We start from the raw sequence: 120,237 nt of genomic DNA, 5'->3' as shown, positions 1-120,237 counted from the left end.
CCGACTTATATACTAGTAAAATTATGTAGAAGAATAACTCCATAGTTTCATTCAAATTGGTTGCTCCTAAATTTGTTCCAAAACAAATCTCGCACATCTTTGCATATGATTCCCAACTGGTTCTAACATCCCCGGAACGAAGTGACTTCTACCAACCAAGTTCCAGATACGTGTTGTGATACAAAAGTTGCAAGTCATTGTTTATTAGTGCTTAAAGTTAATTACAGATCATAGTTACTTACTGTTCATATATACTTACTGGTCAAAGTTAACGTTAAGTAACGTCTCATAGCTACATTCTGATCATAGATACTTACTGATCATAGGTACTTACTATTCAGAGTTACTTACTGCTCATAGTTACTTAGTGTTCAGAGTTATTTACTGCTCATAGTTACTTGCGCACATCTGTGCATATGATTCCCAACTTGTTCTAACATCCTCGGAACGAAGTGTCTTCTACCAGCCAAGTCTCGGATACGTGTTGTGATACAAAAGTTGCAAGTCATTGTTTATTAGTGTTCAAAGTTAGTAGCCAATCATACATACATACTGGTCATACATACTTACTGGTCATACATACTTAATGTTCAGAGTTATTTACTGATCATAGTTACCTAATGTCCATTCATACTTTCTGATCAAAGTTACTTACTGGTCATAGATACTTACTGTTCAGAGTTACTTATTGTTGAAAGATACTTACTGATCCTCTAAACAACCGTTCCTCTGTCAGTTTTATTATATAGTATACCAACTTTCATAAAACTAAAGAAGAAATTCTTTAATAATAGAAGATACTTTTGAATAAAATTAAATAAAAATATGTTAAAAACTGTAAAAGTTATAGTTTTCATAAGTAAAACAGACATTTCCATTAAAAAAAAAATTCAAGGGGTTACATCGTTAAAATGTGCAAAAATTAAAAAAAAAAAATATATAATTTTAACCAGTGAAGGAGCCATTTCCGTTTTAAAGCAGAGATAAATAATAAAATAAATAAAAAAACGGAATTGATTTTTGCAGCAAGGAAAACTGATCATTTTCGTTCCATTAAGCCACCTAAAACCTAAATAAGGAAATATCTATAAATTATAATTATTTTATCAAACAGGCAATGCTTTGTGCTTTAATTTAGGAAATAAATTAATTAAAAGAGTGTCACTTTAATATAATGCCCGAAGCATTGCCTTTAAGACAATATAAATAAAATAGTTTAAAGATATTTATTTAATTAAATTTAATTAAATTAAATTTCCAATAATAACCATTAAATAAGGAGTAATCCTTACCACCATTATATTGTGATGAATAATTCCATTAATATTTAATAAGAACATCGACACGTTTTCTGGTTTTTGTTTGTTTTTATTTTTCATATTTTTCGGTTTGTTTCTGAGTCAAGCTAAACGTACACTCAATCGCTTAATCGCCATTATTTAACTCTCATAATAATAATTTATATTTATATATATATATATATATCAGTATATATATATTTATATAAAAAAATGCGGGTTGTTGCACAATTTTATTTTAGATACATGAGTGTGTGGTGTGTGTGTGAGGGAGGAAATTGTTTGCAAGTGTTCCAGCTGTGGTGACCGAGGCTCTTAGCATCTCTCTGTTTTTATTTTTTTAGCAACAATTGAAAAGAAAGTAGGAGAGTGGAGAGGAAAATGCTTGATACAAAAGCCAAGAACCGTCCATCAATTGATTGCGTACATAACTTATATATTTAATAATAATAATAATAATTATCATAATAATAATAGCTTAAACAGTACAATACAGAATGCAGTTTTACAAAAGTAAACATTAGACAGAAGCAAAATAAAAATCAGGATTAATCGGTCCTAAATATATTTTTATATATATAGTGGATGTGTGTTTCAGCATGAAAAAAATAACCATTGGTATAAGGGAAAACCTTTAAGTTTTGCTCGTTTTTCCCCATTTTTTTGTTTTTATAAATGTTTTCTATCTCTACTCATTTATTTTGCTTTCAGTTTAGAAAATTACAAAAATTGCATTAAAAATTTGTTTCGATTCACTTCTCGTTTTTTGTTTTTATTGTTTAATTAATAAATGGAGATATTTTTTTTGTTTTTCGTTATCGCTTTTCTTATGTTTTTTGTTTTATATTTTCTAGCATTTTAAGTGTTTCTTTTATGTTTTATATACTTTAAACTATTTTGTATATATTTAAATATACATACATATATTTAGATGTATTTATAAAAAGCTTTTCTGTGTGGTTTGTTTTGTATATCTTGCATTTTTCTATTTAATTTTAAATTATTACAAAAAAACGCAAAAAAAAATATATAAGAAAACGTATGTATATTTATAATTTGTTGCATTTAATATTTATGTTGCATACGAATTTTCGTGTTTGTTTTTTAGGCTTTGAATGCGTGAATACATTTTTAATAATTTTACGCTTTACTTTTTAGTTTTTGCAAAAACAAAAATAAAAGAAACTAAAAAAAGACGACAGGATTTTATAATTATTTTCTTTGTTGCCTAAATAATAACATATATATTTATTTATATTACAATGCAATTTTTAATTCTTGGATTAAGTGTGTGCAAGTTGAAGAGTTTTTTATTTTTGTTTTTTTGGGTGGCAAATATATAATTTTGATATTCTCTCTGCGTGTGAGTGTGTTTATGATCTGGCGCACTCTAAGTTAATTATTTATTAACATTTCGTACTTCTTTCCTCTTTCTTTCTATGTATTTTTTTTAAATTTTTCTTTTCTTTTTTGTTTTATTTTATAATCATCTGTTTGTTGTTATCCGTGTGGCCGTTGTTGTTGTCGCTAGATGTTTTTTGCTGCTGCAGTTGGTGTTTTTTTATATTTATCCTGCAAGTGTCCTTGTTTGTTGGTGTTACGTTGTTGTTGTTGTTGTTGGTGTTGTTGGTGTTGTTGGTGTTGTTGTATCCATCCTACAGCAGTTGGCAGCAATGAGAATTGGGCTTCGGCGGCTGTTTCACGTCCGTCTGACGTTGTTTTTTACGCGATGAAATATCCCTGATTAGATCATAAAATACCTAAATAAATTTAAAAAGAGATTTATTAGTATCGATATTTAATATTTTATTTAAGCATTCTCATTTGTTAATATGATTTTTTTTTTTGGGTGGGGGTGTTAAATTAGATTTACTATAAATCGTTTAAGATTTTGGAAAAATTTCTAAACCAAAGAATAAACAAGAGACCAAAAGCATATAGAAAATAAAGTGTAAAAACTGTGTGTTTTATAATAAATTATTAAAAAAATAAAGTCAATTCATTTATGACAAAGCAATTAATAGAAAAGATAGATATTTTCCTTGTAATATTTTTATTTAATTAATTACTACAATTTCCTCTTATATTGAATTCATTCTTTAATAAGATTTATAAAACACACAGTTTTCTCTATATATTTGTTGTATTTTTATCTATATACACTAAAAGGAAAATATAAGTTTGTCTAGAAATAACAACCAAACCAAATAATTTAGTATAGAAAACAAGTTTTAGGTAACAATTCTGGCATTTAAGAAAATTAATTAATAAATAAATTTCCTTTAAATGAACTCCCACTTGATGTGAATCTTGTTTTTGTCGCAGTGTATGTACAGTGTGTGAGTGTAGTGTGTGAGTGTAGTGTGTGTGTGTATGTGGTGTTAGTATTAGCTTCACAAAAAGTTGTTTAAAGAAAGGTTTTACTAATTTTATATAGTAAAAATAAAAACACTTGATTCTTTCTGAAGAACAGCTCATGAAGTATTAATAAGTTAATTTTTTATATAAAGTATATATATATATATTAATATATATTTTACTTTTCTGATTAGCTTTCTTTGTTTTTTTTTTACCAGTTTTTAATTAGATTATGTAGTATTTTTATACCCTTGCAGGGTATTATAATTTCAGTCAAAAGTTTGCAACGCAGTGAAGGAGTCACCTCCGACTATATAAAGTATATATATTCTTGATCAGGATCAATAGCCGAGTCGATCTAGCCATGTCCGTCTGTCCGTTTCTACGCAAACTAGTCTCTCAGTTTTGAAGCTATCTGAATGAAACTTTGCAGTTAATCTTCTATATACTCTTACTCGTATATATGTCGGAAGGGGCCGGATCGGACCACTATATCATATAGCTGACATAGGAATGATCGAAAAATTTTTACAAAAAAAAATTATAACATTTTTAGTTTTCAACAGAATGAAATCAAATTTGAGATATAGTCATTTTATATTTTTCTACAATTTTGTGTAAAATTTTATGAAAATCGGACTAATATATCGTATAGCTCCCATAGGAAAGATCGAGAAATTTGAGAGGAATGAGAATGGCAGTGGCTGTTGTAGGAAGACTGCAATCGCCGTGGCCATAACATTTTCAGTTTTCAACAGAATCTAATCAAATTTGAGATATAGCCATTTAATATTTTTCTACAATTTTGTGTAAAATTTTATGAAAATCGGACTAATATATCGTATAGCTCCCATAGGAAAGATCGAGAAATTTTAGAGGAATAAGAATGGCAGTGGCTGTTGTAGGAAGACTGCAATCGCCGTGGCCATAACATTTTCAGTTTTCAACAGAATCTAATCAAATTTGAGATATAGCCATTTAATATTTTTCTACAATTTTGTGTAAAATTTTATGAAAATCGGAGTAATATTTCGTATAGCTTCCATAGGAACGATCGAGAAATTAATACGATTAAAAATTATAACTTTTTCTGTTTTCAACAGATTTTCATCAAATTTGAGACAGTCATTTAATATTATTCTACAATTTTGTGTAAAGTTATAAAAAACCGAACTGCTATATCATATAGGTGCCATACAAACGATCATTAGATGTGGAGCAAAAATGGAAATCTGTGAATGTAAAACTGAAAATGTAATATGTATGAAATCAGGTATTACTGCATTGTTTTTTAACATAAATATATACAATTTATATTGTATGGATTCCTAGTCATCGAAGTTCTATCTGCAAGGGTATATAAACTTCGGCGTGCCGAAGTTAGCTTTCTTTCTTGTTATAAATTTATTTGAAGTTGAAATAATGCCAAGTTTCGGAGATACAGGAAAGTCAAAGTAATACACTCAAAAAGGAGGTAATGTCATGGTCAAAAAGATACCAATTTAATCTGGATAACAGTAGCTAGAGAAATCCCTTTCAACTCATATATTACATTACTAATTTTTGTATTTTTAAGGCATCTCATTACAATTACAAAGTTGAGTTAATTAAATGTCAACAATAAAACTTTAACAGGAAAAAAGGCAACATATTTATCCTAATCAATATGCCAAAAAAAAAAAATTAAATAGAAATCATATATATATGATTGAATTGTATACATTTTTAAATTTTGTGGGCGACTCATAAATTAAGCTTTAAAATTAATATTGTTGGTAAGAAGTAACTATATTTTTGACCTTGAAAAGAATTACTACAAAAATTCGGTGTTAAACCTAGTGATATTATTAATTAAACGGCAAAATTAAACAATATTAAATAGATACATAAAAAATATGAGTAAAAAAACCAAAGGAAACTCAGAGTTAGTAGCAAAAAGATATATATATATCATATATATATATATAAAAGATAGATAGAGGGAAAGAGTAGTGCCAAAGCAATCAAAACAAAGCTTCAGTTCAAGCTAAGGGTTAGGGGTTAGGTTTTTATTTTTGGGTGTCTCTACGGGTTATGTGTGTGTGTTCATACGGGTTTTTGTATTTATTAAATTGCAGATCGTATTTCGTCTTTATATATATAGATATATAGTGGAAGGTTGTTGTATGCACCTAATGCCTAAAGTAGGGTACACTTAAGTCTCCGCTTCTTGCATCTATCTTTAGCACGCCCGCTCGTGGCTTTCGAATCTTCAGTTTTTCGTGACCTTATTTCGCGCATCAAATCAAAAAATACCTGTAAAATTGTGGATTGGGAATAAAGTCAGAATATACAGAGTCAGCAATCAGAGTTTTAGTCATAATCATAATCACTTATTCTTAATAAATCATTTACAAATAATAATAACAAAAAATCGAGTAGAAAACGCATACAACAACTACGGCTTGTGTGCGCTTTAAAGAGACAAGAGAGAAATGGTTCTTAGGGGTTTTTTAAATTAATAATAAAAATAACTAGCAAAAAACACTGAATAACTAAAAAAATAATAATAATGTATCTTTTAAAAGGAAACAACATTAAAAGCAATGTAAATTAGGCTAGGCTTTTCTTGGCAGTGCTTTTATTTTGTAGCCACGTGTAGGGTTATGTGTATCTGTAGGTGTGTGTTTTGGGTTTGGGTTCTTGGTTCTTGGTTCTTTAGGATAGACTTCTTTATTTAATAATCTTTTTTTAAAAGTTTTCCTAACTAAATACACAATAATTTTTAAATTTCTTGGTTTTAGTGATCTTTAAATGATATATTTAGTTTACAAGAAATCTTATTGTCAACCAAGTATGAAAATATATATGAACCCTAAAATATAGTGTTGGGAAATCAGTCTGATTTACTGAACTACTTTATTGTTTGGTTTGTTTATAAATAATTATGGTTTATCTATCCCTTTTTTTCTGTGGCCTTGCAAGACACTTAAGTTGTGTTTTTTACTAAATTAATACTTTCCCCTAGAAAGCGGAAAGAACTCAAAAGAGATTTGTAATTTTATTCAAAATTTAAATATCTTATAAAGATGTCTGTCTAAAAAAAAGCAATAAAATAAATAATTCCCTACATATTTTTGTAAATTTGTTTAACTTAACCCTGAAATATTAAACCTACAAACTTAATTATTTAAAGAAGTGTATTGTTTTTCCCTTTTGTTTTTTGCATTTCTATTTAAACTTTTATAGGATCTGAAATTAATAACAACATATGTGTAGCCTGCAGGGGGAAATAAATAAATAACTTAAACTAAATAATAAACAACCGCATAAAGAAAATATTTATGACACTTTAAAAAACGGTAAAGTGCAGTACATGTTTTTTAACTCTATAAATAGCTTGCCAATTATAAAATTCGGTAGTGTGTAGAGTAGAGTTGAAAAAAGAATCGATGTTATCGATATTTTTGTAGAGAAATCGATTTTACTGATGATCTTTCATAGGTAAATCGATATTATCCATGATTTTGTATAGAAAAATCGATAATAACTATGTTTTGGAATAGAGAACACTATGTTATTGATGTCTTGGTATAGAAACAAGATAACAAGAATGTTTTCGATTTAAAATAGATAAACATCGATGATTTTTTCAGCTCTGGTGTAGAACTATAATGTTTTATCTCTGTTTTATTGGAGAATTTCACATTTTCCTCCGTCAAAAACAGACTGGGGAATCCTGTTAAGATGCATATTTTGTTTTGGGGGAAAATCTGTGATAATTACGGACTAACCTTGTCGACATTCTCACGCGTCTTTGCCGATGTCTCCACATAGGGCACCGCCCACTGTCCTGCCCTCGATTGGCATTCGCTCAGCGGCACCTTGCGTTTATCATTCAGATCGCATTTGTTGCCCACCAGCAGGAACGGTATGCTCTCATCATTCTTCACTCGCAATATTTGTTCTCTGTAAAATAAAAAGTAATTAAAATAAGTTTATATAAACAAGAGAGAAGAGAATAGATATCCTTACCTATTACAAAATAGTCATATTTAAAAGGGAGACAAGATTTATTGTCCTATCTTTTTGAATTATGTATAAACTGATTAATTGTTATCTCTTAAATTTGGGGTTGTTTATTAGTTATCTTACACGGTCGGCTAGTCAAAAATAATCACTAATTGCCAACTGTAGATTGCTTTGACAATTTATAGAAAGAAAATATGCCGGAAAAGGGCTTATAGATATGAGCTTATCAAGAAAAAAAGAGGTGACTCATTGAGTGTGTCACTTTACTTTGGATTGAGTCAATAAACAGATAGAGTTTCACTCAGAAGACAGACAGAAGAATAAACATAAATATTAGCTTGTCTTTTAGATATCAATTAAACAATTTGAATTTTTCTGTATGTGCAAATCTGTAAATTTCCATTGGGGGAGTTAAGTTTCTAGGTTTAGATGGTCTTTAAAAATTATTAATTATTAGAAGACTTTAATACAAATGTTACCTTGAAGAAGGAGAAGGATTTTATTTAAGGTTTAAACTATGATGGTTTAAAATTTATATAAATTTTAAATTTATGATGTAAAAAAACAAACAGAGCAAACTATCTTGATGTGCATTGTAAAATGCATAAGATTTGTTGTTGAAAACTCAATATTTTGACGTTAAGGCATTTTGGCGGACTCTTTGAAGCCAATTTTCAGTTTCATATTTACAAATTTAAAACTTTTAACATTTAAGTTAAAAGAAATCTTAAATCACAATGAAATCCTCAAACAATTAAGCTTAGCAGGCTCGCTAAATATGAATAAACATTTATTACACCTACTTATGGCAGAAAACCAGCCTTAAGACTTGTGTAGACTAATTAGCAGCACCAAATAATTATAAAAAAATATATATGTATGCTAAAAGCACTAGATGGGGGGCGGGGGAGGGAAAACATAAACAACATAAAGCTTGTGTGTGTGTGAGAAAGAAAAACCGCGACACTTGTCAGCTTTGGAAACAAACAAACAAACCGGCGACGTGAGAGAAGAACCCTCGAGAGGCCACCAAGAAAACCCCCAAAGGGGAGAGAAAACCCCAAGAGGGGTGAGGAAAAAAGGGGAAGAGGAAAAATGGGGGAGAGGGAAAAGAGGAAAAGTGCGTCGCCGTCGCCGCCGCTTGACACACTCACCTGAATTCCTGGGTAGCCTGGAAGCTTTCATCGTCTGTGATGGAAAAGACGCAGAGGAATCCCTCGCCGCTGCGAAAATAATTATCTCTGATTGCGGCATAATCCTCCTGGCCAGCCGTATCCAATATATCTATTTGTACTTCTTCGCCATCTAGCACAACCTGTAAAAAATTATAAATAAATTATATAATCAGGTGGAAATCTTAAGCAAGCTAAACCTTAAGTATTCCAATTTAATAATCACTGTCTACAATAATTTATATATCGATACATTGTGAGTTTGCTAATTTAAACAAACTTTAATACATTGAAATGATTTAATTTATGATCTCTTAAGTTGAATGAGTGTTTATTATATCTAATTTCATTAAATAACCTCGGATAATCAAATATTAATATAGAAATGCACCTACCAATTACAGTTTTCATGATTTTCACGATTTTCTTGGTATTCAGTTCGATAAATTCAGATGATTCATGATATTTCTATTACTATTACTCACCTTTTTCCTATAACTATCGGCCTTGGTGGGCTCATAGTCCTCAACAAACTCATCGTACATAAACTGCAATGTGAGGGCGGATTTTCCCACACCGCCGCTGCCCACCATAATGACCTTGTGGAGCGCCGGTCCGGCTGTCGGCTTCTTGCTCATTTTGATGGCGGGATCTGCACTCTGCTCACTCACTCGAACTGTAAAAAAGAAATAATATCGAATATATATAGAGAGCAATTTTAAACAAATAAATAGGTAAATTTTGGTGCTTCCTGTTTATATTTATATTTATGCAAAACCATTACGCATAAGGCCAAACCTTTAAAGCCAAAGCCATGATCGTTGGATCGAGGGATAATATCCCAAAAAAAATTAAGGTAACAGCTGTCAACTTGGCACTCAGCTCACGGGTTTCTCGATTGTTTCTTTTTTTGGGGCAGAAAAGTTGCCATTGTTGTACTGCCGACTGTACTTTTTACCCTTTTCAACAAGTACAGTACCCCCTCTTTTATTTAAAATAATATTATTTGATTTAATAGGAACAAGGGACTTATAAGTTGCTGAAATGCCTTGCTACTATCTTTTCTTTTTAAAAATTATCCATTAAAATATAAATTCATAACATATATATAATTAATATATAAATATAATCGATATTTTATGAAACACTCTATTTTAGTACAGTACAGTACCCTCTCTTTTATTTAAAATAATATTATTTGATTTAATAGGAACAAGGGACTTATTAGTTGCTGAAATGCCTAGCTACTACCGTTTCTTTTTATAAATTATCCATTAAAATATAAATTCATAACATATATATAATTAATATATAAATATAATCGATATTTTATGAAACACTCTATTTTATATCGAAAATTTTACGTTATCAGACCAATAAAGTAGAAAAAAAGAAACAAAATGAATTGAAACAAATATTTTTAAGACATTTTTTGAGAACAAAATATCCATAAATTTGTAGACGTTAAAAAACCCAATATTTAAGAGTTTTGAGATACTTGTAACCCTTAAACTTATCGATATCTTACAAAGCAATCGATATTCTTTAAGATATATAAATTTATCAAAGAATTTAATCTGAAAAACAAATCTTTTTCATACAATTTGCATTAGTATTTATATTTAGGCTTTAAATTCAATATTTTTAGATTTTTAAAAGTGCGATATATCCGAATTTTTGTATAAATTTTTAACAATATTACAAAGTAATCAATTTTTGGATTGCTACATTTATTGTAATTTATTTTATTTAATCCTAGAGTATTCCCATTATCGTATTTGCTCTCTGACTTGTGCCTTTCTGGCTTGGCTTTTCTTTATTTATTTATTTGTATTTTTTTTTTTGTTGCTTTGTTCGTGTCGCAAATGAAGCATAAAATGAAAAGTTCAATGAACTATTTACACATGCCAAAGGGGGCACAACAACAACAACAGCAACAACAACGAAAAGAGCAACAACATAAAGACGGATGGCTATATAGCAGCATAATGCAGGCCGTCGGGCCAAAATGACTATTGAGGTCCCCGCTTTTCCCTCCCTTTTTCCCATCCTTTTATTGTTGCTGTTTTGCAATTAGCTTTTTGTGACCATATTCCCCCCTCTTTGGGCCCTGCATCATCATCGTCATCATCATCGATTGCCATAAATCGAAGGCATTGAAAATAACGCATTGAGGGAACACATATATGTATATTTATCTACATTTATGTACCTAAAGTGCGGGTCAGTTGGTAAGAGAGACACGTGGCCATCTGGCCAAGGGCCAACTTCAGTAAATGCATTGCTTTGAGCCATTTCTGAAGGCATTTTCCTATCAATGCTTGATTAGCAAATCAACAAACTTCTGATGCAAGGTTACTTGTGTATTTAAATTACTCAAGATAACCACTAAATTGAATAGATACGACAAAAAGCCCTGCAAAATAATACTCTGCGGTGTAGACCACATTAACCACTAAACCAAATATTGGAAACTTTGCTAAATAAATAACAATGGGTATTGATCGAAATGCACCATTTATTTCATATAAATTAATTTCTAATTCAAAGTTGTCACCTAATTGGATACATTAAAGTCTCAAAAACTGTGATCTAAAGTGGCTTCAGGCTAAATCAACTCGTCTGGTGATGCTTATTTAAAAATCATGCTCTTTGTGAGGTCGAAAAGGTTTTTTCCAGTCTATTCTGTATGTTTTTACATAAGACAAAGTTATAAAAATAAAAATAGGATCAAGGAATAGTTATAAATAATAATAACCCCAATACAAAATATTTTTAAATCGTATAAAACAAAACGATTTAATTTCATCAATGTTTTATTACATTTACCTATACATATTATTATAAATATTAAAAACAACTTAAGCCACCTTCATTATATGTAATTATTATTTAATTTTCTCATTTTTCTTTAACATTTAGCCTTGCCTTTTAATTTAACGCTGTCTGGAAACGTTTGAATAACATTTAATGAAAGTGAGCAGGCAACAAGTCAGTCAGCTGGTTTGGCCTGACCACACTGCGTATGAGTAATCAACGTAATGTTGCAAACTCGAACTCGGGAAAGTGCAAAGGAAAAACATAAAAAAAAAAATATCGGTCTAAAAAAAAACACTTCCCACACCCAGTTTTCAGTCAATTGAATTGTCAAGAGTTAACACAAATAACAATTGCAATAACAACAACAATAACAACCACCACAACAACAAACACAACAACAACTACAATTACAACAACAACTCCAACAATGCCTGGAAATAACGGCAGATAACTTGTTCAATTGAATATTACTCATACGCAACGTTCTGCGAGCTTGGCATAAAAATATAGTGGGAAAAACCAGGTAAGAGAAAAAATATTATGTTGTAGAAATAATTTTCAAATTTATTGTTTCATATTTTAAGATATAACTTATACTTTAGTTAAACCAAATCACCTTTTCTTGTTAGATTTAAGTCCAAGAATATAAAATAGTGCCTAACTAACAAATATTTACATGTTTTCATGACCTACTCATCCTCTTTCGTATAACTAGGTCACATTTATTTGATTCTAAACCCAAAAAAAATTATGGCATTCCAACACACAGGCTATAAGGCTATATATTTCTGTTTCAAATGAATTATGGTTGTCGTTACGATTTAAAAGCTTTTATTTTTTTAATTTGCAATACGAAAAACTTGGCTGGAAGTTAACCATCGGGTTAAACGAGATATGGCTCCCATAGTCAGCGGTTACCGGTTTTTCTTTTTGAAAAACTAATTGGGAAGTCGAGAAATCGCATGAACCGCTAAATAACGCTAATAAAACTGGAAACAAATTTAGGTTTATTTCTTAAAAATTTCTCTTGAACAATTTATTATTGTGATAATAAATAATCGATTTTGGGTTTTCTTAAATCACAAGACTACCTTAAAACTGCTTGCAGAAATTCGCACAATAGAAAGAAATATGTAAAAAATTCGTTTTTCAAAAACCAAAATCGTAAAAACCCATTTAATTGTTATAATAAAAAAAGAAGGCAAACAAAGCAGAACAGAATTTTTAATTTTTATCGCTTCGGTACCGCATAAAAAATAATTTCCCTCTAATTAAGTCTAGCGAAAAATAGAACAAGCTAAAGGAATGAAAATAAAAAGAAACTAAATGTACGTTCAGACAATACTATATTGGCAAGCCAAAATACATCGACATCGTTAAAAGAGACCCCCAGAAAATTGAGATTTCCAACAAAAAAAAGAAATTTTCCAACTCGATTTGTTTGCGGAAACACGGGCAGAAAATTAAAAACAACTAAGAAACGTTTTCATGTGCAATGACGTCATTATCTAGTTGTTTATACTAGTAGGGGGAGAAGGGGGGAGGGAGGCACACACCTCCCCCGGGAACTACACTTTTAACATTGTGCATAAATTAGACAAAAGTTTATTGTTCGAGTTTGGAACTAAAATGGAATTTTCGTGTTTCCTTTTTTAGGTTTGCTAAAATTAGGAGTAGTATTTGTAGATTTTATTTACTAAATATTTCATAAAACATTTCATAAATAAATGTATTATAAAATATATATCCTCAATTAATTGATGTATATAAAATATAATATATGTACAATCAAAATTTTAATTAATATATAATGTAATATTTATAAACCTTTTTTTATAAATGCTTAAAGAATTGCAGATGTTAAATCAATTGAAATTAAACCAATTAATTAAATGTTTCTTATTTATTTTTCATTATGTTTATATATTATATGTTATGTTCTTTATATATATTTTATTATACTATTTTCTTTTCTAAAAACCTATTTGTCTTTGTCAAAAAATTGTACTTCTTACAAATAATATTTCAAATGATTGCAAATAATTTCCTTTCTTTATTTTTTATGTGATTTTCTATTCCCTAAAGTATTTAGAACTAGGCATTTGTCTTTTAATACATCAAAGAAATATTGTTCTTTGCTATTTTTCTTATAGTAATTTTTCTATATTATTTGTTGCTTAGGTAAAGCATAAAAAGATATAGGTAGACTTGACTAGATCAACTCGTCTGATGATGCTAATAAAAATATATCATTTTTAATGGAACAGAAAGGCTTCCCTGAGTTTGTAAATATTTATTTTATTTTAAATATCACAATGCTTTAGTATATATTTATAAATGTGGTAGAATAATTATTTTTTGTTTAATTTTTTCTTTTAGAAAATATAGTAAAATAAATAATATGAAATCTAATAGAATTTCCCTATGCAAATGTGCTAGTGATAATAAAAGATATTATTGTATCTAAAATCTCTCATTCTGTTTTCTTTTTAACTAAAATATTTCCCCGTTCACAACAAATGTTTCCGTTTTTAGCTTAAATATATAAACTACCATTTCGAATTATACACTTTTTTTTGCCCATGGGCTAATAATTTAATTTGAATAATCGAAACGGGAGCCAAGCTAAATAACAGTTTGGTCGATATTTATTTGGTTCCAAATGATTTTGAACAGACCCCAAAAATCGACGATCAAGAATTTATGAAGTTTTGTAGCAATTCTTCTCTGACTGATATATATATAAAGATATATATACATTTAGGTTTTTCAAAAATCACTGGGCTCCGTTGGGCGTCCGATTTGTTTATTACTCATTCATGGTTTTTCGCCTTTTGCCAATTGTTTGATTTGATTTTACCTTTTTCTTTTTTCCTTTTTTAGTTTTTTTCGCCCCTTTTAATTTTCTTTACTGTTTTTCCTCCCCCAGTTTTTCTTTTATTTTTCGGTGGTGGTTTGCCCACTGACGTCATCTTGTGGCTGTTTTTGTTTTTCAGCTTCTCCTTATTCGGTTTAATTTTTCCAAGCCTTTTCATGATCTTTAGCCATGGTTAAGTTTTGACAGTGAAAACTCGCTAATAAAGAATGTTTTCCTTTGAGAAAAACTAAAGTTTTTCTCTAAAATGTTTTGGATGTTAAAATATGCAAAGGTTTTATTTTGTAGAATTTTTTGTTTATAGATAATTAGTGTCTTATGGAGGGGTTAACCCAGGGGGATTCTTTTGGATCGTTTTTTATGCAATTTTCTTCTAAGAAGCACAGGTTGAATTTTTTACCAGTTATTAAGTAAACTATGAAGTATATTTAGACTACTTTTTCAAGTTAAAATAATGATTAGTTCCTTATATCGAGCACTCCCTTTACTTATAAGGTTTTTCTCTATTTCTCGCTTTTTGCGGGTGGCTATCCAAGCGTGATATGTGGCATGTGCAACTCCAAGAGTTTGGGTTTAATGCTTAAAGTGCACGAAAGTCTACAAGTTTACCGCTATTACCCGTTCCCACAGGCCTTCATTTCCCCTCTTTTCCCTCTCTTCTTTTCTTGTATTTTCTTTTCTTTTATGTTTTTTTTGGCCTTTGGCATTGTCTTAATTTCCTTTTCCACGTTAGCATTATGGCATTATTGCCTTTAGTGGAGAGGTTATCCTAATGACACCTTAAGGGGCAGGGGTTTCTACCAAAAGTAATAAATATATTTTAATATATAAATTTGTTAATGTAAAAAGCTACTCGCAGTTTACATTATTATTCCAGGGATGTAATATTAAAGGAATAAATATTATAGAAATATATATAATATAATAAGCTTGCAGTTTGCAATGGAATTATAGGATCGATAGCTTAAAATATTCGCTTTCTATGAATCGATATTTATCGATATTTTTTATAAGACAATTTTTTCGAAAAATCAGGGTTTAAAAAACGCATAACTCAGCTAAAAATGCATTAATTTTAATTCGGAAAGCTTTCCCGTGTTAGTTTTTTTAAGCTTAATAAATCTGCATACCTAATGAAAAATAAAAAAAAAATCGATTTTTTTTTAATTTTAACGATGTAAAATTTTGAAAAAAATTTGAAAAATTTTTTTTCTGCCTGAATTGGCCAGATCGATTCGGCTGTTGATGCTGATCAAGAATATATATGAAATATAGGGTCGGAAATGACTCCTTCACAGTTTTTGAAGCTTCTGAGCCTATATAAAGGTTAAACAATAAGCACTCTTAACTATTCTTAAATTAGTATTTTCTAAAGCACAAAGCTTAAACCAGGTAGTGTGTATAATAATATTTTATTCTCTTTAAACCCAAATTTTAGCTCCTATAAGTTTAATAAGTTTTAATAAATTTAACCTGTATTTCCAATGACATCTAATTGAGTTTTTAGGAAGATCAAAGCAGCTTCTGAAAATCGATTTGTTTATACATTTATATATATATCTGCTATGTATATCTATACATATATAGTAAATATATATATATCTTCCATTTGGCAATCCCACAACCCATTGATTCCCCCACATTCCGCCCCCCCAAAACGCCATTAACCCATTGTTGCCTGGCAGTTTTCCATCTTTCGGATGCGTGTTGCGTGCGATTCCATAGTAAAATTCGTGTCAGAGTTCCATGTTTACTTTGTTGTATCTTCTTTTTTTTTCGTTTTGTTTTGTTAGTTTCATTCCAAGCCTAACTGTTAAATTAATGAACTTATTTTTAGTTTATTTCAGTTTACTTTAGGCCTCGTTGGCGTTAGCGTTTGTTATTGTTATTGTTATTGCTTGACTGCCCGTGTGGTGTGTTGTGGTTTGTTGGCTATAACCTTGAGGCGATTTTGTGGTTAACAATGTTACAGTTAGCACACAAAGAGAAAATTATTATGTATTTTTTATAATGCTAATAGGATATTGTTTTAAAAAGTTTCTGCACAAAAATATTTTGGATAAATTAGAGTTCAGCATGAAATATAAAGGGAAGAGTTGGGAGAAAATAAGTCCTGAGAGCAGAAACACACATGATTTGTTGTTGAAACTTTCGTCGGAGTATTTTAATAAAATATATAATAAGCTAGGAGCTACTGCTTTATTCTAAACAACAACTAAATTTAACAGAAAACCATATTTTCTCGATATTTTGAAAGTTAAAATCCAGCTTATTTTCATGTTCAAAAAATATTTAAATATTTTTTAAACCTTCCAAATTGAATTGCATAAACCTTTTATATATTTTATATTATATATAAATATTTCCTTTGTACAATTCATCGTTCCCAGGTATATGCATACGTAGTTTGGCAATTTGTTTATAAGACTTAAATGCCATAAGTTTTACGCCAATTACTGGATCTAAAAAAACTCCTTTGAAACCAGAAACAGATAAACCGAAATTCCGAGCGTAATTGAGCAATTGAAATGCAAAAATCCCTTTCAAATGCCACGCCTCCATTTTGAATGTATTTTATTTTCTGCCTCGTTTTCTCTTTGCCAAGTTTTTGTTGTTGTTTTGCAAAATTTTCTTTGCCACTCTTCTTTCCTCCCTTTTTTTACATTTATTTTGCTGCGCCATTTGCACAATTTGCAATACAAAGGGAAAATAGCAACAAAAACAACAACAAGTGCAATGCGATTTTCTTGTCGCCTCTCTTTGCCTCTTAAACTTTATTTTTATTTTATTTTTACTCTTGTTGTTTTCTTAAGTATTCTCCCAAGTGAAGAGGCGTGATTCAGTAAAACTTCCGCACAAGATTAAGTTCAATAAACTGGCATATGTGTTGGGGAAAAAGATGGAAAATGCAGTGAACAAGAGTCGTGCCCTAATGGCTAAATACTCTTTATAAAAAATATATTTAAATACCAAAGTATAGGGAAGGGAATGTGGCGATATCTTATCAAAATAAAAAGGAAAAAATATCGAAAATTAATGCATTATTTGCCTCAAATATCGGTGAAGTATAGATAAACGATTCTAAACAAGTAGAAAAGTATCTTCCGGATGCCAAAGTTTATATGCAGTTTGTAATTTAATTTTAGGATTGAATTGGAAATTGATCATAGATAAACTTTAAATATTTGCTTTTTTAAAATCAATATTTATCCATATTTTTATAAGACATTTGTTTGCCAAATCAAAGTTTAAAAAGCTGATAACTAAGCCAAAAAAGCATTTATTTTAAATCGGAAACTTTTCCCATGTTAGTTTTTATTATGTTAAATTTTTTGTCAATTTCTGAAAATTTTAATGATGTAAACCCTTGTAAAATTTGGAAAAAATTGGTAACATTTTTTGTTCAGCCTGAGGAGACCAGATCGATTTGCCTTTTGATGGTGATTAAGAATATATATGATTTATAGGTTCGGAAATGACTCCTTCACATTCTTACAAGCTTTTGACTAAAATTTCTACTACCTGCAAGGCTTAAAAAAAGTGAATAACCAATCATTCTTCTAGTATACACTATACAATTCTCGAAGCAATTGACAACAAAAACAATTATTCAATTAATTAATGCCGAGTCAGAAATAAACATTTCGTAAATTACCATTTAAAACAATACAGCTGCGCAGTCGCGTGCAACGCATTCAATGTCAAGTTGCCACACTGCACACACAGAAATCTCATTATTAAAATACATTTTCTGAGAGATATCAACTTTTGTGTCAACATTTTTCAATTAAATCAATCTTGTACCCGTTAATTAAATAGAATAAAGTAATTAACGCGTAATATTTAAATATGGAAAAGGCTGGGAAAAGGAAATTCTCGCTTTCTTTTCTCAGAATAATGTATTTTTGAATTGTTACTGCGGTTCCTGAGGCTTTGAACTATTCACACATTTGCAGCATTTCTTCCGCAGTTTTCGATTTCTTTTTCTTTTCTTTTCTTTTCTTTTTTTATGCAAGGAACTTGTTCAATTGTTTTGTACATTTTCTTGTTGTTCAGTTGTGTTTTTAACAACTTTCTTTCAAGGCGAAAGGCGGCTTAACTTGTCAAGCTAAAAGCCATGTCTTACCATTTTCTTATTTGGACAAACACGTTTGATCTGCCATTGCAGATACGAGTGAAATAAGTTAAATTCACACCCAAAGAAAGGTACAATGCGTGGGAAGTGTTTTCTGAAGCGAAGAGAGCATAATTAAAACCTAGGCTTACAGTCTCAGCTCTCTCATCAAAGATCCCCCAAATGCGATAAAAAATAGCAACAAAGACCGTGAAGAAAAGCTTGAGAACCAAAAAAAAAACTAAACAACAAAAAAACCTGTATATATTGTATATGGTTGAGGAATGCCAGAGAACTTTGGAGATGCTGAAACGATGATGTAACAAAGCCCCCTGCTTATTCATACGATGAATTTTGTGTGTAAAGTTGTGCCCGAGCATTGAAATGTATGAATTTTCAATTATCCGTATAAATACTTGAGTTAACTTTTGCAATTTACATTTACATTTAGATTTGTTGTACATTTTTACTACCTTAGATACCAGAAATACATATAAATTGTGTTAAATACTTAAGAAAATTGTGTACTGCTATACAAAAAATTAATTCAAGTTGTGCCCGAGCATTGAAATGTATGAATTTTCAATTATCAGTATAAATACTTGAGTTAACTTTTGCAATTTACATTTTGTTGTACAGTTTTTATGATCTTAAGTACCTGGAATACTTAAAAATGTAGGTAAAATACCTAGAAACTTGTGTTCAAGCATTAAAATAAATGACTTTTCAAATACCAATATAAATACTTTGGTTTCAATTCTTTACTTTACTACCTTAGGTTCCGCGAAAACTTAAAAAATTTAGTTAAATACTTCTTCAACTTGCTTAAAACTTTCCATAAAATATTTTAGAGACAAACTTTGAACCAAAGTCGAAAGATATACGACATTTCTCATAAAATCCTCATTAATCTGAGCATTAAAAATGTTTTCACCAAAAGTGAACTTTAATTAACTAAATCACATTGTTAAAAATCACATTATTTCCTTCCACAATAGTAAATTAAACCAACATTAAACCATTATCATTAGCAAAAGAATAAAACCAAACTTTTATGCGGATACAATTGAGCATAAAGAATACACAATTCTCTCCAATTTCTAATTCTTCTCCCTTGACAAACTCCCATTAGGAGTGAAATTAGAGCAAATCACAGCTTGATGGCTATAAATTGGGCTAAGTTGCCAAGTTGCGCTATTTTTCTGCCCGTGGGCCAAGTTAGCAAATGGAACAAAAGATGAGAAAACGCGTCGCAAGGTACGAAAAAAAAAATGGAATACAAAAAATTATAAAAACTATGTCACTGCAGAGCCGCGAAGATCATGAGTCAGTATTCCATTCCGTTGTGTTATTTTCTTCTTCTATTTTTTCTATCTTAATCTTTTCCCACCTGCCGGCAAAAGTTTAAGAAGCGGATAAGAAAGACAAGAGAAATGGCATTAGAAAAAGGTCAGACAAAAAGCAGAAGAACAGAATATAGTGTCTAACATAGTCCAAATTATTATAGTCAGTCCGATTTTAAAACAAAAATCATCTATAATTTTCTTTAGAATACAGTTAATTGTTATTTTTAGGTTGTAACTTTAAGTTTTTTGATTTTTGGGAATATATAATATATTTACTGTAATAAAATTGAATTATTTATACTTCAAAATAATAATCAATGCCTCATTTTCAATATATTATAAAGAAAGATCATGTTTTCCTGATAATTAGAGTGTTTAGAAAATATATATATTGGATATTTCTTGATAAAGTTTAATTATGCGAACTTCAAAATAATAAAAAATACTTCATTACAATGGTATCTAAAGATAGATCATGTTTTATAAACCAGGAAATCTTTAATTGAGGAAATATGTATATTTTTTTGATAGCACAAATTGTTAGATTATTTAGATACAATTATTTTGTATATATTTATACAATTATTTGTTACTTTTAGAATATAACTTTTAATTTTCCTGATTTTGCAAATGCTTAGAAAATATGTTATCAACTTTGAGTGAAAAACCTGAATGATTCAAACTTTTGAATAATAATAACACTCAATGTACAATGGATTATGATGATGGATCATGTTTCAGAAACCAACAAATCGATAATGGTGTAAATATGTATTTTTTATTGATAACAAAAATGAGTTTTCTATTTATTATTTTTGTATTTTTGTTATCAATTAAGCGTCAACCGTGCAATACTCTCTTCTCTTATTTCTGTTTATTGCGGAAAGCTTTGACGCCCCTTGGTTACCAAACAAACAAACAAATAATAATTAGCAAATGTCGGGAAAGAGCCAAAGAATAATGGTGTATGACGCACCCACGAAAAAAAAAAATAGAATAAAACACTAATTATTCAGAGAGTTGAGTCAGAAAAATGATTAAATTAAGGCACAAGCAATACAAATTGAACTTGAACTTGAAGCCTCTCTCTCTATACAGACATATATATATATAATTAAAAACTGTAAATCATGAATTTAACAGAATTGTTTTATCTTTAGCTTTTTCTGTGTCACGTTCTGACTTTTTGTTCGTATTTCTTGTCGTCTTTTATTTTCAATTTGCAATAAATACCGTACCGAATAAGATCTCGAACTCGCGCATCCAGTTACGGATAAAGTTTTGCGGGAATCATCATCACGATCTTATGATCATGATGATCTAACGCTTATGTCAAAGTCGGTTAGCGATTAGCAACAGAATCTTAAAATTGGCACGTTCATAAGACTGAGAAGATCAGCTCAACGAGCGAGAGGGAGCGATGGAGAGAGAGGGAGAAAACGGGTCACCAAGTGATTTAAAAAAGAAATGTGAAAAACTCACACAAAAAAATAAAACCTCAAATCTAAAGAAAAATAATTAAAATGAGAAAGTTAAATACCTCAATTTTACATTCTGATGGAATGTAGGGTATTATAATTTTAGTCAGAAGCGTTTTATTATGTAAAGGAGTCATTTCCGACCCCATAAATCATATATATTCTTGATCAGCATCAAATTCTGAATCTATCTAGCCTTTTTTTGGAAGAAAAAAAATTTTATATATTTTTTCCAAATTTTACAAGGGGTTACATCGTTAAAATTATCAAAAAATGGTCAAAAAATTTAAATTTCGTAAAATTTTAAATTGAGTAAGCAGATTTATTAATATTATAAAAACTAACATGGGAAAGCTTTCCGAATTAAAATTAATGCATGTTTAGCTGAGTTATGAATTTTTTAAACTTTGATTTTTTCAAAAATATTGTCATAAAACAAAATTAATAAATAAATCCTGTAGTTCAATTGCAAACTGTTAGAGTATATAAACCTCGGCTTCTGGAAAATAAATTTCTTTTCTTATTTTATATTTCATAAGAAATACAATAATATTTAAGTTCGTTCTGGTATAAAATGCCATAAAAAATAACATTATCAATGAATATTTTGCATTTGCAAAGGGTAACCGAATTTATTATTTTACCAAATAAATTTTAAATACAGGAAAACATTTCCAAATTTAAATTAAATGAATCTTTTGAAGAATAGATCAATTTATTGATAACAACAAAAACAAAAACCTGGTATGAAAAATACCGTAAAATACGTAAAATAACATTTAGAGCAGAGTTAACAAAAAGTAAAAAGGAAAAGGGGGAATGGGGAATGGGGAATAGGGATTGAAAAGGGCAATGGGGGAGTGCGTGTGCGTGTGTGTGCGTATGAGTCAACGAGCAAAATGCGGGCAGCGACGTCGACGTCGACTGCACCTTGCACACCCCACACACACACACACAAAGAGAGCTATAAAGATAAAGAGGGAGGAATGCGAAGAACGAGTGGGGGAGGGGGAGATGGAGAGAGAATAAGGTCAAGCGGGGTGCGGCGAAAAACATATATTTCCGCTGATAGCCGTTGATAAACGGCTCTCTTTCTCCCTCTCTCCCTCTCCTTTCTTTTCTCTGCCTCTCTCTCTCTCTCTCTCTTTCCTTCTGTGTCTGGCTCCTCTTTTCTTTATTTTGCTGAATAAACAATTAGCCTGGATTTATTTTTTCATTTTTATTCAGTTTTGATTTAAATACTAAAAAGATCATATAAAACTCAGAAAGAAAGAGAGAAATTTCACTTTTGCCATGCACATTCCGTTATACATTTTGGGCTTGGTTTTTTTTCGCCTTTTGCTTCACACACAAACACACACACGCACGCAAATATATACACATACACAACACATACAAAGGCTGGCGCACTTTCTTTGACGACGACTGCGACGCCGGCAGCGGCGCCTTTTGGCGGCTTTTACAGTTTTTGTTTATTAAACAAAAACGAAGAAAGAAGAAAATCCCATAGGAAAATCTATGAATCCACCCATATTCCCATCAATTATTTGTGATATATGTATATGTTTTTGCACTGCAAAAAAAAAACAAATTAAGAATATGCGTAATCACTTTTTGTTGTTGTGTTGTTGTAAATGCTTCTTCTCTTTTTCTGGCGTACTTCGGGGTTTTTTGCCTGTCCGCTTTGGCTTGTTGCTTCCGTTTTATTCCGTGTTTTGTTTTCTCTGCCTGGTGAAATGTTGCACTGTTTGCACTTAACAAAAAAGACGCACGCCGATTTAGACAGCAGTGAGAAATGTTTTGGGGGAAAAGTTTTTGACTGGCTCTTCTACTTTTCTCGATTTTTCGCCGCACGCCGCAACTAAAAAACGACGAGGAATGCGAAAATGCACGAACGCGAGATGAAAGTCTGAAACAGTGTGACCGTTTGCAGCAGTGAGACCAAGTAGTACAACAGCAAAAACAACTATGCTGCTATCGATAGTATGGTTGTTGTCGATACATTGATTTAAGTGAGATAAATTACCAGAATATAAATTTCGGTCTTTGTTGACTGGAATTTATTTATTAACCACGAATTCTACGTGTATTTTCTAACATTGAATGCAACCACAGAAAAATTTTATTCAAATTTATTTTTATATATTCTTTCTCACAAACTGCTAAAATATCGATATTGTTTTTTTTTTTAAATAACACCATACATTGAAATGTATTTATTACAATCCTTATTTAAAGCCTAAAGAAGACTAAGGCATAAGAAAAGAGACAGTTGTGGCTTTTAAAAATTTAAATAAAAGACTAATAGCTTTGATAACAAATTAAAAAATCTAATTTAAAATGTAAAGAAACGTAATCTCAAACGCGGTAAAATGTTTAACATGTTTTAATGATGTTTCTTTTAAATTATATTATTACATTATTTGTTTTATTACAAATTGTAGGGATATTTTCGATTGAACATTAAATAATAAAAGTCAATAACATAAATACTATCGATTTAATAGAAACAGAATATTGTTGAGAGAAATGTAGCCAAGACTCAACCCATTAGCTGCGAGCTGTAATAAGCAACCAGTGTTGCCACAACTATTTAAGAAAGAAAAACAAAAGTAAAAGGGAAAATTAAATTAAAAACATATATTTTAGGTATTTCTTGCTACAACTTTAAAAGAATACCATAAAAATAACAAATACAATAATTCATTAGACCTGAGCACATTTATATAATTTTTGAATGTCAATGTTATGTTTGCAACCCAGCGCGTAACAGTTGTCAGTTTGCCCAACATCTTCACATCTGACCACATTTTACAATTTCACAATAGCGGTTTGAAACATATAAAAATTAATACGACTAAAATTTTAATTCTGATTTTATTTAATGTAATATGAACAACAAACATCAAATATAAAACATAAATATTAAATAACTAAATATTATTTAGCATCGACTCAAACCTAACAGAAAAATACCGTCCTGTGCGTTAACAGCCATAAGTGTGCACGTTATGCGCATTTTAGTTTCCAGCAGCACTTGCAAGATGGCGCCACAGCAATTTTGGCGAACACCAGCTGAGCGCATTTTTTAGCACATTTCTGCATGTGTGCGCGCGTGTTTGCTACCGTGTGTGTGTGTGCAAGCTAAACGAGTGTTTGTGTGTTGGCTTCGCTGTGGCTAAAAGTGAATTTTTTTACTGTGACAAAATATAAGAAAAATGCGGAAATACGGCATTGAAAAACCGATGTAAACATAATTACGGATTATGGGAATAGGCCCCTAGCCTTTGAGTGCCCGCAACGGCTGCAAAATACCGGAAAACGTCTTCAAACTCGCAAAATTGCAAATCCAAAAAAAAAACTTAACCTCGCAGCGTTTTTGCAAAAAAAAGAAAAAGCGAAGTCGGCGAGTGTGAGCGAGACAGCGGTCCTCGAGTGAAAAGTCCCTGTGAGTGTGTGTGTGTGTGTGTGTGTTTGTGTGTAGGTGCTTTTATTGTATTGTTATTATTGTTGTAGTAATCGCTTTTCTTGAAACAACATATTTTTTTTCTTGCTGTCCAACCGGCGATTGCCGCTCTCGTTCGCACACACAAGCAATACGAAAACGAAATAAATGCAAGGCAAAAAAAGAAGAAAAAGCAAAAGGTAAAACCAAAGCTAATAAATACCGGTGCAAAGACAAAAAAAAAAATAAATGCGCTACAAATTTATATGGACGATCTTGTCTGTGTGCGTATGTACTAAGTGTGTGCTTGTGTGTGTGAGGGGCGCCTAGAGGCGTGGCTTTATAATATTATTTATTACTTATATATATCACAAACATACGTACACGTATGTATGTATGTATGTACATTCAGTTAGTACTTCGAACTCAGTGGCTTCTTCTTCATTTTTATCAAGTCTCCTCTTTGATTGGCATTTTCTTTCTTGCAAACGAGCATACAAAAAATCGCACTCCAATTGAATTCAAAGATGACGATCTCAAAAGCGCAGCAGCAACAACAACAACAACGAGAAAGAAAAAAAAGATGGAAGCGAAAAATAAGGTTCAGGGAGGGGAAAAAAACATACTTATTGGGAATTCCAACTGGAAATACGGAATACGGGAAAAACATAACATTTGTTAATGCATTTTATTTACTCTAAATTAATGTGCTAGTTATGTATGTATATATTGTTTGAAGTGTATGATTGTTTTTGTTTTTGCAAGAAAAGATTAACCCTTATGCGATCTTACTTGATCGTTTTATACCCTTGCAGAAAAATGCATAATTGTTGATGAAAAACTGTTTCTGTAAAACTATAAATATACTTTGTATAGGTGAATGTTAGGAAAGTAGTAATTTATTCTTTTTTTTTTAAATAAATATATATAATATATATTTTATTTTTTATAAATAATGGAATTGTAATCTGCAAGGGCATATAAACTTCGGTGTGCCGAAGTTATCTTCATTTCTTGTTGATATAATTATATATTTAATTATATTTATATAATTTTTTATATATATTATATTATTGTTTTTTTAAATTCCATAAAATTGTACCTAATCTTTAAAATATATTATAGTTATTATCTATTTTCCTAATTATTGATCGTACAAATCATTATTGTATACCAGTAAATTATATTTAAATTGTCATTTTTGTTTTAGTGGAAAAAAGTTCTAAAGTATTTTTTTTTATAAATTAAATAATATGCATTTTTGAACGTGTAACCCTTGGGAGAATTGAAAGTTAAATTAAATAGTTGCTTTTATTGAATTTTAATTTCATTGTATTATCCTTAACTGATTAAAGTAATATGTAGTATTACCTGAAAACTAGCAAAAATCTTAAAAGTATTATTTTATAAACCATTGTAGTGCTTTTTATGACAGTTCTTAATTGTAGGCACGATTTGATAATAGTTCTGTGGTTTTATTTTTGGTCATTTTTTGTTTGCTCTATAAAAAGAAACCAACATTTTTTTTTTAAGATAAGAAAACGCCTTTCGATAAGACTTTATTAGCAGCACTGTATGTATATAAAAGAAAATATCAGTAATAATGTACAAAAACTATTTGAAATATTATTTTTTACAGATGAATTTCCCATTTTATTGCCATGGCCCTGACAAATCTTGTCGCCTTTGCTGTCGACAAGTGCTATCAATCTCAAAATCAAAATACAAATTTTGAATAAGTTAAAAATTAAATAAAAAAAACTTATAAACTCATACAAGGAAAACAAAAAGTGGCAGAAAAAAACTGAGAAATCTCAATTAATAAAAACAATCGGACAATAGTTAAACGCAATGGATCAATTTCAAACGTCGCTTAATCCGCGAAAACAGGAGCTTCTGGAGGCTCGTTTTATTGGAGTTAGGGTAAGTGCATAAAACATTTAATAAATAAATATAAATATAGTTAAATATCTCCCAAAATTATATCAAAATAGTGTATTTGTACCGTTTTCAACATTGATAGGTATTTAAAATCCTTATAAAAATATAAAGAAATGTTATACATATTTTTGAAAGGAATTTATTATGATTATATGGATCGACCTTTTTTTGAGTGAATGTTTGAGTTTTAGGTTTTATTATTGTTAATTTTTAAGTGAATTAAGTATCTTAAGACAAATAATACTTCTCTGTGTATGGCTAGATTAAAACAGGATGAACTAAGGGCTAGTAAAGGTGTATATTTCTTGAACTATAAGGTTTCTTAGTTATTTTCCGTTAAAAATAACATATATATTTTTCACCACTATTATTTTAACCCCAACTGTGCCTACTGTTACGCATTCCTGAGAGTCTTGAGGGTATTTTTTTTTTTACTGTGTAGGGCTTAATTGCACCACCACAACAAACGCACACACGGCTCTCCTCTTAACGTTGATTTTGTCATCAACATCTCGTGACACACACACAAACACACACACAATACAGTAAATACATAAATGCACAGAACTTGTAGTACATAAAAGTACATAAAGATTCAGTTTCGCCTACATTGCCCACTTTGCACCACCCACCTGAAATGCCTATACATTCGCATCCATTCTCCTTCATCGTCCTCCTCCTCCTCCTCCTTGCACCGCCCACCTGCCACCCTTTGCCGCTTTCCTCTCCTCTCCTCTCCTCTCCCTGGCTTTCTTTCGTTTACAGTGAGCTCTCGGTAGAAAGAACCAATGTAAAGTCGAGGTAACTTGGACAACAGTGAAAGATGAGCATAAATAATGTATGCCCAATAATTTAAACATATTTCTGCGGTTTCTTAATATCCAAAAAATTCTTAAATGAATATTAAATTTTTATAAATTAATAAATAATTATAACCAAAGCTCAAATGGTAAATAAACCTTAATTTATACTCCTGGGTTGGTTGGTATTTGGTTTGATTATCAAACTTATTAAAAGGCTTAAATACCAAAAGTTTAAAAACTAAAAAAAAAATAATGATAAAAGAGAGTGTTGACTATTTTCGGGTGCTCACTGTAACTTTTTTTTGGGTGGGTGGCTGGCTCGATTCTCTTTGCATTCCCACGTCCTTCTCCTCCCCTGTGCCTTTGTGTGTGTGTGTGTGTGTGTGTGTGGTGTGTGTGCCTGCGTGTGTAATGGAATGAAAGTACAAATAAAAGAACAGCTGATAAGCAACGACGTCAGCGACAGAAGAATTTCGGGGAGACAGGGGAGACCAAAAGAGAAAGGGAAGGAGCAAAAGAAACGTTAATCTAGCAAAGATAGCAGAATTCTGATTAACAAAAAGCAAAAAAAAAAGTGTCAAAAAAGGTACTAAGCAAAATTAACTTAAATTTTATATTAATTTAAAATGATAAATCTCATTGGTAAGACAAAACCCCAAGCAAAGGCATAATTATTTTACATACTAATAATATCATACAGAATGTTTAAAGTTTATGCATAGACATTTAATATTAAAATATTTATTAAGTATTTATGTTAACAACTCCACTGTGCCTGTATGTTATTGCCAAAATGTTATTAACATTTCACTGTTGGCTGCAGACGGCCGGCACTGGCTCTGTTAACTCCATGTTACTTCAATTTCTGGGCGCCTCATACAAGCGTTTAAAAATTTGTTTTACTCAATTGGCACGCAATCCAAATGCGAATTTCTGGCCAAATATAGGTCCAGTTCCCACATCCACAGCTCTCTCTCTTTCTCTCTCTCTCAGTTTTCTTTGAGATGATGCCCAGTCATAAAATCCACCAATTCCACTGGGATGTATGTATGTACCAACATAACATTGCTCTGCACTTATTACACATCTCTCGCATGTGGCGTAACATTTAATTGGCCTCCTGTCAACAGAGACGTCGACTTTGCGTCGGCAGCGGCTAACAGCGGGTAAACAGGGAGCGAGAAAAGCTAACAAAAAAAAAAAAAAAAAAAAAAAGACAGCAACAGCAGCCGGCGAGTGTTTCCTGCTGCTGTTAATGTTCTGTAAAGTTAAGGCGGCTTTTTTTACAACAACAAAATATGCAGTTTGATAAATAATATAAAATATTAGATAGTTAATAGGTTATTGGATATAATATGCTTAATTAAAATCCGTGAATTATTATAAATATTATTTATTCTGAAAATTAAAGAGGACATAAACAATATTAAAAAATATCTTGATTAAAAAATAAGTTAGAAAAGAAATTAACATAGATAAAAATATGTTGATAAAGCAACATAATTATTTACAAACTTGCAGGGTATATTATTTCAGTCGGTAGCTTAAAACTAAGTGAAGGAGTCCTTTCCGACCCTATAAATTATATATATTCTTGATCAGCATCAAAAGGCGAGTCGATCTAGCCATGTTTTAGGGAAAAATATTTTTTATCAATTTTTTCAAACTTTTATAAGGGGTTACATCGTTAAAATTGTAAAAAAAAAATCGAAAAATTTTTACATTTTTTAAATTCTAAATTAAGTATGCAGATTTATTAACCTAATAAAAATTAGCATAGGAAAGCTTTTCGAATTAAAATTAAGATTTTTTTGGCCGAGTTATGCGATTTTTAAAATTAGATATTTCGGAAAAACTGGCATATAAAATATAGATAACATCAATTAAAAATATGAAAATATTTTAAACTAAGTTATGATTGATTTCCGATATGATATATAATTCAATAGCAAGGGTATATAAACTTTGGCATCCCGAACTTAGGTTCCTTTCTTGTTTAAAAATATTTAAAATATTTAATTAATACAAAATATTTTTTTAGATTGGTTCTATGACAGCTTAATTATATAGTCGTTCGATCCCACTCATTTTATGCTACTTGCAATGGAAATATGTCCAATTAAAGAACTTCCTTCCAACTTGTTTCCAAAGTTAGACTAGGATCAAACTAATGCTAGATTTACTAGGCTGTTGATGCTTGATTAGTATAAATATATACTTTATCGGGTCAGAAATAACTCCCTTATTCTGCATTGCAAGCTTCTGATTAAATTTATAAGAGGGTGTAAAAAAAAAGAAAAAGAAATGCAAAATAAAATAACAACTTCGTAACGCAGCATCCATTGAATGCCAACGCTGCCACCGTCGACTTTGCAGTTGCTGCTGCCGCTGTCGACGTTGACAGCGCGCAGCAGCAGCAGACGAAGCTGCGTTTTTGGCGACGTTCGCCGGCAGTTGTAAACGGTTCGTTGTTGGACTTCGTTGTTCGTTGTCGTCCTTGTTTTTGCCTCCGATATTTCGCCGCAACAACAACAACAACAATAAGGTGGAGCAGAATCAGGAGGAGGAGAGGAGGTGAAAGAGTAGTAGGAGAAAAGGAGACAGGAAAAGAATAACGACAACAAGCAGAAGCACCATCAGCAGCAGCAGTAGCAGTAGCAGCGCTCTCGGTCGACGTTAGCAGAGGGCAGCGGACGGGGAGAACTTGCTGAAAGCGTGGAAGGAAAGCATAGAAAGAAGTACATAAGAAATCCAGAAAAATTCACACAAAAAGAGAGAGAGCGAGAGGCGGAGGAGGAGGAGGAGAAAGAGGAGATATAGGCGAAAGAGTGGAGATAGAGCGAAGCCGGAAAATCGGTTTTCCAGCCAAGGTTTTTCCACACTTCAATGGCGTTTCAGTTTCCGTTGGCGTTGCACATTCGCGGTTTGCGTCGCTGTCGCCGCTGTTGTTGTCATCGTTATCGTTATCGTTATCGCTGCTCCCACTGTTGTTGTCATTGGCGCGACTGAGAAGGAGAAAGAGACTGAAGGAGGAAGTGAGAGCGAGAGAGAGAGAGTGAGTGAGAGAAAAAGCCAAGGAAACAGATGTGCAAGCAAAATGCATTTGTCTTTCCCTTTTTTGTGAGCATTTTTTTTTGCAGTGCAAATGTTTAAAGTGTGTTTTAAATATATAAAAATTAGCCGAAATTAAAATTTACATTACAAACCAAGAAAAATGAACAAAATCGCTTTAATAAATCTATATGAAAGTTTACGAAAACTACGGCAAAATCAAACAAAATATTAAAAGACACGAGAAACAAACAAATATAAAAGCAAAAGCACAAAGGAAAACGAAAATCAACGCCAGTGAAAGAGCAAAAGAAAGAGGAGAGAGCGGCAACGAGTGAAAGAGAGAGAATCCATCGAGATGCCCGTGGTAAAACAGCGGAAAATGAGCCGCTTTAAGGTTAGTCCCTAAAAACTCGGTAAAAAGAAGAAAATTGCGAACAAAAATGCCGGAAAAACTCGGCGAAAAAAGTACCTAAAGAAAGGAGAGCCGCTTTGGGGTTAAGAGGTTGTGAAAATGTCTAGGGAATGCGATTAAAGGAGGTGTGGCAGGTCAGGCCACTAAAATGATAGTAGGAAGTTGTGTAAAGTGTGAAAAACACACATTTTACCTTATTTTTTGATACCAAAATTCATTCACTCTTAAGATGGACAACCATCTCTAAGCAAAGGTTTAATTTAAAATCAAATTTATAAAATAAATACCCTGTAATTGCATAGCTTGATGTTTTTGTACATAAAGTATTATTTAATAAAACAAAAACTTAAGAAGAAAAGCTTCTAAAATAATTGTATACGCTCTTCTGCTTATTAAATCTTCTATATTTCTTATTAAATATACACTTTTCTTTCTCAATCTCGATCTCTACGTAGATCCCCCAACTTATTCTATCGATTAACTTTCGATACATAATTTTTACATATTTTATAATTGAATATTCACACTGCAATTGCATTTTAATATATTGTGTTTGTTAATATCTACAATGTGGTGTTTCTATAACATTTAAAAAAATTTTTATTTAATTTTAACCAAACTAAAAGGAAACTAAACTTGGGAAATAACCATAGGAAAAAGATCTAATAGATTTTAGAAGAGCCTCTGAAAAAAAACCAAAACAAATTACTTTTTTACCTAGCTTCCTTTTCTTCAACTTCTTTTTCTTAGTTGGCCACTTATTTCTTGGACAACAACAAAACAAAACAAAAAAAATCAAATACAAAAAACTAGTAGTTGAAAAAAACGGGGAAAAAATATTCGCAAGTTCAATGAACTTGCCATGAAAATTATACGCCGCCAAGCTTACGACGACAGAAGAAAACACAGAAGAAGAAGAGACGGGGGAAGGTAGGCGAAGATAGGGAGACAGAGGGGCGGACACAAAGTAAAGAGGCAGAGCAAAAAAAAAAAAAACTAGTCGCTGCATAGATTTTGCGACCTGACCTAAAATGCAAAAGGTATTTTTTTTTTTTTGCTCTCTCTCTTCTCAAATGACTGTTACTTAACAGTCGAACAACAGAAGCTGTAAAGACGAGAGGAAAATGGAAAGGAAAAGAGACGGTGAAAGAGGAAAATTGAGAGGGAGGGGGTAATATGCAAATGAAGTAAAAAAAAGAGTGTGAAGAAAATTAGGGGGAAAATAATAGCCAGCAACTATACATATATTGTATGGAATTTTTTTACATAAATGAAAATGCAACAAACTTGAAAGTTGATAGAGGTTTAATTTTAATTAGGTTTAAAAGTAAATATCGTCATGAAAATATAGTTACTTGAGACCCTGAAATATAACTTTTTTATAACTTTACCAATCCCAAATTTAAGTTTAAAGTTTGCAATGCAGTGAAGTTATTTCTGATCCCAAATAAGCGAAAATATGATAAAAATTAGCAACAGCCGAGTCAATCTAGCCATGTCTGTCCGTTTCTATGAAGCTTAATATATCAATTTTAAAGCTATATGGATACAATTTTTTATGTAGCATAAATGTGTAATTGGGAAGGATCGAATAAATATATTATAAATATATTATTACATATCTGTGTGTATTTGGAAAAAGACAGTAAAAGTCTATGATTCCTGTGATTATGTTAGGGCTAGTAATTTATATTTTTGCATTAAACTTTCTATTAAGATTAGCTTGCAAGCAACCCATTTGCTTAAATGTAATCAGAGAGAAATGTCTTTAAAAAAAATTACAAGCAAATGAAATTTGTTTTACGAGCTTTTCGTGGCTAAAAGTGGAAAATGTATCCTAGAAAAGGGATAGGGGGTGGAGTTTTGCCTAAGGGGGTTTTACGGGGTACTTTAAGTTTAAAGTTTGCAATGCAGTGAAGTTATTTCTGATCCCAAATAAGCGAAAATATGATAAAAATTAGCAACAGCCGAGTCAATCTAGCCATGTCTGTCCGTTTCTATGAAGCTTAATTTATCAATTTTAAAGCTATATGGATACAATTTTTTATGTAGCATATATGTGTAATTGGGAAGGATCGAACAAATATATTATAAATATATTATTACATATCTGTGTGTATTTAGAAAAAGACAGTAAAAGTCTGTGATTATGTTAGGGCTAGTAATTTATATTTTTGCATTAAACTTTCTATTAAGATTAGCTTGCAAACAACCCATTTGCTTAAATGTAATCAGGGAGAAATGTCTTTAAAAAAAATTACAAGCAAATGAAATTTGTTTTACGAGCTTTTCGTGGCTAAAAGTGGAAAATGTATCCTAGAAAAGGGATAGGGGGTGGAGTTTTGCCTAAGGGGGTTTTACGGGGTACTTTGCGCGGGGAGGTCTTAGGCTTTTGATGCCCACAAAGGGCGACGACAACTGCGGCACACTGGCGCCCCCTGGAGAACAATGGATTACAGTGGGGCTTTCCTAAGGCAAAAGGATTAAAAAAACTACTTATTCCCCTTTTCCAATTTATTTGTCTAAATTTAATTACTTCACATATTGATTTAATCGTTTATACCAATTGGTTTGAACTAAAATCTAATTTATAATTTAAAAGCATTAGCTGTGTTAATTTAATAAACAAGAAAGATGGGTGATGAGTATATGATGCTAATTATGCTAGTTATGCTGTAATTTATGAGAAATCGTAATTAATCTTATATGGCTAAAAGCAAAAGAAAGTTTGTCTAAAAACAAATATTAAAGTCTAATTATTATTATGTGTTATATGTTGAAACCTCACTGTACTTACATGTGTATGTATTTTTTTCGATGCTTTTTCTCGGCTTATTTTACTTATTCCCCGTTGTATTTTTTTTGTCTTGCTGATACAAAAGAGATACGAGGGAAGTATGGTTTTTTTTTTTTGGCTGGGGTTGGTATCAAGGGGGGGTGGGGCATGGGTGAAGGTGGTTCGTAGCTTGAGGGGGTGGCTTATTCGTAGGTGCCGCCATCTGTCGCATTTTGTATGAGTTGACATCACAACGGATATGGAATTTTTCAATATTTACAGTTGAATGTTGTTGCTATTGTTGGTGTTGTTGGTGATGTTGTTGGTGTTGTTGTTGGTGTTGTTGTTAATGTATGCAACTCACACATACACGGGAATACATTTTTGGGAGGGGCAAAAGCTTCAGTTTGCAGCCCCTTCCAACCCTTCCTCAGCATATTTGAAGGCCTCCCTCACCCCACCCCCACCTTTTTTCCACGGCCCCTTGAGAGTCGCCTCTTTTCGTGCTTATGTAAGCATTTTCAGCATGTTTCGCTTTTATATACTACTTCGGGTGGGCGTTAGCTGCAGAGGAGTGGTGGTGGGCGTGGAGGGGCTCCTCACACGCATTGCTAAAAACCCACTACCCACCCACCGACCCGCTCCCACACTTTTCCCCTAGCCGTGTATGACCATGCCTTTCCCTATTTTTCCACTTTTCCAACGTCAGATTTTTTGTTGTTGTTATCCTTCTCCTCCTTTTGGCCGCCGCTTTCTTTGCCTTTGCTCTGTGTTTTCCCTTTTTTGGTTATATTTTTGTAATTTATTTAACTCAGACACACAAACACGCACACCCAAGGGAATTTGCAGTTTTCTGTCGCAAGGTGGCGCTGTGGTAGTGAAAAATGCAACAATTTGTTTAGCCTTGAAGGGTTTTTGTGACTTGTAAAAGCTATAATAAAGCTGCATAAAGGAAAATGTGTAATTTCAATATTTATATATATTTATATGGTTCATATATGGTTTTTGATAATCTTTAAATCATTTTTAAAAAAACTGAGGAAAGAAAAGCGGGGTTTTTTCCTATAATAATGTAATCTTTGTGTCAATTATGATGACTTACTATTCAAGAGATATTAAGAATACGCCATGTAAGCCAAATGCAACTGAAAACAAGCTTGTATATACTTTTATTATTGAACTAGAATCATTTAATGATTTATTCATAAATGTAAAAAATTTAATGTTGAGTGTGTTGTTTCATGGGAACTTCTTTTTCCAGTTTTCTAAAGATTCACAAATTAAATAATAATTTAAGCAACAAAAACAAGTTCTAATTTTATAATTAAATATATAATTTAAAGTTAATTTCACATCATAATTAAATCATAGAGCAAAAAGGGAGGCGATTGAAATCGGATGCATTTGCCACGGGATTAGGAGCAACTTGCTATAATTTGATGTATATATATTATATATACATAAACCTGGTCGCTGACATATACATAAGCCAGAACTAATATCATATGCGTTAAGTATATGCAACTGAACTTACACATATGCACTACACACACACTACACTACACTACTACACACTCATATCAACTTACGCACACAGTAGTGTGGCTTTTGTATAATGAGAATTGTTGGCCAGCGCATTATACATATTTATATAATTGCATTTTGTTTGCTTATAAAGGATGTACACACCCAACTACACGTGTGTGTGTGTGCGAAAGGACACACACCCACACACCCGCTTATTCGCACAAATTTATAATAAAGGGCGAGGGGTGATTAGTAAAATTAATTAATTAATTTAAAAATTATATTATATTAAAAATAATCAAATTGATACGGATAGCAAATAATATTTTAAAATATAGTGATAAAATCTATTTGATGTATTCATATAGATCACAAAGATCTAACTACTTGAAGACTGTCCTCTCTACTTTTACCATACACGATATATTTATCCTTTTTCTCCTTTTCTCACATTTGATCTTCATTTGGTCTGCTATAATACTTTAGCTTCCATTTATGTGTATTAAATTCATTATTATAATGTGTGAAAATTTATTTAATATATATAATGTATTCCCAAATACCTTCCCCCCCCCATACATTCATTACTCCCCTCGCTGCCGCCGGCTGTCAACCATTCTGTATGTATAACTCCAATTGCTCCCTTCAAATGTTTGCCCAACATTTTGGCAGTCATAAAACCCACATGGACACAGATATTGCATATATGTACATATATTCCACAAGCACCACGGAGATTACGATTCGCATGGATTTTGGCAATTGAAAATTAGCGGATTAGAACAATTCTCTCTCTCACTCCAACATTTCAGTTTTGGGAGTTTTGGGGTTGCGTGGCGGTTTTCTGGGGTATTTATTGCAAAATGGTTATCAATTTGTTATGCAGGAATGTTGGGAGCATATGTAAGTATGACACTTACTAGATACGAGGGCTCTCCTAATTGTTTCTACAAGATAATAGTAGAAATGTCCTGCAAGAAATGTACGCAAAATACTTGATTTGATGATGGTCTAGGGACTTTGATAATATAAATGTAAATGACTTTATTGAAAGAGTTATTATTAATATTATTAGTTTTGTTATAAAATACGTTTAGGTGGGTTTGTTTTTTATGAATGAATTGATTTGGAAACTTTTTGAGCGTTGTTAATTAAAGATAATCATACTTATATAGGATTTCTCATGATTATATTATTATCAGAAGCTTGTTATAACATGAAAGAGTCACTTTCGACCCTATAAATGATATATATTCTTGATCAGTATCAACAGCTGAATCGATCTGGCCATCTTAGACAAAAAAAAATTTGTTTTAAATTTTTCAAAATTTTGCAAGGGGTTACATCGTAAAAATTGTTCAAAATTTAAAAAAAATTAAAATTGTTTAATATTTTAAATGGAGTACGCAGATTTGTTATCATAATATAAACTAACATAGGACAGCTTTCCGTATTAGAATTTATACATTTTTGGCTTAGTTATGAGTTTTTTAAACTTTGATTTTTCATAGAGATTTGTCATATAGTTTGATCTTTCTAAATCTATGAAATTGGCAAATTGTCATTAAAAAATTATAATAAATAAATGTTTAAATGCTAATATTTAAGGCTTAGTTTTGATTGATTTCCGATTAAAACCTATAACTTGATTGCAAATTGAAAGGTTATATCAAATTCGGATTTCCTAAGTTAGTTTTCTTTCTGGTCCGTCCTATTTTTGCTCCTATTTATTCTCTTACTATTCCTCATACTATTGTTTCTAGTATTGCTCCTACTATTTCTCCTACTATTGCTCCTAGTATACCTCTTAATGTTTCTACTATCTTGTTACATTTTCTTTATGTTGCACTAAATACACACTTTACTTTCTCAATCTCAGATTAGAGTTAGATTTTATTACATCCATGAACTATCGTATCATACTTTTTAGCTATTATAATTTGTACTATTATAATTTCTTGTTTTTGTTAGTATGAACAATGTGGTGTTTTTATTATGTTACTATATTTATTATTTTTTTTATTTACATACAACTTTTAGACACAATTTCATAAGGATATCATAACTTCTTTCCTGATTTCTGTATAGTTTTATCCAGTGTTCGATAATATATATTTTTTTTAATTGCTCTTCAAATCACGCACTCATCTCTAATAGCTGGGAAAGCCCTGCCACATGTGTGTGCGTGTGTCCCGTGTCCTTGTGTGTGGATGGGCGCTTGGATGGATGGTTGAGTGGGTGGGGTTGGGGATTGGGGATTGGGGGTTGGGGTGCGATTCGGTTCGCTTCGGTTCGGTTCTGTGGCTGGGTGGTTTAGTGGCTCGGTGGCTTTAGTTCACATCGCCGGCTGCTGCTGTTGCTGCATGGCAACGCACCGCTCGACGCATTTCGGGCGGATGCCTTTAGTGGCATCGGCATTGGCATCGGAATCAGCACCCAGAATCACTCCGCCGCCAGTTAGTTTGAAGCCCAGAACTTTGCTTAGAAGGGGATGAGGATGGTAATGGTTGTTGGTAGGGATAGTGGGGATGATGTGGTGTGTCATGGTGGATGGGTGTGTTTGTGTGTGTGTGTGTGTGATAGGTGGGGTCCAGCGCTATTTCAACTTCAACCGGCAGCACTTTGCACATAGTTATAAGCCTCGCTTTTACCCCCTCATATCGCGGCTACAGATGCAGATACAGGCAACAGCAATAGCAACAGCTACGGATACAGATACAGATACAGATACAGATACAGACTCAGCTCCAGATGCAGATGCGGATGCAGAGATGCAGATAGCGAGATACATATGTATCTGGGTATCTGGTCTCGGGTACATAGCACATCTATGCCTCTGTGTGTTTGTATATATGCACTCGCCGGGGGACCCGAATATCACCCCCCTTCTTCCATGTATCGAGCTCAAGTGCTCCAGCTTTTGGTTCAGCCCTTCAGCCTCCTTGTTAGTTCTATCGCCTCAATCGCATTTCCTTCTTTCACTTTTTGTATATTCTTTAGCGACAAGCTTTCCCTTAATTTCCCTATCGCCTTTTTTTTCTTGAAGAACACTTATTTGGTGGGGTTTGTGCAAAAAAATACTGAAAACACAAATTAAGATATGAAATGGGCTTAAAGGTGGCATGGCATGGTCACACTTAAAGAGGTCCTTACCAGTAGGGCTACACTAAATGGATAATATGGGGCCAAAATGGAAGAGTTTGTGTTGTTATTTAATTTTTTAAGCTTACAGTAGGGCGTAATAGAAATATTCTTAGATACAATCTTTATGCCCTTACAGGGTATTATAATTTTAATCAGAAGCTTCAAACGATGTGAAGAAGTCATTTCCGACCCTATAAATCATATATATTCTTGATCAGAATCAAAAGCTGAATCGATCTAGGCATTTCAGGCACAAAAAAAAAATTTCAAATTTTTTCGAAATTTTATAAGGGGTTACATCGTTAAAATTGTCAAAAATTTGAACAAAAATTTTTTATTTTTAAAATTTTAAATGGAGTATGCAGATTTATTAAGCTTCAAAAAACTAACACAGGAACGTTTTCCGAATTGAAATTAATGCATTTTTGACTTAGTTATGTGATTTTTAAACTTTAATCTGTCGACATAAATTTTCATATAAAAATATCATAAATATAATTCCTATTTCAATCCTATAATTCAATTACAAACTGCAAGGGTATATAAATATTGGTATACCAAAGTAAGTTTCCTTTCTTGATTTTTGATTTTATGCCATTTTACTGTTAAGAACAAAATTTAAGAACGCAAAGAATCTTGATTGAAGAATTTATTTTTTGTTGTTGTTTCTGTAAGTGGCTTTTACCTGTCTACCAAGTCCACGATTTGCTTCTCCCTGTTGGTCAATGCCCGCTATAGTTGCGTCGGTCAGTTTTCGGTTGCCAACAGCAGCATTTTGAAATGAAGAAGGAGAGTTACAGTGGCATATGCTCAACTATAAGATACCCTGGTTATAATAATATATGTATTTGTTATAATCTTTTAAGTATAACTTTGTAAGTGAAGTTTGCAATGCATACTGCATCAGCAGCAGTAGGCGAGTTAATCTAGCGATGCTTTTCCAAGTTATATTTGTCATCTTAAAGCTATCTATCGGATATATCTAAGAGTAATATCAGCCACATTGGCATCAAGAACAACGGTAGCAACATGGCAACAATAATACGAGCTACAGTAGCAGCAGCAGCAGCAGCAACATGAGGATCAGAAGCTGCAACATCAGCAACAACAGCAGCAACAACAGCAGCAGCAACATCAGCAACAACAGCAGCAACACCAGCAGCAACAACAGCAACATCAGCAGCAACATCAGCAACAACAACAGCAACAACAACAGCAGCAGCAGCAACAACAGCAACTGCAACAACAGCAGCAACAACAGCAGCAGCGACAGCAGCAACAACTGCAGCAGCAACAACTGCAGCAGCAACAACAACAGCAGCAACAACAACAGCAGCAGCAACAGCAGGAACAAAAGCAGCAGCAGCAGCAACAGTACGGACTTGAATTGCACACTTTACATTGCTATTTTCCACATCTCCAGTGGTCTGCTGTGACTATGCTCTGACTGCGACTGAGACGACGACGACGACAACGTCATCGGTGTGTTGTAGCTAGCTGCTGTCTGGCCGTTGCTGTTGTTGCTGGTGCTGGTACTGGTGCCTAGGTTCACATTCTCATTACAGTTCATTCACCCAAAAGATACGGCTTTATGTATCTATTAGTTATGTATGTGCCTCCTCAGCCTTCAGTTGAGTTAAGCTTGTTGTTGCTGCTGCTGTCGATGGGGCAAGCTGCAGCACACACAGCCTCCGCCTGCAGTTTCAACCAAGTTTTGATTTGTGTTTTGTTGTAGATACTATGCACACACACACACACACAAACAGAGCGGACAGCAGCCACAAATGCAGATACAGATACAGATACAGATACATTCCTTTTGACCATCTGTCGTCGTCGTCATCTATCTCACCTCCGGGCCCCTGGTCCCTTGTCCCAACAAATTCTCATTCTCTTTCCCAAAGTCCAAGCCCAAGTCCAAGTTTTGCAAAAGCTTAAGCAAAAAAAAAGAAGTACAAGGAAAAATACTTGGATTTCCACTTTCAGATACGTATTTGATATGTTATATGGGCTTAGCCCTAGAAGTGATTATTATTCGTGGAATTGTAGCTGTTTTATCAGACTTTAAACAAGTGTCAAATGGCCTTCAAGCTTAAACAAATACAAGTTGGGAGTTCGAAGAAGTCTAGTCTGTTTCTATACTTCTATACCTTTACATATAAAACATGGGTGGGCATCAAACTTCATGGCGTGAGCCAAAGTAGAAAGTCGCAAAGAGTTTGAATAAGTTCAATAAATATAGGCTTAACCTTGTTGTACTAGGATATATATAATTATAAGAATATAAATAATATAAGTATAAAAGTTAGTATATATAAATAGGCAAAAGGAATATGCTTTTTATATTTCTTAGTAAGTTTTTACTTTTGCTAAGCTCTTAAAAACATATTGAAAATATATAACCTAAAGAGTTTCGGAAAATCAGAAATCATAAACAAGTTTGCTATCATCTTAAGAAAAAATAAACTTAAAAATCATTAGTTATTATTTCTCTTAGTATTTCATATACCCTTGCAAGTAATATAATTCGATTTTTATCTCTATTTTCCAGGTGAGTTTCTCATGCTTCATTATCAACTGCATAAAATAAGAAATTTCTACAATTGGGTAAGAATTCAATTTAAAATATATATACATAAAAACTACCGAAGGAAACATAATGATTTTGACCAGAATTTTCCGCTTTTCCTGCGAATATCTGTCTGTATGCCCTGCGAGTTCTTTTTGGAAGCTTCGCGAAATAGGTGGCTTTTATCACGTTTCCTTTTCCCTCTTTTTTTTTTGGCTACAATTTCGGAAAATGGGAAAAATCAGCGAGAGAATACAGGAAGAGCTGTGCTCTCCTATCGCCCAGAGGTGGGGAGGGGAAGGGGAGTGCAGCTCTTCGCTTTTCGCCATATTCCACCTTCTCACTTTTCATGGCGGGCTTAGTTTTCCAATGTGCAACATGCAGCAGCAACAGCAACAGCAGCAGCAGCTGCAGCATCTCTCTCTCTAGCTCTCTAGCGAGAGCGAGGCGGAGGTGGAAGCTGTGGAGACTGCCATTTCCAGTGTGTATTTAGCAAAATGTTTTGTTGCTGTTGTAGCTTAGTTTTCCCACACTTCCAGGGAAATGCGACAGCATAGGCAACAACCTGCAGCAGCAGCAGCAGCAGCCTGCAACAACACAAGGCTGAAAACTCAACACAGAGCTTTTGGGAACAGCCTCAGTTTTGTGTCTATTACCTTCACGCACATACGATAAAGCCCCCCTTGACACCCTCACTGACCCCTGAAAATTTCGCCCGAAAACCCGGAACCCGAAAACCGAAAGCCCCCCTTGAAAACCCCACCCCCCCTTGAGTTTTCCCTTGCTGCAGCAGCAGCAGCAAAGGCCCCCCTTCTGTTAGCCAAATGCAACCAACAGTCATGATGACGGAATGCCTTGCCCTAAACACAAACACAGAACGTGAAACCACCCTTTAGAAATAACCCCACACCACCCTATTGGACCCCCCCTTTTACCCCCACGACCTCGTCCCGTCCATGGAGCTTAGTTTAGTTTTTTTTGGGTATATATACATAAATCATAGCCTTTTACTCTGTCGGCTTTAAATTTGAAATGCAAAGTTTTTAGGCAAAACAAAGAAAATATATACAAATTAAGGTCATACTAATATCTATTATTTTTAAAGTACAAATTTTGAAAATACAAATTTCTTTCAAGGTGGAATTTTAAATTAAATTAAATTATATGCCTATTTCTAGATTTTTAAATAAAAAACAGATTTTGGGGAAAGTAAAAAAGTAATAAGGTCATACTTAAATTCTATTAAAATGGAATGGAAGAAATCTATATGCTAAAGAAAAAACAAAAAGATCCTTAAAACAAATTTATACTTTCAAAATAATAGTAATAATTTTAGTATGTATATATTTATAGTATATCTTTATATAATAAGTATTGTGGAAAAGAAAAGTAAATACAAAATAAGGTCATACTAAGATTCTATTATTTTGAATGTATCAATTTCTTTAAAGGATATATCAAGGATTGTCCAACCTTCTATCATTAGGGTGACCATGTCTCCGACTACAGACTTGCGAATTTTTAAGCATCTTTTAAAATATTTGTAATATTATTATTATATTATATTATATTCCTAATATATGATATAAACAAACCCTTTAAAACCCCTTCTCTTATATCCCTTCAAACAAAATAAAAGAAGTGCCATCAATCCGATTTCTGCACTTAACCTCCTTGCATCATCTACCTTCTTAACCCATTCTGCCTTTCTTGTCCTATTTATGCCCCTCTGTGGGTTCAATTTGAAATTCATCACATAACCAAGGAATCACATAATCACTCGATTGCCAAGTCTCAGTACACGGTAGCAGGTAACTTTCCGTAACTCCTCTCCACCGAAGAATCTTTTGTTTTCAAGTGAGTGAGTGAGAGAGAGAGCAAGAGAGACCGTTTTGGCTAATAAGTGAAGTAGCCATAATTGTTTGACAGCCGAAAAGTAGAAGCCAGTAAGGGGCGTGGCACACACACACGCATTCGTCTATATGATGTATACCTTTGGCAACATTTGGGCTCTAACCCAGAAATCATAATTCTCTCCCAGGCGGCAGGGATTATAAATGCCAAGCGGAGGAACACTGGGTATTAGTAGAGATTAAAGGGTATATTCTATTTATACATCATTTGGAATATAATTTAAATAAAAACAAAATGCAATCATACTAGGGATATCTATATACCGAAGCTGCAATGTTTTTTAAACGTCTTTCGATATTTTAATATATTTCAACCATAACGATATAACGATGCTGTATCGTATCCTTGAAGTCGATATATAAAACGATATTTAAAAGTTGTCTTAAATAAATCGATATATATATATATATATATCAAACCTGTATAAAGAAAGAAATATTAATCAAATTATTCTAAATAATATGTTTATTTTAGCATTTTTTTTAAATATTTTTTTTTATATTGATTGTGATATATTTGTCGATAGTTCATATAAGAGTTCTGTGTAAATTTTCCTTTTTAATCCGAAGTCAAAGGTATTTCTCCAATTAGCTTAACCAGTGGCAAAGGTTAATGGTTCCACCAACCAAATATTAATGGGTATCTCACGTTCGTAACTCTGGGACACACAAATGATGCACATTTCTCTCTGGCTCGATGTCCATGTTTTTGGGGGGTCTTCGTATTCTGCAAGTGTGCAAGTGGGTGTATCTATGGGATGCGTGAGTTGCATGAGTGCAGGATGCGCGCGCTGCAAATACACATACACACTTGGACATGGGGCAGCAGCAGGAGCCCCAGGAGGAGGTGCAGCAGCAGCAGCAGGAGGAGGCAGGAGCAGCTCAAGGAACAAACGACGACGATGGCTGGCGGTCCTCAATCACGAAACTGGATGGTGTGTGTACATACATCGGCGGGTGTCTCTAGGCTCTAGGAGAAAGAGAGAGAGAGAGAGAGAAGGAGAGTTGTTGGGTCCTGCCATCGTCGGTGGATTGGTGGAAAATCGTGGAAAATTTTCGGCAGCCGCCAACCCATTAACACGATGGCAATGTGGTAACGATGACGATCTGACGAGCGCAACTCCTCTTCGGTTGGTTGCTTTTGTTTGTCGTCGCTTTTCCCATTTGCGATTTCCCATTTCCACATTTCCCCCATTTTCCGTTTCCCCCATTTCGCTGTTGCCCTTTGTCGGTTTTTGGCTTTTGTTAAAATTCTGGAAAAACAGAACCTGTGAGGACGAACTCTGAATTCCTTCCATCTTCTTTGCATTTGCAAATATTTTTGTAAAGGAAAGAATGTATGTCTCTGTGAGCTTTTGCTTTTCTTCCATAAGCTTTAATTTTAAGTCCATTTTTCTCAAGTGTCATAAATCTTTCATAATTATCCTTTTATTAAAAACTCTTTAATTATACCCTTACAAGGGTATTTTAATTTTAGTCAGAAGGTGGTAATAATGTGAAGGAGCCATTTCCGACCCTATAAATCATATATATTCTTGATCAGCATCAACAGACGGATCTTTATGGCCATCTCAGACAGAACAAAATTTTTACCAATTTTTTTCAAAATTTTATAAGAGGTTACATCGTTAAAATTATCAAAAATTTACAAAAATTTAGATTTCATTTTATTAAAAAAGTTAGTATGCAGATTTATTAAACTTTAAGAATCTAATACAGAAATGCTTTCCGAATTGACATTAATGCATTTTTGACAAAGTTATGCAATGTTTACACTATGATTGTCCCAAAAAAATATTTAAAAATTATCATAAAAATTTCAATTTCAAGAATCTTGCAGCGGAAAATATAATTTTAATCAGTGAAGGAGCCATTTCCGACTCTATAAATCATATATATTCTTGATCAGCATCAACAGACGAATCTTTATGGCCATCTCAGACAGAAAAATTTTTTTTTTAATTTTTTCAAATATTTATAATGGGTTCCATCGTTAAAATTGTCAAAAATTTGAAGAAAAATTTAAAATTTGTAAAATTTTAAATGAAGTAAGCAGATTTATTAATTTAAAAAAAACTAACATGGGAGTGTTTTCCCAATGAAAATTAATGCTATTTTGTCTTAGTTATGAGGTTTTGAAGTTTTAATTTTTCGAAATAAATTCTCATATAAAAATATCGATATTTATTATTTTATATATACATACATAAATTTAATATTTTTAGACTTTTCCCGTATTTTACAATCACTTTTCTGCCTGGGGCTCTGCTTCTTATTTGCCGTTGTGTTTTCCCTCCCTGCGTTTTCCTTTTACAGCATTTCTGTCATTTCTTTTTTTTCTCTGCCATTCTGTTGCGCCCACGCTTTACACTTTTCTCTATTTTCTTTTGCTTACCTCCTGGTACAGCTTTGGGCATCTCTCTTGCTTTTCACCATTTTCCGCCATCACTTTTTCGCTGCCTGCCCTTTTTTGTCAGCTGTTGCAGCTTTTGAGCAGGGCATCCATTTTGATGCAGTCTCTTCTTCCAGGCTTTTCCACCCATTTTCCACACGCACACACGCATACGCACATTATCTCTCGGGGGGAGGGAAAAACCTTTTCCGATATATCAAATTTTTGTGCTTTGTTCGTATTGGTGTGTTTATTAAATGCACATCACATATATATTTTTTCCTCAATTTTATTTTGTAGGATTTTTTAAAACCTCTTCCCCTCCCCACCTTTCCTTTTTTTTGTTGCACTTCGTTTTTGGGAAAACTGCACTTCGGTTTTTGCATTCGTTCCAAAAAATGTTGTTGTTGGTGTAATTGTTGTGATTGTTGTTGTAGTTGTTGTAATGGTTGTTGTTGTTGGTGTGATTGTTGTTGTTGTGCACTGATTCCTATTTTGTGTGTTCATAACTCACAACGAATGGACGACCCTCGACCCCCCCCCCCCTCATCACTCTTTCTCACACACACTCACTCCCCCGCATTACCCATCCCGCTCTTGGCCACTCTCTGGCCATCTCTTTCTAGGAGAGCAACAGCAGTCCCTAGAGAGAGATAGAGAGTAAGTGAGAGAGAGAGAGAGAGAGTAGAGAAAGGCTTTCACATCCAGAAGTTGTTGCCACTTTAAGTTTGGTTTTCCCGTTGTCACTGTTGTCGGTCTAACGGTATCCCTACACACACACACACACACACACCCGCATCAAACACAACCACACCCGCATTAAACCCGCACAACAACCCACACACACAGACACACCAACACACCAACACATGCGACTAAGAAACCCGGAAAAGCAGCTGCCTCAAGACAAGCGGAAGAAAGCCCTTCCGCCGCCCCCCCAGGAAAAAAGTGCAAGTCTTAAGACATTTCTCTCTCTTTCGGCTTCCTTCTGCTTATCCCTCTACTTCTTCTTCATATGATACTAAGAAATCTGCTGGTAAATATTAATTACCAAAAATAAAATATTAAACAAAAACCAAACTAAACCATAAAACAAAGGAAACCAGAGAAGCACAACATTTTACTTTTACTTGTCTTAATTTGTGCAAAGTTTCCTCGGGAAAATCTGTGTTAAATATTGTGAGTGTGTGTGTAAATGTGTGTGTGAGTGTGTGTGCATAGAGATAGATGATTGACTAAACAAAGTGTCCAGCAACAAGTGGGAAAAGTTTAAATTGCGGTTAGCTATGACTTTGAAAGAGATCTTCTTAAGTCAATTAATTGAATTAATTTCAAATTGACTTTCCAAACTTACAAAATGGGCTTATATATGATAAATTAACTAAGTTTTAAATAACATAATTTTATGAAAACAAAAATTCATATCATAAATCAAGGATTTAAATTTTAAAACTAAGAAATTTCGAAGGGGTGTAATTACACAAAATCTCTGAAAACTAATTTCTGGCTTTGTTCGACTTCAAAAACAAAGTTCCGAATTAGCAACTAGTAAAAAATCTATGTTTTTATAATGTATATAATTTTAAAGGAAGCCATAGTTTTTTTGAGTAATCATTAGAATGTACTTATATTTAAACTAAATCAAAAACTCTGCAAACTTTATCACAAGAATGACCAATAATATTGCTCATTTATCAATATATTATAATATTTTTGATACTTAAATATTAGGTCATCATCAAAAGTATAAATATTTTCAATATATTGTGCTATGTTTTTGTTATGTTATTATGTAATATTATTTTTCTGTCAAAATATTATCCTATTATTAGGGATTAGGTTTTAATAATATAAAAATGTTACAAATTCAAGTTTATACTTTAAGAATATTATTTTGATTTCCTCAAATATAGTTAATTAGGGTTATTAATATAAAAAACACCACAATTCAAAGTTCTCTACAAAATTCCAATTTCCGCATTAAAATAAGTAAATTAAATTAAATCCAAACTTAAAATTTAATTGTGAAAGAAGAATATTCTTGTTGAGTGTCTTAATTATTAACCAAATCAAATTTCAAGACTTACTACTTAATCACCAAAATTAAACTATATTTATATTTGTATACTTACTTAAAATTAGATACTTGACAATTAACAAGTTACTCTCGAAATAGGATTAGTTAGTAATTGTTGTCTTTAATGGACATGTGTCAACGATGACAGAAATCAAAGTTTGCCTCTAACCTAATTAAAGGTTAATTAAATAAGTATGACAACTTATATCGGTGAGCCTTCGTCTCAAGTCAAATTAAAGCTAATTGAAAGTTCACTTTTAACCTGTAACCCCTCTCCTCTCTCTCGCTTCCATCTAAATAATGTGTATATTTAGTATGATATTTTAAGAGCTGACCTAACTCAACCTAACCCCACTTCACAATCGTGATTCGATTGATGTTCGATTGCCGTTAGCTGGGCAAAGAGTGACTTCCAACATGCCACATGCCACATGCAACATGCAACATGCTACATGCAACTTCCAACTGAGCTCCAAGTTTGCTAAGCTTATTCTTTTTGTTGTCATCAACTTTTTGCTGATGTTGCTGCTTTTTTCCAAACTGTGTCAGAGTGGCTTTTGCTTTTGCTTCTGCTTCCAACTTACAGAACCAGTTTAGTGGAAAAGCAGAGAAAATCGAGAGGGCGGAGGGGGACGGGGTGGCTGCGAAAAAGCGGAAAATGGTGGAAAATGGCCGAAAGAAGAAGACCCAATAGGTGCCCAGGGGGGAGATGGTGAAAACCTAACCGGAGTTGCAGATATAGAGAACCAGACACTTCTTGGCAACTTTCTATGAAAGGAGCTCTCGTTGGGATTGATGTAAATACGGGCACACTGGTAGAGACCTCTCCACCACAAACAGCTTTGGTAACACTGACTTGCAACACTGGCTAACAAAATTATTAAAGATATTGTCTGGGTTTACCGGTTATTTTTTTAAACCAGAAATCTATCAATGGTTTCTTAAATATTTAGGATTTTCTATTTTATTATTTTACATTTATTTGAATATAAAGCAATATATCTTAATAAAACACTTCACATTAAATTGTGATTATTATAAAGATGTATAATATACTTTAAAGCATAACCCTAAGCCGTTCAGGAATTGCACAGATATTCCATTAGATAAATCCATTGAAAAATAAACTAAATAAATAACATTTTGTAGCTCATTTTTTAAAATTATAAATGCTGATATTGCTTTAAAAATTCACTGTTAAAATGTAAAACACCTGATACTAGTTTTTTAAAGAAAGGAAAATATAGCCACATAAGAACCTGATTTTGTGACCAAAGTTGGTAAAAGTATTAACAAAAAAAAAATACACAAAATCCTTTCCTTTTCTCTTTTCGCGGCTTACTCCCCCCCCACTACCCCCCTTTCCAACCCCCCGCGCCCCACCCTTTTGCTAATTTTTCTGTCCAACCATTTTCCTTTATTTTTCGACACGCTTTTCCTTGATTTCCCTTTACCCCAGCTTTTCCTTTTATTTAGCGTGTTGTATGTTGTTTTTTCTTCTTTCTTGTGCTTTTGGCTTTGGCTTCGGCCTCTGTCGGCGTCGACAGCGCTGCGACTGCGCTGCCAGCACCAGACACACACACACGCATACATACTCGCCAGCACACACACAGATACACTAATACTCACTCACGTATTTACTACATTCCTCAGTACTTGAAGCGCCTCCGGAAGTGATGGTTTTCATCTCTGCGGCGGTGCGTCGCGAATTTTGAGAGCGAAAATAACACAAAAAAAGAAAATCAAAAGAAGATAAGATGAATAAGAGCTAGTTGGAAAATGTTGCCGAAAATTATATAGAGTTTTCTTGGGCCAGCAACAAACTACCAAATCGGGCATAACGAATCCGTAGTATATTTCTTCCCCTTTCATTTTTTGTTTTTGTGCTGTGCGTGATTCTTATCTGATTAACAAGTATTTATAAATACTCAATTAAATACTACAAATTTTCCTTTAAAAACCAACATTTGGCATGTGCTGTGGTGTGTGTGTGCATTGTGAGTATTGAAAAGTGGAAGGAAAAAATAATAAAAGAAGAAAAATCAGGAAAGCAGCTGAAGAATGCGCAGCAAGCGAAATACCAGCGATTTGGGCCTATTGCAGCGCACCTGCATTGTTGGCGGAAAATCGGTGAGCTAATAGAGAGAAAAATAAAGAATACTACCTCAATCCAAATGCTATAAAAAGTATAGGGGAAAACATCTGGTCATAAATATATATTTAGTCAATATTAACGCATTAATAGAAAATTAACTTATTAATTAATCAATGCAAAAAGTTAGCATATTAAGAAAATATAGACTTGTTGACCATTCAATTATTAATTGAAAATATTTATATTATTATATTCATATGAATATATCATAAACAATTTTATTCCTATCAAAGAAAGATATGTAAACTATTGACAAGTTATCATTATATTATTTTAAAAATTTAAATTTGGGTTATATTCAAGGAAAATAATGTAAAATATCATTTTTAACTAATTAAGATCCTTCAGTCCTTGCTGTTAGGTGTACGTTTTGGAGGCATACTTTTGTGCGCCTTTTAAGCTTATTTCAGATCCCCTGCCTTTTCTGTAGTCCTATTTTACCCATAAAAAAATTGCATTAAATACAATAACATTTTAGTCTTTTTTACTAGTGTACTAGTGTACATTTGCCAAAATTCCAAGACAAACTATTAAAAAAACAACACCCAGAACAAAAAATAAATAATAACAAACATATTAAACCCAAAGTTTGGCCTTAATTCAATTAAATTTGTGTTTAGACCGACAACAACAAATTCCATTCATTGCTTTGCCTGAATATAATAATTAGACGGCCGAAGAGTGTAGTGCTCATCCGTCCCTGTCGCCCCAATGGAGTTTCCCATTGGGGCCAACACATGCGCAAGCGAGAGAGAGAGAGAGAGAGAGGCAGCGAGTGGGAGAGAGCACCGGTGAGAGAGCGAGAGCCGACTCGTCTCGCTGCTTTTCCCCTCATTTTCAAGCTGCTGCTGTCGTCGTCTGGCGTTTTTTTTCTACTTCTGGGCGCCTGTTACATTCTGTAGACTGCAGCGTCATTGCAGCGACGCTGTGGTATTTATCGTTTTTTGTTATACCCCATGTATACTCTTAACAGCAACTTTATTCGATTCAAATTCAAATTTCACAAAACGTGTGACACGCGAAACGTAAAAATGCAAAGTGAAAAAACGAAATACGAAAAAACCGCAACGAACTTTAACTTTAACAAACTGTGCACCAGTGCCTCTCACTCTCTTTCTCGCTCGCTCTCCCCACTCTCTTTTTCTCTTTTGCAAACTCAGGCCCCAACCACCTACATACATTTAGCGGGAGCAAGAGAGCAACAGCGGAGGGAGGGGAGCTGCTGTTGATTGTTTTCACTGGCCGCTGGGGGCGCTAATTTGCCTTATGCGACACAGGGGCTCCCACAGCCTATAAAATTAGTGTGTACAGTGAAGGTTAACGAAGAAGAAAATGAAGACACATAATTAAATTAAAGACTATGATTTATCAAACATGAATTTTCTCAAAGTAAAATTTATTAATTCATATATTTTGCCACTAAAAATTAAAGAAAATTCTACTAGAAACCAGATGGGAATTAATATTAAATATTGCGCGTGTCACCCGCTGAAGGCAGGCAAAAACCGCTCAACTGATGACAAATATGCCATATTTTGCAAGCCAATTAACATGACTTAGACGAATAATAATCATTGTGTATTCCACCCCCTCTCACTCTAGCCTTACCTAGTTATCACTTACTATATGTGTACTTGTTTGCGGTTGCTCATTTCTCTTTCGAAATCGCCGAGAACATTTGCACTGCATTGTTGCTATTTTTGGGTACGCCTGTCTTGTTTGCTTTTATTTATTTTTTTCTCAATCCCACTCGCTGCTGGCCGTGGAATTTTTGTAATGTTTTTTTTCGGTAGATTTGCCTGCTAGCATTTTCTTAACACCCGGTATTTCGCATATGCGACATACAACAAAATACACCAGACGAATTCGCTCATAAATCGGGTGTAGGCAAATATCGTCTGTTCATTCCAGGGATCATATAGTGTAAGCCGAAAAAAAATAAAAAAATACTAAATACCGAATCCGAAACGGCAGCATAAAGAGTTTAATTTTTCCCTCAACATTGTCATTAAGAGCTTTACGTACTCCTAACGGCAACTGAAACGAAACAAGGCCCAAAACACACGGCAGACGGGGCAGCTGGTTATTAGTAAGGGAGTGTGGCTAAGAGAGAGAGAGAGAGAGAGAGAGAGCGAACCACTTGCAGAGCAAAATATGGCAGTGCCCGGCAACAGTCGGTGTTTGTGTGAGACGAAGAGAGAGAGAGACAAAGAGAGAGTAGAGAGTGCAGCGTGGGAGTGAGTTCAAAAGCAGTTCAGGGTTGCCAAGTCTTTTATTTATATTTGGTAAACTTATAATAAGATTTGCACATTTTTAAAATATATATTATTTTGTAATCTAGGTTAGTTATTTCCTTGTTCTGACAAATTGTAACGAAAACTTTCCATCTTGCCAACTGCTAAATGTCAACTTTTTATATTTAAATTAAATTATAATTAAATGAATTAATTTTACATTTTATTTTTAAATTAAATTATAATTAAATTAATTAAAAAATCAATTTTAAATTTGATACATTTAAAAAATGTTTCACCCAACCTCATCTAATCCAACAAATATTTTTCTCGGAGTTTTAATAAATCCTTTCACCCCGATGAGATGGCAACTCTGCCATTCGTCTCCCTCTCTCTGTTACCACTGAATGTGTGCCTGTCTCGTTTGCTCGCTTGGCCCACATCCCACAAGCGGTCAACAGTTCTCCGCCTCTCTCTTATTCTCCTGCTCTCTCGCTGTTTGCCTGTTATATTGGCGGTTAGACGCGCGCGTCAGGTAGAAAACATGGCAAAAACGTATCGACTCGTTACGGCAGACGGTCGCTTCCTATTTTCTATTCTCAGCGGTGGTTGTTTGTCTGGTTAACATTTTTTTTTATGGTTTGTGGTGTTGAGAGTTTGGCTGCTTATCAGCCAGCGTCAAGTTTATCGATTTTTTTCTACGTCTCTGGGCCCTCTATCACTTGTTTTCTCGGTCTCTTGGTCTCTCCTGCTCGTTCTCCACTCGCCGCCATTTGGTTTTACAGCTCGTTTCCTCCCCCCATCTTTGCATGCAACTGCTCTCCCTCTCTTTTGGTTACCGCTAAACTGCTCACTCGCTCTGTTTTCCCCCTCTCTCTCTCTCGTCGATTGGCATTCGCTGTTATAGTTTCTGTGCGCCTGTTCTTTCCCTCGAATATCGAATCTCGATTTTCGATGAGATTTTGTTACGAACAAGCGTATCCGTACCATAAACCCATCCCCCGGTTCATACTTGAATGCCGTGGCCCCTTCAAAAATTATTTATTTATTATACGGATTACAAATGCCTCTTCAACAGAGTGCAAAAATGTAAGGGAACAAAAAATTCAGACGGTTCAGGTCTGGAATTCTTCGCAACGGTCGTCGCTCTCACCTTCACCACAAGCACAACTACATCTCTGCGACCATATGTATGTGTAGAAGTGTGTAAACCTCACCACACACGACAGCTGGCCGTCTCACTCGCCCGCCTTGATTTCATCATTTACCATATTTAATTCCATTTAAATGAAAATGAACTCAAACCAATTACCCCGACAACAAGCTAGCGAGAGAGGGAGAGAGAGCGAGATAGATAGAGACTACGTTTCGCTCCAAGCTCCGATTCCTAAGGTCCACTTCTCTATAAGTATGTTAATATATACATACATATCTATGTAAGTATGCCGCTGTGTGCCCCAATATTCCGGGGCAGACTTCTGGCAGACAGACGACGTGCAAGCGTCCCGCCATGCAGTCAGCAAATGAAGTTGATAACACGCGAGCAACTGGCAACTGGCAACTCACCGGCCAACCAGCAACTCCAACACCAACAATATACGTATTATACAGCAATAGCAACAAAAACAACCATACCACAGAGAAAAGCAAGGCAAGAAAAACAAAACAAAAAAAGAAACACACACAAAAAGCAAAAGCAAAAAAGGCAGCGACGCTAGCAGAACGACAACGGCAACGAACCCCAACATTTCATCAACAACACCAACAACAACCACAACGGATTCTACAACACCAACAACAACAACAACGAGGGCAACAGAAACAACCGCCACTCAACAGTCAAGTGCTTGGCTTGTGGCCCAGGCAAAAAGCAGCGTGGGAAATATTTCCTATACACAACAGCAGGGCACATAGGGATAGAAATATGATGGTTTTTGGATTGTTTGATACCCTGGAACTTTATTATTTTTATTAGTAATGTAATAGGTTTTTTTCTCGTTGTTTATTTTAATTGAAGCATCATAATTTTCAATGCAGTTCGTGGGATATTTAAGATTAAGATAATTGGGTAACACTCCCTTGTTAATGACAAGAATTCAAAATATGGAAAAAGTTATGTATGTTTAAATTTTAGTCCACTTTTTTGGAATTTTTGAGCAAATGTTGGTTCTCAAAAATTGAATAGAATAGTTTTTAATAGCTAATTCCTCTGATTAAGATAATGCTTATTTGATGGACTTCATTATGCGTAGATCTCTACTTTGGCTGGCGGTCAAAAATATGGATATTCATATACTAAAGTTGTAATAGTAAAATTCCATAACCAACTTCCAAACCTGCATTTGCAGGGTATCAAAAATCGCCAAGAAAATCAGCCGCAGCCAAGAGCAACTAAAAGCGAAAAGCAAAACGAAACGACAGACGGCCGACCGACAAAATTGCAAAGCTCTCAAACTCAATGTGCGCGCGCCCCCAAAGCGAAGTAACCGTTGAGCGCGGAGCGATGAGCGTTGAGGGCCCGAGCGTTGAATGAATGCTCGAGCACACGATAACACCAACACCAGCACACACCTCGGGCACATACCAACAACACCCGTCATAAAGAGACAGACACGAACACGGTCTGACAGCGAGGTCTCTCACACAAATCCGAAAACCAGAACACATGATTAGCCTAGTAAAACGAGCCATAGGCAGCCACCAACAACAACAACTACAACAACAAAACCAACAACAGCGACACCAACACCAACACCAACAACTACAACAACAGCAGCAGCAGCAGCAGTTCATGGGGATGCTGCTGTTAGTCAACAGCGATGGGGAAGTAGAATTAGATACAGGGTAGCCCAGCTTCGGGGAACTTGGACTCTTGTCGATAGCACAGTGTGCTTGAACATTACACGAGAGCTTTAAATCTGGCAGCAGACGAACTAATCGTTGGAAGCAAGTTTGAGTTCACTCGCTTGAACGGAGAGATCTTTAAGATAAAGTGTAATCTGTTACAACTGAATCTATTAGAAAGAATTGAAACATTCTTGTTGGGTAGTCATTTTCCTTTGCTTGTTTTCTTTCCTATTATTTTAATGTGGCTCATGATTCATATTAAGTTGATGATATGTATTTAATTTGATTCTACAGCAGAGGTGCTAAAAATATCAGAGAATCGGACCATTAGAAGGATCTTAAAATATTTCCTATTCATTATTTTCTACAAATGTAGATATATTATACATTTTTACGGAACAAAAAGCGCGATAGAACCGCTCGCGTTGATGCAAAGAAAACGACTAGATAGAATCCGTTCCCAGCACATCTACCAAGTTTTTGGCTACCTCCGTGCACGATCTCTTTGAAAAAGTGAATGCCTCAAGCTCTCTAGTGTTTGATGTGCTCAACATTTTGCTCAACAAGCGATTATATGCTTTAAACCGTACAAATTTAAATAATAAACAAAGATTCTATCATACTTTTCTCACTTTTCCCATGAAAAGATAGATCCATCTCTAGGAATCATAGATGGTTTCTTTAAGGATACCAAACTATATTACTTAAAGTTACATTTAAATAACAATTAAGTTAATGTAAAATAATATCAAAGTCTGTTACGTTTCTAAATGACGTCCTCTTCAGTATTTTCTACATTCTTAACTTATTTGTGTTTAAAACCTTCATCTTGCTAAACTGTTTCAATCCTGAGAGACCCCAATAAGTATGCTACATTTTTACAATAATGGCCCACTGTGCGAGAAAAAAAAAACCGGTTGCACTGTTTACCGACATTTTCCGCTATGTTTCTAGAGAGTGAGAGAGAGAGTGTCTGCAGTTTGTTAAAGAAGGGGAGCATTGGGGGTCTAACAGGGACGAGACTGGGAGCTCTAAGAGAAAGGGAGAGAGAGAGAGAGCGTGAGCCGCTAAGGAAGGTCGTCGTGTTGTTGTTGATTTTTCGTTGTCGGCACTCCGAACAAGTGCTCGTGTCTGCGTTTGGGGCTATGTGGGTCCTATGTGTGTGTGTGACTGTGAGAGCGCTTGTGTCTGGGTATTGGTGTCGCTGCCATAACCGGAAGGTCGCCTTTACCACAACATTTATTATGGAAAATCGCGTAATCACTGTCGTATCACATTTTTTTTTGCCTTTCTTTCTTTCTAAGAGAGCAAAGAGAGAGTCGGGCAGAGTTAAGGTGTGCGTGTGTGTGAGTGTGTGTAGGTGAGGAAGATTGGGGCATGGACAGAGGGGCGCTTGGGTCCTCTCGCTCGGTTTCTTGGTTTTATTTTTAGCAGACTTCAAACTTGTTGCAAGTTGCTCGCGTGTTTGATGTGCGAACTCTGTGCAAACTTTACTTTTTTTTTTTTTGTTCCTGCCTCTTCCTATTTTTTTTATTTCATTCTTCTTTTTTTATCTTTTTTGTTTTTCCCCCATCTTTGCTTGTCATTAAAGCTCTCGGGGGCCATAATTTCTGTTATGGCACTCGCTGATTAAATGAAAGGCGGCGTTTTGCACTCATTCCAATTGGAATGAACGACACGGTGACGGTACTCGCTACAAAATATAAAAGGGTTGTCGTCAATTTTTATGGTTAATTACTTAACAAAAAAAAAACGTCTAGAAGGAACAGTAAATTTGGCTTTTAAGGATTCCTGGGAATAAATAAAATATTCGCTATGAAAACTTTTAAAATTTGTCTCGTAAATCAATTTGTGGTTTACATTCAGTTAAATGAAACCTTGACACTCGTTAAAAAAAGAGATGTCGCCAAGGAATTTGCCATTTTAAAACATAAACGAATGTATTAAATTTTGCAAAATTAAGGAGGAATAACAATAATAAAACAAAAATTACTTATGATTACTATGATTATAAACATTTGAGTTACTAGTCAATAAAGATACATCTGTCCATCTTCTTGGATACCCAGTATCTCACTGGCGAGTACACTCGATACTTTCTTTCTTACTTGTTTTCAGTTATTTTTTTAATATTTTTAATATTTTTTTAAGTGAGAATAATCATAATTATAAGCAAAGGATTAAATTTGTTTCTAGGGAAAATTAAGCATACATTTTCCTAAGTGATTCCTTCGTGGGTTTTTTTATTTCTTATTACCTGACACATTTTCTCGCATATTTTTGGAGCTTTTCTGTCTATTTTTTTTTTGCGAACCTCTCACTTTATTTTCGGATTGAGCTTTGGCGTTTTTACCTTTCGGCACACACCCTTCCATTAAAAAAAATCCCGCACACACACACACACAGTTGCAGAAGTTTTCCAGTTCTGGGGACTTTTGCCGATTTTCCAATGCAATTTTATTTGATGCAAAAGGGGGGATGGGGGCTGTGTGGGCGTGGTATTGGTGTGTGTGTATATAATTTGTGTGTGTGTGTGTGTGTGGGTGTGTGTGTGTGTGTGGGTGTGTATGTTTTATTTTTCTGCCTTCCTTTCCCATTTTTTGTTTGTGTTTCTGTTATTTTTTCTCCTTTCTTGTTTGTTTTTATTTTTGCGCCAACCAGCTGGAACATGGAAAACACACCATAGGATTTTCTTGCTGGAAAATGTCTCTGATGCGGAGCTTTCCCGGCTCTCAAGTTGCATGTTGCACGCGTGTGTGGCTGCCCCTTGACCCTACACCCACACCCATACACACAGACACTCCACCTCGTCCTCAATTCCTTGCACCTCCCGCTCGTTTGTGACCCGAACACGAGCCTGGATTTGTTACCCGGATCCGGATTCCGTCCGTAGTCTCTTACCCGTAACCCGTAACCCGTAAACCGTAGTCCGTGGCCCATAGTGCCATCGCTGATGATTTGCAAAGTGGATTTTGTGTATTTGACGATTGTTCGACTTGTGTTGCTGCTGTGCATTCATGTTGCCAACAGTTGCTACTAGCTGGTTTTGCAAAACTGGTTACTGTTGGCTGACTGCAGTTGTCCACTATATTTCCCTCCCCTCTCTCTCCCTTGCTCTCTTTCTATCCCCCTCTCTCTCTCTACGAATGCAGCTGTCTCTTTCTGCTAATGCTGGTGTAACCCTTTTTTTCTGTTCATTTTAACACCCAATACCCATAGGGTACAAGGGTATTATAATTTAGGGACAAAAGAGCACAACTGTTTAATCAATTTTAATGCTCCACATTGGAAGTCATAAATGGCTTGAAGTTCCAATAAAAAATACGTTTGTAAAGTATACAAGGTATCTTATATTCGAGACATACTCAGCAGTAACAGCTAATCAATCTAGACATGTCCGTCTGTCCGTCAGTTTTGTCCGTCTGTCCGTCTGTTTTGTCCGGTTCCTCTGAAATCTAAAATTGTAACTATGAAACTGTAAATATATAATAATCTTTGACATTGCTTCTTAATATATTTATAATTAAGAATCTATTAGAAATTCCTATACAGTTATTTTATTGCATTTAAAAATATGTAAAAATTCGTTTGTGTTTTGTGTCCGATACTAATGTGCAACAATGATCCAATTGCAAACTTCAGGGTATACGAACTTTGGTGTATCAAATTAAGCTTCCTTTCTGGTTTACAAATGTTTTTGGAAAGGGTATCTCTAATTGTAATAATGATTTTCAAATCTTCTCGGTTCCCAAAGCTTCTAGAAGGACAAGTAAAGATTTAAGGAATTTCTAAACTTTAAGCGATTGTGATTTATTTGATTTTTGGGTATAAGCATCATATATTTCTGTAGAGTTGAATACTACCGATTTGTTTACAAACTTCTTCGTATTGAAATTCTTAAATCTTTCAAGTTGCTTGGCATTATAATTAGCTAAAATACCAGTCTATGAAAATCTGAGCAGCATTGGAGCATCCATCGCATATCGGTGGGGACTTTCCCCCCTCTTTAGATTTTTGGTCTATGTTCAGGTACATATGTATGTATATACTGGCAGTGGGTACTTGGGTACTGCGTATGTATGCGGCATACATATATTGTGTGTACATATGCCCAACACGAGTACTGTACACAAGTTTTGCAGTCCATTTTGCTACACTTAAAGTGCGCTTGTTGCCGTTGTGTGGCAGGCAGGCAGGCAGGCAACATCTTCTTGGTGTTGTTTTTGGTGTTGTATGTGCGTGCGGAATATTATGCGCCGCGCACTGAACACTGAACACACTGGGGCTTTATATACATATATATATATATATAGATATATATATATATATCTATATGAAATATATATAGTGAGAGAGAGAGAGTGAGATATATACACACAATCCCATCTATAAACGACGCATGCCGCGATTGCGATGCGATGCGACGACGTTGCTGCCGTGCTGTTGGTGATGATGTTGGTGTTGTTGGTGTTGTTGGTATTGTTGTTGTTGTTGATGTTGCGTCGTCTCGTGGTTGTCGTTGTCGGCCACTTCATCATCGACAAGCAGCAGCAGCAGCAGAAGCAACAGCAGCAACAGCAACAGCAGCAGCAGCAGCAGCAGAGGGACAGGCTGTTGGCTAAAACAAAGCAGAGGCCCCGGACCTCGGCCGACAAAAAGGACGACTCCCTGTTGCCCCTTTCCTTTCACCTTGCCACCATATTATGCCACATCCCAGGCTGCTTTGAGATTACCCTCGAAAGTGCCAGAATATTGGCATGATGAACTAGAGGCACCAAGGAAGCTGGATGTTCAACTAATTGAGATTCCAATTCCAATGCTTAACGATTTGTGGTGTAATAAAAGATAGAGATTAAGAGAGAGATGATTTAATTTCAAAGTCGGTCAAATGATTTTGATAAAATATATTTATTTTATTTATTAACTAAATATCTTAACAGCATATAACCTAATACTTCATTTATATTTTTTTGAGGCATCAGAGAGACCTCAAAAATCCTTTTTGATATTTCTTCAACAAATCACATGGGTTTTCCGACTCCCAGGAAGATGATTTGCTTGCACACTCTCTATGTTCCTCTGAAGAATGTTTTTCTGAGTCTTCTCTATTTAATATCTGATTTTCCCTATTATAGGTAATTAATCTCTTCGATACTTTTGTATCTTTTGTATCCTCGCGAATGTGTATAAGTAAACTATGCAATCCTTGGGCTGCAACGCAATTGTTGCCACCTTGGGGTTCTGCTTCTTTGCTCGCGTGAAGAGCGAGTTGGATGGATAGGTGGATACATGGCCAAGATGGATGCCAAAAGTGTGTGTGTGTGTGTGTGGTGGGGAGGATGGGGAGCAGTAAGAGGAGTAGAAGGAGGAGGTGAAGGTGGAGAATGAGGGCGAAGAGTAACCACGATGAGGCCGCGAACCTGGCGACGAAAACTGACTGAAAACGATGCGAAATGAGTGAAGTTAAGCCTGCTCGTGTTTGGAGGGTTAAAGACTGCGACTGCGGCTGCAATTGCGGTCAACTAAATAGTACTGGCCTATTAGGAAGTATAAAAACACAAACGAAATAATAAAACGGTTGTGAATTTATAAATAAAGTTTTCTTTTACAAAATATTTAAAGAATTCTGTTAATTGTAAATGAATTCTTAATATCTTTTTGAAATAATTAAATGCTGTATTCTTACAGAATTTATTCTTTTCTTTATTGTTCTTTAAAAATCATATAACAATTTAGAAGAAATCGTTTCCAATCTTTTAAAATGTTGTAATATTTTTAAATCAAATTGTAAAAAGTAATATTCATTTATACCAATAATAGACATTATTATTTATTTATTTAAATATTGTAAGCTTCATTTAGTTAATTTAACAATAAGGAATTTGTTGGGAATATTTATTTGTGTGCAACCATATTTTCTTAACCGCTGCTGTCTTGCCCTGGACCTACACAAAAAAAAAAAAAACCAAACAAGGTTTTGCGCAAAAAAAAATTGGTGTACGCGAATGGGGCACGACGTCGATGCCGGCAGCACTGCTAGCGTCAGCGTTGGCGTTGGCGTCAGCGCCGCTTACGCATTTCGAAGTTTTTAGCTAAGTTGGCGTCGCTGCACTCGCGCCCGTGTGTGTGTGTGTGTGTGTGTGTGTTTGGCAGGCACTTTGGTCTGTGTGAGTGAGTGCGTTTAAATTGAAAATGCGGCTAGGCGAAAATGGTAACCACCCCGCAGCCGCCGCCGCCGTCGCCTCTAGTGCCGCCCCCTCTGGGTGGCTCGCTCCCTTTTCTGCATGCAAAGCAGCGACGTTGCCCTCGACAGCGGCCGAGGGGGCAGCGACAGAGAAAGGCAGAGAGGTCGGTCGGACAGAGAGAGAGAGAGAGATAGGGGGTGAATCGGAGAGACAGAGACGGACCGACTGAGAGAGGAGGGTTGGCAGAGGGAGTGCTGGACAGGAGGGGAGGGCGGTGAGAGAGAGAGAGGCGAGAGCAGCATCAATTCAGTTTCGGTTTCAGTCGCAATTCAAACGCCATCAAAATCAAAACGGTAACGAAAAAACAACAACAAACAAAGATAGAAGTAACAACAAAATAATATAAAGAAATTTTCAAATTGAGATCAGCCAATAAACAACAATAAAAACAGCTGGAAAAATAATCAACCAAAAAGAGTAACATCAGGTCGGTCTAAGTGAGCAACAAAACAAAAATCTGCAAAGCAAAACAATGTAAACAACAAGTTAAAATAATAACAACAAATAAAACTTCAATAAATTAATAATCTAGCTCAAGTAATATTAATATAAAATAAATGAAAACTTTAAAGACTAATTTAGAAACAAAGTACAACCACAATAAAAATATAAACAAAATATGTAGCGGTTGCTTTTTTTTCTGTGTGTGTCGCGAGAGAGCAAATGAGAGCTTCTCTAGTATTATTTAAACAATTTCGAGACAACAACAAATGTAAACACAGAGAGCGGTGCTAATTTTTTTCGAGTGTGCCTTGTGTAATTTTGTGTAAAAAAAATCTGCAATAACCCAAAGCAAAACAAAGCGAAATATAAACGAAAGAAGAGGTGTGCAAATATCTAAAGAGAATATACAAAATGTGGGCCAAATTCTATCTCTATTTTTTCCATATAAATACTAGTCACAAAAAATATACAAATAAATAAATATAATTCATAAAATATAATAATAAATATACAATATAAAAAGAGATAATATCGAAAGTTATTTAATAAAATATTAAGCTAAAGTATGTATTTTCTGCCAGTCTTTAAATGCTTTCCACTTATTAAGGAATCGATCTTAAAATCTAACATTTATTTAATTTAAATTATATTTAATGTTAATACCGCAAAAACTAAATCTCTGCCTTGTATTGTGCAAACAATGTACGATATTTTTTCATAGACCACCCCGAATTTCCCTTTGCTAAATGAAATACGAGAACATAAAAAAATTAAATGAGAAAAATCTCAGTAGATATAATAAAAGGTGAAATAAGAGAAACCCTTTTTGGACACGTGGAAAAATTCGGTAAAGAGCAAAGGCAGCTGCAGAAAATCTAAAAAAAATGCCGGAATAGAAGATAAAAGAAGTAGGAGAGCTACTGTCGAGTGTGCTCGACCTGGTTATACCCAGTATCTCAAGCTAAGAAATAATTTAGGGACTAGGGATGTCTAGATATGATCAATTTCGATAATCATTGATTATAAACGATCAAAAAACAAAGTATTTAATATTAAAATATAGATATTAGATATTATTTTAGAAAGCCATATTATAATATAGATTTTTATGTAAACTCTTGCATCAAGTATCCATACATTTTCGTACTTAACGTTGGTTCTTTGCCTTTATACCCTTGTATCTTATGGATACTGGGTATAAAAAAAATGTGTTCAAAGCTTTGCTTTGCCTTTGCTTTTATGTTTGTCTTTTGTCGCTTCTTCTTTATCCACATCCCCTCCCGCATTTCTTTTTTTAATTGTGTGTGTGTGTATATATATTTTTGTTCCTTTTTTTGTTTATTTTTTGCTAAATAAAAAGTGTTTATAAATGGGCCTGTGTATGTAAATGCTGTATCTGTGTATCTATACCTTGTAGACTGAAATCTGTGTATCTGCGAGCAAGTCTTGAACAAATCACGTACAAAAGAGCAAAACCCGAATGGGTCGTTAAGGAATTTAAATACAATTTTATACAGGATTAGAGGAAAAATTGGCATCATATGATAATAGTTGAATTTTCCAAGTATTCTAATCAGAAATATATATTTTACAAATACAGAAATATGAAAGTGTCGAATTAAATCAAATTTTAAATATTCCAAAAATTCTTCTTTTCAATTCGCTCAACAAGAGTGTGTACTGTAACTTGTTTTTTTTTTTTTTTTAAATTCAACGTCAGATAACGGTTCGGCGATCTTGTCTCGCAGAGAAAAATTTTATATATATATATATCTCGGCTCGACTGATGGATGGATACACACACAGAAATTGATATTGCTCCGCAATTAACATGGCCAAGTAGCTCTTGCTCTCTAACTTTGTGTCGGTGTTGTTGCTGACTGCCAATTGTTAGTTGTTGTTGTTTGCGATTGTGGTGTTGGTGGTGGTGGTGCATTCGCATTGTTGTCAACTGTCTACGGCCTACAACAACAACAACAAACACAACAACAACAACAACCACACCAACATCGACACCAACAATAACAACAGTAAGAAAAATCGACCGAACCACCAAAGAAACGAGTGAACTGAACTAAACTGAACCACAGAAACAGAAAACAAAGTCTGCCTCCATCAAGCAAAGGTACAGTGAACACTCTTTAGGCACAAATTTGGGGGGAGTATGTGAGTTTGGAATATTTGAAGGAAAAGTTTGAAAATATGATGTATCGTAAATTTGTATTTATTGAAATTTAAAAATATTTGCATTTCGTAGTACGATTTTCATAAAATGTTACACAAAATTTTAGATTTTAAAATATATGCTATATACTAAATTTGATGAAAATCTGTTCAAAACTGCAAAAGTTATAATTTCTTTTTCTTAAAATGTTCCGATCGTTCCTATATGTATGTATATATATAGTCCACCGATTCGCAATATTCAGACTTATACACTAGTCAAATTATATAAAAGAATAACACCATAGTTTCATTCAAATAGCTTAAAATTGTTCCAAAACAAATCTCGAACAAATGTGCATATGATTAACTGATTAGTAACTGATCATATATACTTACTGATCATAGCTACTTACTGTTCATACATACTTACGAATCATAGATACTTACTGTCGAGAGTTAATTACTGAACATAGATACTTACTGTTCAGAGTTAATTACTGCTCATAGTTACTTAGTGTTCAGAGTTACTTACTGCTCATAGTTACTTCCGCACATCTGTGCATATGATTCCCAAATTGTTCTAACATCCCCGGAACGAAGTGCCCTCTACCAGCCAGGTCTCAGATAAGTGTTGTGTTACAAAAGTTGCAAGTCATTGTTTATTAGTGTTCAAAGTTAGTAACTGATCATACATACTTACATACTTACTGATCATAGATACACACTGTTCAGAGTTACTTACTGATCAGAGTTACTTACTGATTATAGATACTTACTGTTCAGAGTTAATTACTGCTCATAGTTACTTAGTGTTCAGAGTTACTTACTGATCAGAGTTACTTACTGATTATAGATACTTACTGTTCAGAGTTAATTACTGCTCATAGTTACTTAGTGTTCAGAGTTACTTACTGCTCATAGTTACTTGCGCACATCTGTGCATATGATTCCCAACTTGTTCTAACATCCTCGGAACGAAGTGACTTCTACCAGCCAGGTCTCAGATAAGTGTTGTGTTACAAAAGTTGCAAGTCATTGTTTATTAGTGTTCAAAGTTAGTAACTGATCATAGCTACTTACTGACCATAGTTACTTACTGATTATAGATACTTACTGTTCAGAGTTAATTAAGTCTCATAGCTACATTCTGATCATAGATACTTACTGCTCAAAGATACTTGCTGGTCATAGCTACTTACTGATCATAGTTACTTACTGACCATAGTTACTTACTGATCATAGATACTTACTGTTCAGAGTTAATTAAGTCTCAGCTACATTCTGATCATAGATACTTACTGCTCAAAGATACTTGCTGGTTATAGATACTTACTGCTCAAAGATACTTACTGGTCATAGATACTCACTGTTCAGAGTTACTTACTGTTGAAAGATACTTACTGATCCGATTCTTGGTTAAATATTCATTTGACGCAGATATATATATATATCGTAATGCTAGAATATCTAATAAATTAATGACTTTTGAATTAAAAGTCGAAAGTCATTAATTTTTAACCATCCCTTATGAACAATAAAATCTAGTAAATTATAATTTATGGGAAATATATGGGCCATTACAATAAATACTTCTTAAAATTGTTTTTTTTAGAACTTAAAATATATTTTAGTTCACTGGTCATATCAATGTGTATTCACTGTACTTTTCGTTGATTCATTCAACAAGCCACAGTGCTGCAGATGCTTTTTTCTTTCTTATTAGAATTAAAACACAAAACTCCAGATACACACACACACACACACAAGCCCAGAGGGGCAAGGGGGTTTGAACTAAATTTTCCGGCTTTTGTCTCGTTTATATATATACATTTATATTTTTTTTTTATGCTGTTTGCTTTCGACTTCGTTGTCGTGGCGAACTCGAACTCTGAATCCGAATCCGAATCGAAATTCGAATTTGACTCGAGTCCGAATTCGGCACAAAATGAGCCAGAAACTATCAGAAAAGGTGTGTGTTGTGTGTGTGCTTCGAGGGGGTGTGTGTGAGGGGAGGGGTTTAATCGGACTCGAAAAAAAAATACAAAATAAATAAATAAATAGAACTCAAACGGCTGAAATTTGTCGGTGACATCACACCCATATATATAGATGCAAATACATTATATATTAATTTGTAAATAAAGCAATATATAGCACATATGTCCGTCCGGGCATAAACCGATTCGGGTTGTGTATACATAATTTTTTTTCTTTTTTTTCGTTCTATTGAAGTCAAAAAGGCAAACAGCAACTGTGAAATATATATATGTATATATAGTCATGAATGTATGGTTTGTACCTCTCGGGGCTTTATTTAATTAATTTCTTACTTCAAGAACTAAACGCCACGAAAGCTAATCAGTTAATCTGTTGTACAAACAAGTGGCTAGCTATTTCGGTTTGTTATCTGAGTTGATATAGTCTGTAGAATTTAAAGTTTCCAAGATTTTACAATTTCAGATGGCTAAGAATATAATATATTAAAATAATGACTAATTATGAGAAATGATCAAGATTTTAAACAAGAATTAGACTTAAAATATAACAAGAGCAATTAGGAAAAAGGTCCTGAAAGGAATTAAGGAGAGTGCAAGCTTTTGTTGTTGAAAACTCTTTATCGAAAAAGTATCATCTCTAATTCTCTGGCTACAATACAAGTGGCATCTTTGTTGAAATATATACTTTACAGAAATCTAATTATTCATTCATAAAAGCAAACAAATGTAAGGAGTTTGTATTTCATATTTAAAGTGTATGTTTTTGGCAGTTTGCAATGCTGGAATTTCCCCACTGAGAGACTCAGTTTAAGTAACTAGCAACTAGTAAGTAGGAACCACTTTTATGGGCAAAATTTCTGTTGGAGTTCTTTTTTTGCGTAGTTTTTTCTGCTTTTTTTGCTGTCAACGGTTTTGAGACTTATCGGTCTAAAGTAGTTGTTGTTGTTTGTGGTGTTGCCTGTCTTCTTCTGCTTCTTCTTCCTGGTCTTGTACAGTGGCGAATATGACTTCAACCGGTTCAATGGTTGAAGCTCGCTTCTCCGCCTCCCTATTTTTCTTTTTCCGTTTTTTTTTTGTATTTTTTTTTGCCTGTCGCTTGTTTAGATACAGATACACATTATGTACACAAGTTGATTGTTGTTGCCGTTGTGGCCAAACAGATACGGCAATACAGGCGAATATATACATACATATCTGTATATGTACAGATACATTTATATACAACTGAGGGACCAAGTTTCGAAGCCAGCTTGAGTTTGCTACTTGATGCCTACAGTTTTCCATTTCATTTCGTACATATCATATCGATGGAAAAGCACACAAGTACAGTGAAAATTCGCTAAATAAACCATAAACATAAAAACAAAAAAGGGTGTATTAATTTACTAGAAAAAGGGATTAGAGAAACCTATTTTTCCAGGTGCCTTTTGATAAGTAACTTAAGAATGAGAAGTACTGCAAAAGCAACTTGCGATACTATTGATATTTTAACAATATATCGATACCATTTTCTTAGAGATGAGAAATACTGAAATTCTTGTTACTTTGGAATATTAATAATGCAAAAACATTCAAGTATTGACAGTACTCTATGTATTTGTACTTATATTTATTCGGTTTCCCATTTTAATATAGATAAAAACGAGCTCGAAAAATGTTTTCCCTTGCTTTTCTTTGCCTTTTTTTTTGCTCTTACTCTCCCCTTCCCACTTGATTCCTCCATTCCCTTATGCATTATTTATTCATGCACTCATTTGCACATGCTCTCCAATACCCCACGCCCATCTTTCCCCCAATTCCACTTGACATTACCCACTCATTTCTGTTTTATTTTTTTGTCTCTCTTTGCCCATTTAATTTACAAAATCAAGTAAGGCAGGAAAAGAATGTAACTTCGAGAGACCGAAGCTTGTACACCCTTAAAGGCTGAAATTGGATCAGGAAATCGATCATAACTTAGCCAAAAATGCTTTCATTTTAATTCGGAAAGCATTTCTATGTTAGTTTTTCGAAAGTTTATAAATCTGCATACTCAATTTAAAATTAAAAAATGTTAAATTTTTTTCAAATATTTTGTCATTTTAACGATGTAACCCCTTATAAAATTTTGAAAAAAAAAAAAAAAAATTTTTCTTCCTGAGAATACTAGATCGATTCAGCTTTTGATGCTGATCAAGAATATATATGATTTATAGGGTCGGAAATGATTCCTTCAATAAGTTTTATGCTTTTGACTATAAATATAATACCCTGGCAAGGGTATAAAAATGCTAATGTGTGCTCTAATCTCAATACCCTGTTTAAGTTATGTATATAAGTATAAATAATAATTGAAAATTGAAGATGCATATCTATATAGATATATTTCAAAAAATATATATAGATTATGATCCGATACATTTCGGTATCGGCCTTTTGGTGAGTCAGAAAAAATCTGTTGAGAAGATCTGAACAAAAAAAAACAGATGAGATAGCCAAGAAATGTCGAGAATTTCTGAGAGAAGACTTAAGAATTTATCATCACATTGACTCATTTCGAGGCCTTTTATTTATGATTTCGATAATGCCACTTTTGTTTGTGACATCAGCAATATTACCGAAACCAAAAAAAAAATTGTCACATAATTAATTAACTGGTAAAATTATGATGGCATAGGTTATTTATTGATTTATTGGGTTGAGTAATTCCAGAGGTATTCAGAGAGGTATTCACTGCTTCAAATGAGTCATTTGAAGTCATGACATGGCTAAATTGATGCGCCTGTTGATGTTGTATTAACTTTCCTATACATATTATACTCTTTAAAAGGTGAATTATAAATATTTAATAATATCTTTTCCTGTATTTTGGTATCCTCTCATTTTTCTATCTTTTTCTTCCGCCTCGCATAGTCACCAACCCAATTTCCCAAATATCCCCTATTTATTTCCCTTCTTTCTTTTTTTTTTTTTTGCCATGTCCAAATATTGCAATTGCTTTTTGGCATACACAATATTTCCGCTTGACAACAAGAACAACAAAAAGCGGAGAAGAAGGCTATGCGACGATGAAAAGGAGGAGGGGAAGAATAAGTAAAAAGGAGGAGGTGGGGAAGGAGAGGTGGAAGAAGGCGCAGAGGAGTTGCAGAGAAGGTGGAGACAAGGCAAAGACGAGTTGAAGAGGAAGCGAAAGAGGAGAGAGGCACAAGGAGGACAGAAGGAGGACGAGAAAGAAGTAAAATAGGGGAATAAGAGGACAACAAATAAGGAGCAGAGGGAAAAAAGAATAAAAGTGACGGAGAGAAGAGGGAGAAACACAAGGATAAGGACATGAAGAAGGAAAAGCAGCAGAAAAAGAAGGAAAAGAGGAATGCCAAGGAGGGGCAGGGCAAAGTGGAAAGCGGAAGGGGGAGTCTGGTGGGTGGTGCACAGAGTTGGAGGGAGGGATTTTCCTTCGGCTAAATCGTATTTGTTATTTTGCATTTCCCATTATGCGTATGTATCTATATGGTTTTTGTTACTAAGTGTGTCAGCTTTTGCATCTCATGTTTTAATTAATTAAATTTTAATTAAATTAATATAAATACAATTTAAAATATTTTTGCTGTATTGATTTTGTTTTTACTTGACGCGTGGGCATTTTTTTTTTAAGTGCCACCGCTGTCGTCGAATGTCACTTCGGTCGTTGATACAAATTTTTTACCTTGAGCTCATTTCAAGTTTAAATAAGCGCAAAAAAATATAATATTATAAAAACGAGCAGCAAAGGAAGAAGAAAACAAAAAAATAATCAAATAAATAAAAAAATTAATAAAAATGGGAAACTACACTTAAAGTAATAAATTGTGTAAACATAAAGTAATACAAAAGAAAATAAATGAATGAAAAATATGAAATATTAAAGAACACCATTTCACAAAATAAAATGAAACAAATAAATAAAATAAAATTTTATAAGTAACACCATTAATAACAAAAAGTGCTTAAGCTTAAAGAAACCAAAACCCAAATGAATTTACATTCAAAAAGAAAATAAATGAAAAATCAATGCAATATAAAATAATTTCAATTTAATTATTTACGAATGCAATTGTTTCAACAAGTGTTTTATGCAAATTGTGTGTTATATTATTTTGTTCTTGTGTCATTTTTTCCCCTCCAGCCACATAAATACAAAGGATACAACAAAGAATATATGGTTTTTAAATAATAAAAAAAATAAATAAATATATATGTTATATGTGCGTGACAGTGTTTCTACATGTGTGCAATGCAAAATTGGGAATTGCAGGCGCCCAGCTATCAACAACATTACCACCATCACTTTCACCAACAACAACAACAACATCATTATCAACAACAGCAGCACCAATTGCAAGTGCAACAACAGCAAATCATATTATTGCCACAGCAACAACAACATTTGCTGTGTAACAATCAAATAATCAATAATAACAATAACAATAGCAGTAATAGCAGTTGTCACAACAGCTATCAAAGTTATAGTATATACAACAACAACAATAATAATAATAATAATAATACCAACAACAACAATAACAATCAACCTCTGCAACAACAACAACAACAGCAACTACTACTACAGAACAATAATAACAACAATCTCGAGGATGAAGTTTATTATTTGTTTTATAAAGATTTTTATGTAAGTTTCAATTTCAACATGGTTTTTTATTATTTAAAATCTGCAAACATAAATTCAACAATAACTCACAAGTACTACTTAAAACTCAACAACGAATTTAAAATGACCTCTAGCCAAATCTTATAAGCAACTTCAAGCTTAGCTGTCAAATTATATTAAACGTTTGTTCATTATATATTTTAAATAAATTATCAGGGATTTATTCAATAACATATCCATTAAAAATTCACAAAAATTTCAACATCGCAGCCTTAATATTTAGGTTCAATAGTTCTTACTGCATTTTAATTTCCCTTTTTCATAAGTACTTCTCTGCAACAAACTACAACTATAATATACTAGAATTACTCACTAATTCTTCTAATCTGGATGAGCTGATGATGAAATATTCTGAATAACAATAATTTTCAGTAGTTATTGATGTGAATGAGTCATAACCCCCTCTAGAAATATACATTATTTGCTGCTCCTGTTTAATCAGGCGCAACGCCGGTTATACACCCATTTTATCACCCTTATAATGATATATATTATATATAAATATATGTATATATCTGAATAACCCTTAAACTATTTATATAGAGCAATTTGCTGCCTCCGCTGCTCAACTATTTCACATAGAAAATGCATTTCAATGTCAATGTCAATACATCGCCTCGTCTTTCCGTGTCTCTGGCCTTATAAAGTGTGATATATTTGTATATAAATATTTATATATTTAGATAGTGTTTGTTTCGGCTTTACTTTGGGCTTCTAATCATATCGCATTTATTGTAGTGCATTCAGGCAAACTTATGCGTTGCAAGTTTCCTTTTTTCTTTCTAATTATTCTCTTTATTGAGGAGACTGGGAATTATATAGATATACATAGATATAAATATATATATAAAGATATATGAGAGTGTCTGTTATGTAGCATTGATGTTTTCTTTTCGATATGATTCAATTTCGTTTCGGTTTATTCGATGTATACTCAATAAGCTTTTGCCATTTTCGTTGGGTTTTATTTTCAAGTATTTGTTTAGTTGAAAGATTGAATGGGATTTGTATTGGTTTTTTTGTGTTCTATATTTATACAGATTTTTTTAAACGAAAACAATTTTGGGAATTGAATAGTTTTTCATTGGGAAGATAATTAAAATGTAACTGTAGGGAAATATATGAGTATTTGTTTTTATAAGGGTTGGGTTGGAATCTATTTTTCCTCTATTTTTAACGATCGTTTGTATGGCAGCTATATGATATAGTAGTCTGATTTTCATAAAATTATACACAAAAATATAGATATAATGGCTTTATATTAAATTTGAAAATCCGTTGAAAACTGCAAAAGTTATAATTTCTTTTTCTAAAAAATTTCCTATTGTTCCTATTGAAGCTATATTAATGTATATATATAGTCCACCGATTCGCCATGCTCCGACTTATATATTAGTAAAATTATATAGAAGAATAACTCCATAGTTTAATTCAAATAGCTTAAATTTGATCCAAAACAAATTTCGCACATCTGTGCATATGATTCCCAACTAGTTCTAACATCCCCGGAACGAAGTGTCTTCTACCAGCCAGGTCTCAGATACGTGTTGTGTTACAAAAGTTGCAAGTCATTGTTTATTAGTGTTCAAAGTTAGTAACTGATCATAGCTACTTACTGTTCATACATACTTACTGATCATAGATACATACTGATTAGAGTTACTTACTGGATAGAGCTACTTATTGGTTATAGATACTTACTGTTCAGAGTTAATTACTGCTCATAGTTACTTAGTGTTCAGAGTTACTTACTGCTCATAGTTACTTGCGCATATGATTCCCAACTGGTTCTAGCATCCCCGGAACGAAGTGTCTTCTACCAGCCAGGTCTCAGATACGTGTTGTTACAAAAGTTGCAAGTCATTGTTTGTTAGTGTTCAAAGTTAGTAACTGATCATACATACTTACTTGTCATAGATACTTACTAATCATAATTACTTACTAAACATAGATACTTACTGCTTATAATTAATTACAGAACATAGTTATTTACTGATCATAGTTACTTAATGTTCATTGATACTTACTGATCATAAATTAATTGCAGCTCATAGATACTTTACTAATCCTCTACATTTATCAACCGTTTCTCTGCCAGTCATATTATATAGTATTCCGATTTTCATAAAATTAAAACCGATTTTCTAGAAAAAGATACATATTATTACTATTCAAAATCGATTAATACCAGGGAAAACCCAATTAAAAATAGAAAAGTGGCCCATAAAAATGTTAAATACATACATATGTATATAAAACTCGAACAAAATCGTTTGATTTACATAAAATTCAAACAAACTATAGTTGCTTTCTCGTAAAAGATACTTTTTTCTCCTTTATTTTTACTATTCAAAATCAATAAATCCTCATTGCCAGGTGAAAATACAGAGAACTGACCTCATAGAAACACAATCGAGAAACGTCATGGAACATTATGGAAATTAAACAAGAGCCTAAGGCGGAAATTCTGTATCTAGATACAGAATGTATCTGTATCTTCTTGTCTGTGTGTTGTGTGCATTGAAGATAATTGGAATGAACGAATGTGATTTCATTTTTGTTTAGGTTTAGACTATAGCCCTCTCTCTGAAAGGAATATTTTGCAACCCCAAGAAAAAAAAAGGGCAAAAAATATACATTATCTTGCTCTATCTCTTTCTCTCCCTCTCTGTAACCTTCTCTCTCTCTCTCTGTCTATCTATCTTTTGGTTTGTTGCGTCTCTGGTTTTTGCCTTGTCTGAGAACATGTTAATTACGCATTAAATGTGACAGGGCTTACATTTCTGTTTAAGTTTCAGTTCCACCTCCCTTCCCATAGTAAATAAAAATAATAATAATAATATAAAACTGCGCATTTCAATACATTTCTTTTGCGCTGTTGTTTTATTTTTCATTTTTTCTTGGTCAAAGTCCCCCCGAGACACAATAATCATCATCATCCCCAACCCCTTGATTATTATTATTATTATTATTGCTCGGTGTGTCAACCCCAGATACAAGTAGTTGGCGTCATACATCCATCCAAGGTGGTGGCATTTTTCTTTTAACAAATAAAAAAACGGTTTAAGGTTCAGGTCATTGACGAAAATAAAACTGAGCTAATAGACAGGTGGAATATTTAGGGTTTAAATAAGTATTAAGGTTGATGTATTACTTAGTTAATAGAAATTGAAAAGGTAAAAACGCTAAAGTCGTATATAAGATAGTTCACCTGTGAGATACTTCCAGGGCATTCTGCTTTAAATTAAACAAGAAAATTTTAAATAAATTTCTGAAAATGATTTATTATTTATTAAAGTATTTAGTTTCAAACGGACTTTTTTTTCAATAGTTTATCAATCCCTTAAAACATATCTATTTTACTTGGAGCTATGGATATACCAGGTATCTCATAGTCGAGCACATTTCACCCTAGCGTTCCCACTTGTTTTTTAAATATTTTTTTCCTCTCTAGTTTGACAAAAATTTCGTGTAAATTTGACCTCGTCCAAGGTGCATAAATATGTGTATATATATTATATATATTTATACATATGTATATATATGGGGAATCTGTGAGTTTTTCCCCCTGTCTTTCCACAAAAATCAAAACCCACAAATAACGGCCATTTGTCGAGAGTTGAGATACAAATACATACATCTAAAATATACTTATATATATAAAATAAAAGGCAAGACAATGCAGAATACATAGGCCATATTTGTATATAAACAAAAGAGGCAGGGGGAGAATACCCAGTATAGGGGCAAACATTTTATTTTATTCACCAGTGCCACCACCACCTTCGTTCATTAATTCCCTTCGACAAAAAAGTAAAAAATCCTTGGGCAGGAATTCAAGAATATATACAGGAAAATATAATTATTATGGTCTTATATTAAATATTTGAATTTTAAAAAAAAAAAAGACTATAAAATTATAATTTGATCACAAAACAATTGAAATTTATAAGAAATTAATACGAATCTTGGCATAATTGCTTTGTCATTTTTCATTATACACTTAAGAAAATATTTATATATTTAAAATACTGAAGTATATGTAGTATTTTCTGAACTTGTTAAAAATTCAAAATGCTTCGTTCTTAAAATTTTGTTTTTTGTGATATAACAAAAATTAATTAAATATTTATTTAGCACCTTATGTAGTATTTTTTTTTCATTAAAAATAATTCTAAAATGTTCCTTCCTGTGGTAGGTTTTATTGTTATTCATATATATTTACTTATATATTTCTTGATCACCTTTTGCGACTGCAAGCTCACACACAAATACCTACAAATAAACGGCATTCGCACACAGATACTCATGCAAAAATACCCTGAAAAATAAGGAGCAGCTGCTGTTGAAAGAAAACTGCTCAACTTCGCATAATAACCAACACACGTACAAAAAAAAAAAAAAAAAAAACAGAAAAAAACCTGAATAAATATAAAAGAGATTTTAATAAAAATAAGGGACACCCGACAATGGTGTCAATTACATAGTGATTAAGGAGCACACATTTTTAGGTTTACAGGATTTAATTAAAGCTAGCTCGATAATGATAATATATGAAATCAAATATAAAATAAAATAAATAATAAAATATTACATTTATTATTTATAAAATTATTACATTTATAGTTTGACCAAAACTACAAAATCCTTTTAAGTTACATTTTTTATAAATTTATGTGTAATATAATTCCAACACAATTTTCCAATACAAGACTAAACTAAAAGTGAAATTTTTGTCAAGTGCTGTTTACTATTTTAGCGTCAGGAACTTTCTAGCTTTGTATGGTCCCTTGGTGGGTCGTCTTTCGAGATTTAACTGCCTTTGAGGACCTTGTTTGTAGTAGTTGTTGGTGTAATTATTGGTGTTCTATGCTGTTGTTGTTGCTGCTGTTGTTGTTGTTGCTGTTGTTGTATTTTGTGTGGTGGCTTCGCGGTCCTTTTCCTTGCAAAAGAGAAATAAAAGAAGGCGACAGCGTCAATGACAAGGAAAAGTCTTGCCTTTGTAGTTGTACAGTTGCGTTATACATATATATATATATATATATATATATATGTATATTCTTTATATTCTGTGGTGTATTCCATTATGTAAATAAGCATATGTCTGCAGTTATGTATACAGTTATGTGTGGGTAAGCTCTCCTTTCTGCTCCTGTTCCTGTTCCTGTTTCCTTGTCCCCTTATTATTACTTACTTTTCTCCATACTCTGTGTACTTTACGTGCAAATTTTTCCTGCTGTCGACAGCATTTATTTTTCTGGCAGTTAGTCCTTTTTCTGTTACTGGGTTTTCTCTACATAGTTTTCCCCCCTTCAGTTTTAATGCATTTTATCCGTAACGTTACGACTATAAGGTTTTCTTTTCCATGTGTTCACAGTTGGTGATATAAGCCTACAGTATCGGGTTTAGAGTTTTATCAAGAAAAATATAATATATCGAAAAAAATACAGCTTTCCATATCATAGAAAAAAATTGGTTAGCAACCGATTTTTAAATGAATTTATTTTCTTTAAACATCTTTAACTTTTCCACTATGAGTTATTCTTTGTTTCTTGTTGTATTTTTTTTCTTTCCTTGTTTTGTGTTTTTTTTTTTTGTTATTTGCTATTTTTATGCATGCAACGAATATAAAGGAAAAGCCAACGCATTACGTTGACGTCATTCTGAGTTCTCTGCGGCAGAGAAAAAAGTAAACAAAAAATACAAGAAAACTAGCAGTTACTACGATAAGTCGAAGTGTGAATACCCTTGCTAGTTATGCTAATCATTAATTCGATTATATATCTACTATGTAGAAGTAGATTTTTGAACTTGTACTCAGCTCTCTGTATTACCTTATAAGGTTATTATAAAAACCCAAAACCTCTTGTTGGAATTAAAATACCCATTAAAAGGGCATAGTGTTTGTGATTGTGGGGGAAGGGTAAGAAATCGAAGTTGGAAAGAGAACAGACGTCAGCACACAGATTATCTGATTTATAAATGCACTTGGATTGCAAATAGATAAAGAAACAGATCTATACCTCATAGATACATTTACAGATACAGATAGAAATACAGATACAGGTATAGATACAGATACGAAAAAAGATACAAATACAGATACGTATCCAACGAGTAAATGAGCAAGGGAGATTTCAGACCCTCATATGGCATCACACACTCGTTATTCCCACACACACACTACACACACATGCTCGTAAATCTATAACTGTTGTTATTTAATTGGATTATCATTGGGAAGGCGGCCAGCGAACAAATTCACAACTAGTCACAATTTCCAATTGGACTTCCGACAGAGCGAGAGAGGGCTAAACTAAGCTAATAGGAATTTAGCGTATAAAACTTTAAAGATAATGTGAGAAAAAATAATGTGAATTAAATGAGAGAAAGATAGTAGACATATTACAGTAAAATCATATTTAACAAACACTGGTTATTAAATATTTAATTTTTTAATATATATATATAAGAAAAATATAAGTATTTTTATAAAGGGAAAATATATTATGGGAAAATAATATGATATTCTATATATTATACATGATGTTCTTAAAATATTGCTATAGGATTAATTCCACATATTATGTATTGCAAATTAGGACAAAATATCTGTTAGAAAAAGTATAAGAGTTGTGAGAAAAAGTAGAAGAGTTGTTGTAAAAGAAAACTTGCCAAGAAAAATATATGAAAATATATTAAAAAACTAATAATATTGATATAATGTTAAAAGGAGTTAGATAATAATTATGTGTATAATAATTATTACAAAATATGTCATAAGATTTATTGCATTGGAAAGTATAGAAATTATATTTAGTAATAACATTATAGGCAGCAAATCTTAATTCTTTCTGTAATAAAAACTATTAATGTTGGTATAGAAAAATATTTGTAAGAAATAAATGAAATACGTAGGCTATTTATTCTATCCTGTATGTATAAAATATACATAAATTACACTTTTCTATATATATATATATGCTTTATCTAGCAAAGGCATCATTTCATTCATTGCATCGCTCAATGGAATGTTGAATTTTGTTGTTTTGCTGCTTTCTGACATTATCACTATCTTTACCTCCTATTTAACATTCTTATCGGTATTGTTTTTGTATTTATTTTTATTATTGGAATTTGTTTGTTGTTTTGTTTGTTTTTTTTTTATGGCAATAAATGTCTATTTTTGTAATTAGCGACAAGCAAAAAACCATTGCCCATTTGAGGTTACCTTTAAATAATATATATTTATGCCAAAAAAAATTAAGTAAATATTGATTTTTTTGCAATTTTAAAAATGGGAATTAATGAGGAATTTAAACATAATTTCTTTAGGTTTTTAAGATATTTTTTAGGAGAGCAGAAAGACAGGTGTTTCCCTTTGTCTGTGTATTATTTAAATGTGTCTTTTTCTTTATGTAAACAAATATATATAGTTATAACTATAAATATAGATATACAAACATCTGTTTGTCTTTAAATCGATTGCATTCAAATCCAAAAGAAAAATCGTTGAGAAAGGCAGTTGACAATTGTGGAATTGCGATTGCAATTGGAACTCGGCGACAGAAAAACTGAGACGGAAAACTGGTTTTTCCTTTGCTCCCCCTTGTTACCTCTTACCTCTTTACAGATAAATGCATATATATATAGATATAGATATAGGTACACATATGCGTTTTGTATGTGTGTAAGAGGGAGTTCAATGAATCGAAGTTTCCATTAAAAAAAAGATCCAAAGAAGAAGAGAAGGAAAATTTGAACTCAAACACATGTTGGCAGGAAAAGCAGGAAAAAACGAATTACTTAAAAAAAACAAATAACTACCACAATTATATCTCACATTTATTTGTCCGATTGTGTGCCACATATTTGACATTTTCATTTATTAATTCGCATTTTATTCTCTGTACTTGCTCTGCTCGCTCTATTGCAATTGCAGTTTTTCGCATTTCGCATTCATTGTTTACATTTCATTGTAGTTTTGTGCACGCCATCAAAATGCACAAAACGGGGTGAAATCATGGCGTACACACACATACGTTTAATCTTTTGTACTATATCACAGATCTTTTTCATCTCATATTTGCTCATATTAAAAATGATTTACTCAAATTAAAAAAAATGTAGAAGAGCTTGAAAATAATAATAGATACTTACATCCCAAAATAATTGTAACTTTTATTGATCGATATATTTTTACTATACTATACATAAATATATCGATGAGATATATTCTATATAAAATATTGACAAAAAATATTACACTCAATATTATATTGAAAATAACAAACTTTGATATATTGAAATTTAAAAAATCGTAATTACAATTACAATATTACATTCAATATTATATTGAAAATATCATAAGCTTTGATATATTGAAATTTAAAGTATCGTAAAAAATATCGTATTTAAAGTTAACATAGAATGTTAATAGTATCGAACGAATTCATATAGTGTGTTATTTTTTACCGATTTAATTTTAAAACCTTGAAATAACTATTTTCAAATCTGAAAGTTTAAACTAAGTTTAGGCTCTTCTTAGGCAGAGTTTAATATGTATATCTAATAGAATATAGATTTATTGTTGATATATCGCAACGTATCGCAACGTATCGCAATATACATATATATTTATTTTGTTTCAATTACAATATTTTCCAGTAATAATAATAATAATAAAAATAAGAAGCAATATATAAAAATTGGTTTGTTTTTTAAAGATCGATTTTAATATTTTTGCAACTCCAATACAAAGTCTTAATTTTGTTTCTATATTTTTAATTCATTTAAATTCTTTATTTGTTATTATTTACATTTTTGTATTTATATTTCTTTGTTTTTTTTTTTTCTCTCATATTGCACTTTAACGACTTTCAATTGAAATTTGTATTTATGTAATCGGAAACATCTGACACACACTTGTACATACCATATATATTTATTTATACATATACATATATATATTTTTTTTCTCAGCAATGCCATACCTCTTCCATCTTATATCCCCCTCACACTCTCTTTCCGATTTATTCGCTTTACTTTTGTGTTCGCTTTGGCACATAAACAAAGCAATTTACATACGAACGCACTCGCAGGCCTACAAATATACAAATATATATATATATATATATATATATGTATGTATGTATATATATACGTATATATATAGGAACATTGCAATTGCCTCTCTAAAGAGATTGTTGTAATTGTTGCTTTTATTTTTTCATGCCGTTGCACTCAATGACCAGCAACAAATGAAACAACAACAAATAACAAATCGAACGCAAATCCCAAAAAAAAATAAAGAAAAATAAAAGCAAAAAATTAAAATGAAAATGGGAAATACAAAGTGCACTTTACACCAAGGGAGAGAAGAAATAATTGTACAATAAAATGCAATTTGTTTACAACGATTTTAAGCTAATATTCCCCCAAGTCATGGTTTAAATAAGAGAGAAATGTAGATATCGATAAATAGATCAAAAAGCAAGATATATCGATAGTGTAGCCTTTTAGTTTAATATCGATATTCACAAGGATTCATCGTAAGATGACTTAACTACGTATTTATTTATATAAGGTTTCACTTTTACTTTCAATGAACTCCTATTTCGTATTATAAAATATAATGTATACCCATATTTATATTCTCTTTAATATTTTTATATTGTATGTCCATATCTAATGTTTCTCTTTTTCCTTTCTTTTTAGGTAAGTTTCTGCGTGTGTTTGACCAAACTAACTTTAATAAGTTGATATGTATGTAAGTTTATGAAAAAATAAGAAATATATAATATTATTCATTTTAAATACATTTTTTCCTCCCAAAGAATATTATATTTTTTGTCAAAGCATTTATGGAATAAAGTACAATTAATTGCAGATAATATATTTAGTTATATTACGACAATTTAAACCAATCCCATAGGATTTTATAATAATACAGAGTCCAAAAGTATGACTCTCAAGTTAAATACTTCGTTTAAAGTTCAAAATTCATTACGCACTCGAGCTAAGTTGAAAAGTAATATAATTGCTAAGCAAACTAATTCAAAATAAGTTAACCATTTTAACCTTTGATATTGGATGGAACTTTGTCTAGGAAAAATATTAGCTTTAGCTTTGGTTTTGTGTTTGTTCAATACAGGAAAAAAAATCAAACAAAGAAATTTTTATATGAATAATTATTAGGAAAATCAAAATTAAAAGATCCCATAACTATGTCAAAAATGCATTAATTTCAATTCGGAAAGCGTTCCTGTGTTAGTTTCTTGGCGCTTAACAAATCTGCATACTAAATTTAATATTTAAAAAAAATCAAAATGTATGTCAATTTTTGAACATTTTAACGATGTAACCCCTTATAAAATTTTGAAAAATAAAATTTTAAAAAATTTTTCAGCCTGTGGTGGCTAGATCGATTCAGCTGTTGATACTGATCATGAATATTTATGATTTATAGGGTCGGAAATGATTCCTTCACATATTTACAAGCTTCTGACTGAAATTATAATACATTTGGAAGGCAATAAAAATATTAAACTGTGGAAATTATTGAAATATATTTGTACGGCTTATAATTATATTCTTTTGAAAATTTCTGATATTTTAAATTTAATTATTAAGTTTTTTCACTTTGAAATGTTTCCAATTTAATTTGTTTAGCTTCTTGCTTAAGTCTTTGTCTTGAGCTTCTTAATCTTTAATAAGTTGTGGGCATATTTGATTTGTTGTTTATATGTAGGAATCCTGACTGTACTTTTGACATTTACATTTCGATTATATAACAAACACACTCACACGCAGCTACATAAGTATCTACATAATAAAACACACACGTACTCATTAATTATATAACAGGGTGACCCAAGAAGATGGAAAAGAATACACGAGAGATGAGGGTGGGTGGCATTTTTGCACCCTCTGTTTTTTCTAGAAAAAATATATATGAAGGAAAATGTTATTTTTGCAGAAAAGGGGAATAAAGAAATTGTTAAAATAAAAATATATAGAAATAATAAATAATACCTTCATCTAACAATTATTATGTTTTATTTAAACATTTCCTTAAATTTTTATAAATTAATATTTTCTGCGTCAAAGCTTGGCGCCTCATCTCTGTTTCCTTTTATATATTTTCCCTCCACATTTCCTCCCTTACTTTTTCTAATAAAAGCAAATATCATTGGGGTTAACTTGGCGTATACTTAATAAGTAATTCATACGCAACGTGGGCCGAGCATTGTGATAATTGTTTCCAAAGTGGAAATGGAAAGAAAGGAAAATGCAATAGGAAATGTAACAGGAAATCTTTATACGCAGAATATACATTTCTTAATATTTTCGTATAAATTTTAATTTTATGCCTTACTTTCCATTTACTTTTCAATGATTTTTGCAGCAGCTTTCTTTTACCAATTTTGTTTTCTGTTTTCCCTCTGAATGGGTTTAACTTTAATCGCGTGACATGCCATGAAATTGTTTCAATAATTGGATGCCACCCACGCAAACATAAGAAAAAAGATATATATTTATATAGACTTGAACTATATATGTTTATATAAAGCCATTTCTAAATGGAGTTTCTGGGATACAACCTCGATTTTTTGACTGCTTTCTCAAGTACATATTCCTATTTTGCCAATAAAAATTGTCTAATTTTGTACCTTTTTATTTATATTTATAAAATATACACATCTTAATTTGTAGAATATTAATTTCTTAATATTTATTAAATTATTTATTTATACACACTTTTCTAAACGAAAACATTTGTTGGTTAATTTTGTAATATTCAAAAAGCAGAGAAACTGCTTTGAAGAAAAATTGTTAACCAACCACCAACGCTAAATGGTAATTGGAAGGGGAGAGAGGAAGGAAAGGAAGTGGAGGTGGAAGTGGAAGGACTGTATAAAAGGCAGAGGAAAAGCCAGAGGAAAAGCCAGGAAAACCAGATGAGACGAGACCATAAAACCGACAAACGACGACACGACAGAAGAGGATGCGATGTCCAAAGGCAGTCATTTCACCGAAAGTCCCCACACACTCACAAACACACAGAGACACACACAAACACACATAGACAAACACACCAACACACACCCCCCTCTTAACCCCCTTAACCCACGCCTGCGTGTGTCGTTCCTTCCTTCTTCATGTTAAAGTGTTTGCTTCCTTTTTTTTATATACAGTGCACGCTCGATAGGATAGTTAATCCTTTAAATAATGTTGTTTATTTATTTATTAAATGAAAACATATGTTTTTCAAGTTGATTTACAAAAATAGGAGTCACAAAATACCTATTTTTAAATAAACTATGATCAATAATTATGTTTCAATCACTTTCTATTGTTTTTCAATACTTGAAGTTAACTTTAATTATCATTTAATTAATTTAAGTTAGAAGAATTACATAAATATACGAAATAATAAAATATATATGTATATATAATAATAAATATTTAAATATAATTAAAAACCTAGGGGATTTACCTTATAAAGATTTTGTTTTCTATTGTTTTGATAATTCACAAATATTTGCCCGATTTTTTCGATAACTAAGAAGTGGTACAAAACCAATGATATATTTAGGTGGTGTTTATTTTTCACCATACTTTTTTTCTATTGTTTAAAATTAAAAAGTTGACTTAAATTAAAATTTTAACTCAAGGAAATACGATTTTCAATAAGCAAATATAGCTTCTTAATTAAAATTCCGATTTTTTCGATAACTAAGAGATTGTAGAAATTCAGAGATATATTTAGGTGTTGTTAATTTTTTGTTAAATAATTTTCTTCCCTTGTTTCCAACTCCTTAAATATATTTTTTTCTGCTTAACTTATTTTGTATCCTTGCACAAGGACCCTTTTAACATCTCCTGTTTGTTTTTGCACCCCACTCACCTTTTTAGCATTTATTACATTCTTTGTTTTAGTCTCGCTTCTTCATCATCTTCTTTGGGGCAAATTTTAAATAATTTAGCACGCCAACTCCTCCTCCTCCTCCTCCTCCTCCTCCTTATTCTCCTTCTTCTTCTCCTTTCCTCCTTCCCCCCATTTTCGGACTGTGGTGAATTACAAGTGTCGAATGGAAAAATCGTGACCGGGACATGGTGGAGTGGGTGGTGGCTTCGTAGCTTCCTGCTTTGCCAGTTGTTTTTTTCATGTGTTGAAATCAGAGTCATGTTGAGTTAGTTTTTCCATTTCCACGGGGGTGGTTGTATGTGTGTGTGTTTGTGTCTTTTTGGTGGAAATAGAGGAAGCGACTGCCTTTTGTAGCATATTTAGCAGGGCAGCGTTTCGTCTGCTGTTCGAGTAATAAGTATGTAGAATATATGCAACAAATTTAATTTTAATAAACAGTGAAGACAGGAAACTTCCCCTTAATAATTTTTCCGTTTTGCCAAAGTATTGGAAGTTCTTTGCAATTTAATTAAATTAAGAATGTATGAAAATATCCTAGTTCCCGACAGTTTGTAATCGTATTTTATTTTTTAAGTCCAAAAAAATTTTGCTTGCAAGGACAATAACTTATTTTTAGTGTGGTACTTCGGGACTCTGGGGAATTAAAGCATTTTATAAAAGAAAAAATGTGTTAAAATGTTTAATAAAGACTTTTAATTATTTGATAGTTTTTGAAATAAATATAGTCATAGTAAACTTAATTTGTACAAATAGAATACCCTTAAAATCTTTGAAGTTTTCATTGGCCATTGAAAAATATATAAAATAAACCATTGATTATTCTTTAACTTGTTTATATATATAATATATGTATTTTTTTAATTTGTGCAAAGATTTTTACTAAGTACAATTATTTCTTACTAACTTAATACCATTTCTTTTTCTTTCAGGTAAGGATATAACAAGTTCTCTTTTATTATTTGTCTCTTGAAATACTTTTATATGGAAATAGCAAAGCGATGTATCTGTCCTATGTGAGTATTCTAAAAGAGAATATGATTGCTAAGACACCCTTTTTTTGTATAAATTAATCTCTACATGACGAGTTAGTTACTAATTGATTAAATAACTCAAGAAATATATATAATAATGAAAGAACGAGGGATACAAATTAAAATTCCTAATGAAGTACATTTTTTGATTAGTATTTTACCAATAACCTTTAACATATAATAATGATATTCATTCTTAAAACCAGTTTTTTGTTTAGTAACATAAACTATTTGGATTTGGATATAAAAACTATTATTGGGAGCAGGAACTGGAACTTCTTATTATATTAAATTTTATTATGGATAGTTGCCGTTTTCCAAGTGCAATGTTATTTTCTCCTTGCATTTTTCTTGGCATTTGTGGAAAGCTCTTATTTCCAGCCTGGAAAATGTCAATCGTTGGGCAGAATTTTCACAGTTTTTACTGTTGTTGTTGTTGTTTTTCTTTTGCTCTCGCTTCGAACTTCTCTAGGCCATGTCCGCCATTTTTCCGGGCTTTTCCCTCCTTGCCCCCAGCTCCTCCAGCTCCCTCTTCTTCTTCTTCTCCTCCTCCTCTTGCTTCTCGTCCTTCTCCTCTTCCTTCCTCCTGCTCCTTCCTTGGGCTCTCTCTTTTGGTCCGTTGCTAACCAATAAGTTTGTGACTTCCGCCAAATAGCGCGAGACACGCACTAACATATGTACATATATACATACTTACATATGTACATACATATATGTATGATGTATGATGTATGTATGTACATGTACCTACATACCCACTCTCCCCTCACCGACCCTACTCTTCCCCCTTTCTGCCCCTTGGCAACATTCACTCCGCCATTTTGAAATTGATACACAGCCGAAAACGGAGCTGCTGATGGAAAACCTAGTGTTGGTCGAAGAGAGAGAGACGATGGAAGAGGGATGTAGGGTATGTGCTATACACAGAAGAAAAAATGTAGGATTATTCCGGATAAATTATATGTTTATTTCTGTAAGTTCCATAGATGAAACATATAAGAATTTCAGCAAATATAAACTAAATTGTGGTTTATTTAGGGAATTTTTTAATTCGTTCTTCTTATATATCTAAATTCCTTGTGGAAATTTAGGAAAAACAATTCCATATGGATAATATATAAGGTTCAGAGAAAAATTAATCCATGTATTTCTATTTAATATTTTAATCTGTATGGAGCACACACACAGTTAGAACCCATTGAGAATTACAAAGACTCAAGAGGTTAACAATTTGTAAAAACTAAAGAAAAATAAAGTCAATAAATGTCACCAACATTTTGCTCAGTGTAACACTAGGGCTGTTGATGTGGTGGCTGAAATTTGAGGAGGGAACAAGTGGATTTTAGAGTGCAGCAGGTGCACAGAAACACACACACACACACACACAGCAACACCAAATGCATTTGGCCCAAAACGCACACCAACACATATCATCTACATGCACATATATAAACATATATGTATGTATGTGTGTATTTATGTACCCACACCCACATCCCCACAAGGATGCTCTCAAAGCTCACAAAACGCACACACATATACATATATATGTATATATATGTATGTATAGGGAAACACGCACACGAACTTTCCATATTTTCCAGGCGAGTTGGAAATATTTGCTTTGGCTTCAGTTTTGTTGCCATCTGTGTTTCGCAGGCCAGCAAAATCATTTGCACCCTACTTTTACTCACCCTACTCTGCAGGCCATCTTCCTTTTTTGGTACTCTTCCTTATGTATGCTATATATACATTTCTTCCTGTTACCCTAATTCTCTTTCTTCTTCCTTGCCCTTTCTTATATTTCATTTTCCCCTCTCTTTTCTCTTTGATCCATTTCTTTTGGTCTTTCGAGATCGCTTTTCTTTTCGTAAAGATATTTCACGCTTTGCCTGCAATTCACAAGCCCATAGGTTATATTTCGCTAAATTATTGCTCTCTTATCTGCCGACCCATTTTATATTTTCCCCAATTTATAAAGTAAAATTAGATTATTTTAAATTTATATCCAGAATTGTCGGTCAGTGTAGGTAGCACTGCCCCCTGCTTTTATGCCTGCGTCAATGCACCTCTCTGTTCTTCTTTACCCCTTCACTTGTGTTGTGGTACCGTTAGTTTTGCAGTCAGATGTGGCTGTTGTTGTGGGTGTATGCTGTTGTTGTTGGTGTATGCTGTTGTTGTAGGTGTATGCTGGTGTTGTTGGTGTTGTTGGTGTTGTTGGTGTTGTTGGTGCAAGCGAGACAATTGCATTTCCAGTACAAAAGAATTTAACAAACACATACATACGCTTTTCCTCCCATCCTGTCATCACTAATCGTTAACCCAACAGTGCGATGCAAATCTTTGGCCAGAGCTAAAAACACTAGTACAGAGACAGTTGTAAGGGTTAAATAAAGAGGGCCAAGTTGAGTTGGAAGTTCAGACAGAAAGTCAAATGATGGCAATGGCTTAAGTCAATCAAAAACTTCAGAATCGATAAAATCAACAACAAAACAATAAAGAAACTAACATCGGAACTCCGAGGTTATATGCCATTGCTGGGAATATATAAGCTAACTAAGCTTAAAATATTTATATTTTTCGAATAGATATTTATTGTTATTTTTATATGACAATTTTTTCGAAAAATCAAAGTTTAAAAATCGCATAACTTTGTCAAAAATGCATTAATTTCAATTCGGAAGCCGTTTCTGTGCTAGTTGTTTGTCGGTTAAGAAATCTGCATACCACATTTAATAATACGAAAAATTCAAATTTTGTGTAGATTTTTGCACATTTTAACGATGTAACCCTTATAAAATTTTCAAAAAATTTATAAAATTTTTTTTTTACCTGAGATGGCCAGAACGATTTGCCTGTTAATGCTGATCAAGAATATATATGATTTATAGGGTCGGAAATGCCTCCTTCATATATTTTCAAGCTTCTGACTTAAACAATTATACCCTTGAAAGGGTATAAAACACACATTACGTATACGTCATGTTGTCCAAACATTTCCACTGTAGAGTGATAAGGGAGAAATCGAAGTCAAAATGAATTATGGAAATACAAAATGGATTAACAAACGATATTTAATAAATAATATTTAAACGTAATACCATATTTTACATTCCATCTTATGAAAATATTATGTTTAAATTGATTAAAAATAATACATAATACCATAATGTAAGGGATAAACTTGATATATTTATTCTACCCTGTGATATTAATGGGAATATCAATCACAACATAAACCGAAGAAATAAACAATAAATTAAATTAGTAAAGAAAATGCCTTGGGGGAAAAGCTAAAGACATACTAAAAATGGGGGTACTACGGAGAAGTATTAATGGGTAAAACGGTCAACGAATCTGGGGGCACTGAGAGAATCAAAAAGTAGAATCAGAGTGCAAAGCATAGCGGCGAAAGAAGGCAAAGTGAAAGAACAGCGTGAAATTCCAATGAAATTACGTATGAATGATTTTTATTATTAAAGTGCGCCATTGCTTCGTCGACTGGTTGTTCGTTTGCTATATATGTATGTATATATACATATATGTATGTATATATATATGCACTATATACATATGTGCCCACATATATATGTATATATAGCCAGATATAATACAATAAGCAGAGACATCGCCTCCTATATACAAATGTACTGACCAGCGCTTATTTACGACTAAGTATGTCACAATTAGTCGTCTGGGTGATAAATATTCACGAGTTGCTCTGCTTTGATTGAACTTTCAACTGAAACTTGGATTTCAATTTGAACATTTGAATACAAAAGTGAAATTTACCATAAACTATAAGATTAATTCGAATTGAATTATTAATTGATTATGTATTTCTTTTACATTTACAAAATATTTATTAAATTTGTGCTTTTACAGTTGTGTTTTTCTTGAGTGAACCCATTTGCTTGGGTTCTTAAATTGTTTGCTCTAATTAAATCTTATCTAAGCAATTTTAAGTACACGTTTTTTTTCATTGCAATAAAATTAAACAAAAACAGAAATCCGTTGAGCAAAGTTTGGGGGCAATGTCTGTACTTTGGTATGAACACCTACAAAAAAAAAAGGGAAAACGTGAAATCAATCAATAAACCTATAGGCATTAGGACTAGAGCAGTCATAAGGCAAAACTGATCAATAAATGTGCGTATTATACTTTTTTCCTATATCCGCTTAATCCGGTATATATATGTATATATATACCGATTTATAGGGAACTCAACTTGCAGGTTAACCTACAGCCAAAAGGCAATCGAAGGCTATCCTGTCTCGTCGTGGCCTTCGTCACTACCTCGCCCCCGTTCCACATCCAGTTGAATGATTTTTCTGCCTTTCTGGTGACGACGAAAAAGCGATTAAAGCGCAACTCCCGATAAATATGGAGACCAAAAGAATCGGACAAAAAAAAATGAGTGACTATAGTCGGTCTGCCCCTGAGTCACCCATCTCATCACCATCCTCTCTCACGAAATCACTCAACACTTTATCCCCCGAATCGATATCCGTACCTTATTTATACAAAGAGAGGTTCAATGAAAAGCATTAATGTTTATTTATTTTGAGCGGTACAATAGTGTTTTTGTGCGGTACAGTGATGTTATTAATGAATTAAGTTGAACTGTAATTAGAGTACTATCGTAGAGTATTAATGGGTTACACTGGAATCAATATTATTTACAATAGTATCGTAATACGTTAGCAAAGAAATACTGAGGCAGTACTGTTGGTCAAATAATACAATAATTTAAATTGAGGTACATATTTACAGTAGTACCGTGGTACACTTCCCACTCTTTCCTTGAGCTTCTGCCACTTCCTTTGAACTCGTTATCTTTAATATGTACCGACAAACATACATAGTTATAAATGAATGTTCTTTCCTCGGGTGATTTTTGGTACATAATGTACATATAGTATTTCCCCTTGATAAGGAAACCCATTTTATGCCATTAACTATAGCAAACCATGTCCCCCTTTCGCTAAAAATAAACCAATTATTTCCTGCAATTTTGTTTTTTTTTTATATTATTTTTGTATTAATGTAAATATTCCTTACAAATTCCATTTGCCTAAGGTATTCAAATATTTGTCGTAGCAACAGAGAACCAAAGAAAAATAATATTATTAAAAAAAAAAAAAAAAAAAAACTAGATGCGGTAATGTTTTGTTGCTGCTGCTTTGTCTGGTATTTTGGCAATTTTCGGTTTTGTTTTGTTTCATTTCGTTTTATTCTCTAGCCGCTGTATATTTTTATACATTTTTGATAAACAGAAAAATGGTTGAGAGACAAAGTCGATTACCTCATATGAAATATTAGATGTTGACACGGCGACAACAATAAAATGGCACAAAAGAAAAAGGCAGGCGAATTTTTTAACTATTTTATTTATTTTTAAAATATTTTTGCTAGCTAATTTCACGTCTGACTTCTGTGCTTATGATAGGACATCAAATTCATGCAGGAATTCGAGAACGGTCACCTTTTTTTTAGTTAGGTGGCAACGCTAAGGAACACAGGAAACAAATATCCTTTTGGATTGGATTAATAAACTGTTTCCATCTTCTTTGCTTTTTAACAAAACCTCTGTTAAAATCTCGATAATTCTCAATACGAGATTGAAATATTGAATTTACATTTAATTATTTTGATTTTTCCTTGCTGAAAATGTGATAATTTTGAACTGATCCCCGTGTTTATCCTGTTCAATTTCTTTGCTTTTACTTTTGAACGTGTTTGCCTTTTATTTATATTTTTATTTTTACTACTATTTCATTTGTGCTCGCCTCTGCCGCTGCTGACGTCGCTGTTGTGTCCGCTGACTCTGTCGCTGTCAGCGTCGCCGCTTTGACGATTTGCGCTTTGCGTTGCGCTTACTCACAATCAAATCTCACGCCGCATTTTTAGTCTCAATAATAACTGAAACGAAAAACACGCGCAGCCGAAACGAAGCGCAAACCAAAAAAAAAAGAAAGAAAGAAAAAAAACGCAAAAGCGAAGAACGGAAAGAAAACGGGGGAAAAAAAAACAAAAGAGAAGTAAAAACTCAAAGCGAAAACGACGAAACATCGCGTCAGTTGATTTTTATTTATTACGGCACTCTTTCGTCCGATTTTTTGTTGTTGTTTCTAGTGTGAGTGTGTTCATTGTTTTTGCATTTTGCGTTTGCTCAAATAGTAAATTAAACTGTTTTCAAAGTGTGAACGAGTGGCGGCGAGAGAGGAAGAGCGAACTCGTCGTTCGTCGTCACTCGCTGCATTTTTTGTTGTCGTGGGTCGTCGTCTCTGTTTTCCACTGACTGGGTCGCTCTCTTTCACTCTCCTGCAACACCCCTCTCTCGCGGTCTCTCACTCCCGCGCCATCTCTTGTCGTCATTCTGGCCGTTTTTTTCCTTTTATTTTTTTTTGTTCAACATAATCAGACGCCGTCAATGTCTCGCGACTTTGCGAGAGTAAAGGTGCTGCCCGCTAAGCTGTTTTTCCGCCAAAATCTGGCTTTTATTTGGTCAGCAGGTGCAATTCGATAAAAATCAATAAAGTTTGATTTCAATCAAATTATGACAATGTCAATGTGTTATTATATCAGGTTGCAAAATGTATTTCCCCACAATGAAATAGTATCTACAGATGTACTTCAAGTGCCTCTTAGTAAACAAAACCTAAAGAGTAAATATATTGTATTGCGAAAATTGTTTATTGTTCTGTCCTTCAATTAGCTTTTACAAATGTATATTATGTATGTAAGAAGAAAAACAAATTGGCTACTTATGTCCCCTATGTACATACATATATTTATATTTAAATACCTATTTATACAAGTTGGCAACACTTGCAGTGTTTATGTGCGAAACGTAAGCGATTAATGATGCTAATGATGTTCAGGTGAAGAAGGAAAAAAAAAATAATTTGAATTAATTAATTTTACATATCTCTTAATTTAAATTCATAAATTTTCACAAAAACTCCTGTATTTAATAGCATAAAACATAGTTAACTGTGTCGTTGGTGGTTCCTCTTTTGCTCTTCGCTTCTTATGCTGCAGTTTCTCTCCTCGTCTTCTTTCGCACCACTTGTTCTTCCTCTTGCCATCGCTCTGTTTTTTTCTTCTTTTTTTTATAATGTTTTTTTGCCATTGTTTTGTTTTAGCATTCGCAGCATGTTAATTTGTTGTTTCTCGTTCTCTGTGGTTTTCATGGGGCTCTTATTTTATTTTTCTCGCCCGTGTGTTGTGTTGTGTGCCTTTTACTCTCAGTTCGTTATCAAAAGGGAAACAACAACCACAGGCAAAAAGCAAACGACAAAACAAACGACATACAGAGAGAAGCCGATAAACGTCAAAAGCTGTCGCCTGTTTGAGACGTTTTGCTTTTCCCCCCCATCTCTCTTAAAGCTTTATACATTTTAATTAGTTTTGTGTTTACCCTCCTCCTTCCTCCTTGTTCTTTTGCCTCTCCTTTTCTCTCTCTTTCTTCTTCTTGCCCTATTTTGTTCTAATTGATTATGTGATTTGTTTAGAATTTCTTATAGGAAACAGTTACGAATTAAAGTCCAATTAGGTGGGCATATTTCTTATTGGCATTGTGTATTAAATGTACAAATAACTAGGGAATCTTGTATTTTATATTTTAATTTCGTTGGAAAATAAAAATCATTATCTTTGGCTGACCCAGTTGATATGTATTTCTAGATTTTGCTATTTAAGATCTTCGATAGCATATCTTTTTGTTGTATTTGTATTTATATTTATATTTTCTTTTCTTATTTGTACTTTTCTTTCTCTCCTCTATCCTTATCCCTGTCTCCATCTCTCTTAGTCGCTGTTTTTTAGTCTCTGATTTGCTGTTTTTTTTTTTATTTTTTATTGCGCGACAACTGCTTAACAATTTACAATTATGTGTATGTATGCAATAATTTACAGTGGAAACTCGAATATTGAGACTGTAATGTAAAAAAAAATTAAAATGTAATCGCATTTGTGCTTTGTTTACATTTTGCGAAAGATGGCAAAGTCCGAGATAGGGTATGGATATACGATATCTCATGGTCGTCGCTAACGATGCTCCACTGTGTAGATCCGTGTGCACATCTGACGATTATATGGGCGTTGTGTGTGTTTGTTGATTGACTCAACTTGACGACGGCGACACACGCGCGCCCAATTCACAAAACTTTGTTTTATACATTGAATCTTTTATTTTATTTTATTTTTTTGTGTTATTTGTTATGCTGCGCGATTACGTCAGCTGACATTCGGTTTTGGTTTTTTTTTTCGGGGACCTGGGAAAGCAATTCGTACATGTGTCCGCACAAACACATTAACTAACTCTCCCGTATGCAAAACAAAAAAAAATTAAATAAATAAAAATAACGAAAACTAAAACAACAACAAAAAAATAGGTAGAGACGGTGTGTAGAAAAAGTTAATCATTTGGCACTTGCATTTGTTGTTGGCCTGTTTCGGGTGAAAGTTGCACAGATCAAATGGAGGAAAAATCGACGACTACGAATCGCAAAAAAAGTGCAACTCAAACTCAACTCATCCGTTAAAAACACACACACAACAAAAAATAAAAAAAAAAATAATAAAATAAAAAACAAAAACAAAAAACAAAATACGAGAAGACCAGTGAAAATTGCAGACCCGAAGTTAATTGATTTTCATGTCCGTTGTTGAAAACCGAAATCCTAAATATGCAAAAGTGAGTATAAAAAGATACAGAAGTACGTTTACTCGATATTTCAAGCCATTGACTTTTGTTTTGTGTATAGAGATACATATATGTACATATGAATTTCATTTTGTTTCCAAGATTTTATTATTACAAATTATTTAAATTGAAAATAGTTCGTTTATAGCGTCCCAAATAAATTTTATGCGCTAGCCAGTGTAGAGTGACCTTAGTAATTATTCGTTCTCCCTTTCCCATTCCCTCTTGCTCCATTGCCTGTCATTGGCAAGACAACCGTTAGCTTGCATACAATCGGCAAAATAACGACACAAATGCGCACTCCTAGTGCCATCTCTTTCCCCACTTCAAACCATTACACTAGCCGTCATACAAATAGTCAACAAACGCGTATACATACACTGACATATTAAATGATTTTAAGATTAAAACAACTGTTTATTGTTAAACAAATATAATATAGAAAGAAAATCTTTCTTGGTAAATCGTTCTTTATAAATCGAGGAGAGTTTGGGATTTAAAAGGGAAAGCAATAATTATCGGTAGCGATACTTATCTTTAAACGTTAACACAACAAAAAAAAAACCCTCTAGAAAATTGAAACAAATGTAAGGCAACAGCAGCAGCATAAACACAGTAAGAAAATCCGAATGCAGTGGGAAATGTGCAAGCTTTCTAACGTCGCAGTCACTAGCAGAGCAGAGGCAGCGCAGTCGTCGGCCTTGCCAACAAGAACAAACGCGAAGCATCGCGAAGCGTGTAGTGCGTGGAGGGGTAGACAAAGAGGAGAAAGGAGTGAAAATGAGGAGAGCGGCGGAGAGGAGCAGTTTGTAGCCGAGCCGCCAAGCAAGGAGAGCAGCTGTCGGCTCTCGCCCTCTCAGAGCATTTCGTGTGCAGACGGCGTTGGTGTCGGTTTCGTTTTGGTTTTGTCGGCGGCGGTTGCTAAACACAATTTAAGTTCACTCGGTTAGCAGACATTACAAACACATACATATACGCATACGCAATGTGGTGCACAGACATACGGACAAGTACTGGCCAGAAGAAACCAGAAAAAAAAGGCCGCAAAATACACCCATCGAACATTCGTTGAGTCGCGTTCAGTTTGTTTTATTCGCATTCGTGCTTGTGTGATCTGTATTCGTGTGCTTGTGTGTTTGTGTGTGGATTGGATTTGCCAATTTTAGTCGACTGGCTCTCAGTTACGAACTTAAACTTAAAGAGCGAGCAACGTGACGTGTCGCTGAAATTCGCGCACAACTTCCTACAAAAAGAAATCGGCAAAAAAAAAGCCGAAACTTGTTTTTTTAATTTTATTTTTTTTATTGTGCATCATTCAATGTATGTGTGAGTGTGAGTGCGAAAATACAAAGCAAGAGAAGAGCGAAAGAGCGCCGGCCGAGAGAGAGAGAGAGAGAGAGCAGCTGATTTTCGCCGGCAAGTGTAAGTGTGTCAGCTGTTTCTCAAGCCCTCTCTGTTAACAGTGCGATAGAGGGAGAAAGAGCGCTAGTTCAGAGCGAATATGTTATGTCTTGCACGCCATCTCCTCTTTGTGCTGCATTTGCTTTTGTAATGCACGAACAACAAATGCAGCAGCCAGGCCTGCAAATACAAGAAATACAAAGGCAAAGACAACAAATCGAAATAAATAGAATTCACCAACAACATCCACTGTGGAGAATTGATGAAGAAGAACCGCCGCAAATACAACAAACAAGCCAGCAGCATATACCACAAATTCATCGAAACATACCATCGGCATTACCACCAAGGCTGCAACAAATACCAGAAGAATTTCGGAATATATCGCAAAAAATATTTAACAAACAACAAGAAACAACAGCTACAATTATAAACCAAATAACTGAATTGAAACCATTTCAACAAATTCCTATAATACAACAAAAACAACAGCAAATTTATCAAATTGCAACAGAGTTGCAAAAACAAGAAATATCACAGCAAATAGCTGGACAACAGCAGCAACCAAAAATACCGAGAAAACGTAGTGCAACAACAATAACCACCACGACGACGGCAGCAACGAACAGCAACAACAGCTGCAGCAGCAGTAGTTGCAACAACAACAACAACAACAGCAGCAACAGCGGCGGCTACATAATGTTAGCCTCTGCCGGCGCCTCTGCTGCCGCCGCTCGCAAACGCAGTCGCAGCGCCAGCAACGGTAGCAAACGCAACGCTGGCAGCGGCCGCAAATTAACGAAGAGCGTGAGTGTTTTTTTTTTTTTTTATTATTATTTCCTTTGTTCTGTTCCTCTCTCTGTTTACATTAAGCGGTTTCGCCTGCACGTGCTAGTTTCAAACAGAGTGAGAGCGGGAGAGTGCTTGTTCTGTGCGCCCAGCCGGCGGTGACTGCGACGCGACGTCAGAAATATTTAACAGAAATTGGGCAACATAACACAAAATGTTAATGTTAACCCAATGGATATTAAAAAAAAAAAAATTGAAGCATAGAGAGCGTGTAAAATTAAATTCAATTTGGAGATGGTAATGAGAACAAATATAGAAGCCCCTACAGTAAAAGTGAAAATAGGGAGATTTGGGGAATTAGAAAAGGGAATACGAAAACACTTGAATTTGTAAAAAAAAAACCTGGCAGGAAATAATCAAATAGATTTTTGGGAGATTACAAAATATAAATGATTGAAATCTAATTAAATATAACATTTAGCTTAACGGTTTTATCGTTCGATTGTAAAGCATATAAATTTGTGGGTCTCTAAATTTTTATTATTTATTTTATTTCCTGTTTTTATACGTTTTAAATTATTAAACATATTTACAAACGTATGTATGTTTGCTTAAAAATTAAAGCAACAACAACAACGAGAAGCGGCAGATGAACCGTTTTATATTTTATTCATTCATTTTTCGAAGCGAACCAGATGTTGTAGTTGCAAGGTTCTCTAGCGTTCGCTCTCTTAGTTTTCTCTCTCTCGCGCTCTCACATATTCGTTATCGTGTCAACTTCGTTTCCACTTCGGCTTCGCATTCGTTTCTAAAAATAAAACAGCGTGTGCTTGCATGCATGTATGTGAGTGTGTGCTGCTGCTGCTGTATTTATTTGTCTGTGGGCAAAAGGCAATGAAAACGAAAATTTGCGTGACGTCTCTCGACCTTGACTCATCGACGTGAACTGCAGTGTTGCCAGTTTAGCTTATTTCTGGCTAGATTTAGCTTCTTGGAAAGTGGAAAATGAAATATTTTAATGTTCTCTCAGCAATAATTACATCAATATTAATTTATTTATTGTACCGTTGCGAATCTGGGTTATTTTAGTTAGTATAAAAATTACTATTATGTTAACATTAGCTTCTGGTTTCTGGTAATTTTTTATTCCTAGTTTATTTTATGCGCTCATAACCAGGCAACACTGGTGAACTGTTAAACTGCGCTAGCAGCGGCAAAAGCAGCGCAAACCGAGCGCCGACAGAGGCAGCGGCAACGCGACGTCGAGCCAAGTTGCGGTTCGATGTGTGTTTTGTTCGTTACTTTTTTTTTGTCGGAGCTCGCGTTGAACTTTTTGTTTTTGTTTGATTTTTCTTTATTTCTGTCTCTTGGATTTGAAGTCAACGTCTCTTGCAAACAAGTTTCATAAACACACACACACATGCAAACAGAATCACAAACATAGATGGTTAATTATACATATATACATATATAAGTATCTTCATAAGTGCTTGCATATTTACATACGTTATTGAGTTATCAACCAAATTAGCAAAATAAAAATAAATATAAAAATGAATGATTTTTATAAACATGAAAGTCCGCCTTTATTTGCTGCAACTTGACAGTGAAGCTTCCTTAACTCGGAAGACGCCTTTTTAAAACCGAATTTTAAATAAATTAAAAATAAAAATATATAAAAAATTGTTAAAATATGCTCTCAATATATACATATATATATAAATATCATAATCTGAAAAATTTTAAGTTAAGATTCTTGTTTTTTGTTTTTTTTTTATAACTTGGAAACGATTCCTCAATATATTTGTGCTTATAAAGTCCCCACTGTAAGTGCTGGACCAACAAGAAACAACAACAAAACGGCTCGCTCCAGAAATATTAAAAAAAAAATGTAATAAATAATTAAATACGGGCACTGCTACGGTTTTTCAAGCACTAATGGAATGTTCCATCTCTTATGGGGGGCTCTCTCGCCCGCTAGGTTCTCTCACTCTCGCAGATTTCCTCTCAATAAGAAATGCATGCGTAATGCATGCGAGTTCCGTTGGGTTTAGTGCCACACCCACACAACGGCGGCGCCTCTACATTGCCCCGTGCCACACTGCCCATAATGCCATTCCATTTCATTCCATCTCGGTCCGAATTTCAATTCCAAGCAACAACAATTGTATGTGTTGTGTGTGTGAGTGCTCCTCTGCTCTTTTCGCATGCCCGTCTCCCTCCTGCCCCGCTACCATTCGCCTGCTGCCTCGCTCTGCTTCTCCCTTTCGCACTGCTGCAGCAGCAACAGCAGCAGCAGCATAATCATCATCATAGATTTATCTCATTCACGCGCACGTGAGGCAAGGCCCAAAAATTAAGTCGTCGTCGTCGTCGTCGCCGTCGTAGTTTGTCGCTTTTCGTTTTGCGCTTCTCACTATTCCTCTTACTCTTCCTCCTGCTCTTGCTCTTGCTCTTGCTCCTCTTATTGCCCCTACCACACCCCCGTTCATACATATGTACGTTCACTTGGTGGCGGCTTGTTATCATCAGCTCATTTCATTGTCTGGCCTTTCGTTCGTCTCTCGTTTTCTTCCTATCCCTATCCCCGACTCGGTTTCTTCTCTCCCCCTCCCCCACCCTTCTCGCTTTCACAGTTTTCGTCGTTTGCCAATTTTCGTCTTTCGCTGGCCGTTACAATTTTCATGCTTTGCCCATGTTTGGCAACACACTCTTCCTTCACCTCGATTTTTCTTTTCCATTCCTTGTGTCTGCTTTTCCTTTAATAGTAATTCCAGCGGGAAGAGAATAAAAACAGCGATCATGCGACAGCTGTTGTCCAAAGAGAAAAGAAGGTGAAGAAGAAATAGGGTGATGAGACATGATGGAATGGGTAGGAACCAGGGAAAAAAGGAAGTACACCGGAACAAAATTAATAAATATTCAAATATCTAACAATTTGGTATTCTATCGTAATAAATATTAAATAAACTCTATTGTGCACATTATTCTGAATTTAATGAGTCATTTTTTTGTTAATCAATTAACAGCCCATTGGAATGCATATTGTCCTACTTTCATCCCCCCCTCCACTGGAAATTTACTAGATTTTTGTTTCTTGGCTATTAGCAATTTTACTTCTAGTTCCAAACAGTGTACAAGTTTATGCATATGAAAATATAATTTAATATAAAAATCAAACAATTTTTTGTTTAGTTTTTACTCTTTTTTTTTTGTAATTAAAAAACTGGCAACTCGGTGGCCGTGCTGTTTTTGTTGCCCTTGTGCGTTAGTTGCGCCAATGGCGCCCTCTGCCGGCGTCGTTGCTCGCGAATTGACAAAGACGCCGGCTGCCTCATTCTCTTTCTCTCTCTCTCTCTCTTTGCCAGCAGCTGCTTTCCATTCCGTTTTGGATTGGAAGTTCGGTGGAATAGAGACTGGCAGAAAAATGAAAAAAAAAAAAAGCTGCAGCGAAACGCTGGCAGCGACGCCGGCAGAACGTCAGCAACAACTTGGCGCAATTTCTTGTATTTTTTAATATTTGTATTTCTAGTTTCAATATAAAAATTCGACCTAATTAAATAAAATACATTTTGTATATCTACGAAAAAATAAACAGTAGAATAATATTTATTATATTTATTTGGTGCCGTTAGGTTTCGTTGCAATTTTATTTATTTATTTAATTTTTTTTTTTGCAAATGAGCGAATAGTTATACTCGCTCTGCTCTTGCTCCCACTTCTCACTCGTTGTTCCGCTCTCGCCCTCTTACGCTCTCACTAAAAGTGAGCCGCTCGCTCACCACTCTTCTTTTGCTTGCTTGCTTACACTCTCTCTCTGTCTCTTCCTCTGTGTGTTTGCACCTTCTTCTTTCTTTCGCTCCGCTTACCATTTTACAAACACACACGCGCACGATGAGAGCGACTGCAAAAAAATCGGAATAAAACGGTTATAATATATGTATATATTTACATATATATATCTCATTTTATAGTGAAATATCAAAAAGATTGCTTAACAATAACAAATATGTGAAAATTAGTGCAAAATTACGAAGGAAATCAACCGAAAAAGCAATAAATGTGATAAAACTGTAATAGAATGTGAAAAGCCAAACACACATACACTCACTCATACATTTATACATATACACATACACACATAAACACACACACCAGCGCACGCGGCCACGTATGTGTGTGCAGAAAAATATGCGGCGCTTAAAAAAGGTGAACGGCATTTTGTGAACATACAAATAAAAAAATAAAATAAAATTGATAAAAATACAATTTAAAAAGCTAAAGTTAAAGGAATGAAAAATATGTGAAGCAAAAGTAGAGTGCAAAGAAAGAAGAAAAAAAAAAAACTAATTGTGTTAGGTAGCCATTTTCATTTCAACCTAAATTGTTCAACATCTTTTTTTTTGTTGTATTTTTGTTCCTTGTTGGTTTTCATTGTCTTTACATTGTGCTTTTTGATAAAACATTACACACATACACAATCGGCTGCATTCGCTCGCTCTTTCTCTCTCCGTTTGTCGCACTCCTTCTCACGCAAACGCATGCCTTACTTTCGTCTCGTTCGCACTCTCGCGCACACACATATTTTGCACATTCTCTTTTGGTGTCGCCGCTACTGCTGCCACCGCCCCTGGGTTGCCACCTAGTCGCAATGCCAAATCCCGCGAATGTGGCAGCTCTCTCTCGCTCTCGGGCAAAACGAGCGAAAGATGAGAGAAAAAAAACGGCCAAAGAAGCAGCGGAGCAAAACAAAAGCGGCGGCAGTGTTGCCAAGTGCACAAAACGAACTGAGAGAGGAATGAGTGAGAGAAGCGAGAAAGAGTGAAGTGATAAGCATAAGCAATAATGGATAAATACTAGATAGCTACTTAACATAAAAACTAAAAAATAAAAAAATAAATATAAAAAGTTAATTTGAAATTTTGTAAGGACTCGATTTAATAATATTGCAAGAATTAGAAACGTGGAAATACAAATTTCAAAACAATTGCAATAGGAAAAAACAATGGGAACTAGGCTTCAATTCAATTTATTGTGAAATATATGTCTAAATATATTACAAGAAATATTGTAATTAAATACACAGTACTTAAGTCTTTGAGCCTAATATTTATTCAGTTATTCTTTTAGTATAATAAAGTATATATATAAAAATCAGTTGAAATTAAACTTTGACTAACTTTAAAATATCCCTTGTTTATTGCAGATGTCCGCCGGTGCTCAGTTGCAGATGGCCCCGCAGACTACTTCGGCCCTAAGTCACCACCATCCTAACCAGCAGCAACAGCAGCAGCTGCAGCCGCCTCAGCAGCAGCAGGCCCCGCCCCCGCAGCAGCAGCAGCAGCAACAGCAACAGCATTTTGCGAATCATCACAACGCCCAGCAGCAGCAGCAACAGGAGCAGCCGAATCCACAGCAGATCCTCGCTCAGCAGCATCTGCAGCACCTGCACAAGCATCCACACCAGCTGCAGCAACTGCATCAGCAGCAGCACTTCCACCAGCAGCAGCAGTCGCTGCAGGGACTGCATCAGGGCAGCAGCAATCCGGATTCGAATATGAGCACTGGCTCCTCGCACAGCGAGAAGGATGTCAACGATATGCTAAGTGCTGCCGGAGCAACGCCAGGAGCAGGAGCTGCCCTTCAGCAGCAGCAACAGCAGCAGCAGCAACAACAACATCCCGCCTTTCCACCCACATTGGGTATGCAACAACCGCCGCCGCCACCACCCCCGCAGCACTCGAACAATGGAGGCGTAGCCGGAGAGATGAGCTACATGACGGCAGCCAGCACAACGACGACGTCCGTGGCGGCAGTGGCTGTCGGCAAGCCGCGCACTCCGGCGGAACGGAAACGGAAACGAAAAATGCCTCATACCGCTGATGAGGCGGGGAGCGGCGGAGGCTCCGGAGGCGGTGGTGGCAGCGGTGGGATCGCAGGAGGCGGCGGCACTGGATCCGGTGGTGTGAACAACTGCAGCCTGAAGGGCAAATCTCTGGCCTTTCGTGATATGCCCAAGGTGAACATGAGCCTGGGTCTGGGAGATCGCCTGGGCGGCTCAGCAAGCAGCGGTGGAGGCGGTGCCGGAGGCGGTGGTGCCGGCAGCGGAGGAAGTGGCGTCGGTTCCGGGTCCGGCAGTGGCGGCGGCAAAAATGCCCGCCTAATGCTGCCCGGCAGCGACAACAAGAAGATCAACGACTACTTCAATAAGCAGCAGCCAGGCGTCGGTGTCAGCGTTGGCGTCGCCGGCAGTGGGGGTGGGAACTCGGGCGGAATCCGGGGATCCCACACGGGCGGCGGCAGCAAGTCACCGTCATCCGCCCAGCAACAGCAACAGCAGCAGACAACGCAGCAACAGGCGACAGGTGTGACGGCGGGAGGCGGCGTAGGCGTCGGCGTTGTTACAGGAGGTGCTGCTGGCAACCAAGTGCAGGTGCAGACCAGCAGCGCCTATTTGTATCCACCAGCTAGTCCCCAAACGCAGACGCCGCAGCAGCAGCAGCAAGCGGGAGCCGCCGACTTCCACTATGTCAACTCCAGCAAGGCGCAGCAGCAGCAGCAACAGCAGCAGCAGCGCCAGCAGCAGCAACAGACTTCCAATCAAATGGTTCCTCCACACGTGGTCGTGGGCATGGGTCATCCCCTCAGTCTCGCCTCCATCCAGCAGCAGCAGCAAACGCCGCAGCAGCAGCAGCAACAGCAGCAGCAGCAACTAGGACCGCCGACCACGTCAACGGCCACCGTTGTTCCAACGCATCCGCATCAGCTGGGTTCCCTTGGCGTTGTCGGTATGGTTGGTGTTGGTGTAAACGTTGGTGTAGGTGTTGGTGTTAATGTGGGCGTTGGACCACCTCTTCCACCGCCACCGCCCATGGCCATGCCAGCCACCATTATAACGTATAGCAAGGCCACACAAACGGAGGTTTCGCTGCACGAACTGCAGGAACGTGAGGCGGAGCATGAGTCCGGCAAGGTGAAGCTGGACGAGATGACGCGGCTATCGGACGAGCAAAAGTGTCAGATAGTTGGCAATCAGAAGACGATCGATCAGCACAAGTCGCATATTGCCAAGTGCATCGAGGTTGTTAAAAAGCTGCTAAAGGAGAAGAGCAGCATCGAGAAGAAGGAGGCGCGCCAAAAGTGTATGCAGAATCGTCTCCGCCTTGGCCAGTTTGTCACCCAGCGAGTGGGCGCCACATTCCAGGTGAGATATAGTTCAATTTTTTTGCTTTAGAGTATCTCTGAGAAATGGAAATGTATAATCATTTATCTCTCATTTAATCTCTGCAGGAGAACTGGACGGACGGTTATGCGTTCCAGGAGCTGAGCCGGCGGCAGGAGGAGATCACCGCCGAACGTGAAGAGATCGATCGGCAAAAGAAGCAGCTAATGAAGAAGCGCCCGGCGGAGTCCGGACGTAAGCGCAACAACAATAGCAACCAGAACAACCAGCAACAGCAGCAGCAGCAGCAACATCAGCAACAGCAGCAGCAACAGAATTCCAACTCGAACGATTCCTCGCAGCTAACCGGCGGCGTTGTTGTCAGCGGACCGGGCAGTGACCGCCTTGGCGGCGGCGGTGCCGGTGGTGGTGTCAGCGTTGATAGCGGCCTTGGTGGCAATAATGCTGGCGGAATTGTTGGAGGCGGTGGCGGCGGCGTCGGTGGCGGCGGTGGCGTCGGCGGCGTCGGTAGCGGCGGTGTCGGTGGTGTTGGTGGCGGAGGCGGCGGTGGTGGCGGCGGACGCGGCTTATCGCGTTCCAATTCGACGCAGGCCAATCAGGCTCAGTTGCTGCATAATGGCGGCGGAGGATCGGGTGGTAATGTTGGCAATTCCGGCGGCGTTGGCGACCGACTCTCGGATCGAGGTGGCGGCGGCGGAGGCGGTGGCATTGGCGGTAACGATAGCGGCAGCTGCTCGGACTCTGGCACCTTCCTCAAGCCGGACCCCGTATCGGGGGCGTACACAGCGCAGGAGTACTACGAGTATGACGAGATCCTCAAGTTGCGACAAAACGCACTCAAGAAGGAGGACGCCGACCTGCAGCTGGAGATGGAGAAGCTGGAGCGAGAGCGTAACCTGCATATCCGAGAGCTCAAGCGGATACTCAACGAGGATCAGGTGGGCATCGGTTCAAGCCTCAAATGTGATTTTCCCTTTGGGATTTTTGTTTTTAACAATTGCGGTATTATTACCATTGTATTTTAGTCCCGCTTCAACAATCATCCCGTGCTGAACGAACGCTATCTTCTGCTGATGCTGCTGGGCAAGGGCGGCTTCTCCGAGGTGCACAAGGCCTTCGACCTCAAGGAGCAACGCTATGTCGCATGTAAGGTGCACCAATTAAACAAGGATTGGAAGGAGGATAAGAAAGCTAATTATATCAAGTGAGTAGTGGCGAGGCGAAAGGCGAAAGGCGACCGGTGAACGGTGAACGGAGAGGAAAAAGATCGAGGAGTTTAGGAAAATTTGTACGACTATTAATTGGGGAAAGGGAGCTAGCTGTATTCCGGCTATCAAGTTGAGAAGAAACTTATACAGAAAGACAATTAGCTTTTAGGCAAAAATAACCTGAGGGTCTGGGCCTCGCTCTCCTCTATTTGCAATTAATCTCACTAATAATCTTGCTTTACCTCTTAAAACCATCCCCAATTAACTCAACCAGACACGCCTTGCGGGAATACAACATCCATAAGGCGTTGGATCATCCGCGGGTCGTCAAGCTCTACGATGTCTTTGAGATTGATGCAAACTCGTTTTGCACGGTGCTCGAGTATTGTGATGGCCATGATTTGGACTTTTATTTGAAGCAACATAAGACTATACCCGAGCGTGAAGCGCGCTCGATAATAATGCAGGTGAGTGTCCCATGCATGCTTAATATTTAATTTAATTAATCAATAATTGAATTGCTTGCCTTCTTCAGGTTGTATCTGCTCTCAAGTATCTGAATGAGATTAAGCCGCCAGTTATCCATTACGATCTGAAGCCCGGCAATATACTGCTGACCGAGGGCAATGTCTGTGGCGAAATCAAGATCACCGACTTTGGTCTGTCCAAGGTGATGGACGATGAGAACTACAATCCCGATCATGGCATGGATCTAACCTCACAGGGAGCGGGCACCTACTGGTGCGTATTAAATATTAGCTTTCCTTTCGATCCCCTTATTAAGTTGTTTATATTATTTCGATTAGGTATCTGCCACCCGAATGCTTTGTTGTGGGCAAGAATCCGCCAAAGATCTCATCCAAGGTGGACGTTTGGAGTGTCGGTGTCATCTTTTACCAATGCCTCTACGGCAAGAAGCCCTTTGGCCATAATCAGTCGCAGGCCACAATTCTCGAGGAGAACACAATCCTCAAGGCCACCGAAGTGCAGTTCTCCAACAAGCCAACCGTCTCCAACGAGGCCAAGGTGAGTAGAGTGGCTTATTATATTTAATTATAAATATCATTCAACTTTTTACTGTGCAGAGTTTCATTCGAGGCTGCTTGGCCTATCGAAAGGAGGATCGCATGGATGTGTTTGCGCTGGCCAGGCATGAGTATATCCAGCCGCCGATACCCAAACATGGGCGAGGATCGCTGAATCAACAGCAGCAGCAGGCGCAGCAGCAGCAGCAACAGCAACAGCAGCAGCAACAACAGCAGCAACAGCAACAACAGTCGTCGACATCGCAGGCCAATTCCACGGGCCAGACATCGTTCTCTGCCCACATGTTTGGCAATATGAATCAATCGAGTTCGTCCTAGCTGCCAACCAAGCGCAATTCCAATTCATAATTCGCAGCAGTAGGAGGAACACTAGCTGCGAGTCAACAACAGCAACAAAAACAGCAGCAGCAGCAACAGCAGCAGTTGCAGCATCTGCAACACTTGGAACTCCAGCAACTCCATCAACTCCAACAGCAACAGCAGCAGCAGCAACTTCAGCTGCACAATAGTAGCAGCAATTATGCAACAACAACCACAACAACAACGTTGCTGGATGCAGCAGCCGCATATTGCTATGAAACTGTGATGGATGCCGCCGTCGTGCATTATAACAATAATAATAGCACTATTATTAACAACAATATTATGCTGCAGACAATGACAATGACAACGGGAGCTGTCGCTGCAGCAGCTGGAGGAGGAGTTGGAGTTGGAGTTGGAGTAGGAGTAGGCGGAGATACAACAACTCCAACCTATCAGGGCAAATACAAGCGCTGGCAGCAGCAACAATTGCAACAACAGGCGCAACTGCAGCAGCAGCAACACAAGTTGCTGTTGCAACAGGAGCTGCTGTAATGTTTATAAACTGATGCGATGAAATTGAAGAGGAACTGAAGCTCTGGAGATGAATGGAACATGGAGGATACAAAGACGACGCTGTCTGCGCAACACTGCCGCGAAAGCCAAGCTAATTGTTGATGCTGCTGCGGCGCTAGCAACAGTAGCAGCAGCAGCAAACATAATTCAAACGCGAAAAAAGAACAGCAGCAAAAACGAACACCAAGGGAATTTCCACTGCGAGTCGCAAACCAACAAAAGGAAAATAAAAACCAACTTAAATTAAAGAAACTATATAATAAATATATAATAAATATATATATATATATGCATATATATATTAAATGTGATAAACAGCGTAAAGCAACAAAAAAAAAACATAAAACAAAACAAAAAAAAACCAGCAGCAGCAAATACAGCCGGAGAAAGTCGAAAGAGCAGATGAAGAGAAAGAAGCTAAGCTGGCAAGAAGCTGCAAAAAGTACAGCACGAAGAGGAGAAATCCAGAAAAGAAAATCTGAATGAAGAGAATAAAATCACACAGGAGGAAAAGGAGAAGAAAGCTTGAGAAATTGTTTATAAAGGCTGCTATATAAACACACATTTTTTTTTTTGTTAACTATAAAATACCAAGCAGAATAATTAATATATATATATAAAATTAATAATAATTAAATCCTAAATGTAAATTAGTTATTAGGTGGCATCTAAACACAAAAAAGAAAATAACAAAAAAAAAAACAAGAAGCAAACGCAAAACAATTCCCAAAAGAGCTGAGCAAGTGAGAGAGCCAGTAAGAACGAGAGAGGAAAAGAGCGCGCGAGAGAAGTTTTTCTTTGTAAAAAAAAGATAGCAAATTAGCGTAGGCTAAAAAAGCATACAGTATATATAAAAAAAAACCAATTAGCTGAAAGCTATAAACCAACCAGTAAAGAATATCAAAAAGAAAGAGAAGAAGATAAGGGAAACACAAATTACAACAAAAATACAGCCAGTTGCAATGTTTTTTTTTGTGTTTTGCACGCACACAAACAGACTCTCGACAGAACTCATAACATCTCTGAATATTCCACGAAACACTCTTTAAATTATATTGTAATTACAATTATACCGACATGTATGTATGTACATGTGTGTTTTAAATTATTTCCCAATGCGTAAATGCTTGTATATTCTTTTATTTTTTATTGATATACAATTTGTTGATAATACATTTAATTCATAGACGAAAGCTTTTATTAATTTTCCGCTTGTTTTGTATCAAAATTCCCAAAATTAACCTTGATTTAAATATCATAAAAAACCATGCACACGTGCATACATATACATTTGTATATACTCGTAATCTTGAACAACAACAACAACAACAACAAACAACCAAAAGAAAACAAAATGCACTTTGAAGAAATAACCGCTAAATAAGAGAGTGAGACAGAGAGAATGAGAGAGAGGTGCAGAAAATCAATCAGATGAAGATAAAGCTAGATACAATAGGAAAATCAATGCCACGCAACAACAACAACAACAACAAAGAAAGAAAATAAGAGCAAAGAAAACAAGTTACGGCTGCGCGCAGGGGAATAGGAGGAGAAAGATACAGAGAAAGAGAGAGAGAAAAGGAGAGAAGAGTGATTCTCGCGTCAGATTATAGTAAAGAAAAGCCCCATTTTGAAGTAGTCCTACTTCAAATTATACTTCATAATATTAACTAATGTAATAGTTTTTATTAAAATTATAAATATATATATGTATGTATGTAACAACATATATATTTAAATACATGTTTTTTTTTTTTTAATTTTAAACTATATTTGTAATGCACTATGCGCGTAACATTGTATTAAATATTAATATCCAAGGCATATTAATATAGAAACCTATATATATATATACAAACGGCAAAAAAAAACAACAAAAACAAAACACATGAACTACCAAGCTAAATGTTTCAATAATATAAATATATATAGAATTCTATGTATGTAAAACCGATATAAAAATCCGCAAAAAAAGAAACTTGAACACGACAAGGGAGAAGGCTCACAAAAAGAGAGAAGGCGAGATAGGAAGAAAGAAAAAGAAAAGGACGCAGCGAAAGCAGATTTATCCAAAAGCTAAAAACATTTTTTTCTTTAGTCTATACAACAAAAATAAAACAAAGGAAAAAAACAACAAAAATACAAAGTAAAAGTATATAAAACAAAAAAAACAGAAATTATAAATAATGAAACCCGAAATTAGTTTTTAGAGCGCAGCATATGAAATATTGCAAAAACGCGGAATCAGTAACGGTAAAGAGAAAGAGGAAAGGCCACAGAAGAAGATGGCAGGCAGAAGAAGAAGAAGGAGAGAAAGAGTGATGGTGAGATATGGGAAACAGCAGCAAAAGAAACAGAAAAACAACATAAAAAGAAAAAAGCAAAAAAGCAAAAAACAACTCCCTAACAAGTAGCAAAGAAAATTGTAAATATTTATATAAATAATTTATGCCTAAAATACAATTAAAATTAAACAAGAAAACAAAAACAAAACCAAGATAAAAGATGCAAAAGAAGAACCAGAAGAACCATTTCAGATTTATATGCAAATTTGTATATGTACGTACTTTCCTTTAATTTTAGCCAATCAGTTTGTAAGATTTTTTTTTTTTTTTTGTTTTCATAGTGAGATGAGGATAATGATAATTTTTATTCGTTTATTTAAGCCGATACCATAGTGGTATATCTATATATATATATATATATATATATATATATATATATATATATATATATATATATATATATATATATATATATATATATATATATACATATATGTATTTAAATGTATATTTATATGGATATATATATATGTATATGTTTATTTATATATAGATGTGTGTGTGTTATCGACGCGATTTCATCGATAACTTGGATGATCGCGCGCGAGTGTGTTGATTTTAAAAAAAGTGAAAAGAGTGGATAGAAAGAGAAATGGACAGAATGGTATGAAGGAGTATGAGCGAATATATTCTATAATATGATTATGTAAAATGCACATTTTTAAATTATAAATTATATTATATATATCTATATATATTTAAAACGACTATTATTATTATTATTATTATATGATTATGATTATCATTATCATTACTTTTTATTATCACTTAACGGTTTCGGTTCGATCCACAGCCCACAAAAGAAACCAACAACAACAACAACAACAACCAACAAACAACAAGAGAAACAAAATAAACAAGCGAAATGTTTGATAAAAAAAAATCCCAAGTGATGTTTTCATTTACCTATGTTTCTGTCTGCATTTTGTTTCACTTCCATTTGATGTGATATAAATTCCATTCGTTTTTGCTTTGTTTCTTAATTTTTTTTTTGCATAAGAAAGGAATGAAAAGTGTCCACAAACAAGCATATGCATATAAAGGTAAAAGAAAATAATACCTACTAAGTGTTTAAATAGTACTAAACGAATCAAAATATAAATGCAGAAAAAAGAGAGTAAAATAAATTAAAAACAGCAGCAAAGATGGGATTGGCGATCGCAGCAGAGGAGCCACAGCAGCAGAAGAACTAAAACGAAAAGGTGGGGAAAACATAAGAGAGAAGAAAAAAAAAAACAAAACAAAACGAAAACCCATTACATTATTTGTTGAGTATTTTATTAAATAATAATTACGATAATAATTATAACATTTAAATTGAAAGAAAAAACGAAAGACAAAACTGAATATAAATAATATATATTTATATATATATATATATGTTCACATATATATATATATATATATATATATATATATATATATATATATAAACACGTATATATATATACAAAACAAATTATTTAATAGTTATGCTAAAAAATTATTTAAAGTGAAGGATATTAAAAATATTTGCATGCGCCACTGCAGACAAGCGTAAATGAGAAAGGTATGAAGATGGATAATGCCACCGTTCCGTTTTCCATAAGACACCTTCTTCCCAGACCCCCAAAAGAAACTGCATCCTTTCCTTCAACCAAAAAAGCAAAAAACAAAAACACCACCCACCCACCCATCCTCCCCTCAGTATAAGAAGTGGCAGAGGAAACTTAGGAGAGATGCGCTGTGAGCGCGAGAAGTGGCGAGTAAAATGCGTGGATGAAAAAGTGGAAGATACTAAATCAATAAGTAAACATAAAGATTAATTAATAAATTAATTCAAAGAAAAGATAAAAGAAAAAAACAAAACAAAAAAAGAAGACAAAACAAAAGACAAACAGCAGAAGGCGAAAAAAGTAACAAGAGATGAAACATTGAAAATAAAAAAATACTAAAATGATTAATAACAACAGTTTTCAATTAAAATAAACTACTTTTGGGGTGGTTTGTGGGTTTTGATAATATTGTATTTCTTGTATTTTTTTGAATTTAAACAGTTTTCATCCCTGGCTTTTGAAAAAAGATAAATGAACCTCCAGTATATTTTGATCTAAAAAGCAGTATTTTATCGTTATCGACCTACAAATACTGCGATTGTGTCTTTCGTAGAGAGATTACCTGTTATCTGCCTTAAAAGCTATGGTTTTAAAATACTGAAATGGTATTTTACGATTTATCGCAACATCGATACTTGGGCAAACAAAATATCACGATATAAATAAATCACTTAGAGAAAAATATCGATATATCGATGTGTTGATATATTTTCAACATCCCTAGTGAATCTTCTTTTTGCTAATTTTTTTTTGCACGCACTGCCAAAGATGACTGATCCGAGCAAATTGTCCGTGGCCGTGGTCTGCTCCTCAAACATGAACCGCTCAATGGAGGCGCACAACTTCCTGGCCAAAAAGGGCTACAACGTGCGCTCCTACGGCACCGGCGAACGCGTCAAGTTGCCGGGCATGGCGTTCGACAAGCCGAATGTTTACGAGTTCGGCACCACCTACGAGCACATCTACCGCGACCTGGAGTCGAAGGACAAGGAGTTGTAAGTTTGACTGCATGCCGACCCGAGCCTTGGCCTCCTTTCATTCAGCCTTCTCATCCTCTGCTTCCACAGCTACACACAGAACGGGCTGCTGCACATGCTGGACCGCAACCGGCGTATCAAAAAGTGCCCGGAACGCTTTCAAGACACCAAAGAGCAGTTCGACATCATTGTCACTGTGGAGGAGCGCGTGTACGACCTGGTGGTGTTGCACATGGAGTCGATGGAATCGGTGGACAACCGTCCGGTGCACGTTCTTAACGTGGATGTGGTTGACAACGCTGAGGATGCGCTGATGGGCGCCTTTCTCATCACGGACATGATCAACTTGGTACGAAGTTCACTCCAAGCCAGAACGACACCCCGACTCACTCGCTCTTCCCTCATCTTTACAGTTGGCCAAGTCCACGGATCTCGACAACGACATCGACGAGATGATCCAAGAGTTTGAGGAGCGCCGCAACCGTGTGATCCTGCACTCTGTGCTCTTCTACTGACGACCGACATCCGCAAACAGTACGTGCCCCCACTCTGGCTCAACCGTTCTCGTGGTCTTGGTTGGCGGGTAGCGGGCGATGGGGCGGGCGACGGCTTCCGGACGGAGCCGCATAGGAATTAATAAAACTGTAAATAGAGAGGGCCATCGGAGCAGACAACAGAACAAAACACACTCAACACACACGACACTCGCACGCAAGAATTACACCTGTTGGCCTGACCCACGAATTACATATGCATAAAGTGACAAACAATTACAACGCGGCGGCGGAGGGCTTAACGGCTCTGGCATCAGCACCGGCACCGCTGCTCTTACATATTTGGAATTAGGTATATGTGTGCATGTCCGTAATCCTTGTAATCCCAGCAGTTTAGCCGCATCCCTTCCCCCCGTCTCTCGTCTCCACCACACTTGGTAAATGTAATCCGTAGTTCCATTCCCACTCCCACTTCCATTTTACCCAGCTGGCAACACTGGCAACACTGGCGCCGATCTGGCCCTCCGATCCTCTGCCCACTCACCGCGCCGTCCCTGCTGACCGAAACCACTCACATAAACAGAAACAAAAAGCGGGCAGCAAACGCATGCAGAGAAGCGTCGTCACACATGCAGAGGCCCGTGTTTACGTTGCCCGCGCGTGTGTGCGTGTGTGTGTGTTTGTGTGAATGAGTGCACAACAGAGAACAGGCAACAGGCAGAGCCAGGGGCGGATCGGAATCACAATCGGGCGGGTGGGCGCCAACACGGGGGTGGGGCGTAGCTTTTTTATCATTAATAGTTTAACAAATTGTTTGGACAGGGCCTATTTGGGGCAACCGAAGACCGCTGCGGGCTGTGCTTAGGCTGTATGTTACAAACAATGGCCTGAGACCGCAGCGCAGTTAACTAAAAACAAAACAAAACAAAACAATATAAATGTTATAAATTATTATTAAAAAAAAGAAAAGAAAAATACTTGTATTTAGCCTTTCGTGGAAAACCTGACGTAAAAACCTTTTCTTGATTAATTAAATATAATATAATGATAAAACACAGGCCGGCTGGAGTTTGAATCCGCTCCTGCCCTCGATCAGCGACGTCGCTTACAAAGCGCCGTTTCTTGTTGCCATTGGCAATGCCGCTGCCCGCTGCCGCTTCATGCACGCTTTCCGCGCTCGGCCTAGCGCAGTCAGTGAACGATCGTGCTGGGCTCCATTACTGTGCTCTCGAGGACTCCGCGTCTCCAAACTCAAGCTCCATCCGCTGACCGTCGTAATTACATAGCCGGATTGCTTAACGTTAAGCATACCAACAATTGGCTAGTGAAATCAAACCAAACAACGGCAGTACAGTTGTTTGTACAAAAAATCTACGCTTTTTTTTCTTTCTTGTGTCTCTCTGTGTGTGTGTGTGTGCTCTCTCCCTCATCGTTTGACACGGCTAACGGGATCGCGAGACAAGATGACAACGCAAAAGGAAGGTAAGTGCTTTAGTTTGTGCATACTCCGTGCGATCACAGTGCCGCTGTCAGGTGGACGATTGTGATAGTGACTGGTGACTGCGACTGCGACTGCGAGCGCGCGGCGCCCTTCAAAATGTGTTCTTCGGCTAGGGGGTCACCTACAAAACATAACGGACGACAGCGTCTTATCACAAAAAGCTCAATCTTCCCGCCCTCACTCCCCAATTATCTACCGATGACGTGTAGTTGTTGTTGCCAACAACAGCAGCCACTCAGTGTCCCAAGATTAAAGCCCGGCAAATAACCTTTCGTGTCGTCCGCTCTCCACTCTCCATTCTCCATTCTCCGCGGTAATGACATTGGAAGCGCGCCGCGCACATTCTACACGTAAATAATTGGCACACATGCGTGCCGTGCCATGCGAGTACCAGTTCCAGTTCCAGTGCCTTTGCCTGTGCCTGTAACAGCGGGGGCTAGCGAAAAGCCTTTCCAAAACACAAAACCCGCTCGATTTTAATTTATTCAGACATTATTTCATGCCCAACATTACCTTGTTCTCTGTCTCCTCCATCGTCTCCTTGCCCCCGTGCCGCCGTCTGTGTCAATGTCAAATGCGATTCGGCCGAGATTATAATTACTGGCCGTGGCTGTGTGATTCACCATCGCGGTATCTCCTCCGTGAAGCCATCCCCAGCTCCGGTCAGTTCCCCCATCGTGATTGGTCAACCGAAAAGCATTATTGCATTACCTGGAATTTAATTAGGAGCAAACTTCCCTTTCTTAAATAAGAAAGGGAATCAACTTTGGGAAGCCGAAGTTCACAAGTTTGCAATTGAATTATACTATTTTTTTATATCAATCAAAGTTTAATAAGAAAGGAAGCTATTTTCTAAACCCTTGCAGATTGAAACACGATCACTGGGAATTAATAAATTATAAATAATATATATTTATGATCAAAAACAATATAGTACTGCCTGCTTTTTTTTCATTCAGAGGCTTGCAGTTTCCTCTAGATTAATATATATAGGCTATATACTAAATTTGATGGGAAATCTGTTAAAAACTGGAAAAGTTATAATTATTTTTATTAAAAATTTCCGATCGTTCCTAAGGCAGCTATATATTTATATGTATGTATACATATAATCCACCGATTCGCCATGCTCCGACTTATATACTAGTAAAATTATATAGCAGAATAAATCCATAGTTTCATTCAAATAGCTTGCCCTTAAATTTGATCCAAAACAAGTCTCGCACATCTGGGCATCTGATTCCCAACTTGTTCTAACATCCCCAGAACGAAGTGTCTTCTACCAGCCAGGTCTCAGATACGTGTTGTGTTACAAAAGTTGCAAGTCATTGTTTATTAGTGCTTAAAGTTAATTACTGATTATAGCTACTTACTGTTCATAGCTACTTACTGTTCATACATACTTACGAATCATAGATACTTACTATTGAGAGTTAATTACTGAACATAAATACTTACTGTTCAGAGTTAATTACTGCTCATAGTTACTTAGTGTTCAGAGTTACTTACTGCTCATAGTTACTTCCGCATATCTGTGCATATGATTCCCAACTTGTTCTAACATCCTCGGAACGAAGTGTCTTCTACCAGCCAGGTCTCAGATACGTGTTGTGTTACAAAAGTTGCAAGTCATTGTTAATTAGTGCTTAAAGTTAATTACAGATCATAGCTACTTACTGTTCATACATACTTACGAATCATAGATACTTACTATTGAGAGTTAATTACTGAACATAAATACTTACTGTTCAGAGTTAATTACTGCTCATAGTTACTTAGTGTTCAGAGTTACTTACTGCTCATAGTTACTTCCGCATATCTGTGCATATGATTCCCAACTTGTTCTAACATCCTCGGAACGAAGTGTCTTCTACCAGCCAGGTCTCAGATACGTGTTGTGTTACAAAAGTTGCAAGTCATTGTTAATTAGTGCTTAAAGTTAATTACAGATCATAGCTACTTACTGTTCATATATACTTACTGGTCATACATACTTTCTTGTCAGAGTTAATTACGTCTCATAGCTACATTCTGATCATAGATACTTACTGATCATAGGTACTTACTGTTCAGAGTTACTTACTGATCATAGATACTTATTGTTCAGAGTTACTTACTGCTCATAGTTACTTGCGAACTTCTGTGCATATGATTCCCAACTGGTTCTAACATCCCCGGAACGAAGTGTCTTCTATCAGCCAGGTCTCAGATACGTGTTGTGTTACAGAAGTTGCAAGTCATTGTTTATTAGTGTTCAAAGTTAGTAACTGAACATAGGTACTTACTGTTCATACATACTTAATGATCATAGTTACTTACTGTTCAGAGTTGCATACTGCTCATAGTTACTTAATGCTGATTGATACTTACTGATCATAGTTATCTCTTTTTTTGATTAATTTTTAATATTAATTTGTCTTTGATCATGTTTTTATCCGTCCGCCTTAAAAACAGTTTTGGGATAATACTGTTAGAAATATTTCGTGAAGAGAGACAAATCTTGAAGCTATTGAATCTTTATTATTCGCTACCAGAATTAGGTTGGCAACAAATAATAAAATAAATAAGTAGTCCCCTTTAGGGAATACTCGAAACATTCAATGAGATGCCGGCATCTTTCAAGGTGCCTTTTGTTATCTCTCTAAAAAAAAAAATGAAACAAAATCATAAGTAACTTGTTGAAACTTAACCTATCCTATCTTGTTCTTGGGAGACTTCTCCCAGTCCATCTTATTTGTGCAAGGTAATCAAACCCGCAGCTGATAATAATAACAAATGAGAGAGTTGATTCCGAGACAGATATGTACATTATACAAAATATATACAAGATATTTTTAGAAATACACAAAAAAAGGTACACTTTAGATTGAATTCCAATCAATAAATGTTGTATTATTAGTCATAGGTATTATTTATAATAAATGAGCTCAGCTAAAAGCTGGAGCTTACGTTTCTTAGTGTATGTGAGAAACCCGAAATAACAACTGGAAACATGTTGTATTTTACAAAAATAAAATAACGTTTCTCGGTTGTTTCTAGAGATTGATACTTGAAAGATTGAAGAGATGTAGTGTGGAATTACTAGATTTATGAGATAAATGCTGGCGCACCTTTTACTAATTATCAACTTTATTCTACTGCTTCGATTGTAAAAGCTTGGAGTAGTGATTTTTTAAGACCCCAAAGAAATCAGATTCATAGATCAGAGAATTCATTATTCCAGCTAAATGTTGACGCTGAGGCTGCTGCCGGTCTCGTCGGATCTCAGATATACGAGACCCATTACACCATTACACCATTACACCATTACGGCATTACACCTATTACACTCTGGTCTGGCAATTTGCACTTTGTGCCGTCGACGCCAACGGCGACGTCGTCGTTGACCGCGCCACCGCCGCTTACAAACTTTTCAAAGTCAAGCACAGCGCAGCAGTTTATTCGCTTTGTGCAACCGCATCGAAAGATACGCGCGCGTACACCTGTCCAGCTGTCCCCCACTCACTGGCTTCCGCACCCGATCTGACGATCTGCTCCGCCACGAGATCTCTTGCAGCGCCGGACAAACCACATCAACCAGGTGACCTCTGGCAGAGTCAAGTGGCAAATTTGGTGACTAGTCATTGTGATTAGACAACGGATCCGGGGCGTTATCGAGTTCTTATCAACTGCTTTCAATCCATTCATAAATAAGGTCAGCACAAGGCCGCGACCATTCACTTTCCTCCTTCACTTCACTCGCGGCACACTCACTACAGGTCAGTCCTCCAAAGACTTCACACCAGATCCTCAGCGAATACTTTGGAAGCTTCCCCAAGGAGTAGAGTTAAAATAAATGGACTACAAATCATAATACCTTCGATTTTGAAAAGATACATATCGTATATACAAAGGTCATACAATCCATGTAGTCAAGGTCAAGTTTATATATGAGCAAAGGGCTTCTAAAGTGCAAAAGGCTATTGAGGTTGAAAGCCCCAACTTATGGCCAACTTCGAGTTTATCTTAGCAAAGATATTAAAGAAATGCCTTGGAAAGGACCAGGATTTCTGAGATATATCCATGCAAACTGCTTACCGGACAGTGAAAATGCTCTTAAACTAACCATAAACATCAATTATATTGAAATATCAAACCTTATCAAACCTTTTTAGAACAAATCTAGATGCTTCTATGCCTTGTGGGTGTGGTTTGTGCTTGTGAATCATATGAGACTTGAAAAAAGCTAACCTACCTTGTATTTTCAGACCACACCGCCCTGGATCTCATCATCAAGTCGCTCAAGTCCCCGACCATGGTCTGTGAGGGCACCCACTTCGATGGCAAGATACCGCACACGTTCGTGATCTTTGGGGCATCCGGGGATTTGGCCAAGAAGAAGATCTACCCAACCCTTTGGTGGCTCTACCGCGATGACCTGCTCCCAAAACCGACCAAATTCTGCGGGTATGCACGCTCCAAGCTGTCAATTGCCAGCCTCAAGGCATCCTGCCTGCAGTACATGAAGGTGAGTTCCAAGCAACTGGTGTCCACAGTTCACAGATGCTTATGCCACGTACATTCCACAGGTGCAGCCCCACGAGCAGGCCAAGTACGAGGAGTTCTGGGCCCTCAATGAGTATGTGGCCGGCAGCTACGATGGGCGAACTGGGTTTGAGCTGCTCAACCAGCAGCTGGAGCTGATGGAAAACAAGAACAAGGCTAATCGCATCTTCTACCTGGCCTTGCCGCCGAGCGTCTTCGAGGAGGTGACGGTTAACATCAAGCAGATCTGCATGTCCGTTTGGTGAGTAGTCCTCCTCTCTGCGTCCAAGTGAAATCTCATACTGAAACCTTGTATTTGCAGCGGCTGGAACCGCGTGATTATCGAGAAACCATTTGGACGCGATGACGCCTCATCGCAGGCGTTGAGCGATCACCTGGCTGGATTGTTCCACGAGGAGCAACTGTACCGCATCGATCATTACCTGGGCAAGGAGATGGTCCAGAATCTGATGACCATTCGCTTCGGCAACAAGATCCTCAGCTCGACGTGGAATCGAGAGAATATTGCCTCGGTGCAGATCACATTCAAGGAGCCCTTCGGCACCCAGGGTCGCGGTGGCTACTTCGACGAGTTCGGCATCATTCGCGACGTGATGCAGAACCATCTGCTGCAGATCCTGTCGCTGGTGGCAATGGAGAAGCCGGTCAGCTGTCATCCGGACGACATACGTGACGAGAAGGTCAAGGTGCTGAAGAGCATCGAGGCCCTTACCGTAGACGACATGGTGTTGGGCCAGTATGTTGGCAATCCAGCGGGCACCACTGAGGATGCACGTACCGGTTACCTGGAAGACCCCACTGTTGACAAGAACTCCACTACGCCCACCTACGCCCTCGGCGTGCTGAAGATCAACAATGAGCGCTGGCAGGGCGTACCCTTCATTCTGCGCTGCGGCAAGGCGTTGAACGAACGCAAGGCGGAGGTCCGCATCCAGTACCAAGATGTGCCCGGCGACATTTTCGAGGGCAGCACGAAGCGCAACGAGCTGGTGATCCGTGTGCAGCCGGGTGAGGCGCTGTACTTCAAAATGATGACCAAGAGCCCCGGCATCACGTTCGACATTGAGGAAACGGAGCTGGATCTCACGTATGAGCACCGCTACAAGGATTCCTACCTGCCGGATGCCTACGAGCGGCTCATTCTCGATGTCTTTTGCGGCTCCCAGATGCACTTTGTCCGCTCCGACGAGCTGCGCGAGGCGTGGCGCATTTTCACACCCATCCTGCACAAGATCGAGCGCGAGCGCGTCAAGCCCATCACCTACCAGTACGGCTCCCGGGGGCCCAAGCAGGCCGATCGCAAGTGCGAGGAGAACAACTTTAAGTACTCCGGCTCGTACAAGTGGCACGGCGGCAAGCCGTCCACGTCCAATCTCTAAGATTGGGATCGGGATTGTGATTGGGTTAATCACAGGACACTACTCTCTGTGCTTACATATCTCTATGTAATCTTTGGTTATTTGTAATTTTCTATGGTTTGTACGAGAATGTTTTTTTTATTAAATATACAAATAAGAGTTTAATTAATAACCAAAGAACTTTGATATTGGATATATTAGATAGTTCCCGGAGTCATAACCCGCAATTTAAAGCCTTGAGTTTTCTGATTTCTGAATAAGATAACACAAATGATAATAGGGATGTATGTACACATATTATTATTTAGTAAGTTTATACAAACAAAACAAAAAAAGTTATAATTTGTGATGATTCTTACTACGCATATGTATATATATATGTATTTATATATTTATTCGCGATAAGCAGTGAACTGTGAGAGCTTGGATTACGTTGGATTTTCCCTTACTGTGTGTAATGCGAGGCGAGGCGAAGTGCGACGTGGCTTGCATCTCATCTTTGTAGAGGCTGCGGATTAATATATCCATCGCTGTTTGGTATTAATCGAGGCGGAGGCGGATTGACATATTCATCGTTATTGGGAATCATACGCGGTGGAGGTGTCAAGACATATCCAAAGTTGTTAGGCATTACTCGTGGCGCAGACTCCATGACATTGCCATTGCCATTTAGATTTATTTGCGGTGGAGATGCCATGACATACCCATTGTTGTTAGTGTTTAAAAGTGGTGACGGTGGTCTTCCATTGCCGGTATTCATGCACACATATGACGAGGACTCTGGTTCGGTTTGCTCAACGACATCCGTAAAGGACTCGTCAATCTCCAGCTCCTCTGGTTCCCTTTCTTGGTCTTGGTCCACGTTTGTGAGTGGTTGAAGCTCTATATTAACTATGGTAATTTTGGGATCATAATATGGATTCGTTATCCTCGGCACACCCACACGAGGAGAAGACTTCGCCTCGGACTCGGACACTGGCTCAAGTCTCATTTTTTGGCCCATAATGGGCAATTCAACCTTAATATCATTCATTTTGTGTAGCTTCTTGACTGACATGATGGCCAATCCCAGCAGCAGCAGGGCACCGATGCCCTCCAGAATCCTGGCCTTTCGGAACGTGAATGCCTCAATTTCCTTCTTTTCCACGGCCACCAGCCTGGCGCTTATGCCGCCACTGACATGATCTCCGTAATTGGGTGCCAAGGCAATATCCTGCAGTGCCATCGAACTGCTGAATGTGTACTCCTGCCGCTCAGCACCGTACAACGAGATCTTATTGGTGGCAACACCGTCCTGGCATAGCTGGCCGAGTGTATCGGAGGCATTGCACCAGTAGATGGTGTACCCCAACAGCAGATCGCTCTCCTCGGGCTTGTCCCACGTGAAGGTGGTGGAACCATTGGCGTGGTGCTGGTACCTCAGATGAGAAGCCCGGCGCCTCGCCACATCGCTTATGGCCGGTACCCACAGCCAGCTGCTCTCTACCGAGGCGCCCATGCTGTTCCGACTCCTCACGGTCACATTGGCCGGCTGGCTGACGTCCCAGTTTGTAAATGTGGCAGAGCGACTGTTGGTGTGGCTAGCCTCCTGGCTGCTGGAACGGAAAAGTTGGTATAAGTACAAGCAACTAAAACTATGACGGCATTGAGAGATTAAGAGTGTGTGTCTGAAAAGGTTAAAACTTTGGTGAAGGTGAGAGAACTGCAAGCCTTTTAGCAAGGAGTCAGTGTACAGGCATATATGTATATGCTGAATAGCAAAACCCATGAACAATTTTCCATACTAAATTGTAGAAATAACCACTTTCCTGTTTTTTGAAAAAATTGGAAATGTCATCAAACTTTTTGGGACAGCCAAAGTTTAAAAATCGCATAACTTTGTCAAAAATGCCTTAATTTCAATTCGGAAAGCGGTTCTGAGTTAGTTGTTTGGCGCTTAACAATTCTGC

General features: G+C 35.1%; 5 protein-coding genes and 2 long non-coding RNA genes across 26 annotated transcripts; 3 read left to right on the top strand and 4 right to left on the bottom strand.

Moving 5' to 3' along the window:
- Positions 1-1,347: 1,347 nt before the first annotated feature.
- On the bottom strand, positions 1,348-23,444 carry Rala (Ras-like protein A). 4 transcript variants are annotated; one of them, XM_020952880.2, is made up of 6 exons: positions 23,133-23,444; positions 9,325-9,515; positions 8,822-8,982; positions 7,430-7,604; positions 5,828-5,951; positions 1,348-3,058 (listed from the first exon to the last, which is right to left on the bottom strand). In XM_020952880.2, the coding sequence occupies exons 2-5, from the start codon at positions 9,475-9,477 to the stop codon at positions 5,835-5,837; spliced, it is 606 nt and encodes a 201-aa protein (XP_020808539.1). In that variant the 5' UTR covers positions 9,478-9,515; positions 23,133-23,444; the 3' UTR covers positions 1,348-3,058; positions 5,828-5,834. The 4 variants fall into 4 exon arrangements, with proteins under 4 accessions (XP_020808539.1, XP_020808538.1, XP_086692732.1 ...); XM_020952879.2 differs by having other exon boundaries at positions 23,084-23,442; XM_086836606.1 differs by lacking the exon at positions 5,828-5,951 and having other exon boundaries at positions 23,133-23,442.
- A 1,050-nt stretch (positions 23,445-24,494) lies between these two features.
- Positions 24,495-107,986, top strand: Tlk (Tousled-like kinase). Of its 11 annotated transcripts, XM_086836591.1 has the most exons (10): positions 69,755-70,258; positions 84,158-84,241; positions 92,660-92,961; positions 100,367-102,364; positions 102,451-103,281; positions 103,369-103,547; positions 103,826-104,018; positions 104,087-104,292; positions 104,358-104,577; positions 104,637-107,986. In XM_086836591.1, the coding sequence occupies exons 3-10, from the start codon at positions 92,923-92,925 to the stop codon at positions 104,913-104,915; spliced, it is 3,945 nt and encodes a 1,314-aa protein (XP_086692717.1). In that variant the 5' UTR covers positions 69,755-70,258; positions 84,158-84,241; positions 92,660-92,922; the 3' UTR covers positions 104,916-107,986. The 11 variants fall into 11 exon arrangements, with proteins under 11 accessions (XP_020808696.2, XP_086692714.1, XP_086692713.1 ...); XM_020953037.2 differs by lacking the exons at positions 69,755-70,258; positions 84,158-84,241; positions 92,660-92,961 and adding exons at positions 24,495-24,920; positions 26,557-26,840; XM_086836592.1 differs by lacking the exon at positions 92,660-92,961 and having other exon boundaries at positions 67,061-70,258.
- On the bottom strand, positions 43,522-44,199 carry LOC147643156 (uncharacterized). The gene is made up of 2 exons (XR_015272514.1): positions 43,868-44,199; positions 43,522-43,807 (listed from the first exon to the last, which is right to left on the bottom strand). It is a non-coding gene; the product is annotated as an uncharacterized LOC147643156 (long non-coding RNA).
- LOC147643155 (uncharacterized) lies at positions 98,764-99,871 on the bottom strand. Its single transcript, XR_015272513.1, has 2 exons — positions 99,638-99,871; positions 98,764-99,064 (listed from the first exon to the last, which is right to left on the bottom strand). It is a non-coding gene; the product is annotated as an uncharacterized LOC147643155 (long non-coding RNA).
- Positions 107,987-109,996: 2,010 nt separating the features above from the next.
- Ssu72 (Ssu72 CTD phosphatase) lies at positions 109,997-111,859 on the top strand. The gene is made up of 3 exons (XM_020952929.2): positions 109,997-110,408; positions 110,481-110,739; positions 110,804-111,859. The coding sequence occupies exons 1-3, from the start codon at positions 110,182-110,184 to the stop codon at positions 110,903-110,905; spliced, it is 588 nt and encodes a 195-aa protein (XP_020808588.1). The 5' UTR covers positions 109,997-110,181; the 3' UTR covers positions 110,906-111,859.
- A 212-nt stretch (positions 111,860-112,071) lies between these two features.
- On the top strand, positions 112,072-118,457 carry Zw (glucose-6-phosphate 1-dehydrogenase Zw). 7 transcript variants are annotated; one of them, XM_020952954.2, is made up of 4 exons: positions 112,072-112,366; positions 116,633-116,892; positions 116,954-117,171; positions 117,232-118,457. In XM_020952954.2, the coding sequence occupies exons 1-4, from the start codon at positions 112,348-112,350 to the stop codon at positions 118,307-118,309; spliced, it is 1,575 nt and encodes a 524-aa protein (XP_020808613.2). In that variant the 5' UTR covers positions 112,072-112,347; the 3' UTR covers positions 118,310-118,457. The 7 variants fall into 7 exon arrangements, with proteins under 7 accessions (XP_020808613.2, XP_086692729.1, XP_086692731.1 ...); XM_086836603.1 differs by lacking the exon at positions 112,072-112,366 and adding an exon at positions 115,609-115,965; XM_086836605.1 differs by lacking the exon at positions 112,072-112,366 and adding an exon at positions 115,665-116,079.
- A 108-nt stretch (positions 118,458-118,565) lies between these two features.
- Positions 118,566-119,883, bottom strand: LOC147643154 (uncharacterized; the record flags this gene model as incomplete). The annotated part of the gene is made up of 1 exon (XM_086836585.1): positions 118,566-119,883. A coding segment is annotated over one exon (1,102 nt), but the record flags the coding sequence as incomplete, so codon positions are not given.
- Positions 119,884-120,237: the final 354 nt, after the last annotated feature.

The sequence above is a fragment of the Drosophila serrata genome, unplaced genomic scaffold (assembly GCF_035046125.1).
Source record: "Drosophila serrata isolate PLE 108 unplaced genomic scaffold, ASM3504612v1 contig_285, whole genome shotgun sequence".
Lineage (NCBI taxonomy): Eukaryota > Metazoa > Arthropoda > Insecta > Diptera > Drosophilidae > Drosophila > Drosophila serrata.
The sequence above is the reverse complement of the archived record's forward strand: the minus strand, read 5'-3'. Positions and strand labels throughout refer to the sequence as shown.

Bases quoted from the DNA above. Each gene is read 5' to 3' on its own strand.
- Rala (XM_020952880.2), bottom strand. From the start codon at position 9,477: ATGAGCAAGAAGCCGACAGCCGGACCGGCGCTCCACAAGGTCATTATG. The intron at 8,983-9,324 runs GTGAGTAATAGT...AATTTTTTACAG, and splicing joins CCGATAGTTATAGGAAAAAG to GTTGTGCTAGATGGCGAAGA. The intron at 7,605-8,821 runs GTGAGTGTGTCA...TTTATTTTACAG, and splicing joins CAGGCTACCCAGGAATTCAG to AGAACAAATATTGCGAGTGA.
- Tlk (XM_020953036.2), top strand. From the start codon at position 94,477: ATGTCTTGCACGCCATCTCCTCTTTGTGCTGCATTTGCTTTTGTAATG. The intron at 95,179-100,366 runs GTGAGTGTTTTT...TGTTTATTGCAG, and splicing joins GCCGCAAATTAACGAAGAGC to ATGTCCGCCGGTGCTCAGTT. The intron at 102,365-102,450 runs GTGAGATATAGT...TAATCTCTGCAG, and splicing joins GAGTGGGCGCCACATTCCAG to GAGAACTGGACGGACGGTTA.
- Ssu72 (XM_020952929.2), top strand. From the start codon at position 110,182: ATGACTGATCCGAGCAAATTGTCCGTGGCCGTGGTCTGCTCCTCAAAC. The intron at 110,409-110,480 runs GTAAGTTTGACT...CTGCTTCCACAG, and splicing joins GAGTCGAAGGACAAGGAGTT to CTACACACAGAACGGGCTGC. The intron at 110,740-110,803 runs GTACGAAGTTCA...TCATCTTTACAG, and splicing joins TCACGGACATGATCAACTTG to TTGGCCAAGTCCACGGATCT.
- Zw (XM_020952954.2), top strand. The intron at 116,893-116,953 runs GTGAGTTCCAAG...TACATTCCACAG, and splicing joins CCTGCCTGCAGTACATGAAG to GTGCAGCCCCACGAGCAGGC. The intron at 117,172-117,231 runs GTGAGTAGTCCT...TTGTATTTGCAG, and splicing joins CAGATCTGCATGTCCGTTTG to CGGCTGGAACCGCGTGATTA.